Consider the following 144,179-nt stretch of genomic DNA (forward strand, 5'->3'; position numbering starts at 1 on the left):
AGGAAGTGAAGGCCACCCACCAGTGGTATAATCGGCTATCAACCGAATTCGACTCAAATACCTATAGTCACAAGTGGAAAGAATATCCTAACTTCCCTTAGAGGCCGCAAGCTCTAGACCTTCAAATCCAAAAACCTCAACAAAATCCTAATGCTTCACTCCCTCACCCACATCAACATTTCCAAGATCCTCCCATTTCGGCTTATAGACACTCATTGTCTCAACAATCATCTCCTCAATAACCTAACTATGATTCTTTTTAGGAGACACTTTTGAAAGCCCTACAAAGCATTAGAGCTCATCGCCAAGTAAACCAGCAATTACTCCATTCTCACTCTCAATCCATAGCTAAGTTGGAGGCTACTATGGGACAACTAACTAGGTCATTTCGTAGAAGAGATGAAGGTGAGTTGCTAAGCCAGCCTCAAGCAATACCTAAGATTCAATGCGGAGTGGAGTGTAAGACCATAGTACAACCTTCATTATATAAAGTACATGCCCAGGTGATAACCACTCTTAGGAGTGGAAAAGAGATAAATAATAGGGTCGGGGAGACAATAAATCAAGAAAAAGGTAAAGAGAAGAAGAGGGCTAAACCTACAGATTTAGGTGTCCCCTTTCTTATAATTCGAAAACAAACACCAAAGCATCTACCTTGCCATAACATGAAACACTTCCCCACCATATTCCTGCGACCCCTTATCCTGCAACTCTCCATGCACCCTTTAAATCTAAGAAGGAGACCACTACTGAATCCATCATGGACATATTCAAGCAAGTTAAGGTCAACATCCCTCTCTTAGACCCCATCAAGAAAAAACTTGCATATGCCAAATTTCTCAAGGACCTATGCACGCAAAAGCGAAAATCAAGGGTGCATATGAACAAGAAAGTCAAGTTGACCGAGCATGCATGCTCAATCCTTTTAGGTCACCTTCCTCTGAAGTTAAAAGACCCTGGTGCTCCAACCATTTCATGTGTAATCACAAATTACACAATTGATAGGGCCCTCCTGTACTTAGGAGCAAACGTGAACCTTCTACCATACTCGATTTTCAAGCAATTTAATTTAGGAGAGCTGAAGCCCACCCCAGTAACATTAAGCTTTGTTGATCGGTCGGTGAAAAAACCCCAAGGTATAATAAAGGACATCTTAGTTAAGGTTGACAAGTTTCACTATCATTTCATAGTCTTGGATATGGAACCCTCTTATCCAACTAAGGACTAGTTCCCCATCTTATTAGGATGACCCTTTTTGGCCACAAAAAATGCCTGTATTCAACATAGGAAAGGGATTATGGATGTGTCCATTGGTAACATGCAGCTTCAGCTGAATGTATTCCACACATCTCAGCATCCACCTGAAGATGTCCACAATATAGATGTTGATATGATCGATGAATGTGTTGAGGATGTGGCTCCCTCGATCTTATGGAGGAATCCTTTAGGGGAGATAATTCAACCTGAGAGCAACCCCCTGTTTGGACTGGATGACCCATATGAATAGATTATCTCAATTTGTGATACAATATCCTGCTTGGAAGGAAAGATCTAGGTAAATGATACATGATTCAAATAGGAACGACATGCTTGTCATTGAACCGGGATGATTTCAAGGTGTGCTTTTGATGCATCTGGCTGAAGACAATAAACTTAGCCCTTCCGAGAGGCAACCCAACTTTTTTTCTTTTCTTTTCGAATCTTCAGGTTATATAAAATAGTGTGCATAAGATTTAGAGTCTAGGATATATTTAAAGCGGTGGAGGTGCAGCTAAGAGCGACCAACACTAAGCTGAGCGCGATCTGGTCTGCTTGCGCAGAGGTGAGCAATCAAATGCGCCCAAGAAATAATTGGTGCGACTTGGTCATTACAGTATAAAATATCATTTAGAAACCCTTTTTCCCCCGTGATCGTCCAACTTCCACAAACCACCCTCTTAGTCAATCTTCGTCGCCCCATTTGGGACTTCGTCGTCTAAGCTCTGTCGACCTCCATTACTTACCAATGTTCCTCCGGAAACCACTTTAGGAAGTCATAACACCGGTGACACTCTCGCTTAGGCACGCCATCTGTTCAGCGACACTTAGGGTTTTGAGTATGTGGTCTTTCATCGTTTCAAACTCGCTCTGCATTTCTCTTCATCATCCATCCATTCCCTCCCCATAGCCCCAAGAATGCCTCATCATCCCAAATCTAGGGTTGTCTCCAACCAACCCCAATCGTCTTGGGCCCCTGCCAAGCGAAGAAGGATCCCTACTCAGCTACGCGATGCAAAGTCGTCAAAATCTGAGCATCTCCCACTGACCCTAGCAACAGCAAGAGGTCAGTCATCCCAACCTCTACCAGAGCCAGAAAAGAAACACAAAAGGCAGAACATTCAAATAATGACCTTGGATGATTACAATTTTTGGCCAATGTATACGTTCAAGTTAGATGAGACGCAAGCCCAAGAAAAGAAAAGATTCTTTGTCGACATCCTCGAAATGAGGAAGTTTGACCATTATATAACCCCACCAGCAACCTCTTATCATCCAGAACTTATTCAAGCATTTTATCAAAATATGTATCATGACCCAAACACTGAGGTGTGGTCCATTACTGTCCATGGCATTGGGATTGAGCTTACTTCCGCCCTTATTGACAGAACTAGGTCCCACTCTGAAACTAATGATACTCCATAAGAGGCACTGGACTATGCCAACATGCATCATATCATCCACCAAATGTTCCATGGGTAATACTATAATGGCGGCAACATGGTACGTGGCACGTGTACAGCCCGAAGCAGAGTACCTGACTATTTGCTTCTTTGGATTTAATTCTTTAGCATAACATCTACGCCTCCGAGCACCATTATAAGTGGCGTGGCATCCATTTATAGGTGTTGTATGTTGTACAAAAATAAATGTAGTTGAATATACCTCAGCTAATATTAGATAAAATGATAATTTTTTACTTGAGGAATGTGAAACACTAAAGGTTGAAAAAGCCACCACCTAAGCCTGCCCGTGGACAACCCTTGAAGGAGTTGAGACGGCCCTTTATCCCCTATGCCCAACTAATCATGGACATGTTGTAACACCTAAGAATTAACCTCGGGAACCTGAATGCACACGTTCCCATTGGCGAGGTGACCACTGAAAGGACATCGCGCCAGAGTTTACAATTAGTAGCCACAACCAGATTAAAGGTCCATTAGTGGGCCCCATTTAGAGGACCTCAAGGATCTGAGATGCTTGTGCCAAACTTCTAGTACATCCCCAAGCATGAGCCCACACAATTACCAGCTCCACCTCCTCACCACGCCCCAAAGAAGAAGAATAGAACGGCAGATGCACCCTCTATATTAGCCACAGCTCCACCACCATCAGCGTCTCAAGCTGTGCCTCTGACTAGGGAAGACTTAGAATGTCCACGTCACAATCTAAAGCTCATCCATTTTGAAGTGGTAGATATGCGGAAGGATATGCGTTGAGGTTTCCATGCTTTGTTTGAGATTTTGCGTTTCATATCCCTGCAGGCTGTTGAATTTGTTATCCTTCCTGAATTTGCTACTGCGGCTAACCAAAATCCCACCTCAATTCACCCTCCTGCATCTGCTACCTCCCTAGTTCATCCCCCACCTCCAGCAGCTTCCCCAACAATACATTCGCCCAATCGTCATTTTCCTATAACCAAGCCACGTCCCTAGCCGATTCGAATATCATAATTGAGATTGAATCCTCTGGCAAGAAGGAAGAGGAGGCCTCAATGATAACTACAGTAGTGGGCGAGGTGCAGTCCCTCGTGTAGCTTATTGTGGCTTCTAGTAGTACACCACCATTCATTGAGCTGGAACCTCCCTTAACACCAGCCCCACCAGTCCCGATTATGACCAACGCCCTCATTTTACCGGTGGACTTACCACAGCTGCTAGCCCCACTGTAAGTCCAACCACCTCCCATCATCTATCGATATAGCTGATTTAGGACTATCTCTCCATCATCTACTTCATCTGCTCCCCCATTGACACTTAAGCTAGCTTCTAATGACCCTGCTTGTATACCATCTTCGACTCCAGTTTCACCAACCTATGTATCTACGGAAGAGGAGGCTGCCATAGGTACACCTTCTGATGAGGCCCAGCAGTTTGTGACAAGTACTCCGTCTGACGCGTCCGGTAACGTGGGTGGCAGTGTTTCAAATTATGACACTGGCAAGTCAGGAAAGGAGGAGTAGGATAGGCTTAGGGATAACCATTTGGGATCCTTGTGGCGCAACCAACATATGCACTATGCCTCTGCGGCACAATTTTCTTTTCTTTTCTTTCTTGTCCTTGTTCACCGTGTTTCTGTGGCAATCTCAGTACTTGTAACTCTTTTTATGTAGTGTATTGCCTTGAATATAAATGAATATACATGGTTCTACTCCGTGTCTTTTGTGCTATAGTGTATTTTTGTATGCATGCTATTTCTGGATTCTATAATATGCAGGTACACTATTTGTTATAACTGGCACCATGCATTGTCCTCTCCCATACCCGGGTTCTGTCCTTATTGCTACACTTCCATGAGGACTGAAGTTCTAAGTTGGGGGTAGGGGGTGGCACATTGCATGGCACATTTCATGCATGCACAAAAATGACAATTTTTCAACTTTTCAACAATTTCCAATGAACTCTATGTGTCCAGACCATGCTAATACATATATTATAACCTCTATATACACCTATATAACCTAGTGTTACATGCATAGGCTTCTCAGTTACATGATTTTATTATGCTTACTAACAATGCATTGAATTAGTTGCGTAAAATTCACATTACATGGCTGATATCTTGGTATTACTCTAGACAATTTGACTAGTGGTTTGTTTGGGTTAACACTGTGTAAATTCTTGTATTTACATGGTACTTCATGAGGCTAAAAACACACTTACACGTGATTTGTAGCACTTAGGGTTCTTTAAGAGCACTGAGAGAACACTTGTGGCGACTATGACACCTTGTGAAGTATCGTTGATCCGTTTGTTCATTTCTTGAGTTGTTGACGTCAAACTCTGAGTTTATAAAACTCAACCTTCCTTCTTTTGCTAGATTTCCTTTACCAATTAGTCTTCATTTTTGCATTTGCTAGCCTAAAGGTGATATCAAGTGTGGAGATATAAATCTAGGTCTTGTAACTTACTCAAGACATGAAGGTTAAGCCAACCCTAGAGACAGACTTTTTCCACGGACTCTTGTTCGAGCTACATTCCTATTGGAAATATGAAGACAATATAAGAATGTGATGATTGTCTTAGATGACCATGCAAAGAAAGAAAATGAAAAAGGAAGAAAAACCTGAGCAGAGAAAGATGAAAACAAAAATATACACCTGCTCCAAAAAAATATAAAGAGGTCAAGCTAAGGACACGATAGTACAATTCTGCACGTATGAAGGATCTTCTGCTAACCAATGCACTTGCTGAATTCATGCTTTGTCTAGGAATAAGTTCATCAAGGGTGGTCTTGATTAAATGTGGTGATTAAGTGAGAAGATGTTAGGGTGAAGGACCTGACATCTCAGTAAGGGCTGGATTCCTTTCCTATATGACTAGTCCACTCCACATTTCTAGTGTTAGTTCTTCAAATATGTGGGACATTTGATCATGACACTCTTCCTCACATATGAGAGTGAACCCATTTTATTGAGTGAATTTTTTAGGGAATAAACCAGTGAGGTTGAGTTAAAATGGTCGTTCTGTAGGTGCACTAGAGCACTCTGAGTGAGACAAATCATATACCTTACACATGCCTTGTGAAGTGGCCTATTCATACTTGGATTTACATGCCAATATTAACTCTGAATTATAATCATGGGTTGATTCTCAATGAGTTGTGTCTTGATATGTTTGTACTTTGTTGAAATTTGCATGACTAAATTGTTGCAGAGTGTGTGTATAATAGAGTCATGTATGAAAAGGCCTAAATGTAATTCAGGTATATTCTTGTATGTAAATTGATATAAATTTTGTTGCATACGACTTTATTTCACGATTCACTGAACTGGTGTTTGTGGGTATCGCCCTGGAAACTCTCACGAAATTAGAACTCGTCCACTAGGATCAACCTAGGGGTTGAAAGCCTTGTTGCATACGATAAATGCAACTGTATTTCCCGCGAAAGAGGATGTAGGTAGGATTTAGTAGTTTTCTTAGATTTTACTTTGCTAGAGGACTAGTAAAGTGTAAGTTGGGGGTTGTGATGAGTCCCTAAAATTCATGATTTTAGACCCTCATTTATCTTTGTTTATCCTCATTTTACTATATATTTACCCAGAGTTATTATTGTTCAGATCTATGTAGGGTGTGTTTCTTTTTTCAGGAAAAATAGGTTAAAACCATGGAGTTAGGTATTACGGAAGCCAAGGAAGATTTGAAGGAATCAAAGGTCAAATTAGATGCTCAGTCAAGCTCCTGAAGATTCGGATCATCAAGGGATAAGAAGACGATGTTTGACCATATGGCACGATCAGCAACACACAGGGGTGACTTAATATTCCACCGCAAACTCCAAAGTTCAAACTAAGATCAAAATGTTGCAACATTTGACCAAGTCCTCGACTATGTGACTCTTCAGGGTGACCACGTCGAGATACTGAAACAGAACTGAGAGTAGACTTACCGAGAGTCTCAACGAAGTGTTTGACTAAGAGACCTTAAGGGACGACTATGTCAAGTTCCTGATATTTCCTTAAGATCGAGATCCTTCACGTTTCAACCATCAACTCGACTAGCAAGACCCTGAGGTGCAACACAATCAAAGACATCGAAGATTCGAATTCCTGATTTTCCACAAGTCTCGACCAGGGTGCGTGCAAGAATGACATAGGGGCAACTTTGTCGACAGCGACGATCTTCTACGCAAGATTTGCTACAAACTTTCCTAACTTGTAAAATAAATCTTGTAAACCCTAAAGCCTATAAGTATTCGCTACGAACAAGAGCTCTAGATTCCTCTTTAGCCTATCTTAGGTTAGTGACAGACTTAAAATATAATAACCTGGAAAAAAATTTAAAAAATTATTAATTAATTAAAATTATTAATCAATTAATTAGTTAAACATTATTAAATTAATGTACTATATAAACAAATAAAAGGAATAATAAAAAATTAAATTAAATTAAAATTATTTATTATTAATCAATTAACTAATTAAGTATTGTTAAATTTGATTTGTTGAATAAATAATATGATATATATATATATATATATATAATATATAATATTATTATAATATATGATAAAGTAAAGTAAAACTAACTTTGTGAGGAAGTTTTTCTTATGAAAGAAATTTAAGTTGCACCCCCCCCCCCCCCCCCCCAACCTTTTGGAGACGTTAAATTCTCTCTGCCACTCCTCCGTCTTTCTTCCCTCTCTTCTCAATTTCTCGGCAGATATTTGGCTGAACGGAAAACAAAAGGTACCATTGGGTTCCTAGCTCCGCCACCTACATTTCTACTGAGCGGATTTATCGTGGGAGCGGCATAGGCACCACTCCTAGGGAAAGGTATATTTCCTCTAAATCCTTAATTTCTCCTTAAATATGCCTTTAAATTGACGATTAGACACCACTACGGCGTCCTAATCGTGATCGTCATCATTTTGACATGAGTAAATTTCCAATTGGGGTTTTCTAGGCCCCACTCCAAAACGAGAGTGGGATTTGGGAAAGTACGTAAATTAGTTATATTTGAGGCTATAATTATTTATTTGGAATTTATGGGCTTAGGAAATATTAAAATAATATTTTATTTAGGATTATTTGATGAAATTAGGATTTTTGATTCAGGGCTCGGGTGAGCACCACAGGTATTTTTCAGGGTCCCTGTTGGTATAGTTCACGAAACTAGGTAAGGGGAAAAATATATATTAAATCAGAATTTTTATGAATTGAATGGAAAATGAATTGTATTACATATAAGTGTATATGTCTCGGCATGGGTTTAAAATGTCAACTATTTAAATTATGTTTTTCCAAGTTTTTGGTTGTTTATTAGATACGTATATGCGAAAATGAACTAATGAAAGTGGGAAATATTTTCAGGATAATTATGTAAGAAATGGAAATTATATTTTCAGTATTTAAATGCTAAATGTGGGTTAACTTATTTTATAAGGAATATGTATGAATTTTATTGCTAAATTGTGTAGCATGAGTAAATGTAAGTTCTGTGCAAATATATGTTAAATGTATGAGATGCAGGCAAAGTAAGTAAAGCATTAAAAATAAAATATGAAATAAACTATGCTGCTTGTGTATGTTAATGCAACGATGTAAATGTATGATAGTGAAAGTCGTGTTAACAGATTCTAGTGCATTTTTATATGAACTAACTGATGACAGTTAAAATGAGCTGTGTTAGCAGATTCTAGCGTATTTTTATGTGGACTAACTAATGACGGCTAAAGAGCGGTTGTAATATGAATGAATGAAATAAAAATGGAATCAAATGGCAATGAAATGACAATGGAATGAAATGTGAAATTTGAACGATGTAAATGGGAAAGAGTCACTTAAAGTGAAATGTAATCCAATGTTTAAACTATGAACATGAATAGATGTGAATGGTTGAATAATGATAGAAAGAATAATGTATTATGATATTAGAAGTATATATGCTTGTAAAACATGTTACGATTGGGCGAGGCGTACTCTTCGCCTAAGGGTTTGCTGAGAAAGGCGAGTGCGCTAGTAACTTCAGATGTGGCAGTAGTTGCATAACGTACTAGGGCAAAGGGAACCTACTTGTATGGGCTGATAGATTTCCCTATCCTAGGGGCTTTCACAGGTAAACCTTTATTTGAACTGTGTGAGTATGAAATCAATTTAATACTTGAGGGCTTAATGAGTAAGGTGAGTGCCCTAGTATGCTTCAGTTGTGACCTTCGGGTTGCCTAAATATCAGAGCAGAGGGGTGCTACTTATATGAGTGGGTAATCACCCCTATCTTCAGGTAATCTCGTGGGTTAGATCTTTTGCATGTGATTGATTAGGTTCAGAGAATGATTTCAAAAATTATGTTAACGATTTTCAAATGTTAAATATTATGTTGTTATATAAACTCATGTTAGCCATACGTTGTTTCAATATATTGTTTCTTCCCTTACTGAGATGTGTCTCATCCGAATATGAATTTATCTTTTTTAGGATTTCCTCGAGATCGAGCGTAGAGAGCTCGAGGTTTTATAGAATTTTTAGGAAATAGAAAGAGTAAAGGGTATATTTTTATGTTAATTTTGAGATGTATATTTTATATTTTACGTTTTATGTATTAAAGTCTTCAGATAGATGAATAGTTGTGAATACTGGTATTTGGGGATTATGTTTTGGAGACATGTTTATATGTGATTACAGGTGATGAATAGTTAATTTGGATTATGGATAGGAATAGTAAACTCTGATATTATATTTTGGGAGATTATATTTATGTTTTTCGCTACGTACATGATATTAGTATATGGATTATCAGGTAAATGGATGGATCAGTAGCACTTCGGCCCACGTAAGGGGTCGGGATGTTACAGATGCTATCAAAGCAATGTCCAACCAGAAGTGTGATTAATTTCACATTGCCTAGATATGGAAATGTTTGGTTAGGAATGATTTATACCAAAGTATAGGATTGAGTTGCGATAAGGATAGGAATGGGTAGATTAAGATACCGTTAGGAATTCTGAGTTGTGTTTCGTAAGCTTGGGTGCAGAAATCCTTTGATGGTCTTCTGTGTTTTTCTGAAGAAGTAGCTAGCTTTAAAAAATCATGGTAAATCTATCGATGGTGATGTTTTCGAGCATAGAAATTAGAACTTGGAATTTGAACTCGAAGGTTAGGTTGGTTGATTTTGGGAGAAAAATCTTTGAAGGAGAATAATTTAGGTGATGTGATTTAATGGTTTGTGGTCATGTTGGGTGTTTGATATTTAAATTGGAGTATATGGAAATGTGTTGTATGAGGTTGGTTAGTTGACTTCAGAGGTTATGGTATTGGGAAAAACCAGCAAGTACCTCTACGTAGAGGTGGACAAGCATGGGTGTACTCATTGATTTTCGATTAAGGCAGATGTTGTCAAGGGCGCAAGTATGGATCTATGATTAAGGTAATAATGATTTAATTTGGCTATGGATGATTGATAAGTTTATATGATGATTTTATTTCATTGTGGATAATGTATGAATTCATTTGATATAGATATTGGGATATAGTGAGTTAATGAATATCTGAAATGAGGAAATGATTGATTAGCTAGCAAAATTTCGAGAACAAAATTTCTTTAAGGAGGGAAGAAATGTAATAACTCGGAAAAAAAAAATTTTAAATTATTAATCAATTAATTAGTTAAATATTATTAAATTAATGTATTAATTAAACAAATAAAAGGAATAATAAAAAATTAAATTAAATTAAAATTCTTTATTAATTAACCAATTAATTAATTAAGTATTGTTAAATTTGATTTGTTGAATAAATAATATGATATGATATATATATATATATATATATATATATAATATTATTATAATATATGATAAAGTAAAGTAAAACTAACTTCCTAAGGAAGATTTCCTCAAGAAAGAAATTGAAGTTGCACCCCCCCTTTTGGAGACGTTAAATTCTCTCTGCCACTCCTCCGTCATTCTTCCCTCTCTTCTCAATTTCTCAACAAATATTCAGCCGAACGAAAAACAGAAGGTACCATTGGGTTCCTAACTCCGCCACTGATATTTCTACTGGAGTGGACTTATCGTGGGAGTGGCATAGGCACCACTCCTAGGGAAAGGTATATTTCCTCTGAATCTTTAATTTCTCTTTAAATATGTCGTTAAATCAACGATCAGACACCACTATAGGGTTCTAATCGTGATCGTCATCATTTTGAGGTGAGTAAATTTCCAATTAGAGTTTTTCAGACCCCACTCCAAAGCGAGAGTGGGATTTGGGAAATTAGGTAAATTGGTTATATTTGAGGGTATAATTATTTATTTGGAATTTATGGGCCTAGGAAATATTAAAATAATATTTTATTTAGGGTTACTTTGATAGAATTAAGATTTTTGATTCAGGGCTCGAGTGAGCACCACAGGTATTTTTTGGGGTTCTTGTTGGCATAATTCAAGAGACCATGTAAGGGAAAAATATATATTAAATCAAATTTTTTATGAATTTAATGGAAAATGAATTGTATTACATATAGGTGTATATGTCTCGGTATGGGTTTAAAATGTCAACCATTTAAATTATGTTTTTCCGAGTTTAGGGTTGTTTATTAGATACGTATCTGGGAAAATGAACTGATGAAAGTGAGAAATACTTTCAGGATAATTATATAAGAAATGGAAATTATATTTTCAGTATTTAAATGCTAAATGTGGGTTAGCTTATTTTATAAGGAATATGTATGAATTTTATTACTAAATTGTGTGGCATGAGTAAATGTAAGTTTTGTGCAAATATATGTTAAATGTATGAGATGCAGGCTAAGTAAGTAAAGCATTAAGAATAAAATATGAAATGAACTATGTTACTTGTGTATGTTAATGCAACCAAGTAAATGTATAACAGTTGAAAGCCGTGTTAGCAGATTCTAACGTATTTCTATGTGGACTAACTGATGACAGCTAAAAGGAGTTGTATTAACAGATTCTAGCGTATTTTTATATGGACTAACTGATGACGGCTAAAGAACGGCTATAGTACGAATGAATGAAATGAAAATGGAATAAAATGGCAATAAAATGACAATGGAATGAAATGTGAAATGTGAACGATGTAAATGAGAAAGAGTCACTTAAAGTGAAATGCAATGCAATGTTTAATCTATGAACATGAATAAATGTGAATGGTTGAATAATGACAGAAAAAATAATGTATTATGATATTAGAAGTATCTATGCTCGTAGAACATGTTACGATTGAGCGGGGCGTACTCTTCGCCTGAGGACTTGCTAAGAAAGGCGAATGCTCTAGTAACTTCAGATGTGACAGTAGCTGCATAACGCACTAGGGCAAAGGGAACCGCTACTTGTATAGGCGGGTAGATTTATCTATCCTTGGGGCCTTCGCTGGTAAACCTTTGTTTGAACTGTGTGAGTACGAGATCAATCTAATACTTAAGAGCTTACTGAGTAAGGTAAGTACCCTGGTATGCTTTAGTTGTGACCTTCAGGTTGCCTAAATATCATAGCAGAGGGGTGCTACTTGTATGGGTGGGTAATCACCCTTATCTTCAGGTAATCTCGTGGGTTAAATCTTTTGCATGTGATTGATTAGGTTCAGAGAATGATTTCAGAAATTATATTAGCAATTTTCAAATGTTAAATATTATGTTGTTATATAAACTCATGTTAGTCATACGCTGTTTTAGTATATTGTTTCTTCCCTTACTGAGATGTGTCACACCCAAATATGAATTTATCTTTTTCAAGATTTCCTTAAGATCAAGCTTAAAGAGTTCAAGGTTTTATAACATTGTTTTTGGGAAATAGAAAGAGTAAAGGGTATATTTTTGTGTTAATTTTGAGATGTATATTTTATGTTTTATGTTTTATGTATTGAAGTCTTCAGATAGATGAATAGTTGTGAATACTGGTATTTAGGGATTATATTTTGGAGACATGTATATATGTGATTACAGGTGGTGAATAGTTAATTTGGATTATGGATAGGAATAGTATACTCTTGTATTATATTTTGAGAGATTATATTTATGTTTTCCGTTGCGTATATGATATTAGTATGTGGATTATCAGGTAAATGGATGGATTAGTAGCACTTCGGGTCCACGTAGGGGGTCAGGGCGTTACATAAGATGTCATTGAGAGACACTTTAGATTAGGAGTATAGTAGATTTCAATTCTTGTTTCGTTCAGTGCATGAAGTGTCTGACGACTTGTGACTACCAGCGGCATTCTTGTGCTTCTGTGTATATTACACGATCTTTTTTTGTACTTCCTGGCGTTAGTGACAGACATGATGAATGCAAAGGGATGATCTTTTTACATGCTTTCTCCTTTACTTACTTTCACTTTACTACTTTCTTTACTTGCTTTTGATTTATTGTTGTGTGTGTGATGAAAGGTTGCAGATAAGGATAAGCACTACTACGTCTCCTTCAGAGGGAAATAGTTGGTCACGAATTCCTCAGAGGTGTTTGTGATCGTTGAGACAAGGTATACTTTTGTTCCCGAGCGTGCCCCGGATGGTTGGTGCACCCTTGCTACCATGTGCCCACGTACGTACCTCTCCCACTTTGGCTTGAGATTCTTGGGTTGGTACTTCTATCAAAGCCTGAGTGTAGTAAGAGACATGATGTCCAACGCCTAATTCAGCCATCAGCGCTGCTTTGTAGGAGTAAGGTAACATAGGTTTTACTTTCGTTCCAATAGTGTTAGTTTACATACTTTCGTTTAATTGCTTTCTAGTAGTTGGATAGAAAATACCCTCGAAAATATCATCTTTTACTTCTTTTCATAACAAGACTCTAGTAAACTAACTTGGAAAGGGTTTCATAACTACGCTTTAAATCTTCGTGAATCGACACCCGACTTACCCACTTTCTACTGAACTTGGGATTAGTTAGGTTATATAAATTTTATCTTTGGTAGTTAAGGACCCAGACCTTGGCGAGCCTACCAGTTTCAAATCTCTAGGGTTGCATTGACGAAATGGTGCATGAACTTCTTCAACGTTTCTCTTTCTCCTTGGACAAGGCTCATCAGATGGGCCGAAGTTTTTGCTATCCTTCGGCTGCTGATAAAGTGTCTAATGAACTACTACTCTATTTTAGAAAAAGAACCAATAGAGTCAGGCTTCAAGGTCTGATACCATGCCTTGGCGTTCCCTTTTAAAGTGGTCACAAATGCTCGGCACATGATTGCATCTGGTGCACCTTATAGTTGTATCAACACTTTAAAGGTGTCTAGATGGTCGATAGGATCGAACAAGCCTTCGTACCCTTCCAAACTAGGCATTTTAAACTTGCTAAGCAGGGGAACATTCATTACCTCTCTAGTGAAAGGTGGATCTAATGATTTCAGTGAAGACTACCCCAAGGATGGGTTGCTACAAGCTTCCTTCATCATTTTCTCCAATTCATCAATTATTTTAAATCTTTCCTCCAGTTCATTGGATCATTGTTCGTTAATTCCCGCATTATTCACAGCCTCTACCTTCTTCATGGGGTCAACCTTATCATCAATCTCTGGTGGGACTGCAGTCTTCCCATGTGACTCAGGATCTACTTGATTAGGGTGGGGAACAAGTTCCTTATGATCCTTTTTTATATATAGGATCATACTGAACACGTCTTCCATTCTTTTCTGGAAAGTAAGGAACTCACCTCTTGTCACGTTGGAATTGTCACCTAGGGCAGAGTCTATGCATTGGGGTGATTGGATACCCATGGCAAACTCTGATTTTGAATTATTTGATGTGTTCATGATTCAAGGATTGGAAAATAAAACATCTCAAGAAGTTCCCACAAATAGGGCCAACTCCTGTTGAATAAATTTGAACGATCTTTGGAAACATTTCTCGATCACGACCACCTGAAATAGAGAAGGTAAGGATGGCTTGGAGGACTCAGGGTGTACTCTAGAGGATTACTCTAATACCTAAGTAAAGGACTTTGTTGAGAAGTTAATTGCAATTGTAAGTATGAATGAGATGTCTTATCTTTTTCCCACATTTTACAGTGGTGGAGGTTGACTCTTCAGTGATTCAATATTTATGAGAGCATCATTGCGCTTGCGGGAGTTACTTAAACTTTATGGACATTGATTTAAGGGTTTTGGAATATAATTTCGTAACCGCCACTCTCATCAATGTGGGTGATTTAGTCTTCCCATCGGTTATGGAAGATGGTTTAATGGAGAAATCGAAACCGTTCCTTCTTTTTAATGACATTTTTGGGGTATCTTAAGACTTAAAGCTCTATCAAGAAAAATTGGTGATCACAATAATTTTAATAAATTTTTTCTCCTTAAGATCACAAGGGCAAATTGGGATAACTAACTAAATTGTGAGGGAGCATTCCATCATGCACAGAAGGTGATCATTGTAATCGAATGACTTTAAAATAATGCGTAAGATTCAATAAAAATAAACTGAAATTTAGTGACCAATTAATATGAAATTGATACAAAAATTAGTGGTTCGTCACGAAATTTATCCAAAGATCCTCTAGTACCAAAAACTCCAATTAAGAAGCTTGATTGAAATATCCATTTATCAAATAGGAAGCTTCTCTCTCTCTCTCTCTCTCTCTCTCTCTCTCTCTCTCTCTCTCTCTCTCTCTCTCTCTCTCTCTCTCTCTCTCTCTCTCTCTCATATTTAGTAATTGCAATAAGCATATGAAATGGGCCAATATATTAATTAATATGGGCAGTATGCGCTTTCACAATTCTTATTGTAAATGCAGACACGAAGACAACAATAAGGGGATGCAGCCACTTTTGGATGCCCTAATTGCTAGAGCCGAGCAAGTTGACGCCAAAACATGAAAGCACCTTTCCAACTTTATTTCTGCCTTTTTCCTGGGAAGGGTTTGGAGACCTTTGTTACAGATACAATTCAACCCATGTTCCGAATAGGTTTGTGGGGGAAGGGATTGAATTGTTTATAAGTGGAAAATGCTCATCATACATAAATAAATGATATTCATCATCAGCTGGAGACAAAGTCATATACATGAAAACCATTTCCAACCCAGTCCAAGCCCCCAGCTTCAAATTAATAGCCCATGCTACCCAGTGGAATGCTCCGTCATACTAATTAAACATTAATTTCAAGCCTTTCCAAACCATAGGAATGAAGTTCTCAGTCCCAAACAAATTTATTAAGATCAAGATTCAAGAACCCAGTACAGAAAAGCTGTTTGCAAGTCCACAGAGAAATTAAATATGAGACATATCCCTCTAGTTGTTCATGTATCTGTTTTCACATTTATTAATAAGTAAACGGCGAGACCCATTTGTTATGTATTTCACATCCAAGAAAATAGACGCACACATGAATATTATAGACGGGGAGGTCTCCTGTATCATTTCCCACAGATATATATATATATATATATATATATATATATATATATATATATATATATATTGGGGTGAGTATTTTTTTCCAATGCCATTGGCTTCTTAATCTTTGAATCCTCAAAAGTGAATCGGCACGAATTTAGCTTGAACCATCCAATGGGCAGTGCTGCTACTGCAGCCCGTAGTACCGGGACTGATCTTCGAAGGCAGAATCTTGTAGCATTTCTTCCTGATGATGAGCTTCATAATTGATGGAGAGCATAGGAGGATGATAAACCAGTGAACCTATATCTTCCCAGCTGGTACTTTCAGCAGAAGTACTTATCTCCATTCCCTCCAATTGTTGTGGATTGCCATAGACCAGGTCATGATCCAGCTCCAAAGGAAAGTTGCAGTCTAGCCCAGCTTGATGAATCATGTCTGGAGGAACAGCCCCATTGACATCATAGTGGGTGCTTGGCAACTGGGGAAGAGTGCAATCGATGGAATCCACGGATGCTGAAGCAAGCTCGTATAATCGGTTGCAGCGGGTGGACGAAATATCAAAAGGGTATTGAAAATTTGTGCTGCTTTGCCTGTTTGGATGCAAATAATGATCATCAGAAAACAATCTTCCTTCTTCTGTCTTGATTTGCAATTCGTAGAGTACTGGTTCTTGGTCCCTCTGATTATTAGAATCTTCTCGGTTCGGATTAGTTATAGTACTAGTACTCGCCCAAATCTGTTGATGATCAGGCCAGTTGAGGTCTTGGTTCATGGTTTCTTCAGAAGCAGTACTAGTAATCATGAAAAAACCATTCTCTCTCTTTGTGTCTTGATTGATGCAGTTTGATTTCTGAGAGTGTTGCTCCTTTCGCTGCCTGCCCAGCAGCTTCTTCTTCAGCCTTGTGTTCCAGTAATTCTTAATATCATTATCGGTTCGCCCTGGCAATTGCGCAGCAATGACAGACCACCTACATGTTCCAATAAAAAGTTCTTCTATGTTGAGATCAAAATGGTTTAATTTTAATCAGAACGAATTAGAATTAAGATGGTAGCTTGATGGAGCTGACCTGCTTCCAATACTTATGTAAAGGCTGCAAATGAGGTTATCTTCCTCCTCTGAGAACCCTCCATGCTTAATGTTTGGTCGAAGATAGTTTAACCATCTCAGGCGGCAGCTCTTCCCGCATCTCTTAAGGCCTGCATCATCAATTAATACACTACGATCATCTTATACCCATACATACATATATTCACATATATATACATTCGTATATTTATGTGTATAATCAGAGTGTGAGTGAGAGTGGGATTGTGTGTGTGTACCTATCTTCTGGGGCAAGGCGATCCAGTTGCCGCCGGTGCCATGCTGCTCAATGTAGGACTTGAGTTGGGCATCTTCGTCGGGCGACCATGGCCCTTTCTTTACGCTGGATTTGTCGCAGCAAGGAGCTCTCCCCATTTCATTAATTTTCTATATTGTACTAGCTACTTGTGTATTAATATGCTTAATTGAAACTCTTGGAAGCTTCACTTCGAAAAATATATAATTACCATGAACTGTTGATCATCACACACACACACACACACACACACATATATACATAACGATGATACAGAAGTATTGGTGAGTTTTCTTTTTTCCAAAGAAGACAAGTGGTGGAGGAGAAAATATGAGGGAGACTGACCGAGTATAGTAGCTGGAGAGAGAGAGAGAGAGAGAGAGAGAGAGAGAGAGAGAGAGAGAGAGCGAGAGTTGAACCTTTTAGGATAGAATAATGGAGAAATTAGAAATGCCAGATAGTGAGACCAAGTTTTTCCTTACTGTCTTTCTTGTTCTGGAATCTATGTAACCAAGTTGTGTCGTCATCCTCCTTGACTCTCTCTCTCTCTCTCTCATTATTAATATTATTTTATGATAAATTAAAACTGGGTAATGCATAATATATGCCAATCATGGTGATCTGAACTTAATCCTATCGCCAATTAGGAGATGGGAAGGATCAAAGATACTGTATATATGGAGGATCAGAGGATTGAATTGTTCCACTGTACTGCCGCAGTGGTGTTGAGAAATTAAACCTCACGCTGGCTGCATGGCACGTACATACGCGGTGAAGGTGACATCATCTCGGATTATTAACCCTTCCCATGCTTTCCGAACCACAGAAGATGTTGGCTTGACCATTTCATAAGCTTCTCCACTACTGCAAACAAAATTAAATTAGAAATTGAAATTATTAATTCAGTATTCCAGTTGAAGTACTACTCTACTATACCTAATCTTTTCTTTTTCTTTTTTTTTCAACTCTAAATTTTCGTTAACTGATGGGAATCAAGTATGTCATTACTTTGTTTTATCAGGAAAAATTAGTTTTAGATATATTCACATACCCTTTGAAATTTAAGGAAAGCTCATTTGCATAATAATAATAATAATAATAAGCCCAGCCAGGCTTGCTCAAATGGTAAGTGCGGACTTGTGACTTTGATGATCTCAAGGTCACGGGTTCGATTCCCCACTTGTGGTTTGCATGGTGAATTATCGAGGGTGCGTCAATGGGCGAGCGACAAAATTTCTACCCCGTGGGTTTAGTGCCGCATCGAGGGGTCCAAAGAGTTCGTCGGTGGTTAGAGTTCCCATGTCATCAAAATAATAATAATAATAATAACAACACAAGATAACCTACCCAATGACTTCATTTGCTATTTAATCCTCTGGTAGCTAAGATATTTTGTGTGATTTTTTTTACTAGGTTCATTCTTCAGGTAAGGACGGACTTGTGACTTTGATGATCTCAAGGTCATGGGTTCGATTCTCCACTTATAGTTTGCACGGTAAATTACCATGGGTGCATCAATGGGCAGGCGGCAACATTTCCATCCCTGTGGGATTGGTGTCGCACCGAGGGATCCGAAGGGCTCATCAATGGTTGAAGTTAACATGTCATATAATAATAGTAATAATAATAACACAAGATAACCTACCAAAGGACTTCATTTGCTATTTAATCCTCTAGTAGCTAGGATATTTTTACTAGGTTCATTATTCGGGTGGATCTACTTTGAAACAAAATACGTTAAGTAGTGTTCCGGTACATGAATTTCAGGCATTGGATTTGAGTTTGTATGGATTGAAATGAATCTCAATATAATTTTGAATTGCATTTTGTTCAAATCCACTCAAATTCAAATTTAAGTCTTGAAATCCAAACTCCTAAACACAGGTAACAACCATGTCCAGGAGCTTAACTTCAAACCTTAAATTCTTATGTTTATAAATTTAATCAAAATGCTACATAAAATTATTTGAAATTTCTTATCTTTAAAAAATTATATTAAATTCTAGCTATATTTAGATAAATTAAAATTTGAAGCCTGAAATCAGCCCTTAAATCCGATCTGCATTTAGGATAAGGGATTCATACCTCAAATTTGGATTTATGTGAATAACTTGAACATATTTCAAAATGATTTAATTTTGTACTGCATTTTATTCAAACTCAAATCAAATTTCCAAACTCAAACTTCCAAATATAAGATTATAGACTTTTATTATAAAAACATGCAACAAAAAACCATACAGCAAAACACAACTCAATAGGTGACTAGATGAGATATTTATAATATTATTTTAGTGTTAAGAGGGTATATATAATAATTATTCCTACTATAAAGGGTTCTTAAAATTAAATTAAAAGAACCCAACAACAACTTAAAATGATTTTATATAAGAAATATTGATGTTGAATTAGTATCCCTATAGGAGATATCTAGCTACCACATTAGCTAATGAAGTACCCCCCACCCCCAAAAGATACATCTAGAACATTAAGACTTTACTAGCTAGTTGGATACTTAAATCATGCTGAAATTAGGGGGGCCCTTAGCCTTTTTGGTAGGTCACCAAAACGGCTAATGCACAAGGGCCAAGGTCAAAATGATGCAGTTAGCTCCGTAGAGAGTGTGATTGGCTGATTCCTTGATGGTTAGGAATTTCCAAGGGCAAATAGGATGTAAACTAATAAAAGCTAAACTAAATATGAAAATGACCATGATCATATTTTGTATAAAATTTACAAATACATGAAAGGACTAGTTTTTAATTCGTACACTCAAAAATAATTTATGATTAACCTTAATTTTTTAGTTAGTACATTAAAAAAATAGCATCAGAAAATATCTTTATGATACAATGCAACTTAGTTTTGTCAGATCCTATTTTGCCACCTCTCTTTGTTTTGATTATGGAGATATCGACTAGACTTTTGGAACATATAAAAAGGAAGGGTAGCTCTCTTGTCATCCTAAGTGTAGGAAAAGTAGTTTGTAAATTTATGTTAAGTTGATGATTTGCTAATTCTAGCAAATTGTGGTGTCAAGTTTATAATAAGCATAGAGCATATTCTTCAAACTTTCTATCAAATAATTGGTCTTAAACTCAATACTTCAAAGTTTGAGCTTTTTAGCTCAGGCCTGAGTGAGTATAAGGCCAATATATATATAACTTAGATTCTTGGTTTTTATTTGGCAAGCCTCTAGTGAGGTATCTTGGATTGTCAGTGGTTTCAAAAAGGATAAGCAAGACTGATTATGAGATCTTACTAATAATTTTAGAGAAGATTAGTAAATGAACTTTAAAGCTTTTGTCTTATTCAGGGAGATTATACCTAGTAAAGTTTGTGTTATATATAGAACATACGAATGTATTGATATTTTACTATTCAATTACTTGATAGGGTAACCAAATATCATAAAAGGAAGGTCAAAGCCTTCTTTATGGAAGGGCAATGATCATAATACTAATTCATGTAAAGTTAAATTAGAAGAGGCTTACAAGCCAACTAGTGAAGGAGGTTTGGGTTTGAAACTCGTTGATGACTAAGTTAACCTAATGAATGAAATTGTTATGAAAAATTTGCATATCAAGCAATTCTTATGGATAATGCGGGTTGATGCTTATAATGTCAAAGGGAGAAGTATTAAAGAATTATCATGTGACACATGGCAATGGAAGAAACTTTTAAATTTAGAATTTTGGTGTATCCTCTAATAAAATGACAAGTTAATCAAGTTGTTTTATACATTTTTTATATGAAATTGGCATCTTCAAACATAAGAGGAGTTAATGAAGGCTAGTACGGGAATATTGACAAGCTTAAAACATTTAGTGATGCTAATTACGGAAGCATAGATTGAAAAACTCACTTGGTTGGTTCGTATCTATCATACATGGAGAACCATAAATGAAATGCTATATCGGGGGTGCTGAGCCAAATATAAATTCAATAGACAAGTCCATTTTGAATTATGTTATGAGCCAATAAAATGTAATTTTTACAAAATCAAAATTTTAAGGAGGATATAAAACAATATACTTATTTAAATAAGAAAAGTTAAAATACTATCTGTTGATGCCAACAATTATTACAACAACAACAACAACAACAAATTTAGACTTTTGTCTCATTAGGTGGGGTCAATTACATAAATCATTTTTTTGTCGATTCACACAATTGTAGGCAATTCCTCTAACAAATTCAAGGTTATTATATATTTATCTCATTTCAAGTTATTTTAGGTCTACGCCTACCCTTTCTACTACTACTCACAATAACCAGTTCACTCCTTTTCAGTTGTGCACTATTTCACCTATGTTGCATATGCCTAAACCATTTGAATCACCCCTCCTCTATCTTATCTTTTATAAGAATTACACCTACTTATCACAAGTATATCCATTCCTTAATTTATTCTTGAATGTTATATCACTGATCTACTTTACTATTATTATCTTAGTACCTTCTACTTTTTGGATATGTTGTTTCTTAATTGTTCAACATTTTAAATCATGTAACATAACTAGTCTTACGACCATCCTATTTAATTTTAAGGCTATTCTACAATCACATAAAGCTCCCTAAGAACTCCATTTTACCCAGCATGTTTTAATTCAACGTATTATATCTTCAACTTTTCCTTCAACTTACATAATAGATTCAATGTATCAAGATCTACTAGTGCTATTGATTTCTTAACCATCAAATTTAATTTTTCATCCAACATTTCTATTGGCATCCTAATTTTTGTATCTATAAAATGCGACACTATCAATTACGCCCAAGAAAATAATAAAGAACTTAGGAGGATCCAGGTGGCCTCCAAAGCCTTCTCCAATGCTCAAGCGTTATCTAAGTATATGTTATATATCAAAAATTTAGCTGTCCTCCAACCCTTGGGCTTTGGGAAGAAATGTTATCTTAGTATATGTTATATATCAAAATCGCCAACCCATGGGCATTGACTTCTCAAATTTACTTGATTTTTCCACATCAACAATCAATTTCACGAGGCCCACCTAACTTATCATGTAATTAGAATCGGCAAATATTGATCGAAGCTATTAGTTAGCCAATTTCAACCACAATGCTTTATAAATTTTGCATAAATAATTATAATTATTTTTTAATTTAAATTCCTTAGCGAACTCTTCCAATAGTGAGCTCAATTTGCTTAGATAAAATTAACATGGGAAGATCATATTTGGTGGACCAAAGCCAATCAATATTCATTTGCAAAAGCAATTGCTTCAAAAATTTTGAAAATGAATAAAGAAATAATTAATTGGATATGAGAAATTAAACAAAAATATAACTATTCTTTATTCATGTATCCATATCGTGTTAACATCAATTCATAATGAACAATTGATATTTTTCAACGAGTGACAATTTATTTTCAAGGCCTGTCTTCTTCAACTGATACTTACATATAACTTCAAAAAGGACAATCTTGTACAACAATAATCCTAGTGAATCATGAGTTTTCAAAATATCATTCAAACAAATCTCCCAAATACTTTACCTCTTGGGTTCATAAACCTAACTCACTCGTTGTCAAAGCAAATTTTATCATGATTCATCAACTATTGATTGAAACGGCATTATTACACAAGAATTACTTGCACTTAGCGTTATTAGGGCATCATCTTCCACCAAACAGCCTCCCATCACAAAGAAAACGGACGAATAATACACAGGTAATTAGACAACAACCAAGGATTATTGCTGAAAAATTTTTAAGCTATGTAAAATATTGTCTAAATAATGTTTCTAGCAAAACTAAAGAAGGGATGCTTGGATGAGATAATTCCTCAAACAATGGCGAAAATAATGTTCATAGCAACAAAGTGTAATCTTTAAGTGAAAAATAATAATATAATAAAAAATAAATCATTGCATACTGTCTAAATTGCATCTTGAGCATCCTTGCAATCATCAAAACTGACAAAAGCATAACCTAGTGGTCTTCAAGCAACCTAAACACTTTAAATAGTACCATACATGTGAAACTCATCTTCAGGCTCTCCCTCACTAACCCTCTGATATAATATTCAGCCAATTGGACAAAAAAGATGTCAAAAATAGATCTTCATTCAGGTTGTCCACCTTCACTGAAGATACTTTATTCCTCATGAGCTCATTCAAAACCAATACCCCCTACTGTTTCATACAACTTTATTGACTCCAAAACTGCCTTGTTTATTAATAATTCCTAAAACCTCGATATATCATCCAACAGACTCAAAAAGTTCCCGAAACGACCATTTTTTTTTTTTTAAATTCTTTTTGGAGTTCTGCAGGTATCATATCTAAAACGAATTAGAATAGAAAAAGAATAACATGGAAATCTGGATGGAAAATACGATAGTGAATTGATAAAGTTGATTCCATTTGCCTCACTTCATTCTATTCTTACGTCCTAAACGTATAATCATTAGAACAGCGCAACACAGCAAACAACACAGTCCCTAAAACCCCTACAAGGCAACTCCCAATATTCTTACCACCGTTAAATGGACAACAGAAAACCATAACCAGCTATTTGGAGAGAGAGAGAGAGAGAGAGAGAGAGAGAGAGAGCCAACAAAACCCAAAACCCATACAAGGCTGCTCCCAATATTCTTACCACAGTTAAATGGACAACAGAAAACCATCACCAGCTTCTTCTCTTTTTTTTGGGGAGGAGAGGGGGGGGTGGGTGAGAGAGAGAGCTCACACCCAGTCCCTAAACCCACTACAAGGCAGCTCCCAATATTCTTACAAATCTGGATGGAAAATATAACTGAATTGATTCTTTTTCCCTCGACTTCAACCGTTAAATGGACGACAGAAAACCATCACTAGCTATTTGGAGAGAGAGAGAGAGAGAGAGAGAGAGAGAGAGAGAGCACTAACAACACCCAGCCCCTAAAATTCTTACAAGGCAGCTCTCAATATTCTGACCACCGTTAAATGGACAACAGGAAACCATCACCAGTTATTTGGAGAGAGAGAGAGAGAGAGAGAGAGCTAACATCACCCAGTCCCTAAAACCCCTACAAGGTAGCTCCCAATATTCTTACCACCGTTAAATAGACAAGAAGAAACCATCACCAGCTATTTGGAGAGAGAGAAAGGAGGCTTAAGCTTGCCTCCTTTCACATGGCGCAAAAACTTTTGAGACCTTTGAATCCCATGAAGCTCTCAACCCATTACCTTGTTTGTCTGCGCAGGAGCACCTAGGTTTCTGGGAATCGCAATGCAGGATATGATTTTCACCACCTTTGCGCTCAACATTAAAAATGGGAAATTGTGCAAATTGCTTTACAATAAATAAGCTTGTTATCCTCACCCCATTCATCTCATATCAAGCAAACATATCAGCAACATAAATTACCAATATTAACTATAATATACACATTGATAAATATTTTTAAGAAATCTAGGTCAAAGGCAATCCAATCACTTGCTATGCAATGCCCACAGATCAGTGAGAAGAAGCAAATTAAGGGCCCATTCTTGAAAATTCCAGAGGCTGTGTTGTGATTTCCGCTGGACAAGTTAAAATGCATCGTAGAACAAAAACAGCACACCTACTTCAGCTCGACAAGCCAATTCATCTCATCTTCAGTGAGACCCATCTGTAGTCTAGTAAGTGCAGAATAGAGTTGTTGTGAGACTACGCCAATCCCGTTATCCCCATAAGAAATCCTGCAAAATGACAGATTAATTTTAAGTGCGACATTATGGAATATTATTCAATGCAAAATAGATGCTTGCGCAAGAAAGGCTATCATTTAAAAAAAAAAAAAAAACAAATACAAAATATGATATAGTATTATATTGAATAAATTTGGTTCCTTAAAAACCTATTCAATATAAGATATTATCAAGTTGTAGAATATCAAGTGACGAAGGGCCTACTATCTGTTATCTTCTCATGATTCTTAAAAGATTTTTTAAGCCTAATTCGTAGTGTAACACTGCATCTCACTTTAAAAACAAGTCAAATCTGAAACCCCTACAATCCCAAATATTACGAGTCTCCTCAAATCCTCAACACCATTTACCACTCAATTTTCAAACCTGCCTGATCTGCAGTCTGCCGTCCTTCTCCTAAAAGAACACAACAACAAAACCAAGCCTTAGTCCCACTAAGTGGGGTCAGCTATATGAATCATTTTTTGCCAATTTATGCGATCATGGACCATTTCTTTTGATAGATTCAAGGATTATATTAAATCCTTACTATCTCGTCCCAAGTTATAAAATGTCTACCCCTACCCCTTCTACTACCCTCCACGGTAAGTAAGTCACTCTTCCTCATAAGTGCACTATGTGGCCTATGTTGCAAGTGTCCATACCATTTAAGTCGTCCCTTCCTTATCTTATTTTCTATAGGAGCTACACCTAACTTACCATGAATATGTTCATTCCTTAATTTATCTTTCAATGTTATACCACTCATCTATCTAAGTATTCTCATCTCGGCAACTTTTACTTTTTGGATATTATATTTCTTCGTCACCCAACATTCCGATCTACATAGCATAGCTGGTCATATAGCTGTCTTATAAAACTTCCCTTTCAATAAATTATATTAATTCTTCTTCTGATCATTGTATCCACAATTTTCATACTTTTACCCACAAGTGTCCCTATATTCCAAGTTACTAATTTAATCCTAGTTTTCTAAACTAACGTCTTTACCTGCCCTCCTTTAAATGAAATCTCATATCACATATGTTGTCAAGTTATTCGAGTAATGTGAATTGAAAATTCACTCCTTGCCTTCAGAATGATATTCAATGAAATTAAAATACCACGAGAAATTTTCATTAGCAAGAGAGAGTACGCATCTAAATTATTAACACCTAAGCAAGTAAGCATACACTCATTCAAAATTAGAAATTAACTCTTTATTCTAAATTTTTTTAAGTCTTTCACTAAGTTAAGTTACGAATCATTTATCATGACAATAATTCATCAAGATTCTAAGAAAATTTGGAGAATAAAAAAAAAAGGAATTAATTTGTAAAGACAGGAAATGCTTCCAATCCTTAATTGAAGAGAGAAATCAATAAAATTATTATATATATACCACAATAAAAATTTTACCTTTTACCAAGGTAAGTAATACTGCCCACCGGGGACACAACCACAGCCGTTCCTGTGCAAAAAACTTCATCAGCATCAAGCAGTTCCTCCACTGTTACAAGGCGTTCCTCGACCTGCATATCATCAACCAAGCATTTACCGGAGGGGAAAAGACAAAATAATTCAACGGCGCACAATCCAACTGGAGCAAAAGAGCAATATAAACTGAAAATACGTGAGGATTAATATGATACGTCCAGGATTTAAAAAGATAAATCACTTATTTTGAGGTTTTCCATTAAGAGGTGAACTACAGGTGACAACTAATAAAAGCATACAGTTTATCCTTCCTAAAGTAATAAAGCACCCAAGTCTTGGTTGTATGCAGCTCATTCAGTTGCCATAAAAAGGGTAGGGTAGCCTAGTGCATAAGGCTCCTTCCAATTCGTGGACTAGGGTGGACAGGTCTGAGAGCTTTTACACTGCGTGCCAATGGGCTGTCTTTTGGTGCCTAAATCAATGGGGCAACCTTACCAAAGCACCAAAGGCCCGCCTTCATTTTGTTACCATGCACAAATAATGAAAACTTGTACTTCAAATTTAAATGCCCAAGGCTAAATCTGTTGGCCTAACTAAGTTTTTCAATCTTGTTTTGATGATAACAAAATGAAAGATGTTTTAACATGTGTTGTTGAGTAGTTTTATTTCAGGACCAAGCCAAAGGACACTCTTGGTTAATCAGGGAAGTAAGCTGTAAATCAAAGACAATCAAATGAAGTTTCTCAGAATATTGAAGAAATAAAAGACACATGAAGAGCTTAAAGGCTTGGCAAGACTTGAAGTAAATACTGAACCTCAAAAGGCTGCAAGACCTAGTGATTAAGGAGATCATGCTTAGAAGAATGTTTGTAAGTACTTCAAATTCATTACTATTTAGATATGTGAAACTCTTTACGATAAGAAGACTTAGAAACCCTTTCTTCTAAAACCCTTGAAAATGATTTTGAAAGAGTGGTACTTGAGCTTTTCAAAATGAACTAGAATTTAAAAATCAAAAATGGAAAAGAGAGGACTGGTCAGCCAACTGACCATTTTTGAATTGGGATCAATCAGCCGCCTGACTCCCTGGTCTGTCCAGCCAACTGACTATTTTGAATATAGTTTAGTCAGCTGACTGACAATTTATCAGAATTAATTTTTTAAGAGACAGAATGGTGTCGGCCGCCTATCCAACCGACTGACTAGTACAAAAATGATCCAGTTGAGTGAGTCAGTCGGAATTTCGAACTATACTGAAAGTTTTTAAAAATTAATTTTATGATTTAATATCTTTTGAAAAGTTACCTAAATACTTCAAGTCAGCTTGTTAAATGAGGAAACTTTTCTTTAAGAAGTCTATAAATACCTCTCTTACTCAATGAAAATATACGCTCAAGCAATACACGATTTCTACGCTAAAACTCTCCTAAAACTCATACTTGCTCACTCTCTTGCTGGGGGAAAACTCTATGAAATTACTGGTTGATTAAAAAGCTTTGGTTCTGATTTACAACTAAAATTTCTATATCAATAAGAAAAAACTATTAATGACTTCTAAACCTTGAGCTTCATATTGTCTATTTAGTTTTGGTTTTGAAGTATGATTAGTGATTTAACTTGTACAACTTGCTCTGTGTTTGATAGTGTTTTTGTATGCAGATATCCGTTCCTTTCTACTAAATCTTTGACGGTTCAAGGTATAGTTGGATCGTTGTATCAAGCATAGGTTGTTACTTGGAGAGGTTTCTCTTCCTGAAAAAAAGGTTGACTATTATAAAGGTTTTTTGTTCCACCCAGAAGGAACAAGATATAGTGGAATCCTTAGGTGGTTGACCTAAGGTGAGGACGTAGGCTGGGGTAAGCCGAACCTCATAAAAACACCGCGTCACTCTCTTCTCTTATTCTCTTTAAATTCCAGCAACAATATAAACTGCGTGGATGTGTTAATCTTACAAACAACCTTAGATATTAAATAAATCTAAGATTAAAATTGATTGGGTTGATCATCATTGATTACAGAAACCAAAAGGGAGTACGTTGGTTAATCAACTCCTAAATTCTTTTAACTAAGGATTTATTTAAAATCTGAGTTATTGAAAAGAGTGATTGGATGTTATTTTAATTTTCAGTTCAAAGGCCAACTACAAAACTTGCACATTCATATGCAGGACTGCTAATAATTAAGCTGAATACTGCAAAGCATACATTGATTGATTACTTGTATTGTGTTTGATTGATTTGAATAATTGATTAATTGGTTGTTTATATTGTGGATGGGGATTGAATAGAATACATAAGTTTTTCGTGTGGATTGCCTAATCAACAAGAAAATAAGAAGCCTTTAAAAAGAATTGTAAAAGGTTAAGATTTCAAAAAGGGACTTAAAAGAAAAATTTTAAATAACCCAATTCAACCCCTCCCCCCCCCCCCCCTTTTTTTTTCTTGGGACTACACCTTAGGTTTCAAATTCTCTCTCTGAAGTATATAATTCCATACTAGATAAAACCTGAACAAAAATGAAAAATGAAAACTATACACACACACACACATACACATAATAAACATTAGTACAATGCAAACAAAGGCATCAATTTGTAATCGAAGTCCTACGACACTGTTAAACTACTGAAAAGATACACATCACTAAATTTAACATGAAAGGTGTTCCCATCATTATGTAGCACCACTCATTATAGTAAGTATTTCAGTAATTCTATATCAGTTGAAACAAACAATCACATAATAGTGAAAACTTGATAACTGGAAAGACAAAAAAAATAAATAAAACTAGTACATTGAAAAGTCATCGAAAGAAGTAAGCCACAACTAAAATATTGAAAAGATATATTTGGGTTCTTAAATTCAAGATGAAAAGTAATTCTCATCATTATATCCTGCCATTCAATCTGGTAAGTCATGCCAAGGTGATCGACCACAGAAGAGGGGAAAAAACTAGCTTAACAAATTTAACCACTTGTAGATTGTTTTGAACCTTTTGAAAAATGAGCCAATCTTAGAAAACAAAAGCCGAGATTAGATTGGATGATCAGCCAATAAGGTAACTTCCAAACTAGGGCATATACAGTATAACCGACAAATTGGATAGGCCACAAATTTCCAAACATATGTGTTGTCTTAGAAGATACATGGACTAGAAGAAACAACAAAATTTCTAACAAGGATACATATGGTACTTGACAAATTTTCCTCTACAATCTACAAATGAACTACTAAACTGCTAACTTTGCAACCCCCTCACCCCAACCATCAGCACCCAAATGAAACCCCTTAAAAGACAAATTCTTGAACATATAGATGACGTACAAAAACCAATTCCTAGGCATTTTGAAGACATCCCAACCACATCCTATTTTTATATATTAAGAAACTTCAACAAATTAGGCACCAAGGGAGCTCGAATTATCTTGCATATTGTCAGGTTTTTTCACCACACATACTTTACACAAAACCTCAGGCGTCTACATCAGTATTTGCATGTGAAAAGAAAATTATAAACTTAGATATTATTTGAAAAATAACCAGACCTGAACTGCTCAAACTCAAGAATTCCAAGCCCAGACAAAGAATTTAGCAGGTCAGTTCAGTGCATATATAGACTCAAAGTTGGCATCCATTTTTTTTTTTTTTTTTATCATTATGTTAATTTTTTGGCAAGAGATACCAAGAATAACTTTTGGGAGAACAACCAATTAAAATATAGAAAAGCTCACTAACAAACAAGTACCTTTATTTTATGTGCTTAGTCACCAATTTATCAATAGCTACATGGTACCAAAACAATTACCTGGAATCCTTGGTTGCATGCAACGTCAATTATACTCTTTCGAGTAATGCCAGGTAGGATTGTCCCTTTAATTGCAGGTGTGGATATAACATTACCCTAAGAAGCATAGAAAACAAGAATATATTAGTTGTGATTGCCCCTAATAGCACTATGCTTGAACAGTAGAATGTGTGTGTGTGTGTGTGTGTGTGTGTGTGTCTGCATGTGTAACTATGTATCTATGTATGTATGAAGCCTCAGACCTACAATACAAAGAAGTAAGATTACCGATATGACCAATACACATTAGAATAAATTATCAAAGAGGAGTGAATAATTAGAACATAAAAAATTTGGTCAGACAATTTTGCAAACTTTGTATTGTATTCTGCAACAAATTTCAAAATTTTAGGGCCATCTTATTCGCATCCAACTAATGATTTAATAAAAATAGTTAAATCCTAAACAAACTTCTACACTTGTAACATAATATTTTATGAATTTAATTTTTTAACTCTGAGTTTAAGTAAATTCTTTTTTTCAGGATTGTCAAATTAGTGCTTTAAAGTAAAAGGATCCTGATCCTGTATACCGGTGTCTTTAATTTATAGTCTCTTTTATTTGGACATGGTGACCTTCACAAGCCCCACTAAAGGGCAACCATATGAAATCCAACCCAAACATCATTTTCTCATAGGGATTAGAACTCCTATTTGTAACATGAAGTGATATTATATGAAAACGAACAAGTCAGATACTTGGTCAATTTATTTCATATTCATTTTGTTTAGACAGTGCAGTATCTACCAAACTCAATTACCTTCAGTTTAATTTTCTCATGCATCAAAATTAAAATTTTCATATGAAATGCATATGAAAATATACATATAATATACATATACAATATCTTCCAAACCTGGTCACTGTGTGTGTGCGCGCGCGTGCATGCATTGATAACAAAAGAAATATATTAAGAGGAGAAAAATAATTACAAGCCAAAAAAGCATAAACAAAGAATTATATTGAGAGAGAGAAAGAAGTGCAAATTAGAGGATAAGATATTCTGCAATAAACGGAAAATAAAGAATCAAATAAGGAAAATTAAGAAAAACTATAAAACATGTAGCAAGGAGCAGCAGGTAGGATGAGAGGGTGGGAGGGTGATTCTTCGGGGATGCTCTCTTCTAAATCCTTCTTCTCACACCTTTTAAAAAACCCTTCTTCCATTGCTTTTCCTTGGAGCCACATCATCAGGAAGGCCAAAGTTCCTTGGAAAATCCGGACCTGCATCTGGACTGTGCAATGAAAAAGGATTAATATGCATGATATGCTTCATATTAGAAGGCCCTATATTTCTATCAGCCTTGACATGTGTATTATGCACCGTGAGACCAATGAAACAAATGCTCACCTTTTTCTGCATTGTAAGGTGGCAACACACCTCTGGAATGCTCTCTTCTCTTACACAGGTGAAGCTTGAGTGAGTGTGACAAACCAGAACATGGGGGGCTGCTTGCCAGTGAAACATAGGGGCTTTGGTTCCAGTAGAAAAGAGGTGCTTTATGTAGTGGAGCAGTTTTCACTACCTTTTGGACCCTTAGGATTGCAAGGAACACGAGAATCCTTATGGGCCTCAAATCTTGCCCTAATTTACTATGGGATGGAGTGGTGTTTCTGGCTTCACTATGGGCTCACTCTCAAGAGTTTTTTTGGGGTTTATCACTTAGATATTCAAAGGAATTGGATAGCAGCTATCATGTGACTTTGCTGGTTGTAGCTCTTTCGTACATGGAGGACATATTGTCCTCTGAAATTGTACATTTTTTTTTTCTTCTTAATACAATTTTTTTCTTATCCAAAACAAAAACAAAAAAAAAAACTAGTAAGGCACAGCTAACCAATCCCTCTACATCAGAAAATGAAACTCGTCTGAAGAAACAGTTAGCAGAGCACCACCTTGCGCCATAGCTATTCAGCTAGGGTAGCAGAAGCCTTAAAGTTTTTGGCAAAATTCTCCAACCAAATGCACAAACCATTGCAGACATTGCACTCTTCCACAAGGTTTTCTTCTCTTTCGTGTTATCAAAATCCTTACAAGAAAGAACACGTGCTCACCATAAAAGAAAGGACAAACGCATTGCTATCCGAAAACAACAAAAAAATTATTCCAAATTTCATATGAAAATGGACTGTAACAAAGCAAAAACAAATTTCATATGAAAAAGTCTCCCCATTCTAGTAACAAAGCAAAAACATATTAGGGAATAAAGCGTCTTCTTCTCCGTGATAGATAATAAATATGATTCTTCCAAAGACTGTAATCTACACGAAAACCTTGACTTTGGAGGGACACCTAAACCTAAATAAAGGAGGTAATATGGAAGAAATATTGAACTATGAATCAAATGGGCAAATCAAGACTTGCAAAAAGGTCGGCAAAAGAATCCAAACCCATATCCTATTAACACTTCCCACAGAAAGAGAAAAAAAATCAAGGACATTCAACATCACAACAAGATCATCTCCCCCACTCAAGTCTCTTAACAAAATAATAAATATTCCACAAACAATTCCCTTAACCAAGGGAGAACTCAACAATAAGAGAATCAAGAAGATCAAGAAGATGATAAAGACAAAAACAAAAAAAGAAAAGTAGAACTCCCAACACAAAGATACTTTCTTTGAACCCTCTCACCATTTTGTACAGTGCATGGCTAACATTAGCACCAACTTAGCATCCTACCTATCTATCACAAACCAAGCTTTTTTTAGGACATTAAGCTTGTTTATGACCATTTGTCTCATGTAAATAGTAGTATAGGTTTTATTCATTGAGTATGATAATGTCTTAAGAGTAAAATGGGAGTTATGACTCCTCAGTCAATTTTAGGTTTCCTAGTGCAAGGGAAAATAACGCAAAGAGCTCTTGAAGGAGAGTAAGTGTTCTCAATCATTGTAAAACTCACAAGTGTTTATAAACATTTTTAGCCTACCTACCTCCCTAAGTAAACACACGTTGCCTATGAAGGTGTTAAGATTGAATTACGTTGTTTTACTATTTACCACACAACTCTTGTCTACTTGCTTACTTGTTTACTACTTTCGCTTAATTTTGTATTAGATGGTTAAGAAATTGTTAATGTAGTAAAACAGTTGTATACTTTTGATTTACGAGTTAAGAAAGACTGCTATACCTAGTGTCGTAGAGCCTTCACAAGGTGTGACGTGTTTGGCCTATGACAGTTGGAATCAAAGCTTGGTTAATTGCTTTGTGAATTCAGTTGCTTTACTTTTGATTTACGAGTTAAGAAAGACTGCTATACCTAGTGTCGTAGAGCCTTCACAAGGTGTGACGTGTTTGGCCTATGACAGTTGGAATCAAAGCTTGGTTAATTGCTTTGTGAATTCAGTTGCTTTACTTTTGATTTACGAGTTAAGAAAGACTGCTATACCTAGTGTCGTAGAGCCTTCACAAGGTGTGACGTGTTTGGCCTATGACAGTTGGAATCAAAGCTTGGTTACTTGCTTTGTGAATTCAGTTGCTTTCGTATCGTGGGAATGTGTGAAGCATTAGTCAAAGACCATGCAACCAATACCAAGAAAATTGAGGCACTAAAGCTGCAAGCGAAAACAGCAAACCATGTCCTTGGAGATGGCCAAACTTGTTGAGTGTGTTGATGCATTGGAGGGATCACAACAACATCAATAGGGATTTATTGTGGAAATGTTTGAGGACTTCTGCACTGGTGGAAACTTTACAGATCGAGGTAGGCGATCTTACTGCCAAGATGAACCTAATGGTTCATGCTGTTGGGAATTCCAACTCTACAAGGGTAGAGTATGGAAGAACAAGGATGCCAGAACACCGAGCGTATAGGGCATTTCATGATGCTAAAGAGTTAGAAAAATTTTTATTTGACATGGAACGATACTTTCAAAATGTATAATTTGCGAACATCATGTATAATTTGTGCAGTTTCAGAATCAAACTGTCTAGGATACACTTCGTGCTCAACCTATTTCATCTTCTCAGCCATGGCTCTTGCCCTACTAGCGGCTCCCTATACTTGGAGGGTCATCTAAAATGTCTGGTGACCTAGTGCCCAAAATTTTGCTTCCCAATATCATGCTTTTTGTACATAAGGCACTACTTGATATTTAGCTTGCAACCATTTATACTCAATGTCCCAATTTTGCAATCGAGCTTGAAGTTCTTGTAGGACCTAGGACTTTTCCTCGTTCTCGGTTTCAGCGGTTCTTAATAATTCCCTGTTCAACTCAACTTCAGCTTGGAGTTCCATTCCCTTTTTCTCAAGGCTATCATTTCTTCCTCAGCTTGCAGGTACATTTCTTTCTTCTGTTTAACATTTCGTTGGCACCTAGGATAATTCCATGCTCTTTTCTCTTCATCTACCGAGCATTCAATGCAGCCCCCATGGCTCTTTCCTCAACTAAGCAAAGCTTTTCCTGCAACTCTATATTTTCCTATAACTATTCTATTTCTTAAGCTTCCCTTTCATCCGGGACTGAAGTGTGACCCTAGCAACCTAAGGTCCTGTCTAAAGAGCAGGAGTCACCCGAGTCCATGGTAGTTGGAAATCTATGACCTGAGGATTAACCCAATTAGCCAACCAATCATGATAACTTTCCTTGACCTTGGCGATACGACTGCCTAAATCTATCAAATGAAAGACACTCCAAGCTGTAATGGATTTCCTAGTTTGCTTCTGGGCCTCTTTATAATCGTAAGCAAACTTTAAGCCAACTAAACCATGCATCATAGGTATGAATTGGATAGATCTCACCTATCTTCTAAACACAAGGGGAGCATAAGTTATCCCTCCCCATGAGCCTAGCAATGAAACTCAAGAAAAACTCTCCACACCTGTACAGCATATTAGCGTACCCATCCATGGTTTTTGCCAAACAAACCCCCTTGTTACCCAATTTTGCATTCTTTCAATCCATTTGAACTTATTTGGTTGCTCCTCCCACTTAGCTTCCTCGAAATCGGTTAGAAAAATTCGGTGTCCAAACTACTTAGGATAGAAGTAATCTTGTCTGCATGGTAAACGGCTCATAAACTACACATATAATAGCGAGGCACGGCATCTCAGTCTTCCCTTTCCTTTTATCTTACAATGATTAAGGGATCGAAACGTTTCTATCAGAATACCGGGTATTTAGTTGACCCCATCTTGGATTTAGGCAATAAAAGAGGTTACTTCCTGATCAATGTACCCCAATTCTTTAGGAAAAAACACTAATCCATAGATGACAAGATCCATAACACCCATTAGGACTCCTTTTTCTTCTTTTTCTATTAGGGTTGTCAAGATTTTCCAATTGATACTCCTGTTGTTTTCCTTCATTTGGCGGTCCATGTTTTGAGCTTTGATCCCTATCACCTTATATATCGCCTTTCTAAACGAGGCTTTGGCATTGTACCTGAACATCCTCTAAGGTGTAGGAAACTTCATCAAATGCAACAAGATGCATACTCTTCTATGGTCGGGGTCATACCTGACCCCACAAAAGTGAAGCAACAATAAAAGAGATTCCAAAAATTCACCAGAGCCTTCATCACCTCTTGGTCCACTATTACATGCAATAAGAACCCGATGTGACCATAGTGACCATACAACTGAGAAAACTTCAATCATCTGCCTGCTGACCAACCCATCCAGATTGCCTTCAACTCCTTTAGAGAATTTGATCAAATGTCAACTTTAATTCAACTCCTTTAGAGAATTTGATCAAATGTCAACTTTAATCTGAGTTGGTAGCATCAGATCAATTCCTTCAATTAAATTGTCTCCCTGATGACTTTGCTAGTTTTATGAACATAGTTGTACTTCCATTTCTTCTTCTTTGTACACCTCTATTGAGCTATCTATGGGTTAATTTGAGGTTAATCCATAAATTTGGCATAGTGTGTATGTCTAAAATGAATGCAACAGAATGCAGGACAATATTTAACAATGTTAAATGTACATAAAAAAGGGAACTCAAAATAATATACAATAGAAAAATGGACTAAGTAAAGAAGGATGAAGCTCCTATCCTGACCCAAGTGGATTTATTTATTACGAATTTTCTCTGAGGCTATATCTTAGGAAAGGAAACTAGCGTGCGACTCAAACTCTATTCTTATCAACAATAGGTCCCTAGAATGTCCCCTATCCTTACCCAACAGGCTCGGACAAAATACAAACTAAGCGGAGTGATTCGCACGTCCCTGAAGACTTATGACTCACAGGAGCTAACGCTACTACACTCCTATCTATCCCTTAGAGGAGAAATCCTGCATATAAGGCTTGTGAAAGCGTGTATGCTCACATAGATTTGAAAGCCCAAACCCACATTCCATCGCATCATTACACCATGTATATACTTATCCATTCATTTGCAAAATTTATAAAAACCACATACACAAGCAAGATATTCACATATACACAGCAATTATTCATATTTACAGGTAAAATATCATGGAGTAACCAAAAGAACCATTAATTTCTTAGTCGGAATTTTTCACAATTAATTAATGGCTCGATTCTCTAGTGATCCAAACGAAGTCGCCAAACTATCGCAACCTCCTGGAGAAATAATGCAGAATAGTGAGAGGTGATAATAATGATGGTTCAATAGAATTACCACTAACCTATTATTTTTCTAAATGTGGTTCATTCACCTAATTACTACTTGTTGATTGGTCTCTAGAATAATTCTACGGCTAAGGAACCAGTAATCTCGATCTACTTTTACCAAAGCTGAGATCGGGAATACAATTATATGAGTGGTAGGTATTAGCACCCCCTACACATCATTCTTACGAACGGTACCTAATTAACTATGAATTATCCCTAATTAAATTAAATGATCCTTAATTAACTCCTACACAATCCATAAACATTTAAACTTCAAAATAAAATGTAAAATCAAGTGCGATTTAGGAATGTCTAATAAGACCTCCAAAGAAGGGGATCTTATTAGATAAACTCCCCTCATAACTGATATAGGTGAGGTCTGAGACACTTCTTTACCTTTTGTTTTATCATCGGAGCGCATATATGCACACACACAAAATATGATACACACACACACACACACACACACACACACAAAAACACACACAAGTATAAAATGATCATCCAAATGAACATAATTAAACAAAAATTATTTCCAAAACATTCTCCAAACTTCAAAAAAAAAAAATCTAAAATTTCTTAGAATTATTTAACATTTTTCTCCAATTTTCTAGGATTTTTTTGGAAATTTTATTTTATTTGTTTATTTTTGGTGTTTTATTTTTTTCCATTTTTTTGGTTCACCAAGTCAAAAACAACTCAAAGAATTTTTTTTTATTTTTTTTCTGATTTTTTTCTAATTTTTCCTAATTTTTTCTGGTTTTTTTACTATTTTTTTCAATTTTTACTAGTTTTTTATCACAAATTAATTACAAATTAGTTAAGAAAATAAATAGAGAATGGGCGGTCCAAGAAGGTCAAACCGGTTCAACTGGTTTGAACTGAATCAACGAGTCAATTGACTTGGACCCGGGTCCAATTGACTGGGGTCTTGACCCGGGTCCTAGGTCAAGTCTACGGTTTTATGGATACAAGTATTTGGGTATGGTTTTTCAAATTCAGGAATTTGGGCTTTTGTATAAAATTTCAGGAATTATTTGTTGAGTTTTTTTTTTTTCTGTTGCTGAGTTTAGGATTTAAAGGGATTTGTTCACGATTTTGGACACTAAATTTAAAATTCTGAATTCTAGATTACTTCAATAGTTTAATCACAAGCAAATCAAATCATATGACACCTTATGGTTAAACCCTTCTCATTTTCAAATTGCATCAACAATTCAAACTCTATTAAATAAGAGAGAGAGAGAGAGAGAGGCACAAGGGTAAATAAAAGCAAACTAAGCCCTGGCACCTAATCCCCTTCCCAACCCAAACATAGCCCTCCTAACTTACTCCTCAAATGGCCCATTTCTAACCAAAATTCACTAATCTCCAAAAAATCTAGGTATTGCCACTCCAACCTCTGCATATTAGATACCAAGCTGTGGTTCTAAAATTGATCATAGCATGCATATCAAATAAAAAAAGAAAAAAGGACAAAGATACAAAATTTCTTCCTTTTAAGTCTATTCTTGCCTCATTTCCATTCAATAGATGAGTAATTTTTTTAAAGAAACAAAATTTCAGACAGAATTCAGCATAGGAGGTAATGGCCAATATTATTTCTTTCATTGTATCACTAAAGCCACATATCTTATTTTTCTTTATCAATAATCAGCATAATGAAGGAATAAGTTGCAGAAAACAGCTAGCTCAACAATCAGCATACCTTCACAAGAAAAACATTACATGAGGAAACCTCCTCCAGATATCTGTTGTGAACACAATCAAGGTAGAGAACATCAGAGTAGCCTTTGGCTTTTGCAGCAGATTGTGCCTTCAGAACCTACAAATAATAATTAAGTAGAAAATTAGAGACATGAACAATTACCAACTATGCAACTAAAAATAGAATTTTTAAAAATTTTATTTTGATCAAAAGGCTGGCCATGCCTTTCTTCTCCATGTTCTGATTTGAATGTAAGCTTTGTACAGAAGAGCTATGGAAAAAGTATTAGCCTAACATACCCAAACTGTATAGATAAAGCTCTGTTGAGTTAACTTACTTGCAAGTTAAAGCATAACAAGAAGTCTTAAGGTCATGAAACTTGGTCAAATAAAAATTAAAAGGAAAAATAAACAAATTTACAGAGCATAGAGGGAACTAAAAGTAGCACTAGGTTTAACCAGACTATAATTCAACTAGAGGATATAAGTGAAACTATGGATGGATGAACGAAAATCACTAAACAAAAACCATATTTAAGGCTTGTAGAAAAGAATTTAAGAATACCAACGTGCTGCTGAATTAATAAACAATACAAAATACTAAGAGCTACTAAACAACCACCACAAGGCTGCCATACCGAAGCATAGTTTCCTATAGTCTTTACTCCTCCAGTACCACCAGGTGTTGCACGATGCACATCAGTCTCGATCACCAAATTTATTGGTGCCAAACCTTCCTGTTGTCAAATACATAAATGCAAAACAAGAAATATGTATCAGCTGAAAACATGCCCAAACAATTTATTAGCAAAAGAAAAAGAAAAGAGATGCATAAAGTGTGCCTTGCCCAAATTAATGATGTTAATTTTAATATACATTTGGATCTTTAACAATTATGAAATTGGATAAGTAATGCTCCATATATTTTAATATCAAAAATGGAAAAAGACCCACTTCAACATCATAATTATCCCTCCTTTTTTCATATATTAAATTCAAAAGGACACCATGGGGAGCCATGTACATGGAGTTACTTAATAGCACAAAAAATCGACAAAATCAGTGAAGTCTCCAACAAACTCATTTCTTTCAGCCCTGCACCAATAGTATAGACAATTGACCTACCTATCTATAAAATTCCTATAAGCTAACTATGTATCCTAAAAAACTCTTGTATTCCTTTCCTTCCAAACAACCCAAAAATAGGAGAGGAGTCAGATTGATAAAATTTTTACCTATCTTGGCAAGATTTAAGGCCTTTCAACCCCAGAGTTCCTGGTGAACAAACTCAGCTGAAATCAATTTCTGCTGTGTTATTCTCAAAACCAAATCCCACAGCATCCACATCCACCAAAGGTGAAGGAATAAATGCTGAACAACTTCTAACAGCTGTTTGCAGAGGTAGTATCTGTTAAAGCATGATATACATTGTTGGCCCACAACCTAACAGCTTAAGCTTTTAAGTCAAGTGGTAATCTAATATGGTATCAGAGCTGGTTACCAAGAGGTCCCGGGTTCTAGTCTTGTTGTCCGCTTTTATTGTGCAATATTTAATAAAAAAAAAATATTACATTCCCTATAATGAGTGGTATTATTGTGTTTTTATCCCTTCATGTGCTGTCAAGCTGCACGTGCGAGGGAGTGCTAAAGCTTGATATACATTGTTGCCCTACAACCTAACAACTTAAGCATTTAGGTAAAGTGGTAATCTAACAGTATCTATTCATCAAAGCCCAATATCTTCCCTAAATTACGCTCCAAGCCAAGAAAGCCATTTTAAAGGGAAGTGTAGCTGTATCCTCTTTCCTGCCTAGAAAATATCCTTGTGATAAGATTGAACATTAAACCTGCCTCCGTTTCCAGCATTCACTTTATTTTGGCTTCCCCTTGTACTTTGAAGTTAAAATCACACGAGCATGAAAAAAACAGAGAAAAGTTCCAGCTCTCAGTCCTGAGACATTCTTTCAAACTGAAATTCCAGAAAGTTGCACTGTTCATGGTGTAACAGTGAGATGATTGTAAAGCTTCTTCATCCAAAGCCACCAAAAATCCATCCAAAAAAATAGAACTTAATAGTTGTCACCCCCAGCACCGCCTCTCTCCATAATTTTTAATATTTCCCACATTTCTCATAATAAAATATGTCTAGAGAAAACACCTCTTCCCAACCCCTCCTTATGCACTTCCATACCTCATTTCATTCGGTCCTCTAACCTCCTTAGTGGTCCACCAATTTGCACCTAGCCAGTATTTGATTTCAATGACTTTCCTCCAAAGTCGCTCATTTTCCTCCAATAACACCAATTTCATTCCCCCAAGAAGGGCTTTATGGAAGGAAATAAGATTTGAACCCCCAAACCTCCTTGAGGAAGAGGTATTTTAACAATATCCCTGTTCACTAAATGGTATTTAATGCCCTTGACCACATTACCTCAAAGAAACTTTCTTCTTCCTTCCATCCTCCCAGCTAATGAGCAAGGAATTGGAAACAGACAAATAAAAAGAAAGGCAGAGGGTTAGATAAGGTGCACTTGATAAGGGTAAGTCTCTTTCTTCTAACAAAAAACTAATTCTCACAAGCCACAAGCTTCTACTCATGTTGGTCAACATTGGTCCCTATGAGAATTACTTCCCAAATTTTGCTCCAAGAGGCAGCCCCAAATAAGTTAAGATAAGATTCCCTTCCTTGCAACTTAAAATCTCAGCCAAAAGATGTCATCCTCCCTGTGCCCAACTGAGATCAACTCACAGTATCACACTTGCTCAAATTCACCTTGCCACCCAAGATCACCTCAAAGCATAAATGAATGCATCTTGAGTCAAGATTTGTTCCACCACCTGAACAATTAAGCATCATATACAAGCAATAGAAAGCCACAATGAGCATCTTGCTAAGTGCCAGCTTGACAATGAATAGCAAAGAAGAAATGTGATCTCCTTGCATTAGGCCTTTTGAAGACTAAAAGCCTCCCCTTAACAGAGGCATATGGAAAAGGTCCCTCCACTGTGCCTATGACCTTCTTGAGCCTCAAGACTAGCATTTTCAAAATGATTTTTCAATCAATCCAAACCAAGCCGATAGGGAATCAATGCAACAAAAGTTGAGTAAGCCATCCACAAACTCCCCCAAGTTCTCTGCTCCTCAAAAAATCCCCAACAACTCATTCTTAACCACTCCCAAAATAGACTACCAGAAAGCCATTGTAAACCCATCCAGACCCCCAATGCTTTGGCTCCATTACACTACTAGAGAGCCTTAAAAACATCCTCATCAGTAAAGCGCACGCATAACCTGGATGAACCTCACTGTTAAGAGGAAAGTTAAGGACTCTTGAAGAAGGACTTCCTTCCAACAGTTCATTTTTAAAACCCTAGTCTATAGAAGTTACAAATAGCATTCTTCATAGCCCTTCATCCTTAAAATAATTCTCCATTAACCACCACTTTATCAATAAAGTTAGACATCATGCGAGCACCTGCCACTTTATGAAAGAAGCTTGTGCTTTTACCTCCCTCTTAATGTCAAATAGCCTTGAACTTCTAATGCCATGAGATTTTTCCCAGCCAAACCTCTTGGAAAATTCACCCCCCACACACCCCCCCCCCCCCCGCCCCCCCCAACCCTAAACTCATTCTCTCTTTGTCATCCTCCTGATCAGATCCTCAGTAGATTCCTTGGTGTCCTATAGGTTAATCTCAGCTAGAAGAAGCTCTTTTTTCTCACAAACAATAATAAAAGTCTATTCTTCCCACATCCTAAACTTCAACTTTAGCTCCTTCCTTTTTATTGCCACCAAAAAGCTGCATAGCCCTCTGCTTGAAATAGAAAGGGGGTAGGGCAACAAATAAACCACCCCCCAGCAGTAAAAAAGAATGTTGATCCAACATGGGTCTCAGTAAATGTAATGAAACCTGTCAATTCAAGAAAGTGAGGACTGATCCCTAAAATTTGAACAGGCAAAAGAAACACCCTGCAAATGAAGGTCAATCAGAGAATTTTCATGGAGATACTTCTCTAAATTCTCACACAATTCCTCCACTCCTTTCATGAGTGAACAAAACAGTGTTGAAGTCTCCCCCTAATATCGAGGCTGCTGTCCTCAACTCTCTGAGCTGCCCATCCCCTGGCCCATAAATACATGAGAAAATAAATTATGTTCTAGATTTGTTCCCCTTGTTTCTTATCCATAAGATCCGGCACCCAACTCTCTTTCACTTTAATACAGTTCTTTCCACAAAATAAAAAACAAGTATTCCCCAATGCTGCTCTGCTCTTCACTTCCAGGTTCCTCCAATTGCCACACCCACCTGCCTAAAAGCTTCTTACTTTCAGAACATCAATCTTCTCCCATTTATTTCTTGAAGACAAATTAAGTCCAATACTTTTCAAAAAACCCCAGACAACCAGCCTCTTATACCATCATTTAAGCCCAATACTTTCCAAGAAATTGTTTTCTGAGGCTTCTGTCATAGTTGATTCAAGGCACTAGCCTCTTTAATTCTCCATGTCCCTAGTTCCTACACAGATTCCATCTCTTTTTTTTCCCAATGCATTTTTTCTTCCTGCCCCTTCCTCACAATATATTTAAAAAACCAGTAGGTTTCTTGTTCAAAGCCACCAACCCCCACTAATCTGCTAACTGCTTTAACATTCTTCAGCACCCAATCAGAGACTTGTTCTTGAAATTTTCCCCACTAGTGTCTGAAATCTGCATCAAAACCTGTGGTGAAGACCTGGTTTTACAGCTTCAATAGGATCGTCTCCAATTAGATCTGCTTCATGTCCCTCCTCCAAAGGCACAATAGTCATTAACTACAATTCAAAAACTTCAAAGTCCCTCCACCAATTGATTTGATTTTTCTCCTCCATTGCTCCCACCTTCATCAACTCCAAGTACATCTCAGAAAGAACCTCATGCTAAACCATCCTTCTAGCAGGGAAGCACCAAAAATTTCAAAAGACCCCAAGTGTCAGTATCCAAGAAGTGACGGAAACCAACATGCACCCCCAACGTGTCAGAATTCAGAAATGCTAAAGAAATTAATTTTGGCTTTCAGACACATAATAGACAGGTCCCAAACGCCAAAAGACACACTAAGAACCCAAACACACTGTCCTGTTTATTTGTAGAATGTGCAAGAATTATGCCTATAATTCATCTTAAACTTGTTTGATATAAATATTATTCACCTAAAATAAGGAAAAACATGCCTAAACTCTTGGCCTAACAAGGCTTAATCCCATTTTCATAATGACAAACCAAGGCAACTAATTGTGTCATTAAGTGTGCTACAGGTATTAAGATCTTAAAGCACAATGAAAGATGCAAAATGGAAAGCCATGAAGCATACGCAACAATTATGTATGGTTATTGACATGAAGCTGGTATGAAGACCAAGCTTAAAGACATGAAGACTTGAATAGTTTGTTTGTGTAAATTGCAAATTAGGATTCATGTAAGTACACCTCATTTGAATTTTGTGATAAAGCTCTTAGGTGACTTAGTTGGACCTTAGCTACTTTAAATATTCTTGGAAAATATTTTTACAAGATCAAAAGTTACTTTAAAAGACTAAAATTATTTTTGGAATGAAAATTATAAGGGAATTCGTATTTCAGGATGTTCGGGAGACTGAGGCATAGTGCTCAGTCAACTGAATGTAGAGTCTGAATGCTGGTCTAGCATCAAGGAGTTCGGGCGACAAAACCACACATTTCAATTGACCGAATGGCTACTACCATTGTTAAAGTTCCAGACACGGCTCGGGCGACCGAACCTCAGGTTTCAGTTGACCGAATGGGTTCGATCGACCGAACATAGAGTTCAGTCAACCGAATGGCTACTGCCACTTTGGAAATTCCTAATTTAATTAGTTCAGGCAACCAAACATTCAATTTAGTCGATCGAAGCGCTCATGATAAGTTTCGCAATGGCAGAAAATCTTTGAGATTTCCAAATATTAAGTCATTAAAACACGCACAACAGCTACAATTCAAACATGGATATAAATAGCTAACCCTAAACGTGTTTTAAACACTGATTACACCGATTATACAAAAGAACATTGAGATTGATTGTGATCAGCACCGCTTGCTGCTGAAAGTTTTTCTGAGTTCATTCTTTCAAAGCCTACTGCTTTTCAAAACCAAAAAACCTTAGCAAACTCTTTGAGCTTTGTTGCAATCTTCTTCTAAGAGTGTATTAGAGCTTTTATGGTGTACATATCTACTCTATTCAGAGAGTTATCCCTGTACAACTGTTTTTGATTACTTCTTTGTACAAGTGAAGGGGGATTTTCGCTTGAAAGGCTTCTCTGCCTATTGAAGAAGAGAGGTGACTCTGCCTATTGAAGGAGCAAGGTGACTCTGCCAAGTGAAGGAGTGAGGCTACTCCACCTAAGTAAAGGAGAGAGGTGACTCTGTCTATTGAAGGAGCAAGGTGACTCTGCCTAGTGAAGGAGTGAGGCTACTCCGCCTAAGTAAAGGAGAGAGTTAACTCCACCTAAGTAAAGGAGACAGGCGACTCCGCCTATTGAAGGAGGGTTGTAAAAAGTTTCTCCGCTTACTAAAAGAGAGAGGCTTCTCCACCTACTGAAGGAGGGATAGTGAATCCTTAAAGAGGGTTGCTTGAGGCAAAGACGAAGGCACGGATCGCTGAACCTTGTAAAAATCCGGTGTCACTCTTTTCATTATCTCTTTCATATTTGAGTATATTTATATTGTTATTTATCTGCTGTGAATTTTATATTCATTGTGTTGATTAAACACTTGTTGGACTTATAAATAAACACTATTTTATAGCTAAGCAATATTTATATTGATGTTGATTTACTGTGAATATTGTTAATATTGTGTAGTTAAGCATATCTATATTGATATTGGTCTACTGTGAATATTGTTAATATTGTGTAGTTCGATCACGTATTGAAATCATAGCAAAAACTTGTTTATATTCAAAGAATATATATATTGATACAATTATCTATTGAGAATACTGTTGCTATTAAAAAGTTAGAGTACTTGTGGAAATCACAATAGTTAAAATTGATTAAGCTTCCGCACATATTTTTTTTTAATACCCAATTCACCCTCCCCCCTCTTGGGATCACACCTCAACTTACAATTGGTATTAGAGGCTTGTTGCAATAAAACCTAACAAGTAGTTGCATAAAATCTAAGGGCAAACCTAGGTGTATCCCCATTTGGTGAGGGACAATCCTCCATAAGGCCTTCAATTTTTTGCGGTGTTAACTACACCTTTTGGAAACAAAGAATAAGGATTTTTATTCAAACCATGGATTTGAGGGCTTGGAGAGTGATTGTCCAAGGCAATTATATGCCAAAAAAAATTATTGATAATAAAGAAGTTCCTAAGGTTGAAAGTGAAATGAATGAAGCTAATATGAAGCTTATGCAAATAAACTCTAGTGCTATGAATACCCTATACTGTGCGTTAGACGCAAATGAATTTAATAGAATTATGGCATGTAAGAGTGCAAAGGAAATTTGGGATAAACTTGAAATCACATATTAAGGATAGTTGTATAGACATGCTCACCAGTGAGTATGAAGCCTTTAAGATGAACCATGATGAATCCATATCTAGCATGTACACTAGGTTCACACATATTATAAATTTCTAAAGAGCTCTTGGAAAGAATTACCCCACATATGAGATGACTGGGAAAATACTTAGAGGACTTCCATCTATTTGGGAACCTAAGGCTACAGTCATCGCTGAAGGTGGGAATTTGAAGGCAATGACTCTAGACGAGCTCATCGGGTCACTTCTCACATATGAGATGGCTATTAACAAACGAGCAAGTGAAAACCCTATAGCCAAGAAATCCATCACCCTCAAAACTTCCAAGGAAAGCTCTAGTGATGAAGATGAAGAAGAGATGGATATAAATGACATAGCCTTTATGACCAAAAGACTTGGAAAGTTCATCAAGAAGAGCAAGAAATTTACAAGAAATTTCTGGGGCTCCAAGATAGATAAAGGAGAGTCAAGAAGAAGAGAGTCAAAAGTAGAACCGCCTACTTGCTACAACTGCAAGGAGGTTGAACATTATAAACTAGAGTGTCCACTACTCAAAAGGGACTCCAAGATATGAATGCCACTACTTGGGACGATTCAAGCTCAAGTAGTTCAGAAGGCGAATCAAGCGACCAAGAGATTGCAAACTTCTGCCTTATGGCATGGAACGACGATGAAGTACAAAGTTCTTCTTTGAACCATTTAATGATTCATGCAATGAATGTTGTGATGAATCATATGATGAATTTAATGATGAAAACATGTCATCTTATGAGAAACTACAAAGAGAATTATTTAAGGTTCATAAGATTCTAGTTAAGATGTCCAAATGAAACACTTCATTGAAGAATGAGAAGGAAGCTTTAGTGAAAGAATTAGAATCTCATACTATTGTTAAAAATGAAACGGGCTTGAATATTACAAGATTAGAAATATGATTGAAAAATTGACATAGAAGACTTAAAATCCCAAGCTACTTTTGAAAAAGAGAAGAATTTGAAAATCACTAGCTTAGAAAGTAAGGTTAAAGACTATGCTAGGATAATTTATAAATTCACGAGTGGAAAAGATAATTTCGATAAGCTAATGGGATCACAAAAGATGGCCTTGAATAAAGAAGGCATCGGGTTCAATGGTAAAGAGAACAAGAAAAAGAAAACCCTCTACATGGGATATTTTGTAAAAAAAAGTCTAAATGTTATGCTAGCACTTCTTCTAATAATGTTTATACACACACAACTTGTTTTTTGTGCAAAAAGAAGGGTCACAACAAATTTGATTGCCCGTTCAAAAGAAAAAGTGTGAAAACTAAAAAGGCTTGGAAAATCAAAGAAACATCTAGTGCTAACTCCTTGAGACCCAAGGAAGAATAGGTACCAAAACGAATTACATAATTTTTAAAATAGATCTTCCTTAGATCTTAGGATTAGTCATCTATTAAGGATTAAGTCGATTCAACCATGTCTAAATGAAGAGGTTTCGAAATGACAATATAATGCTCTGATAGTGGATAACGCTTAAAATGTCAAATCTTAGTATATGAATCTACTATACTAAGGACTTTAGAGAATCAAGTCAATATGAGAAATTCAAAGGATAATTCTAAATGATTTATATATGCTTAAGTTTGAATATTTAGAGTATAGCATATGTTGTCCATCGCAAAGAATTGAGTTTTAGGGGAGTCAACCATAACAACGTTAGTACTATGTACCATCTAGCCCTAAACTCATCTAAGAACTTTAATGCTTAATGAATTCAAAGGCATTCAAAAGTGAAAATTTTGTCATCACTTATAATTCAACAGGTCAAACTCTAATAGTGAAAGCTTCTTAAGCCTAGCACAAATTATCATGATTGATTCTCAAGCAGTAATCCGCTAGTGCTTATTAAAAGAAATCTTATCATGATCAAATTAGAGGTACCTTCTAAGGAATTCAAGTTTTCAAAAATAGAATATTCCCTTTATACTTGACCTACGAAAATTCCCTAGTCATTGTTAATGCAAGAGCAAATTTCCTCCATAGGAAAGCTTTACCAAACCACGATCAATTTAGTAAAGAATTATCTATTCGTAGTTTCATATCCTTACTCATAATTGTGAGCATATTTTAGGATATCTTTCCATTAGTGGTAAATCGGGAGAAAATGTTTCCAATCACCAATAGCAGTGTTCAAAGAAAGATCTGTATATATCTAAATGCTCATTGCCTAAATGGTTAGAATATACTTATCATGCTTAATCCACAAGCATGAAAATATTAGGCTTATTTTTTATTAAAGTCCGTACTCCCTATTCAGCTCTCAGCTTGTAAATCAAACACTTGGTGAATCTCTATGTAGGGCAACTACTGGCTCTTCACTTCAAATTCTGCACCTTAGAACCCAGAAAATTTTGTGTGCAAGCCAAAGATAAAATGGGTTTAGACAATCTCGGACGTTAGTTCCTAGGTCTATTGATCACATAAGTATTGGAACTAAATGAATATGAAAATGGCATTGTTGGCCGCAACCAAGCGAGGATGGTTGCACAAGGTTTCAATTAAGATGAAAGCATTGATTTCAAAGAAATCTATGCACAAAAAGCTAAATTGGAAAGCCATTCGAAATTTGACCAATCGTGTGTAGAAAGAATGATTTTTTATCAAAAATGAGAGAATTTGAAGCAAATCAAGCTTATTACATGTTAAGGAAGTCATTTGAAGAGAATTGATTCATTAACTTTAGTATTCCAAGCTAAATCTAAGAAATTGGCAATTTCAGGACACTCGGGCGACTAAACATTATTGCCCAGTCGACCAAATACATCTGCCTTAGGTGTTTTTGAGTTTTCAGGCAACTCGTACGACCAAACGACTTGTCCAGTCGACCGAATCTTACTGACTTCAACTCAAGCAACCGAAAGGCCTATTTCAGGCAACAGAATCATCGAATTTTAAAAACCCTTACCCCCGCATTGGTCTTTCTCTCTTTATCTCCTCAACTCCACTGAATCACCCGAACACTCAAATCTTAATATGATGTTGCTAAATTTGAGGAAATTAGGCAAAAACAACAAATGAGGTGGTCAAATTTAGAAAGTATTAAAAATGGTGCATCATATTACAACATAGCAAGTCTCCCTTGCAAAGTTTGACCCATATATAGGGATTGGTTTAAGTCCCATGAAACGCTCCTACTAATAAACAGCAAACCCAAAACCAAGGATTATAAGAGTTAGTTATTATTAGACTAACATGGAGACTGTTTGCATTAATTATATAAGAAAGTGTTTTATGCTTCAAACTTTTGGTTAAATGCAAATAATGATAAGACTCCTTTTAATGATTAGGGAGAACTAAATGCTAAATAAAGTTTAGAAAAATGGAGATCTTATGTCAAGATAAAAAGGGGGAGAATTTTGAACAAAGATGCAAAATGAATGATCTAAGATCAAAAAAGGGGAGAAAGTAAAGCAAAATGCAAAAAGAAGGAGAACTTAATCTTAGGGGGAAGAAACTTAATAAAATATCTTATATATGGCTTGAACTTTTATGGAATTATGAATACATAATTGTTATGCTGGTTGGATCATGCCTATGACTTGATGAATGCTAAAATAATTTCTTAAATGAAAATGCATCTAAAATGACTTCATTACTCCAAAGCTTGATTGAAAATTATGTTAGAACAATAATATCATCTTTGGCAAATAATGCAATTAAATCTTTTTTTTTTAAGATCAAAACGGGAAAATTTTGAACAAAAATAATCTTAAATCAAAATGAGGGAGCACTAATTTTTTGGAGAAGAACTTATTGTAATCTGATTATACTTGTTTGTCTATGTTTTTGTCTTTGAAAACAACTTGACTATGCATGGATGCTTCAAGATATTAATACATATGGCTTGGTTTGAAACCATTATGATGTTTGTGATGGTATTGCTGATTGATGTATTTTGGGAATGCATGCTGGTTCTTGAATGTTGGCAAACTTATGCTTGCTGATTGCTGTTTGTTGGTAATGCATGCTTGTTGCTATATGATTATGCTTGCTGGTTGATGAATGTTGGTAGACTTATGTAGGCCAATTCATGTTTGGTTCTGACTTAATGCTGATTCTTGTATTTTGACGAATTGATGCTAATTTATGAGAAACTGTTTGAGAAAATTGAAATGGCTGATTATATGTATGGATTTTAAATGGGAACATATAGAGCAGAATGTCAAATTGCACTTGTATGCTGATTTTTGTTAAGCCTTTTGCTGATGTCAAAAGGGGATGAATTATAAGAAAAATGATTATATAATTAAATTTGAAACAAAAGCAAAATACTTTTGAATTCTAAGTCAAAAGGGGGAGGATTATGATTATTAATATGGTTAAATTTGGGAGAATTGTAATAAGCAGAATAAATTTTGAAAGCGAATCAAAATTGAGCTTAAATTGAAATTTTCTAAGTCTTAATCTCAATATGACATGCTTTACATTGTTTATTCTTATATTTATGCATACTGTGAGGGGGAGCCTTGTAAAGGCAAACTCATTTTGCTCCTTGTTTGTCATCATCAAAAAAGGGAATATTGTTGGCCTAACAAGGCTTAATCTCATTTTGATAATGACAAACCAAGGCATCTAATTGTGTCATTAAGTGTGTTACAGGTATTAAGATCTTAAAGCACAATGAAAGATGCAAAATGGAAAGCCATGAAGCATACACGACAATTATGTATGGCTATTGACATGAAGCTGGTATGAAGACCAAGCTTAAAGACATGAACACTTGAATAGTTTGCTTGTGTAAATTGCAAATTAGGATTCATGTAAGTACACCTCATTTAAATTTGGTGATGAAGCTCTTAGGCGACTTAGATGGACCTTAGGTATTTTAAATATTCTTGGAAAATATTTTTACAAAGTAAAAAGTTATTTCAAAAGACTAAAATCATTTTTGGAATGAAAATTATAAAGGAATTTGTATTTCAAGATGTTCGGGTGACTGAAGCATAGTGCTCAGTCGACTGAATGCAGAATCTGAACACTGGTCTGGCATCAAGGAGTTCAGGCGACAGAACCTCAAGATTCAGTCAACCAAATGGCTACTGCCATTGTTAAAGTTCCAGAAACAGTTGGTTCGGGTCACCCGAACCTCAGGGTTCAGTCGACTGAATGACTACTGCCACTTTGGAAATTCCTAATTTAATTAGTTCAGGCAACCTAACATTCAGTTTAGTCGACCGAAGCGCTCGCAATTAGTTTCGCAATGACAGAAAATCTTTGAGATTTCCAAATATTAAGTCATTAAAACACGCACAACGGTTATAATTCAAACGTCGATATAAATAGCTAACCCTAAACGTGTTTTAAACACTGATTACACTGATTATACAAAAGAACATTAAGATTGATTGTGATCAGCGCTACTTGCTGCTGAAAGTTTTTCTAAGTTCATTCTTTCAAAGCCTACTGCTTTTCAAAACCAGAAAACCTTAGCAAACTCTTTGAGCTTCGTTGCAATCTTCTTCTAAGAGTGTGGTAGAGCTTTTATTGTGTACGTATCTACTCTATTCAGAGAGTTATCCTTGTACAACTGTTTTTGATTACTTCTTTGTAAAAGTGAAGGAGGATTTTCACTTGAGAGGCTTCTCCGCCTATTGAAGGAAAGAGGCGACTCTGCCTATTGAAGGAGAGAGGCGACTCCGCCTAAGTAAAGGAGAGAGGTAATTCCACCTAAGTAAAGAGAGAGGTGACTCCGCCTATTGAAGGAGGGTTTGTAAAAGGCTTCTCCACCTACTAAAAGAGAGAGGCTTCTCCGCCCACTGAAGGAGGGATAGTGAATCCTCAAAGTGGGTTACTTAAGGCAAGGAAGTATGCACGAATCGCCGAACCTTGTAAAAATATGGTGTCACTCTTTTCCTTATCTCTTTCATCTTTGAGTATATTTATATTGTTATTTATCTAGTTGTGAATTTTATATTCATTGTGTTGATTAAACACTTGTGGGATTTATAAGCAAACACTATTTTATAGCTAAGCAATATTTATATTGATGGTGATCTACTGTGAATATTGTTAATATTGTGTAGTTAAGCATATTTATATTGATATTGGTTTGCTGTGAATATTGTTAATATTGTGTAGTTTGATCACGTATTGAAATCATAGCAAAAACTCGTTTATATTCAAAGCATATATAGATTGATACAATTATGTGCTGAGAATACTGTTGTTATTAAGAAGTTAGAGTACTAGTGAAAATCACAATAGTTAAAATTCATTAAGCTTCCTCACATTTTTTTTTAATACCCAATTCACCCCCCTCTTTGGATCACACCTCTACTTACATAAATATGTATTTTTAATAATTAATTAATTGATGTATCTAGCCATGTCCTATTTATTGAAAATAGCAACGTCAATATGTATCATATCATATGCATGTCAGGTGTCAATATTGGTGCTTCTTAGTCGAGCCATTTCTCCATGTAGATATGGAAAAGAAAGGGCACTGGGGTTTCCATATTTGCTTGAATGAATGAGCTGTCAGGTTTACAACTTCAAATTCTCAAAACATTACTTTATTGAAGAGCCTGTAAGAATTGGGCTTCATTCCTAAACCTCAAGAGAATGCCCAAGCTTGCCTACTGAAAATTGTCCAAACCTCCTTGCAAGAGCTTTCCTAAAAATCGCCCAAACCTCCTTAAAATATCATTTTAGATTTGAAGTTATCGACCTCTAGCTGTGAAGAATCTTCCCTTCCCCAACAACTCACATAGAAGCACATTAATCCTTCTATGCTCCACAATGCTAGAATTCCATTAGCACTCTCTAATTCTCATCACCATCGATTTTCCTTGCACTCAAAATGCCTTCCAATATGCCCACAAAGTGACGACACTGGCTTGAGTGAATAAGTGATAATCACCTTTGAGAGCCAATCCACTGAGTAACATTTTCAGTTGATTCCTTTGTTGCCCACTCCATAGATGATTAAAATAAGTGATAATCACCTTTGAGAGCTAATATGTTAAATTGTTAAATATATTCTTTAGTTTCCCTGGTTTACTAACCATCTGTCGGGAGTTTCAAGTTTAATACCTATATTTTAGAAATATATCCAATAAGCCCCTGTTTGGGAGCACTTACATAAATAAGTACTTATAGCACTTATCACTTAAAATAAGCACTTTTACCAACAAAAAAAAAAGTGACATTTGACTTGCACCACAACAAACACTTAAGCAATAAGTGCTTTTCAAGAACCACTTTTTGAGAATTATTTAAGTGAATTTTGAGAAGCAATCCAAGATAGCTTTTGGTCACTTATAAGTGATACTGTTCATAGGCGATGTCAATTTTGTAAATATAAGAAAATTTAGTGACTATTTTATAATTTAAAAAATACAATAGAAGATAATCATATATTTTTTTATCATGCATTATAATATATTAATTATTAATGAAACATAATTTTGGAACAAAGAAGAAAAATCATCTATTAATTTAAATTAATATTAAAAATTACAATTACTAATTTAATTAATAACATTATTTTAACATAAATTAATATGATAATCATATGTTATAAATATATATTAAGAACAAGATCAAGGTTTTAAAGTGCATTTGTAAGGCACGCCTTAGGGCGTTTTGGGCTTAAAACGCCCTAAGGCATAATTGGAAAGGTGAAAAGCCTAAATGTGTACGCCTCGGGGGAGAAGGTGTACGCCTAAGGGGAAAAAGCTCACAATTTACGCCTCAAATTGGAAGGTGTACGCATTTCTTGATGATCTGATTTAAAACATAAATAAAAATTTAAATTAAAAAAAAAAAAAAAAAGGAACCAGAACCTATCCTCTAAAGTCTAAAACCCCTCAACGAAGCTTCTTCCTCCCTCTCTCGATGAAGCTTCTGTAGAAGATTCCTCTAGCTCCTTCTCCCTCTCTGACGACCCAACGTAGCTCTCCAACGATTTCTCCAACTCCTTCTCCCTCTCAGACGACTCGATGAAGCTTCCATAGCTCCAACGATTCCTCTAGCTCCTTCTCCCTCTCCAACGACTAAGGACTGCTTCCAACAATTCCTCCAAGCTTCTCGTCCCTCTCCTACGACTCCACGACTACTTCTGACGATTCCTCCAAGCATCTCGTGTCTCTCCGACGAGTCAAGGATCCCTTCCAAGCTTTGATCTGCCTCCGACAACTCCTTCGAGCCTCTCGTCTCTTTGCAGCAACCCTCTACAACCTCTCTGCTTGGAAATTTCATCTCAGTCTGAGGTCTTTGTTTCAAGTTTCAATTTTCAGTTTTAAGTTCCTGCTGCAGCTGCTGATTGTTCCTGTTCTATTAACAAAAACATGTCTGAAGATGATTCAAAGGGGCAGAAAAAAGATTTTGTTTGCAAACTTATGGCTCATACTTATTTTTAACATGCATTGTTTGAGTTTGTTAGCTAAAATTGGCCTATATGGTACTTAAGAATTATGCTTTTATTTTTTTCCCCATTATTCTAAATTTTTTCTCATTTTTATACTATATAGTCTATATGTAAATTTATTTTATTTATTAATTATTTTAGAAAATATAGTCCCAAAATGCTTACGCCTCAATGCCTTGAGGCTTACACCTTACCTCTGGGAGGGTAAAACGCCTCACCTTACGCCGTCGCCTTTTAAAACATTGAACAAGATTATTACTAATCAAAAAGTGATATTTTATTTTTTTTAATTAATAAAAATATTTAAATATTAATTAAAAATAATAGCTAAAATATTTATTAATTAAATTGTTGATTAAAAATTAATCATATATTATTTTATTATGCTTTATAACCCATTAATTATTAATAAAATATAATTAAATTCTGGAATGAATAAAAAGAACCATCTATAAATCTAAATTAATGTTAAATAAATTAAAATTTTTAATGTAGTTATTAATACTATTTTTAACATAAATTAATGTGATAATCATACATTACAAATATACATTGATAACAAGATTGTTGTTAATTAATAAATAATATTATATTATTTTAATTAATAGAAAACATTTAAAGTTTAATTAGAAAAATAATATAATAATCATTTAAATTTTTAATTATAAAAAAATTAATATTTTTATTTAAATATATTTAAAAATACATATTAGTTATTATAATTCAATTCTAGATTGAACAAGAATTATTCATTAATTTAAATTAACATTAAACAAATTAAAATTTTAAAACTAATATTATTTTTATCATAATTTAATATGATATTAATATGCTATAAATATACATTAATAATAAAATTATTATTAATTAAAAATAATAATTCTATATTATTTTTAATAAAAAATATTTAAATTTTAATTATAAATAATTAAAATAATTATTAATAAAATTTTAATTAAAAAATATTAATATTTTAATTTAAAATATGTTTAAAAATAATCTTATAGCACCCTAAAATAAAAGTAGTGTCCAAATACCACTTATTTTAAACACAACCAAACACCACTAATAACTATTAGGACTTTTCTAGTTCAGCACTTATTATCAGTATTTATTAAATTCAGCCCTTTTTTTTCATTTTTTAATTTAAAATATGTTTAAAATAATCTTATAGCACCCTAAAATAAAATTAGTGTCCAAATACCACTTATTTTAAACACAACCAAACACCACTAATAACTTTTAGGACTTTTCTAGTTCAGCACTTATTATCAGCATTTATTAAATTCAGCGCTTTTTTTTTCTGAAAAGTACTTCTACTTAACTGGTTCCAAACGATCCCTAAATCTATGTGTATGCATTGATTTTTTTGGGAAAGGGAATGTGTGTGAGTTGTTTATTTCAAGAATAATCTAGATTCAACCAGCAGCACTTTTTTTGTTATAACTAGGAAGGAATTGTGCATTGAGCTTGAAGAGGGCTACCAATAATCATAATTATCTTTTCAAAAAACCTAAAACTGGGAGATGAATCAGCAAATTAATTTAAATTACAAATAAGATATTTGGGTCATTTAATGAACATTTTTAGCAAACAATTCATTATACTAAAATGTCCTCCCATATACTCATTAAGTTGATCATCTTAATGCATTCCGACAAGCACACATTATGCATAGAGACAAGACAATCATTTTATGGTACGATTTTATGATTTAAAGACCTAAAGCATTATCAGAGAAAACAAATCAAAATATGTATTATCTATGGACATTCAGTCTTTTCCTAACACAATCTGAAATTTCATAAAAAAAAAAACTTGTGAGTTCTACACAAAAAGGACAACAATGACCAGAAAGATGCCAATTTCCCAACTGATCAAACTTAGAAGCACATCAACGTCGTGAAATTTTTCTAAATTTATAGCAACACATACCAAAACTAATTCACCAGGAAAAAAAAAAGTAATTAAAATTGAACATTAAAACTAGAAAATTAATAGAAACATAAAAATACTATAATTATTCAAGATATAAGTTTCATGCATCATAAAGAACTAAAAAAATTTTGACTCAATACAAAAGGTAAAAACAACAATAATTTTTAAATGGTCACTAACGCCTACTCAAGAAGAAATAATCAGCAAACCTTAAAATAGTTTCCAACAGGAGAAACATATATAAGGAAGGTGTACTCAGGAGCTGGTGCAAGACCAAGAACAGCTCCACTACCCATAAGCAATGGCCTAATATACAAAGAACCTTTACCAGGAGGGGGAACCTGAGACAGAATTGAGGTTGAAGAGTCATTAATCTATCATGTATCACAAGTTAACAAGAAAACTTCTGTCACCAAAAATTATACATTACCCAACGTTTATTTGCTAAAACGGTACCCTTTACAGCTTCCACAAACTGTTCAACAGTTGGTGAAGGCATGCACATACGCTCTGCACCCATCCTCATCCGTAATGCATTTTCCTCAGGACGAAACAGTAAAATATTACCATCTTGTTTCCTGTAGGCTTTGAGGCCTTCAAATAATCCCTAGAGAGAACCAAGAAACAGAAGAAAGACGACTCAAGAGTTGATATATATAATTGATTAACTGATACCAAAAAATAAATAAATAAATATGATCTATATCATATGCTATATTAAATAGAATTCGTATGGAATATGATGTAACACAGCCCCACAGACGCTCCAGCAAATAAAGAATGAATCGTACAAGGATATGTCATGAGCTTCAAGAGGAATAATTAAAATGAATATCACAGCAAAATAATGCAAACCGTGAAGGATCACTCTTAAGGTGTGATGGGTGTCAAATTTTTGCCTAAAAGAGAACTTTTTTTTTTTTTTACGAATACCCCAAATTTATTGATAGCCTCACTTATAGCGGAGGAATACCGTGGTTATAAACATGCCACAAGGGATTTACAAACAAACTAACAAAACTAGCCCAGGCGGCAAAACCAAAACAAGCCTATCAAAACCCGTACAATTAACCAACTAAACCAAACTAAACATGCCCATATGTAATCAAGTCATCCGCATATAATAAATGAGAAAAAAAGAGAAAGAACTTGGCAAACCATGAGACAATCTAATGCAATATTGCAATTTAAAGGTGATAATATCATATGTGTAGGGATGCATTCCCCCTTAAACATGTCCTCAATGCATCCAGAACTTGAAAACACAGACATAACAAGTGGCTGACATGGTAGGGAATGGCTATATTTAAATTAAAAATAAATAAATTTTAATTTTGAAGAATACATATCAAAGGCTTCCATACAAACTATTAATACTTATGGTCATATTTTAGAAATAAATATGTTTTTAAAAAATTAAAATAAGAGGAAGAAATTAATACTGGGAAAAATAAGAAAGAACAAAAAACAGTACTTATTACAAAACAAGCAGGGTTCAGTTAGACAAGCATGTTTCCAAGAATTAATTACTTCCTCTGAGCTCTAACTATCATAAACAAGAAAATCAAAATAAGTATTTTCTAAAGGAGAGGTCGGTTATTTGGTAAAAAGTAAAATCAATGTTTATGCCCAAAGAGGACCTAACATTTTAGGACAGTCATACATAGGGCATACTCGTTTATGAAAAATTCAGCCCTAACCAAAAAAAGAAGAAAAAATCTCTAGATTGTAAGGAAGTGCTACTCGTTCAAATCAGATATCTAATAAAATTATCCACAATGTTTTCTTTTTACAAAGATAGAAATGCCTCCACATTGTGAGGCAAGAAAGTGAACTTTTCACCCATGTTTTTGTCAATTTTGGTCTGAATGAATCAATTGTATATTCAATTGTGTATTCTTTACATACTCGGGCCCCTATTTGACATGTACACAAAGAATAAAATATGGAAAAACAGAAGAGGACACAACTTGCAATTGATATGTGTAGTTTAGCTTCAGTGGGGGTTCTCAATTTATAGCCTCTGGGTTGTGGCAAGATCTCATGGTAGGTGATGGTGGCACACCCACCATGGTATGTGGCCGTCATTCACCAACCGTGGCCGTCACACTATTTTCCACGACCAAATAGGCCCTTAGTTTGCACCTCTTTACCCAACAAAAACAATCGCCCACCTAACCCACAAAAATGCCAAAATTTAAGAAACAACAAGAAAGTTTCTGATTGAAAAAATTTTAGCCTAAAAACAAACAGATGGTGAGCCATTAGAGCTCTTATCCTGCAATATTGATTGCAATTCCAACTCAACACTTAAAACCTAAGACTCTCACTGTTAACACCCAGAAAATCCCAAGCTTCACGCTACTTATTGAGTAAATTATGGTAAATTACAAATTTAAGCTAAGAAGAAAAACTTAGGTTACACTGAAAGAAGATGAGTACCAAGACAACTTCTTAATATAACCAAGTCATTATTTTTTGGCAATTCTAATTTCATCAAAAGCAACAATTATATTAAATAAATAAATAAACATAAACAGAAAAAAAAAAAAAAATTGCAAGAATGAGGCCATCCAAAACAAGGGATTGTCTAAGATGAGAATTTGGCAATGTCATTGTTAAACAACCACTTCATCGGCCAACAATGTATATCAAGCTTTAACACTCCCCCGCGCATGCAGCTCAACAGCACGTGGAGAGATAAACACACTATAATATCACCCATTATAGGGAATACAATAAATTTTTTAAATACCACAAAATAAACGCAAGCAACAAGACCAGAACCCAGGACCTCCTAGTAACCAACTCTGGTACCACGTTAGATTACTACTTACCTAAAAGCTTAAGCTCTTAATTTGTGGGCCAACAATGTATATCAAGCTTTAACAACTACTATTAAATTCCTGATTCCAATCTAAAACAAATTAGAAAGCAGTGAAAATAATGTCTAGGAAGCCACAATTATTGAACAACAGCAACAGCAACAACAGTTACAACACACACACACATATATAAGGGGAAAAGAAGTCAGACCGTTGTCTTTATCATCCTCAATCTCTTGGAAGCTTTTAGCCAGTGAATCAAAGAAATACTTCAATATATTTCGCTTAATATATAATCTATTTTAGTCTTAAACAACCTCTTGCGAAAATGCAAGGTAAGACTGCATACTATAGACCCATTGTAAGACTGCATACTATAGACCCATTGTAAGACTGCATACTATAGACCCATTGTAGTCTGCCCCTGCCCCAGACCCGACATACGTGGGAGCTTTGTGCACTGAGCTGCCCTTTTTACTTTAATTACATAAAGAAAAATGAAATTTAAATAAAAATAGAAAAATAAATAAATAAATAAAATAAGAAGTCTTTAAGATACATATCCTCGTGACAAGGAGGATAAATCACAAAAAATCTATGAATTCTTATTACTAATATTATAAAGTGATTTTTTTAGTTGAAACAAAGTGAATTGTAGTTTGATTTGTTTCATCAATTGTTCTTGATTTGCTTCATTACTAAAAATTTTTATTAACTTTTAAAATATAATACTTCATTTGTTTTGTTTAATTTTAATCAAGAACAAAAAAATATATATGTGGATATGGTTGAAGGGTTAAATTCATCTCTGTAAGAGAAGGCACCCCTTTAATTGTACAAGTAGATCTTGCATCTTTCCATTATGTTATGGACATAGGCCTACTCATTGCAACCTGATCTAATTAGGTGAAGCTGGATCATGAGTGGGAACTAAGCTTCCATCTAGACATACTAGTCCAAGATGCTGAAAAAGACAACTGGAAACAGCTGCTAATACCCTATAGGCTGAGAAGCAAAAGGAGGAATCGACCCTTGGATTTCTGTTACATGTTCAGCTCCTATGCAAGCACCGCTGTTTTCTTTTCTTTGTCCAGCTATTGATCATCGCCTTAGAGGTTGTTTGGCATTAGTCATGTTTTCTATTTTCTGTTTTTGTTTTTGCAGTGAAAAAAGAGATTATGAAAAAGCATTTGTTTATGTTGATCATTTTCAGCTGTTATCGAAAAAATTGAGTAACAGATTTTATGGGTTCTAGTTGTTTTGGCAACCTGTCAAAAAATTTTAACATCCAAATTTAACTTTTTTGGGTTAAATCGTTCAATTCATACATAATTTTTAATTAAAATAAAAATTAAAGGACCATGTGAATATAAAGATAATTAAAATAAAAATATTCACAAAATTATAAAAGTTTAAAACTAATAATAAGCCATTTAAAAAAGTATTTTACTATTTTTATTTTGTCATATACAATAATATTGTTCTTGTATCACTAAAAAGTGAGTTTTGATATGATAATTAAGTAATTACAATAATTTCATTTTTATTATAATATTCTATAATTTGGGTTCTTTTGTATTTTTATTATTTCAATCATTTTTTTTTATTATTATTTGATTCGAGGACAAAAATGAACATTTGTTCAATCAAGTAATTATTTTGTTTTTAGTTTTCGAAATATTAACCACACATATTGCTGGTTTTTAGTTTTTAATTTTTGTTTTTAATTTTTTTAGTTTTTGTTTCCTATTTTGTTCTCATAATTTTTGACAGTGATACCAAACAGTCCCTCAATAAGTCATTGCTTGAGCAACTAGCTAATCAAAAGCAAGCCCCTACTTGGGTGGATTCCTCCTTTTTCTCCTCAGCATAAAGGATATTTTGCAGTTGTCATTTTTTCACGATCCTGGACTTGCCATCCATTTGAGGGTATTTTCAAATGATCATCAATTCCTAATGAAATGAATGTAGCAATGGATATTTTAGGCCTTCTAATTTTTTAAGAGGTTTATCTAAAAGATTCACAATATAACTAGGAAAGCATTTCAAATAGCACATAAAGGTCACTAGGCACCAAATACACAATCAAAAAATAATGTGATTTTAAGAACCAAATGGGAACAACCACCATCACCACCACGCCAGCCAAATCGTACAAAGTTACAAACAACGAGTGGGTCATATTTACTTACTAGGGTTGCACCTGTTATTATCAAATTCCAAAATGGTTTGAGGATTTAAAAGAATAGAATTGAGAGATGCACATTAAATGTACCCATAATGGCACCAATGCTCAATACCATTAGTGGATAGATATATTTTATATCATAAGTTGATTCCTAATTCTTATCCCACTGCATGTCATAAGTAAGCAGTTCTAATTATCAGCCCAAAACCCCACCAATTGAACTTTTCACTGTTCCAATTAGTATTTTCCAACCTCAAATAAACCAACCAATTTCTCTTAATTGATCTTCAAGTACAAATTGCATATGAATTTATATCTCAGAACAATACATTTCTATTACTGCAAGATATTTGACACTTTTAGATCATTTGATTGGAATGAAATTTGGAATGAGGATTTTGCCCATTCGTATCAATTTAGACATCCATGGAATTTTGTTGCTCTCCACAGTGCTTATGGACTAAAAGATTTCTGAATGCTGGAGTAAATCCAAAAGAGATAAAATTTCTTCATGAATTAATTTTGAATTGGGATCTGCTCAACTTCATCCTACTTTTTCAATACCTAAGGGAGTTATTCATGTTCAAGCAAGTTTCAACAATACCTATGTGACTCTTATACATGTACGGGTTGGATGAATTCTTGGTTCTCCAGCGGCACTTGTGGATTCCAGGGTACAAGAAGAGGAGCACACTTGCATCCAAACTTCTTGTAAGACACTACTGAATTGAACCACTATCTTCCCCCATATACCCCCCCCCCCCCCCCGGGGAAGGTTTGCAAGAAAACACAAAAGATGAATGGTCATTCAGGGTAATTTTATTTGTAGACGGTTAGAATTTTCTACATTTCCAATGCACCTATGATATAGCACTGGGCAGACTGCCAAGCATGTATTCTGTGATCAACATGAGAAAGATTAGGAATGGCGGTTTCACTACATTTATGATCAGGAATAAGACCTATCACAAGAATTTTTTATTTTTGCACCAGCGGATCTAAAAAGACAGGTCGCCTATCCTTTATTTCCTCTCATAAGAAATACAATAGGAGGTGCTAATTCAAACCTTTCAGGTCAAATAAGAGCACAGGAGACATAAATCTATTTTAGATCCATGTCTCAAGGCCATGTGACAAATTGTTTTGCTGAAGATTAACCAGTATAACATTATAATTATAAAGGTTCAAAGAACTAACCTGGCCATAATTTAAAACTCCAGCTGATGGGCTTAATTCAATGCTCCCAAAATGCTGTAATTCACCTTTGGTAAAGTTTCCACCTTGAGAACATTTCATGATATACATATAATCAGTAGGCAGAAGGCCAAATCCAAGGTCGTCCCACTCTATGTCGGCTAATTCATATGTTTCAGCAGTACTGTGTTTAACAGAAACTTGTTAATATGAAAATCAACATTAGCAATGGCAAAGATCAAGCATTGGAATGTCATTTTATTACATAAATAAATGAAACTAGGGGAAAGTATGGATATATAACAGTCATTACATAACCCCTGTTCATTTCAATCAACTGATCTGAGAAGGCCCTCGATAACATTATAAATGATAAATCCAGCAATGGTTGATGGCAAATAAATTTCTCATTTAAGTCAGAAGGTAGTCATGGTAAAAATTAAGCTAGAATTCATGCAAACAAAGGGATACAGAAGCCCATTTCCTCCATCAGTGCTAAAGCACAACGGACTAACAGGCCTTAAAAGCATGAATTGGATCACTAAGATTGACATATTGGAAGAGAAGCCAAAACAAATACAAATTGATCACTATGTAATGAATTATCACGTCTTTTTTTTTGGGCGGGTTGGGGGTGTTTGGGGTTTGTTGTATTGCGATCTATAGATATTAATAAAACATTTTTGCCAGAATAGTAGATAGCATCGATCTGCAGCTAGTTCTGTCAGTGTCAAAAATTAAAACATGACACTTTCAGCACATAGTTTGCGAAATTTTTTCAAAAAATAAATAAAAACAAACTGAAACATAGCAGTTTCAAAACCCCCAAAAAAAATTCTTTGAAATCTCAAAACACAAACCTGTAAGTGTCGGGCAGTGTCACGTCACGGCTTACACGCGAGCCCACTTGGGCGTTTTGCGAAAAAGCCAAAGGAAACTGCTTTTGAAGCTACAAAGATGAGTAGGCCACGGAAACAGTCGGATCAATGGAGAAAACATTTCCATAACCATAGAGAAAATAAAATTAACCTTCAAACAATAAACAAATAAAGCGACACGAATTTTAAGTTTGGTCGCCGAGAAAATGTAGAACAAGGCGCAACAAATTCCATTTTTCCTTCACCTTCACTCTTCCTCTGTTAGGTAAACAACCAAACAGAACCTAAAGAACAGCAAGAGAAGAGGTACCTTGAGAGAAGCATGAGGAAAATGTCGTTTGTCGGAGAAAGAAGGAAGGAGAAGGGAAGAAGCGTTCCGCGACGCTGGTAAGAGAAGGCAATTGGTCTGAAACCCTGCCAAGACAGCGCCGCTCTCCATCACTCTCTGCCTCGCTCGCTCACTCTCTCTCACCTTCACTCCTCTCTCTATCTCTCTCTCTCTCTCTCTCTCTCTCTCTCTCTCTCTCTCTCCTTCTCCTTCTCCTCCTCCTCCTCCCTCTCCTTCTCCTTCTCCGGCTGATGGCTGCGGCGGAGAAAGAAATAAATTAATAAAAAAATAAATTTTGCTTGAAAGTTGGAATCGAATTTTTAAAATAAACTAGCTGCAATTAAAACAATTTTAATTTATTTAAAATATACAAAAACCATTTAGAATCAATAAATTATATGTAACGTTCATTAAATTTTTTAATTCATTGCAAATGAAAAAATTTATTTACTTTTTTTAATTCTATCATTTAAAAAGGGCATTTGAATGAAAATGCATAAATTAAAGAAAATAATAATATTCCATTCACGACTTTATAACTTTTACTAAATTCAATTTCCTATGTAATTTATTTCTTTGAATTCGGAGCATATTATAATGGTCTTCTAATACCTAAGTCTACTTAAAAATTAAGATAAATTGCTTATATTTTTAAGATTTCAATCTTAACACATCTAAACTAATATATATATATATATATATTAGAATAAACTTAATTCATTTTAAAAAGTATAAAAATATGTTGTACTTATCATTCAAACTATTCATACACATACATATTATTAGACATGTTTTTAGGCATGAAATCAATTTTGTATATACATTGTGCCCTTTGCAAATCCTCCTTGGTAATAACTTTTGCATTAAACAAATCTTTTTTATATGCCTCTAGATATCACCAGTCAAGTCTTTGACTAAGGAATGGAAGAACTCCGACTACTGCCAACATGTTCTACCTTTATCAGGTTTGAAAATAGAACATTCATAGCATTCTATAAGTAGCATATAGAATTTAACATAAATTTGTATATTTTAAGTTGCAAACGACTTTAGGTTAACACATGGTTTTGGAGTATGATTATTGAGTTGGAGGATTGGTCGGTTATTTTGGATATGATTGTGCTACTGTCATGGGGTTGGTTTCGGTATGTCTCGATGACATTGTGGTTGGTCTACATAGCTATGTTTGTGGTGTTCTCGAATCTAAGATATATGATCATTAGATCCCAGGTGGTTACTCATATGTGACTGAAAATACTTGGGAAAATGATTCTTGGGGGTACACCAAGTGAACGCCCTACCTTCCTCGGTATCTTAATTGGCACTAAGTGAGCAAGCCTAAAAAGTGCTCAAAGGCAAGCTATTGACATTCCTTGATGGTTGTCTTAGGCTTTCGTCTGGGATTAAGAGACCTAAGAATGATCCATTTCGAAATAAGATAACGCGACTACTCTCAATTCAGAGGTTTAGATGTGCGTCCTTCTTAGCTATCGGCTATACAGTTGGGCAATATCATCCAAGACCCTAATTGTGCTAAGGGGATGAGAATTACTCTCAATACTTGTGGAATATGAGTTATTTCCCTTACCCTTTGAATCCAAGTTCCTTTGTGGTTCAAGGGTTGTCATGTCACAAAACTTAATCACTAGGTTGGACACTTCAGGATTTCCTTGGATAAGGATGTGTACATTTGGGCTGGACTTGATGTAGTCTTGTTGCCACACGAACGTGACTCGTTAATACTTTGGTAGGATTTTGGCAAGGGTGATTCTTTTTTACCATTGAGAACTCCACGCCCGTGACAGTTGGCATTAGAGCAGATCTCTCAATCTTGAATGAGGAATGAGATGGAAACTGATGGCATCGACTCATGGGTATTTGATTTGTGACATTAAGTAAGGAAAAGAGCAAGTTCTTTTTTAGTAGGTTCTTGTCTCGCATTCCCCTCCTGTCATGTAACTCGTTGCGAGTAAAATGAAAGTTAACCTTCAATGAATATCTAGCAAACATCAAGTTATTGATGGTTCCTTATATCCTTGATAAGGGATGATGGTTGATGGATGGGAATAAAAATGAGACTACCTGGTGCCCTTGAGGCAAGCAATATAGCCATACTCTGTGATTTGTCCTATTGTGGTTGACACTAGAGCTAGTATACATACCATAATTTGGGATTTGTGATATTATGATTGACACTGGAATCAGTGTGGTTGCCACACTTTTGGAGTCATCCTAGCATGGTTGGCATTGGAGCTCGAATGGTTATCCATTCAGACAATTTTGTGTACCTATTCAATAGGTTTGAGGTGATACTCTTTGATTTGGTGAAAGTGGACAACTAAAGGAGTTTGTCCAAGGGTGTCCTTATGGAACTTGAGAAGTCTATACCCATAGAAAGAGTTGACATCCTTAGATCTATAGAGAATAATGAGTTGTGGGCAACTTGGACAAATAGTCCTTGATCCACAAATGTAGCTTTGTGTTTGTCATAGTGGGGACATCCTTTGAGACTAGTGGTGTCCTCATTCCACAAGTAGAGGTGATACTCTTAGATCTGGTGGAAGTGGATGACTAAAGGAGTTTGTCCAGGGGTGTCTTTATGAAACATGAGAAGTTCGTACCTATAGAGAGAAGTAAAATTATTTGATCTATGGGGAAGAATGAGTTGTGAGCACCTTGGAAAAATATCCTTCAGCCACAAATGTGACTTAATGTTGGTCACAATAGTGACGTTTACTCAATGGGGTATTAAATAGAAGGGAACTATGAATGTTGCTAATTGAACTTTGTTGGAACCCAATCAATCATATAATTTGTTCCAGAGGGAAGGAATATGGTTGGAGACTACTATTATGGAATTGACGAGAGCGTGTTTGTGTGACTTACATTCGTGGCCTTATTATTAGATGACCCATGCCAAAGGGAATTGGGATGAGTTTGCTTAAGGGCACTGTGATGAGTATTGTCAAAAGGCATTTAAGCTATATTGCTAGTAGGAATATGTGTCGTTGTGGCTAAAGGGCTTTGTTATGAAAATTGCCAGAAAGCATTTGAGCCATGTTTCCTGTAGGCACATGTGTCATTATAGCTAGAGGGCCTTTCTTGTTTGTTTTTGTTGTGTAGGTTTGTGCAACAACTATGACGCCCTATTTTTTTTTTTTTTTAGTCAAATACCTCTGATACCATAATAATAATAATAAAGTCCACCCGAACCCAAGGTGGGGTACCAGGGAAACACCTGTCCATATCCATATTTTATCTATGCAACGGAAAACATAACCCAATTAAACTTTAAGTACAATACCAGAGTACTACTATCTCCCAAAAATATCCATACCAACTCCCAAAAATCATCAAATCCTCAAAGTCTATACAAACATATACCCAATCCCAAAATGAAAACATACCCTGATCAACAAAAATCTATTCCTCTTCTATTTCGCAGCTCGGTCCGCCTAACACCCCGAATTTCCTGAAATGTTAAGATTTGCGGGGTGAGACACCTCTCAGCAAGCAGGAATAAATTATTATCAGTATGTGACAATGAGTTTTAGTGTATCACATCATTTTCATAAAAATATTAATTTAACTGAGAAATCATCAAAATCTGTTCTCATATCCATATATATATATATATATATATATATATATATATATATAGACACACACACACACACATCTGTAACCATATATTATTCTCAAAATATATTCATGCTCAACAATTATTTCCGTGTACAAAGAAACATATCTATCAAAGTACAATCATATGAGTGTATCGCATCTGTAATGAGGAAACTCATTCATATCATCGTCATGTAATAACCTCACATGACCTTGTTGTGCAGCCCAAAGGTAGGACTTAACCCTGACTGGCATACCAAGTTAAGTCAAAATACCTTGTCTGTAACTCATGGCTCATTTCTCATAAATATGAACAAGTTCATAAGTATCCATGTGTATGTATCACATCTCGTCTATAACTCATGGTTATATATCATATCTAATGAAAACATGTTTGTATAAAATCTCATTTCATCATATTGGTGTAAAACATATCTATACATATCTCATATCAATATAGCTATTTGCATCATATTTGTTTATATCTCAACATAAACCCCATTTCATCATATAAAATATTCACAGATTTATTTCTTAGTAATCGCAATCGTTTCTCATGCCACACAGATTTTCAATAATATTTAACCATATAATAATTATCCAGTAAAACATTGGATATTTCCAAAACTGCCATTTCATATATATATATATATACCAGATAAGTCAGAAAATTCACATATAATATTTTCATATCATACTTCAATTTAATTAGTTAAATTTCCCAAAATTATTGACATAATTTATTCTCCTTACCTATTTCCTGAGGAAACGCTTGCAAGGATCCAAAATCAATGCCTGTGATGTTCGCACAAAATCATGTATTCCACAAATCATAATTTAGTCAGCTCATCCCCAGCATGCATACCATCCTAGTATTTTTTTGAAGTCCACACAAATCAAATAACTAATTAAGCTTAAGACAACTCCCTTACCCTAGTTTTGGAGTGGTGCCTGGGATTCTCAAAACACGAATCTGTCCCAGTTAACTTGATGAGGATCGCCGCTAGGCCTTAAAAATAGTGTCTGATCGTCTATCTGGGGCGTTTGAAGTGAGAAAATGAGGAGAGAGAGAGAGAGAGAGAGAGAGAGAGAGAGAGAGAGAGTTCGCAGCCAAGCGAAAGAAAGAGAGGGAGAGTTTTAAAATTTACAAAGAAAAAATGACAAGCAGCCTTATATAACTTTCTATCCCAAATAAAATCATCAACGATTTTCTTAGGCTCTCTGAAACCGTTGACGGTTTGGCCTTTAACCAAACCAAATTTTAACCATTTTACCTTTACCTAGTTGCGGTAATATGAAACTGTCGACGGTTTTCTAAGCTCTCATCAAACCGTCGACGGTTTGGTCTACACCAAACCATTTTCCCTCTTTTCCTTATTTATATTTATTCTTATTATTTTCCAGGTCACTACTTTCTCCCCTCCTTAAAAAATTTTTGTCCTAGAAATTTGCTATCTATTACTTATACTATCATTTGTGGAAAAACAAATAAATTTTTATTAATTACCCTCACTTATGGCAGAGGAATATTGTGGTTACAAAGGAGGGTCCTGAGAGATTACAATTAGTCACATAAATAAAAGTTCTCCCAAAACCTTATATAACCTAAAGTCAAAATACATTTCTATAGTTAACTGTCCTACACTGTACAAGACAATAACCAAGAATCATTATTTACTTTTACCTTTCTATCTCAGGTCCCACCGAACAAGTACAAATATCTCTGACGCATCTTTTTCTCTAATTCTCATGAAACCTCCTCAACTGCGTGATTGTGCCAAAGTACTTTTACCAATGGAATCCTCTTCATGCACAATTCATGTTCCTTTCGATCCAAAATATGAATGAACACTTCCTCGTAAGACAGGGTATCTCCGAGTTCCAATAATTCATAACTGATAACGGTAAAGATTAGGAGCAAGTACATTGTTCAATGTCCCACGACATCCTCGTGCAAAGTGGTCAAGTCTACCACACCGATAACAGGTATTCGCCCCTACCCGGCATTTCCCCCAATGCCTCTTATAACATATGGAACAAGGAAAGCATGATGACTCACCCTGATAGGCTCGATTTCCCACCTCCAGTCTCTAGCCCATATTGTTATTGTCTCTCCTCCACAGGCCCTGACTGGTACCCGCGTAAAAACTAGAAAACATGGGTCTCGTCCTTTGGTTCAGTACCTCTGTATTTTGCTATAGGCCTTTCACCACTACTGTTGCTCTATCGACCAACTCCGAGAAGTTCTAAACTTGAAATGCCACCACCTGCTCGTAGACCCTCAGACTCAAACCTTTCTCAAATCTCCGAGCATTCTTAGATTCATCTGAAACCATATCCAAGGAAAATTGAGATAGCTCAACAAACTTGGCCGCATACTGCTGCACGGTCAAGTTCCCCTGAGTTAGGTTTGTAAATTTCTTTGTCTTGGCATCTCTGACGGAAATAGGGAAGTATCTTTTGAAAATATATTCTTCAAATGGTTCCAAGTCAAAGTTGCAGGTCCTCGCCTCTAATCCTCGAGCAACTTCACCGATCTCCACCAACGCTTGGCCTCCCTTGTCATTTTAAAAGTGGCATATATAACCTTCTATTCATCAGTGCAGCGAAGGACTGCCAGTAACTCCTCGATCCTTTGAACCCAGTTTTCTGCAACGATTGGAATGACTCCTCCTGCAAAAGTTGGGGGGTTCATGCGGATGAATTGCTCAATAGTGCAACCCTAGTTAGCAAGTGGGCAATTTTTTCCCTTTGAGTTCCACACAATTTCTTCCATGACCTACTGAGCTACACTACGAAGCATTGATGTGGAGTCAATGGCGCCCTCATTAGATGCCCCCTCATTGCTACTTCCTCCAACGTTCACGTTGTTATCCTTGAGATCCATCCTGAAGATGGGACAAAAACAACTTTAGAATTCTAATATCGTAACATGATCGGTACAATCATTAAGCTAGGAAACTACTTTAAGTCTAAATTCTCAATTTAAGGTTCAATCCTACTGTTCCGACACAAAATCGTCGATAGTTTGACTGAGACCTCTGAAATCGTCGACGAAAATCCTGAGACCTAATTTGATGAAACCATCGACGGTATGTGGATGCCACAAAAATTGTCGGCGGTTTGGCACCGAAAAGCGTCACTAATCCCTTTCATGTAAACGTTTAATCATTTCAAGGTACAAGCCTCTAATCATAACACATAAATTACATAAACTCTCCTTCAATGACTCCCACCCTCAAGTCAACCAACTTAACATTCAAGTTCCAATCTCACAGCTCAGAAAACAAAACTGTCAATGGTTTGTCATGGTTTTTCTAAAATAGTTGATTGCTTCAAAAAAATCACAGAAAGTTGTCGATGGATTTCTACTTCCAGGCTGTGAGACAAAACCCAAAATTCCAATAATGACTTGCCAATGTCCTAATCTACCCATTCCTATCCTCATCCTAACTCAAACCTATACTCTGTTAAAAATTTATCTGTCAAAGTCTACAAAACCTATCAACCTAAGATCTGATACCACAGCTGTAACGCCCCGAACCCGGTGGGGCCCAGAGTGCTACTCTTTGCATACATATATCTATGATACCATAATTATTATAACAACCCAAACCCAAAAGGGGGTCTTGGGTAATCCTGACCATAAGTTCAATATAAAACTTACAACGGAAGATTATTTAACTTCAAAGCTTTACCAGAGTTCTAAACCATTTAAGTTACACATATGTATCTACATATTATATATTACATCCCAAAATAAACAAACATAATAAACAAGTGTCTCGCTTACACTTACAATAACTACCAAAATCTAAACCCAATCCCGTAGCACGCTAAGTTCGATTCCCTATAGGACCTAAAATATAAATTGGATACTGGGGTAAGACACTTCTCAGTAAGACAAATTAGATTACCATCAGTGTGTCGATAACATGAGTTTTAGTGTGAACATATTACATTCTTTTATTTAACTGAATGTGAAAAGCTTTTTAAACCTGTACTCACACCTTTTTAACTGAAAATACATATATTTTCCTTGATAACATACTGTCGACTCATTATAACTCATTTTTCATAAATAGCATATATGGATAGAGAACCTTCCTTATTGGGCTATCATATAACATCATGAATAACCCCCATGATCGAGTTGTGCAATTCGAAGACTGAACCTAACAATCTAGCTGACCGACCATTGCTAGGTCAACATAACATGCTTTGAAGTACGACTTGCCTAACTCAACCTGGTCCGGAGTTAGGCCAAATCGACTGTCTATGGCCTACACTTCCACTATAGTGTGGCTGCACTAACACTTTCACTAGCTGCGGTACCGAGCTTCCATAAGATCTAGTCCCTTAGGGTTCATAAACCATATATATAATTTACGTAGTATAAGCAATAACATAATCACATTTTCATAAGTCAGTATAAAACCAGTCATGTTCACAATTTGATATAAAATCGTCATATTCATAATTCTGTATAGAATCAATCATATCATAACTCGGTATAAAAATGTCCTATCATATCTCGGTATAAAACCGGCATATCATAACTTGGTATAAAACCGTCCTGCCATTTCTCAGTATAAAATCGACATATCATAACTCAACATAAAATCGTCTTGTCATTTCTTGGTATAAAACTGGCATATCATAACTCGGTATAAAACTGACATATCATTCATTGTATAATACCATAAAACCCATTAGGTTTAAGCATGCAATAACTATAAACATTCTCATGTCACACGATTTAAGTGATATATCATAATATAATAAACAGTCCGGGGAAAATGTTTTCTACCGAAAATAAAGGTATAATCATCCCTAGGGATTAGTTTAAAAATATATATATATGATTTATAGGAAAAAGGAGATAATTACCCTACTCTCTATAGTTTTCCCCAAATATGTATATAATACCAAAACCCTCATTTTCACATGCCTGATTTATTAAAAAATCATACATAGCATTTCTTTGTGTGTGTGTGTGTGCGTGTGCGCGTGTATATATATATATATATATATATATATATATATATATATATATATATATATATATTAGTTTAATAGGTTCACATTTCAAAAACAACTAACATAATCTAATTCCTTTACCTGTTCCTGAAAAACTGCCTACAACTTTGGAGAATGAAACCTTAGCTTCTTAACTAGCCGAGGACGAGGACCGACAAGTCGGGAGGAGAGAGAGACGATCAGAGAGCAAAGGAGAGAACTTTGGATGAGCTTAGGAGAGAGAGAGAGAGAGAGAGAGAGAGAGAGAGAGAGAGAGAGAGAGGAAAATATGAGAGTTATGAAAATTTAAGCTTACTTCTCACTTAAGTAAGCTCAACCCGGGGGAAATCGTCGACGGTTTGGTCACTTACCAAACCAATTTTCCCGTGTTCTTATATAAAAACTCTCAGTTGTTGAAATCGTCGACGGTTTTCTTGAGATTTCTGAAACCCTCGACGATTTGGCCTTACCAAACTATTGCCCTACTGAAACCGTTGACGATTTTTCTTGAGGTTCCTCAAATAGTCGACGGTTTGGTCCTATCCCAAACCGTTTTCCTTCTTTTCTTTTTCTTTCTCTTTCCTTTTTCTTTTCTTAGTTCGGGTTCCTATACTCTCGCTCATCCACATCCAAATCTTTGTCAAGCTGGACACTAATGAGGGATGGGAATGGCCAAATCCGTCTGCTTTTTCTTCGTATAAGTAAGCAACTGGAACATATCCAAGCCTACCAAAAAAGGCTTTCCTGTGCATTCCAAAAAAGGGTAATATAGAGAAAGTTCATCATAGCGGTGAAAGTGTGGAAAAAGATTCTTTCCAAACATGAATCTCACCCAAAAGGGTCCATTTTGTGCTCGCTCTTTTTTTTGTTCTTTTTTTTTTTTTATAATGCATCATGGCTGGGTGAGTTGGTCCATTGCGAATTAACCTCGATGCTTCCAATCTGGTCATGTACTTCTTTAAAATGCGAAATTTGGGAGCTTTCTTCTTCAAAATACGATTAATTTCTTAAAAAAAAAAAAAAAGGGGGGGGGGGGGTAAGGAAGGTACCAAGGTCTTAATAGAAAGGGGTTGATGGTCCTGTCTGCTAGGCATTGGCGAAGGGAACACTTTAGGAAAATTTTGACAAAGGTGGTTCCTTTTAACTATTGAAAACTCTACATTTGTGACATTTGGTATCAAAGCGAATTTCTTGATATTGAATGAGAAATGAGATGAAAACCGTTGACATCAACTTTCTTGGTATTTGATTTGTTACATTGAGCAAGCGAGAGAACAATTTGTTTTTGGCAATTTGTTTTTGGAATGAAGTTGAAGACAAATCAAGATGGCTACTTTGCCAATCCATGTACCAAAGGACCATACGTGTGTGTGCACATTTTTTTTAAAAGGTTAATGGAACAATGCATGACATTCCACTAATATAATTGCTAACATATTTTTTTTCCACATGCAATGAATATCGAGAAAATTTTAAAAATAATTTCTTATGAAAAGAAACTAACTCTCGCTCTCTCTCTCTCTCTCTCTCTCTCTCTCTCTCTCTCTCTTTAATCTTTCAAGAAGATGAATGAACTGCAGATAAAACAAAAAAATGCCAAACTCTCTAATAAAATAAAAATGTACTCTTTTTTCATTCGGACTTCCAATATGAGCAATAGGTAAGAGAGGAAAGAAATTTGGGTAGACTTTGTTTTTTGTCCTCCATTGAAAAAAAAAAAATCAACACATAACCACAATGACAAAACAGTATCTCAAGAGAAACATACCAATTACTCTTTTCTTTTACATTTTCTAAAAATCTATCCCATATACTTGGCATCAACAACAAAAAAATAAATAAAAAGAATGACCTACTATCCCTGAGCAGCATTCACATGCTATTATTTTTTATCACTTTCATTTTCACGTCATTTTTTTTCCTTGTTCCATTCCATCTTCTGAATGGTGAATACCTCATGCATAAACCATAAGAATGACCAAAGTCGCCATTGTATGAGATGAAACAATTCTGCTAATAACACAAGCTGTTCCAAATTTTTTACTCAGTGCAAGAATGTAACTAAATGGGTAGAACAGAAAAATTCAATGTCCAAGAACCCCAAACCATAAAGAGGCAAGGTGATCTCTAGTTCTATCTTACACGTCCAAACCTTATCACAGACATTTTTTCCCTCTATTACGAGTAGACCAGATGCAGATAATTACCAAAACAAAATAACACGGCTATGGGAAAGCATATACAAAACCTTCAAAAACCAGTGGCCATTCCATGTACATGTTCTGGCCAAAGCAAGATAAATCACAAGCCATATTGTGAACTACACCAAAAGAGCATCTAACGGTAAACTAGATTCTATGATGCATAAAAAAAAAATACACTGAACAGTGACAAGCAGATATAAACTGGAAAGGAAAAACACTTGTTTGCGCATTTGTTCAAATTCACACAATGTGTCACAGCTGCTCTGGACAAAGCTACCAGGGATTTACAACTTTGATGTTGATCTCATCATGTTAGCTTCCCCTTCAACCTCACACAATCATCTAATTTACAACCTGCTGCTTTGATCTAATTTTTAACCTTCTGTCCACTCTCCTCGGAAATAGCTTCTTGTTGAGCCTACAAAATGAAAAGATGCATGGATTTCCAATTTATAAACAAAATAAAATATGAGATACATATGAAGAAAAGAGAAAAATAAAAAGAAACAGAGCCCATTTATATAATTGCACAAAAGTATGGCAGTAAAATTGTAACGAGCTGGCAGCTGGCTACAGAGGAGAAAGGTATCAAACAACCAATAAACCTAGACGATCCGCCTGACAACTGTAGATAAAGGGAAGTACCTCATAATATGACAAATAAACCAACATGTAAAAACCTAAGCAACCAAAGGAACAGATATTATCAACAAATGATTGTACACAACTAACAACAAATTCAAGCGAAAATAGTTTAATTCCAGAAAGAATAATTAGCCATGTTGATGTAGGACAAGAAGCAAGACCTTGGGAAGAACCTTATTGGAGAATAATTAAGAAGAATTGGGTCAAAGGATTGTTAGGTCGTAGTTAACTGTGTTTAGTTTAGGATTATGTGTATTAGGGGTCCTGTTCATAACATTTGTGTATTTTCGTGGTAAGTTTGTAATTTAATGTAACTTTAGGGGTATATGTGCAATTTCAGGCTTTCTTATAAATGTGTGAAAACCATGTAGAAGGTGGTTGAGAAATTTGAATTTGAAGTGGACGTGAGATTTCCCCCTTGTATCTCCTTCCCCCTTGTATCTCCTCTCTACTCTCATCCCTTTTCTCATGGTTGAAGATCCTTGATGCTGCCCCTGCATCACTTGGTATCAGAGCCCAATTTCGATCTCCATTCTTCTATTTGAACCCCCCATTTCCCCCTCACTCTTCATCTCCACTCTGCTTCTCCTTTCTCTCCTTCCCTTATTCTCCTTTCTGTCTCTAATTATGTTTCGTCCCCTGTTCTGTTTCTGAATCTTCTATTCTGTCCCAGCCTGCTCCCTTTTCTGCTCTCTCTCTCTCTCTCTCTTCTCTTCTTTCTACTCTTTCCCATTATTCTCTCCCACTGACTTATGAATTCTATTCCTTGTTTTACATCAAATTGGTTTACAAGTTCAGAACTTGCCGGAAGATCCTAGAGAACAGTAGCCTGAACTTTTCAAAAATTCCAGTTGTGTCAGCATCTTTTTGGAACGCCACTTTCCAGACACCATCATTACAACACCATCCATCTCATTGAAAACAGAACTTTCCGAAGCCCTTCACCTCAAAATCCAATCACAATCTGACCAGCCGTGTGGCCCCACACTCTGGAGATAAACTCCACAGCCATCGGCCTTCCAACATCCCAGGTTTCCTGTGCTTTTTCATCACAGCCACCACCATTGCACACCATCCATACAACACCACCCATCCCATTGAATACAGAATCCCCTACAGCCCTCCCCCTCAAAATTCCATCACAATCCAACCAGCTGTGTGGCCCCACACGCTGGCGACAAACTGCATAGCATTGGCCTTCCAACATCCCAGGTTTCTTGTGCCTTTTCATCATACAGCCACTACCATTGTGACCCTCACCCCCCTCATCTACCTTCGCCTAGAGTTTCATCACTGGAGACTCGCCGCTAGTGACTTGCGCCCCCACGCACCAGCGACACGCAAGTGGAATTTTTATCCCCTGTTCTGGAACTTGCAAACTCATTTTTCCCCTGATATTTTGATCTGCAGCAACATATCTTGGTTCTGGACATGATATTTTGAAAGCAAGTGAGATATTTTGTATAAAAGGCTATAAATTAAAAATTAGTGTATAATCATCACTTCAGTGTGTGGATTTTTCACTGCCAGCAATAAAAAACGGTTTGCATCACAACTTTTATGAGTTTTCTTTGATAATTTGTTTAATTTTTGCATGGACTCTAGACGACATGTGAATAGAAGATTATACCTGAACATTAGGAATCAGATTTGTAGTTTGCAAGATCTGTGATTCTACGTAAATCAATTGAGAACTGTGGCCAAATTATGTTTAGAATTTTGGTGATATATAGTTACAGTGTATACATGTAAAAATCCAGCAGTATGATGACAAATGTTTGCAAAATCATCATTAATGGAATATGCCTTATGAACGTGGTTTCCAGAAATGGAGTCACTCGCATGCAACTTCATCCGGAACCTCACCCAGACCCTTGTAAGATATCTTGGGGGTGAAAACCCTACTATACATGTTCGTGAAAGATGTTCAGATCCTATCTAGATGGGTGACTATTTTAATAATGTTTGATGTGATATCACAACCATGAATATTGGCCTTGTACTCTTGGTTCTCCTTGGTTGGATGATTCAGGTGTGACTTTGAGAACATGAGAACACATGTCTTTCTGCTATAATGGTAAGAAGATCATCTTGAAGCTTGCAGTACCAACCAATACAAAGAATCTGTTAAGAGTTGCTCAATTTGAAGACACTGCTCTCCTTGGTTGGATGATTCGGGTGTGACTCAGGAACATAAGAACACATGTCTTTCTGCTAGAATGGTAAGAAGATCATCTTGAAGCCCACAGTACCAAGTACTAACCAATACAAAGAATCTGTTAAGAGTTACTCAACTTGAAGACACTGTGAGGAAGTAAATGCATTTGCTTGAAGACATCCAAAGTCTTTTCCTATTGTAGAGTTTGTCATCCCTGATGAGTTCATTGAAGTCAATTCTCAATCAAGTCAATGGTGCTGTCAAGTGTCAACAGAGAGTGGTTTCTTGTATCATCCAAGCACCAGCTTTCAAAGAGTCCAAGTTTGCTTCCTACTTTTGATCCTCTAACGTTTCAAAATTTGAGGCCAAATTTTCCGCCGAGGAAGATTTGATGTAGGACAAGAAGCAAGACCCTGAGAAGAACCTTGTTGGAGAATAATTAAGAATTGGCGCATGTTTGTAATTTTTGTAGTTTTAAGGGTATACGTGTAATTTCATGTGTTAAGAGGCTTTGTTATAAATAGTGTGTGAAAGCCATGTAGAAGGTGGTTGATGAGTTTGAATATGAAGTGAACATGATTTCCCCCTTGAATCTCCTCTCTCCTCTTTACCTTCTTCTCCTTTCCTCCCTTCTCTCTCACATGGCTTCAGATCCTTGGTGCTGCCCCTGCATCACATGTTAATGTGGGATGGGAATTAGGTCATTGGACAGATTTAGGAGGTCAATTCAAGAGAAATAGGGTCAAAGAATTGTTGGGTCCTAAATACAAATGTGTTCAGTTTAATTCATAATAGCTGTATGTGTTTTTGTTTGTAAATAAATGCAACAGTGGATAGATAAGGAGGTTGATTCTAGAGAACAGGGTCAATGGATCATTAGGCCCTGAACCCAAATGTGTTCAGTTTAACTAGTAATAGCCATATGTGCTTTGTTTGTAAATAAATGCATCTTTAGGGGTTTATTTGTAGTTCTCTTGTATTTCAGTCTTCCCTATAAATTAATGTGTTGAAATCATGTAAGGAAGTTTTTGAATTTGAGCTTTCATAAATTAATGTGTTTGCCCTTTGTTTCTTTCTCCCCCTCTCTTCTCCCACTTCTTTGTCTTCTTCTTCACTTCCCTTCTTTCTATCCCCCCCCCCCCCAACTTTATTTCTCATTCTTCCCTTTTTGATGCTAACATCACATGTGTACAATAACAATGCAACAAGAAACAAAAAAAAGGCAGAATATGCCTAATAGGTAACAGATGAAGTACCACAGCAACTGTTCCCAAGACAAATAAGGCTAGAAATTTAGCTTTCTCAAGGCAAAGTAGGACAATAGAAGAAATTTAGATACAAATATATGAATCTCTGGACCACACACACACACACACAATGAAATTAAGAATGTATCATCTATAGTTAAAGTAATGTTAGCTACTGACACAGAAAATTGGTCCTGTGGAATAAAAAGGTCTCTCCCTAAAGCTTGTAATAACAGACCATAAGGCACCCTATATTCCAAATTTATGTATTCCATTTGTCGCACAAATGCAGATCAATGAGGCAACTTCAAAAAAGCAGATCACCAACACACTAAATTCTTTAAAACCAGCCACATCTCTATTAGCAGCATAGAGTGTCAGACTTAAGGGGGTTAGTAGCACCACAAAATGCTAGAGTAAAAAAAACAAAAAGATAAAAGGTAAAAGATGAATATAGAAACAAACAAAATCTCATTGGTAAGCACGACAGCATGTTTCAAGGGAACCAACCTTACCATGAAGAAAGTGTAGAAACAAAAATATGATTGCAAAGAACTGTATTAAACAGATTTCATATCAACATTTTTTTTGTTGGAAACAAGGGTAAGGAGCGCAATAACAACCTAAAAAAGGCTTTCTTCAGTTTGTCTGCATAACATATTTATACTACACAGAAATACAAATAGCAGAAATCATTTTTGGACCATAATATCCTTAATGTTATTGTAAATGGTGTATTACTTCTTCTAAAATAACTAGATAATGATTATTCTTTTTATCTAATTTGCAGCTACTAACTTGAGAGAAATCAAAGTAATATGATTATAACTAAACTACTTTCATATTTCTAATGTTTTCTTGACTTCATTTCTTTTATTAAAAGAATTTACAACAATAAATTTTTGGGCAAAAGACACTGACCTCCCTTGAGATTTCAAAAATCCCATTAACCACTCCTAAGGTTTTAAAAATGCCACAAACCTCCCATGAGATTTGTCAAAAAGATAAAACCTCAGTCAAAAGACTTATCTTTTTTGCAAAATACAATGGGAGGTTTGTGTCTTTTTGGCAAGCCTGAAGGGAGGTCCTTGAAATTCTTGAAACTTCAAAGGAGATCCTTGGAATTTTTAAAACCTCAAAGGAGGTCAACGTCTTTTTGCCAAACCTCAGGGAAAGTCAATATTTTTTGCCCCTAAATTTTTTAAATGAATTGATATTAAGAGAAAATGAAACTGATTAACTGATATGATTATAAATAAACTATTTTCATATTTCTACTTTTTTTTGTTAATTTTTCTTTTATTAAATAATATACATCAATATATTTTTTTATAAGGATTAATATTAAATCCTTTTTAGATAGAATATATATTAATTAACTTTGTCTTAAATAATAAAATATATTTATCTTATAAGTAGACATAGTAACGCTTAAATTTTATCCAATCTGCATCCAATTTATGAGAAAACAAAAGCAATATAATTTCAAGCAAACCAAAAAGTAATCTGATACCAAATAATCTCTCATCACATTCCTAAGATCCAAATAAAACAATTCCCTATCTCAAAATATTTAGATACAATAATTTTACATCAGTTAAAATAATTAAATTTTGTTTTATATTATATTAATATAAATATAAATTTCATCCTTTACACCTCAAGCTCATAGTAATCTATGCTATGTATAAAAGTAAAAATTGAATATACTATTTTTTATTAGAATATTCTATATGGCATATCATGAATTTTAGTTTTTATCTAATCCACATCAATCTTAAGTGAAAATAAAAATAATATAGTCAAAAATAAACTCTTCTCCAATAAATTGAAAATAGGGCTGACAACCTCTTGCACAATAATAGAGGTGGCAGTAGCAGTACTTCTTTTCTGATGAGACTGAGAGCCAACTAGAGCCTTGCCTGAATGCTGAGATGATAGAGTTTTGGACTGTAGCCTTATTGCCTCAAGCTTATTGATGGAGTCTTGTGTAGGACCTTCGAACTTCAACTCTGAAGAAAATCCAGTGTTATCTTGATCACCATTTTTTTATTATTCTATATTTTAATTATCACCTTTTCTTTGTTACCGATTTTTTCTGTTTTCAAAGAAATAAATTAATGAGGAAAACATTGAGAACTGTTCCACTTTGTTTTGCTTAGACCTGGTTTGGTTGGTTCCAATCTGAGCCAGATTGAAGGGATGGTTTGGTCTGGGCATTTAAAGTCTGGTATGAGAAGGCTCTTTCATCTCCTAACAAACAACACATTAGCTGTGGTGGACAGTTAAGGACTGGTTCTAGAAAGATGACCAGTGAAGGCAATGACAGCGAGAAGTAAGAAGATGCCAATCAACTGTTGAACAATGAGATGAATGACTACATGCCGAAGGGGCAACTGAACACTTAGATTGTGCAGGTCAACGGTTGGATGCGAGATGGTGAAGAGAGGACATGACAGAGAGAGCTCTGATGAAGATCTGGGCATGAAGACAGGGCCAAGTTCAGCTGTGATGAACAGGCTTGTGGTGGCAAGGAGGCTTGAGTGAGACATGCAAGCAGCACTGAGGTTAGTGGAGTGTGTCGATGGCAGTTTTGGGGTGGCCAGAGACTCTGGATAGTGTTGCTGAGCCTCTAAGAGTGAAGATATACAGGTTAAAAATGGGGATTTGTGTTGGATTGGCTGTGAGACAGTGGTGGATCACGATTAGCGCGGGATCCAATGAAGGTTGCGGTTAACTAAGAAGTCAAGCTAAAAATCTCTCTTTTCTGTGGATAGTAGTGACAGCGACAGCAAGCTTCTGTTAACAGGCGGAGACAAGGGGAGGGGGGAAATGACTGGGAACAAAGATAAGGATATACAAACAGTGGCAAAAAGAGCTGGGGAATAAGATGTTCAGCTCTGATACAAATCATTGGAGTCAGCAGTGAAGAAAGAGAAGGGGAAGATGAGTAGAGGGGGAAAGACACTCAATTCAATTTCACTAATCTCAAGCCTGCCTAATCCCTATTACACTCTGATTATTTATAGAAAAAATAAGAACTACAAAAAATATGACTAAAACCCTTACATTTAAAATTCCTAAGACCCCACATTTAGAATAATCTCCAAAGACAATGCCAATAGATAAAGTAATTAATTATCTTATCACTAAAGTGACTCAATTGTGCTTCTTGGCCTTGGGTCTGCCCTACATGACTAATGTTCATTTGTTCTTTCATTACACCTTTCACTTATGCCCTATTAAGAAATTGGAAAATATTAGGAAAGGGAAAGGAAAATGTGAAGAAATCTACTTTTTCATTGATTATCAAGGAAAATAAAACATATAGCAAATCAATGGACCCAAAAAACAAAAAAATACACATCAATAACATTTGACATTTTAAATTTTTAATCAACAACAAATTTTTATTATCAATAAGAGAGAAAATACAAAGGAACAATGAACTTCCTTCATACTTTGCTTTCCTCAAACAAAATCATTGAGATATCATTCATGTTTCCTGCTTTTTGTTTTCAAACAGATTTAGAAAATCTGTTTGATTAGGGCCTAATTGGTATTATTTCTGTTTTTAGTTTTTTGTTTTCGTTATCTATAGTGAAGAAACAAACTATGAAAACGCATTCTTTTAGGTTGGTCTCTTATTTCTATTGACGGTTTTCAACTGTTTGTGAAAAAATTGAAATTAGATTTTCTGGTCTTAAGTTATTCTGGCAACTTGTTGCCAATATTTTGAATTAATGTTTTGGATAAAATCATTCATTTTATCCATACCTTTAATTAAAAATTAAAATAAAAAGATCATATGAATTTAAAATACAATTAAAATAAAATTTGCCATAATATTTCAGAATAACTAAAAAAACAGTAAAAGCCATTTACAGAATATTTTACTATATTTCAATTGTCATATTCAACAAGACGAGATCGTTCTTGTAACTGGATTTTGAAATATAATAATAAAGTAAAATAATTAAAATAATTTTTATTTTCATTATAGTATTTTTTAATTACATTACTTTTGTTATTCTATTCATATTTCATAATTATTATTTGATTCAAGGAAAAAATTGAGTATTTGTTTAATCAAGTTTTTATCTTTTTCTTTTTTTAGTTCTACAAATATTAGCCAAACAAGTTGCTAATTTTGATTTTTAGTTTTTGTTCCTAGTTTTTAGTTTTCGTATCTAGGTCCTATTGTTTTATAGTGATACCAAACAGCTCCTTATGTTTCTAGTTTTCTGTTCCTGTTATTGGTTTTTAGTTTTTTCGAAAACACAGGAAACCAGCTTTTATGGTTTTCATTTGCTTTGCAGGAATACTTTAATATCCAAAATTAAATTTTTTTTATTAAATCATTCATTTTATTCATAATTTTTAATTAAATTAAAATAAAATGGTCATATGAATTTAGATATAATTAAATAAAAATATCAATAAATTTTTAAAACATAAAAGCCATTTTAAAATATTTTACTATTTTCAGTTTTCATGTACAATAAAATTATTCTTGTAATATGAAATCTAAAATATAATAATTAAGCAAAATGATTATAGTTTAAAATTTTTTTTATTTATGTATTCTTTTGTAATTTTATTATTCTAAGCATTTTTTTTTCAATTTTTATTTCATTAAAGAAAAAAAATGAACACTTTTTTCAATCAAGTTTCTAATTTGTTTTAGTTTTAGAAATATTAAAGGATCGTTTGGTATCACAATGTCAAAAATAAAAACTAGAAATCAGCAATTGTTTGGTTAATATTTGTAAAGCAAAAATAAATTAAAATTTTAATTAAGAAGTACTCATTTTTGTCTTTGAATGAAATAATATTTTAGAAATATAATTTAAATAATAAAAGTTCAAAATGATACAAACTAAAAATACTATAATAAAAAATAAAAATTATTTTAATTATTTTATTCAATTGCTATATTTTCACACTTCATAATAACAATCAATTGTGCATGACAATTGAAAAATAGTAAAAATATTTTGTAATTGGCTTTTGTTATCTGTTTTTTTGAAATTTAGGGATATTTTTATTTTAATTTCATTTATATTCATATGATCATTTTATTTCAATTTTAATCAAAAAGTGTGTACAAAATGAATGATTTAATTCAAAAAACTATTTCTGGATATAATTTTTTTTTTGCAATGAGTTGTCAAAACAATTGAAAACCATAAAATCTGATTTTTAAGTTTTTTGCCAACAGTTGAAAACCGACAACAAAAACAAACATGTTTTTATAATCAATTTTTCCCACTATACAGAAATGGAAACAGAAAACAAAAAACAACAATACCAAATTGGCCCTACGCAAACAGGTTGCTGCTTTTCAGTTTTTAGCTTTTATTTCTAGTTTTTAGTTTTCGATGTTGGTTCAATCAATTTTTGTAAAGAATTTCTACGAAGCAGCGGGCTCGTGCCTTCTCTGGCTTTTGGTAATACTAAAGGGGAAGATTTTATCGCTCTATTTGGACTGCCTCATTTAGTTGGAGCATAGTGCTACGATATATATTTGTTCTTAAATGATACAATCTTAGAACAGCTTTCTTAGCTGCCAATCGACTATTGGATGGAATGTTTTTGGTTGATGACATGCAGAGGCTAGCAAGTGGCAACTTTCACATCATTACTTTTTTTTACCCAGAGGATGTCCAGATTTTATTTTTCTTCAAGGAAGCCCCGTCCTCCTAGTATTCCTACTTCTCAGCATAATAAACTCTTTTTGCTCATATTATATTAATATATATATATATATATATATATACACACACACACACATAAATATGAACTTATGAAACATGACCGCGGCCATAGAATCCCCCGTCTTAATATGAGGATTCCTCCTTTTTCTATGGCCAGCAGCAATGCACCAAAAAATTTGGGGAAAAAAGATGGTTGTATATTTTTCAAACCCAGCAAGATTAAAGGAAAAAAATTAATAAATAACACACACACACACACCAACAAAAACGACAACAAGCCTTAAGTCCCACTATTTAGGGTCGGCTACATGAATCCTCTTCGCCAATTCACCTAATTGAGGGCATTTTCCTCCACTATCTTAAGAGCTATTAAGTCTTTCCTCACTACCTCATTCTAGGTTATTTTGAGTCTATTCCTACCTCTTTTAATACCAAAAACAATAACTCACTCACTCTCACAGGTGCACTACTTGGCCTACGTTTCAAATGCCCAAACCATCTAACTCGCCCCATCCCTTATCTTGTCCTCGATCGGTGTTACGCCTAGTTTATTGCATTTATATTTAATTTATCTTTTAGTGTTATACTATTCATCCACTTAAATATTTGCATTTCGACGACTTTTATTTTTTTGTATATGTTGTTTCTCAATTGCCCAACATTTTGATCCATAAAACATGGCCGACCTTATAGCCATTTTATAGAACTCTTCTTTTAATTTTAAGGGGTATTCTACGATCACACAACACGCCTAATGCACTCCATTTTAATTATCCTGCTTTTACTCTATGTATCACATCCTCTTCGATATCCCTTCCGCTTGCATAATAGATCCAAAATAACAAAATCAACTATTGCTATTAATATCTTGATTATCAAGTTTAATCTTATCTCCTGTACTCCTTTCATTACTAAAATTACATTTCATATATTCTATTTTATTTCTACTTATCCTAAAACCTTTAGCTTTAAAGCGGTTCTCCAAAGTTCTAACTAATATTCCACACCAATACTACTTTCATCAATCAAGACAACACCATCTGCAAACAAGCACCAAGGGATCTCATTTTGGATATTCCTAGTGAGTTTAAAGTAGAAAGATAGGGCTCAAAGTAGAACCTTGATGTACACCTACTGTGACTGAAAATTCTCTAGCCTTCCCTCTTATGTTCCTAATGCCAGTTGTTACTCTATCATACATATCCTTAATGACTTCAATATATCTACTGCATACTCTCTTCTTTCCAAAAACCCACCAAAGAACTTTCCTAGTTTCTCTATCATAGGCTTTTCTCTATGTCAATAAAAAACTATAAGCAAGTCCCTTTTTTTCCCCTAAGCTTTCCATTAATCTTCTTAAAAGATAAATAGCTTCTATTATCGATCTCTCAAGTAAAACCAAATTTACTCTTTAAAACCCTTGTTTCTAGTCTTGTTCTTTGTCCAATTACCCTTTCTCATTGTTTCATCGTATGACTTGTAATTTTAATTTCCCAATAGTTATTACAATGTTTAATATTGTTTTGTTTTTGTATAAAAGTAATTAACATGCTTTTCCTCCATTACTCTTTCTTGGTTTCTATAACATTGTTGAATGGATTAGTTAACCATATACCACCTTTATCCCCTAAACATTTACGAACTTCAATTGGTATGTCATCTAGCCCTATAGATTTCTCACTTTTCACTTTTTAAAAATCATCTTGACTTCAACGGCTCTAATTTTGCGAATAAATCTCCTATTTTTAATCTTTTCCTCTTTTTTCACTTCCAAGTTCAAGTTTTCAGTTTGGTTTTCATTAAACAACTTAACAAAGTATCTTGACCACCTCCCTTTTTTGCTTTCTTCTTTAGTTAAGATATTATCATTCCTATCCTTTATACATTTTACATTATCTAAACTTTTGCGTTTTCTTTCTCTAACTCTTGAAGTTTATAAATGACCCTTTCTCCTTCTTTATAGGATCTATGTTCAGCTTCATTAATGGCGTTTTTTTTTTTTTGGTATAATTTTCTTGCCTCTTTATACGTCTCAAGGTTTTCTATATTCCTACAACTTTGCCAAGTTCTTTATACCAGCTTCTTTTTGGTCTGACAACTTTTTTGGACTTTTTGATCCCACCACGAACTTTCTTTACTGCCATAGTAACTTCCTTCAAACTTGCCTAAAGTCTCTTTTGCTATCATTATGATAGACTTGGCCATTCTATTCCAAACAATGTTGGCATCTACATTATCCTCTATTGTCCAATCACACTCTTTGATCATTTTATCTATAAGTTTTAGTATATTTTCTCCCTTCAAGTTTCACCACCTAATCCTTTTGTGTTGATTTCTGTTGTTCTTTCTCTTCCATTTTTTCATACATATATATATATATATATATGTATATATATATATAATACTAAAAATCTATGTTGCATAGTCAAACTATTATAGGCGATCCTCCTTCCTAATTAAGAAAAAAACTATTTTGTTCTTTATTTTGTCCACTCTTGAAAGTTATTAAGTGCTCCTCTTTTTATAAAGAAGACATTCAATATAACCAAATCGTAAGACATGGCAACACCTAAAATCATCTTAGCAGCTTCAATTTTATCTCCATATCCACGGCTTCCATGTATCCTCTCATAACCTACATTGTCCTTTCCAATGTGTCCATTCAAATCAACTCCTATAAATGTCTTTTTAGACCCAGGTATCTCTTGTACAATACAATCCATACCTTTCCAAAATTAAGGTTTTTGCTAAGCCTAGTTAAGGCTAATGACATTTACTATCTCTAGGCCTAGAGCTATCTCAATTTTATATGATCCTATTCCTTATTCTTTTAACCTCTAATATATATAATCTTAGATTTTTGTCTGCACAAAGATTCCCACTCTGTTTTTATGTCCATCTTTATCAGTGTACCAAAGTTTAAATCCTAATTTTTCAATTTCTCTGGCTTTCTCCCCTAACCATTTCATCTTCTGAAGGCAGATCAAGTTTATTCTCCTTCTAATCATTGTATCCACTATCTCCATGTTTTTACTCATAAGTGTCCCTATATTCCAAGTTGCTAATTTGATCCTAATTTCCTATGCTAACTTCTTAGCCCTCTCCTATCTAGAACGACTGGGTCTAGTCCACCCTTGTCTATTTTTTGCTACACCCAGGTGGTATATGTGCAATGCGTCGTTAGTAGGGATCGCCCAGTGAATATTTGGTAAGAATTCATGTCATAAAAACCTAATAAGCTTTACGCTGGTTGTCAGCTACCTAATGGAACCCAGCTCCTTTATCCAGGCTTGGGACCGGCTTGCGCGCGAAAAATTTTGTGAAATTCATGTTACATAGGCAGAGTGCAAGTATCGACTGATTTGTTTTTGATAAAAGCAGAAACATTTATTGAAAAATGTGAACTGTTTTCACAAAAATCAGTAAAACAAAAACAAGAGAGGAAAACCAAAAAAAAACACAGAGAGAAAGAAAACCCACAATGACTGTGCAAGCTCTAAAATGAAAAACAGAAATAAAGCCAGTTGTTCTTGAAAAATAGTAAATATAATTGAGCTTAAAATGTCCTCATGATTTTATGCAAGTATGATAGTAAATATTTACTTATTCTGCTGCATAAAAACCATTAGAGTTATTATCTGATGAACTTTAGAAGTTACCTGACAGTGCTGGGTAACCTGTCCACCATTCACCAGGATAATTTCTTTTATTTTTTCCTGCATCTTAGAACCACAAGATGATACACCATTCTCTGCACATGTACCACTGACCAAAAATACACGCGCACAATAAATAAATAAATAACACTGTCAAAAAAATCACCAGCACAAAACATGAACCAACTGATGCATCAAGAGCTCATTTGTAAATCAACATTAACAATAGTATTAGGAACATGAAGGAAATTAATTACAAAGGATAAAAGTTGTACCCAAGAGCAGCTATCTCTTCTGAAGGATTAGGAGTACCATCTTCTTGTTGCTTCCTCTTTTTATTATTCTGCCTTCGCTCTAGAAATGTATCAATGCAATCATGCGAAGATGTGCTTTTAGATCTTCTTCTCTTTCCAGCCAAAAGCCCTTGTTCAGAAAGGGAGCGGGCAGAATTTTCACTGGCAGATGTCTCAGTTTCAGGTTCTAAATTATGAGCTCCTTTTACTTCCTCACATGCGGAAGGCACTTCAAGTATCACTTTTGGTTCTTCAAGACCACCACTGAAAGTTTTGTCTTTTTCATCATAATCTTTGGACACTTGCCCCTTGAATCCATTAGATGAATTTAAATGTCCTGCTGCTCTCCAATCTGCACCATCATGATCAGATATTGGAGACCTTTCACCACTGCTAATCAGAAGTTTCTCTGGAGAATGTTTGAATATTAGATCAGCACATCGCTTGAACCATGCAAAAGGAGTAGAATTAGAATGAGAAACACAATCTATTTCTTGTTTAGAAGGCGAATCAAACACAATGCCATCATTAACATCTATTCTTTTATGCAGATCCAATTGACTAGCTCGCATGACTGGTTGCTGATTCAATGATCTTTTTGCATTTGCTTTTCGTCTGCTGCTGAGTCTCGCATTAGCTTGTTCCATCTCTTCAATAGCAATATTGTCCGAGATAATTTTCAAATCCTCCAATTTCTTGAGGTGTTCAATCTGAGCATGAATCTTTACTCGATCAGCATGCAACAATTCCCGCTGTTCCTCTAATTTTTTCCTTTGTATTTTAAGCTCTTCAATTGAATTATTTAGCTCTGCCCATTCCTTATCCCTCTGCTCACGATCCCAACTGATTTCAATTCTCTCAGATTCAAGCCTCTTAAATTCTGAAGCAACGTGCTCCATTTCTTTTGCAACTGTTTCCTTGAGAGAACTGATATTATGAAGTTCTGTCTTTGTCTTTTGCTCAAATTCTCTCTCTCTTTCCTTCAAATAACTTTCTATTTCTTCATGCCTTTTATCAAGTCTGTTCTCAAGTTCTCTCTTTCGCATCTCAACATCCAGCAAGAAATCTGCACGTTCTTGCTGGATCTTGCCAAACCACTCAGAGCGCTCTTGTTCCATTTCCCTCATGAAGGCTTCCCGTTCAAGACGGAGAGACTCAATGTCACATTTATGCTGATCTCGCATTGCATTCTTCTCCAATTTTAGGCTGTCACGCTCATCCTTTAAAAATTGGGAAATGGCTAACCTCTCTGCCGCAATACATTCAGCTTCCCTATGCAGTTCTTCTCTTTTCTCATCAATCGACTCCCATTCAGTTTCAAATTTTGCCTTCTCAGCCTTTAACCTATCAGCCTCAGCTACAAATTCAAGCTTTTGAGATCTGACCACATCAATTTCTTCTTTAAGTTTCATTTCTAAAATCATTAACTCATTAGTTTCCCTTTTCAAGGTCTCCAAATTCTCCTCTGCAAGATCAACTTGTTTCTTTTTGTCCTCCAGTGAGCCTATAGTTTTTTGAAGGTCTAGTTTCATATTGTTGATCTCTTCTTTTTCTTTCTGCAAAAAGATTTTCTGCAACTCGACTTCTTCTTCAGCAGCATTGATATTTTTCTCTTTCTCATCTACCATATTCAATCTCTCTGCCACATCCTTCTCTCTATCCGTTAAAGCCCTCAACTGAACCTCCAGGTCATGCTCCCTTTCCATGATTACGTCTTCTCTCTGACTAAGATCCACCTCTTTCAATTCCCATGCCCGCCTCTTGTTTTCAATTTCATCTTCCACAACTTTGCGCTTCCTGTCCAGATCAACTTCAACTTCAGACTTCCTTAGTTTCAATTCAGTCTCTTGATCAGCCAATAATTTTTTGATTTCATTCTGCATGGTTTATCAAAGATGATTAGAAGTACAGTACGTATTTTTTGACGTGAACAGAAGTTCAGATTTATTTGATGCTATATTCAATTTTGGTACAAGGGAAATTGCAAAATAACTCACTGACTCCTTGCTCGCATGTTGCTCTTGTAGAATAAGTAGCTCTTGCTCCTTTTTATTCAGTGAATTTTCCTTTTCAATAACAGCCTGTGTGCACCCAAAAGATCAATTCAGTTCATCCTTGATCACACATACGTGCAGAGAGGGTGGAAGAGAGTTCGTGAGCAAAACAAGGACATACAAACCTCCTCTCTTGTTAAAAGAGAAGTTTCTTTCAGCTCTAAGTTGGATTTTTCCTTGTTTAGGTCTCTGGCCTCCTTTTCAACACTTGCTTTCAAAGCCTCCAACTCTTTCTCAAGCCGATCTAATTCCTGAGATCTGTCAAAAATATAATCCTCCCTCTGGTTCAACAAAGCTTGCGCATCAAGTAATCTTTCCTGCCCTTGCTGCAGAACTTTCTGCCTTTCACATAAGGACTGCCTCTCAAGAATGAGCTCTTTCTCCTTAGACTCACAACTAACACAAATAAACAGATAAGCATCACCCCTTGACCATGTAAGTTATTAATTAAGCATTGAATATAAATTCGAAGCATCAAGCTCCAAGTTTTAAAAAGCCTTACAGGCAATTGTCATCACATCATTAAATGACCCGGCCTGTTTTTTTTTTTGTTCCTAGTTAAGTCGAAGAAAATATTGATTTTTTGAAGTCCAAGAAGTGAAACTATACAAAAAATGACAGGTAGAAGTTTGATACGAATAAATAAAAGATGCTACAATAAGAATGAACAGCATATACAAGTACATACTCAGAATTGAAAGACGTAGTACGCCTCCTAAGGTCATCTTCACGAGCTTTGACTTCTTGTAGCGTTCTTTCTGCAGCACGGTGATACCTACTGGCTTCTTCTTGCAAAGACTCTGCAGCATGCAGCTTTGCCTCAGCCTCAGTAAACTTTTTCTGAGCATCCTCTGCCATACCACGTGCTTCGGTCAATTTAATCTCAGCTGCAACTTTTGTTTCAGCAGATTCTGCACGCATCTCGCGCAAGGTCTTCTCAATCTGCAGAAGAATCCAACCAAAAGTCACAAATGAGCATTATGGAATGAATGTTCATAACAATAGAAAGGAAGAATCTAAATGAAGGAGAAAACTCACATTTGCAATACACTCCTTCTCCACTCCTAATGCCTTCTTAAGGCTATCTTCTCGTTTCTTAGCTTCAGCCAAAGCAGAAGAGTGCGCAGCTTGCTCACACTTATACCTCAGTTCAGCCGATTCAGCAGAACTTTTAACCTGCTCATGCTTAGAAGCCCACTCCTTCCTTTCCAATATGAGGAGGCCCATGTGGTGTTGGTGGTCAAAGATCTAACCATATCAAAGACAGAGCTTTACAAGACCATAGGAGCAATCAAATAGCATTGAACCATCACATTCACTAATTAGGACTGGCCATATGAACAATTTCCCCCTCATCTGCTTTTAATATGATGTACTCAAGAGTGCTAACAAATTCAGGATACAAAAATGACAATACATGACAGATAAAATAGAGTGTAGCTAGAGCAACATCATATCATGCTAATTTAAAGGAAAAAAGAAAGCCACCATGACATAAATTTTTTCCTTCTACTTCGCTATAGTAACACCTTAGCACTATGTTTAAATAATTCAATATATGCATAATTTCTAACTCTTCTAAACATTTCAAATGGTAACTACATATGCCTGCCTTTTATTCTTCCCAATATAGTTGCTTTAATCACTTGTATAGTTATATTCATTCTTCTTGCAATTTCTCATACCTAAATAACATCTTCAAAAGAACTTTTCCCCTTCACTTCCAAATTTATAAATAATCCATGACTATGAAGAATACTAAGGAACAAAAGTACCTCGGTGTAATGTACCATCAATCCTTACAATTATATAAGAATCACTCATCTTAGAATGCCTCTAAGAGCTATCATGCACAAAATATCTCCAAGTTCATGACTCACTCAAACTAATCAAGAAGGGAGGGAGGGGAGAATAAAAATAATTAAAATGGAGAAATATTGCTTTGATTAATCTTAATAACAATTTCCAAACATGGAAATATATAAGCTTCCAAAAGCATAACATTATAGTTAGGAAAAGACCGTTCTAAATGAGATGTTAATTGTTTAAATAGGCCAACACTCTGATTATAAAACATTAGAACTAAACCCCAAAATTATAACCAATACAAAGTAATATTATCTCTTCCATATATGACACGCTAAAACTATTGGACTCGTTTTCTTACCTTCATGGCCTATACTATGCTTGTTCCATTCCTTTTTAAGAAAAAGAATAGTAATCCATCTGCTCGCGGGTTGAGTGTCTGATGATTAGTACAGACTAGTCTATGAAACTTAACTTCTAGCAGTCTCACCTAACTGAGCTGAAGCAAAATTCGGCTGGGAAAATTCACTTAAAAATTTTAAAATATAGTCAATTTCAAATATTTTCAGTTAAAAATTGAGGGTGATTTTGTTGGGGGGGGGGGGGGGATTCCATGATTAAATTTAATTAATTTTTCAGAAATGAGGCCAAATAAATCTCAAATCTTTAAGTGAAATTCAGCCTTAAATAAGCAACTAGAGTTCTAAGCGATGACACTTCGCATAATCAAAAAAATCCTCACCAACCAACAAAATGCCCGTAATGGAAGTACAAGACACGTCGAGACCACGTGCGCACAAAGCCTAAAGACAAAAGGATCATCAAGAAACATATAATGACTCAACAAACCTCAGCTTCGAGCTTTGCGATGTAGGCAATGAGAGCGGCTTTGTCCCTCCGCTTAATCGACTCCTCGTCGAAGCCGGCATCGCGCAGGCGTCTCCAGATGGATTCGTCGCTGAGAGGGCTTTGCAGAGCCCTAGAACCAGGACTCGGGGTGATCAAGAACCGCTCGGACCGAGGACTCGCCATCAGAGGTCCGAATCACTGAAACCCTAGAAGAAGATTCTCTTACTTTGCTCTCTACTTCAATTATTGTTCGCAGCGAAATTCTTGGCCAAATTGATCCGAAGTGAGGTCTGAAAGAAGAGCACCTTCTGTAGCTTTTCTTTGCTTTTCTCAGCTTCTCTCTCCTCTCACTCGTCTGTCAATAACTCTGGAACTCTCCGCTTTAAATTCTTTTAACAGTGTGCTGAAATTTAATTTTGAAGTAAACGATGATTAGCAGCGTGACGACCGAAAACGAATAATAAAGAGATATTTTCCTTACTAAGCAACCTTATACGACGTCGTATAGAAGATTACTCCTTGTTTCAAATTAAATACAATTTAATCGTTTGATTTTCTTATTTTTAAAAATTATATAACAACATATCCCTTTCCATGTTCTATTTTCCACGAAATATATAATAATTAAATATTTCTATGTTAGCGAATATAAAATTTATTGTCATATTTTTCACTTCTACATGAATTCGATTTCTTTATAATTTCTCGTATTTTTCATTCTTCTTGCATAACATTTATTTAAAATTTAAATAAATTAAAAAACAAATTTCATTCACTCCACCCGATTTGTTTCTTTTCTGTGTCAAAACGTATAGTTACTAATGTTAAAATTTATAAGGGCTAATTTTATATTTGAATACTCTCACATCATATTTTATTATTCATAACCTTATTTCTGTTTTAATTAGGGCTAACAAAACAAGTTAATAGATTGGATTTGGTTTAGATTGAGTTGTTAATGAGTGGATTTTAAGTGAATTGGGTTTAGATTAACACATTTATAAATAGGTAAAACACAAGACCAAATTTGCTCAATAAATTAATAGGATTATAAACAGATTCTGTTAATAAATTATACAAATAATTTACTTAATATTTTCTTAATATTTCAAAAAACATAAGATAATTTTTTTTTAAAATAATAACATTTATTTATTATTTTCCTTTCTAATTTTTTGACAAATATGTATAAAATTTTTATAAAAAAAAAAACCATAACTTTTAAAATTTTTCAAAATTTCAAAACATATGAGCTAATTTTACTTTATAAAGCACATACTTATTAATTTTTTCCTTAATTAAAAATATATGCAAGCATAACAAACCCTTTTTATGGCCCCCAAAACCCTAATCCTAAATTTTTTATTTTAAAATAAAAAAATGAAATAAAATTAGATGGATTGGACTTTTTGTTCCTTCCATATGGCCTCCAAATCTCAATCCTAACTTTTTATTTTTTTAAAAAAAAAATATAATATAATTAGAAAGACAGATTATGATTTTTTTGAACAAACAAACAAGTAAATAATATATTTTATTATGATATTTACATAATTCAAAACACACATTTATTACACTCATTTCATATATATAGATATCTTGAACTTATTTTATTATAAGTGCCCACACAATTTAAGTACATATTTATTTGACTCTTTTAAAAAATAAATGCATTCATTAAATTCATGAGTAGATATACAAATGAGTAAAATCTAGTAGTGTAGTAACACAAATCAAGAAAATAAAAAAATAAATAAATAAAAGAAAAGAGAAAGGAAAAGGAAAAAGAGAAAAAAGGGTTTGGCTAGGACCAAACCATCGCCGATTTCGTGAGGATCAGAAAAACCGTCCTCGGTTTTCCTACAGGTAAACTATTGAGAGCTGTTTAAGGACCAAACCGTTGATGGTTTTGTCAAGCCCAGAAAAATTGTCGACGATTTTCCTGCAAATAGAGTTACTTAAGGGCTAAGTTACTCTTTTTTTCTTCATAACTCTCTTTTACTCTTTCTCTCTCTCTCTTTAGAAATTAGGGTTTTGACTCCCTCTCTCTCTTTAGCCCTGGGGACTCTCCGGTCCTCTCTCCCTTCTCTCGGCATGTAGGCTGTCGATCTTCGATGGATTCGTGTGGTTAGGTTTCGGTGGTTTTGAAGGTTTTAGGCATTTTCTTCAAGAATAGGTAAGGGGATTATATTATGTCAGTTATTTTTTAAATATACACCGATTAAATTGCAACTTATGTTTATAGAAATAGTATATATAATTTTCTGAACGAATCGTGTATATGCAGATGGTTGTTTTGATTTTTATACCTTTTTTGGGAAAAACTAACTTGAATGGTTTGAACATCTCCTATTTTCAATAAAATATATAGTTTAAGTTAAATAAAACCCTGAAAATGCTCATACCCCTATTTTCAGCAACTTGTATATTTCTCAGTCAGTTTATTTTATTTATGGTTTTTCAGGTAAAAATTATGGGGCATGAAAATAGTTTTTAAATGGCATATATGAACAAAATGTTTTAACTGATATTGCATAGTATGATGTGATGGCTATAAGCCGAGATGTGATGTGATGACTATAAGTCGAGATTTGATATGATGGCTAGATGCCGAGATTTGATATGTTGATTTTATACCGACATAGAATATGATAGATATTTTACAAAATTATGAACAGCTTATATTTTATACATGTTTTATTGTGTAAATTGTCATATATGATTTAAGAATCCTGTGGATATGGGATATTATGTTATGAGTACAGTATCGTAACTATTTTTGGGAGGTGGTGCAATCACACTGGGATGATAGTGTAATGATGGATAGTTGATTAGAGACTTGGGTACAGTACTACCACTAGGCAATTCCGGGGGGCCCATCTGAAGTAGTTCCGGGTGACCCTTCTCAATGCAATTCCGGGTTAAGGGTAGGTACAATCGTACTTACTAACTTTTCTGACTCAGCTATGGTCGCCCGGTTATATGCTAAGTCCAGCCTTCGAGCCGCACAACCCGTTATGAGGAGAAACGTGTCATATAAGTATGTAAAAGCGTGACGACGCTAGTTCAGTAGTATAGGTTGTATCTTTTATACATATATAAGCAAATTTACTATTTATGAGCTATATTGAGCCAACAGTACATTATTCAGAACTTATGTATTTTCAGTATTACAAATCGGTACAATTTAAATGTCATTTCATATACAGCTAAATAATTGAAGTTTTATATTTACACGGAAACTCATGTTAGCCATACATTGATAATTGAAAACTAAGGTGTAGTCCCAAGAGAGGGGGTGAATTGGGTTATTAAAATTCCTTTTAAAACTTTTTTATGAATTCTTTAACTTAATTTAATTCTTTCAACGAATTCTTGATTTCTTGTTGATTTAGCAATCACACAACAAAAGCTTAATTCTTTTTATACAATCCACAACACAATTAAACAATCAATCATCCACACCAAACTTTAAAACCAATCAATCAAATCCACAAAATATTCAATCAAGATATGCTATGCAACTCTTTTAGCTTTTCCAAGAATTCAAGATGTTTAGTTTGTTTGCAGCCCTGTAGTGAATGAAAGTTTGAATCAAGCCCTGTATTTATGAAATTTGTTTCTCAATTTGATATTCAACAAAACATCCACACTCTTCCCAAAATTCAGATTTCAAATAAACCATAATTGATAGGTTTTGTGGTGTTAACCAATCAACGTACTCCCTTACGGTTTCCGCAAAATATTGATCAACCAACGTACTTCCTTTCGGTTTCCGCAAGCCCAAAAACAAATTACACTTCAGCTCTATTTGAAATCCAATCCACGTAGTTTTTAAGATTAATGAATTTAAAACATCCTCGTAGTTTATATGTGCTAAAAATAAAGAGAGTAAGGGAAAGAGAGTGACACCGAGATTTTTACGAGGTTCGGCTTATCCCCAGCCTACGTCCTCGCCTTTGGCAAACCACCAAAGGATTCCACTATATCAGTTCCTTTATAGGCATAACAACACCGTTACACACTCCTTTAGTAGGTTAGAATCTGCCTCTCCAAGTGATATCTCCTCGCTCGGTCACTCCTTCAATTAGGTTAAAGCAGCACCTCTCTAAGCGATCTCCCACGCTTAACCAACGATCCAACAATCCTGAAATCATCAAAAACACTACAAGAATACAAAATAATAGTTGCGTACAAGAACACTCTCGTAAAGAGCAGATTAGTAGAAATTTAGAACTATATACTTCAAAGTAATTCAAAATATGAAATTCAGATTAAAGCTCAAAGAGTGTATCACCAAATAGTTCTTTCAATGTATGAAAGAATTAGAATTGTAGCACAAGATTAGAGATTGAGAGTCAGCAAAGCCTCAGTAATATTCGTGCAAGTTGAGAGTGAGAGAGCCCTTATGAGTTTGAGAGCAATTGAGAGAGTATGAGTGTTGTAATTGATTCTTGGTTATTTAATTAATTGATCTAGGGTGTATTTATGGAGTTAGAAAAGCATTTAACTTGATCCCTAAGTTTACTTGGAGTAGTTTCCAAGTCTTGAACCAATTTTGAGCCCCAAGCAATCCAATTTTTAAAATGTGTCTGTTATGCAATTTAAAATTTGTCGCGTGGTAGTAACCTGAGGGGTTCTCGTCAGTCGCCTGCCAATGAATTACAAAGCAAAAATACACAGGCAGTAGGGTGGCAGTCGCCTGTCACCTTGGGGTCAGGCGTCTTTCACTGAATAACCAAGTTTTAAATAAGAGGCAGAAGGGTAACAGTAGTCTGATGAAACCTCGTCAGGCTTCTCATTTTGCACCATCAGGCGTCTGTCAAGACCCAAACAGTAGCCTAACGACCTTCTGTTTATATATTTTAAAAGCTTTTAAAGTGGTAGCCTACTGAACATATTCAGTCAGGCGCCTGTCAAGTAAAAATTCTGACTTTTAAAGTATTTCTCTCTCTATTCTTATCTATTCTCGGAATGTTAATTTGTTTTCTTTGAAAAAAATATGTTCCAAGATTTTAAAAATTAGAGTCTCTACGTATCTTCATTCCTAATGAGCTTCAAAATGAAATTTCATAATTTGAAAATACTCGAAGTACTTACAATACATTTCCTATTGACTCTCTTCATTTCTTTGATTTCTCTTTGTTGCTGAGCTTCAATGATCCTTTGAGCTTTCATAATATTTTTCTTTAATATCAATGCTCTCATGATCTTCAAGCTTTATCTTTGAATTTATGCTTTAAGTAATCCATGCACTATGCTTCATTTGATTTTCTTTCTTTGGAATACAAACTTTGTGAGCACTTGACCTTGCATTGTCATAGTTGAGTCCTGAAATGACATTACTTAACCAAATATGTTAAGTTTCACTTGTTTGTTAGTATCAAAACGGGATGTCAAGCCTTGCAAGACCAACAATCTCCCCCTTTTTTATGATGACAAATAAGGAGCAAAAATTGTAGTGAGCCTTAAAAAGACTCCCCCTTACAATAAGCATCATCTTAACAATATTTGTAATATCAATATCTATTTCAAAAAACTCTTTTACAGTCATACTCATCACTTTATTCAAGTACAAGGTTACATTATTCAATATCACTCATCACATTATTCAAGATTAAGTTTATCAATCAATATCAAATACTTCTCCTTTTATGTTCATGCTCATTTTTTGCTCAAAACTTCTTCCCCTTTTGACATCAATCAAAAAGAGTAAAAAAAAATGATTAAGTTAAAATAAAATCACATTTTGAGCATATCATCAAACATGCATATCAAACATATGTATACACTCAATTTATTATTTTTCAATATACCATGTGTAGTGTGTTTTAATAGTCATGCATATGTGTTGTAACATCTTTACTAACAACATTTTCCCCTTTGACATTATTCAAGATACCAATTGTTGAATTCATGATACCAATTGAACTTTTAAATTGTGATACCAAGTAAGACATTAAAGAATAATACCATTTGAAATTTAAAAATTATGCTAGTCATGCTCAAATTCCAATTGAACTTTTTAAAATGTGAAATCAATTGAGCTTTTAAATTGTGATACAAATTAAAGTATTCATGGATACCAATATACTTTATAGATACCAAAGCTAATATTATATCATGTATAACTCATGGATATCATATCAAAATTTTATGCTTCAAAATCAAGTTCAATAATTTCTTACTCAAGTTTTCAATATATAGTGAGCCACAAATCATCAATATAAGTCAAGTCATAATCATACACATGTCTTTGGTATTTTCGGCATTTTAGCATAGAAGCATATCATGTACGCTGGGAGCATATCATTATCATTTGCATTGTACTACAACATTGCTCAATTTGCTCTCATTCTCAAATATCTTTTCTTTAAAAAAAAAAAAACCAATAAGTTTAGATTTTCTTTGATTTCATATGAGTTTCTAAGCTTCATATATCTTAATATTTTCTAATTTAAGGTTTGTATGAATTATTCATTAATTGAGGCCAACAATTAGTTTCATTAGTTTCAATAAGATCAGCATTGATAGGCTTGAAAAATCTTTATCCTTACTTTCTATTTCAATTTTGTTCAATATCCTTGTATGATTTTCCAAAGACTTGTTATCAATTGAAATTGAAAGATTTTGTTATAGTATTTCATCTTGGTACCCATACTTTCTTGGGTCCGGATTGTTTAGAAAGTGATATTTTTTTTTAATTCTCCAAACTTATTTAGTTTTCACACCCTTTCTCTTAAATGGACATTCAAACATTATATGTCCCTTCCTCTTACATAGGGTAGCATATGGTGTGAGCATTTGAAGAAGTGCTTACATAGTCTTTGGAGGCTTTTGTAAAGTACCTCATATAGAGGTTCTTCTTCCTTGCATTTTCAACTCCATTAAATCCTATGCCTTCTTTGTTTAATGACATTCTTTGTGATCCAATTATTTTCTCAAAATTTTCTTTTCCTTTTGTGAAATTGTAAATGATTTTGACTTGATCCTCAATTTCTTTCTTAAGATCATTGATTAATGAATTTTGTTTATTTTTACCGTTTTCTTGTATTTTTACTTGGTCTTGAGATATCTTGCTAATTTTATTCTCTAATTCAGAAATATATGTGTCTTTCTCATTTTTTATAGAGGATAGGGTTCTCAAGTCTTCTACTTCCTTCATCAACTTTTCATTCTTGCTCTCTAATTTATTGATTTTCAAGTCTTTTTTCTTTTTTAGCAAGATTTATAGATTCTAACTCTTTTATTATTGCTTCATTCTTATTTTCTATTTTCTTTATTTTTGAATCTTTTTCATTTGCAACAAGTTTAAGAGATTCTAACTCTTTCATTACTCCTTCATTATTCTTTTTCAATGATGTGTATCGTTTAGTCACATTAACTAACATCTTATGCATCTTGAATAAATCACTTTGAAGTTCTTCATAAGATAGCATGCTCTCATCATTAGATGAATCACTACTATAACCATTAACCAATTTGGATGAGGAACTTTGTTTTTCATCATCATCCCATGCCATAAAGCAAGTGTAAGCAACTTCTTGGTCACTTGATTCACATTCCGAACTACTTGCACTCAAATTATCCCAAGTAGTGACTTTCATGGCCTTTTTCTTTTTCTTCTTAGAATCTTTCTTAAGTAGTGGACATTCCGGTTTTATATGTCCAGCTTTGTTGCAATTATAACATGTAGGAATTTTATTTCTTGATTTCTTCTTCTTCTTCATCTGATTCAGATTTCGATTTTCTTGTAAATTTATTCTTTCTTCTAAGGATTTTAGCAAGTTTCTTGGATATGTAGGCTAATTCATGTTCATTCATCTCTTATTCATCATCACTAAAGCTTTTATTTGTTGTTTTAAAAGTTATGGATTCTTGAGCTTTAATTTTTCCACTTCTTTCATTTATGGCCATTTCGTATGTGAGGAGAGAACCTATGAGTTCATCTAGGGAAGTGTTTTTACGATTTCTTCCTTCAGTTATTGTTGTGACTTTTGGTTCCCATATTGGTGGCAGCCCTCTAAGTATTTTTCGAATCATCTCATAGGTGGTGTATGTCTTTCCTAGTGCATTGAGGGAGTTTATAATATGGGCGAACCAAGTGTACATACTAGTGATTGATTCATCCATTTTCATCATAAAAATTTCATACTCGCTAGTAAGCACATCAATTCGATTATCCTTTACATCAATAGTACCTCATAGGTAACTTCTAATTTATCCCATATTTCCTTGGCTGTTTTGTAGGTCATGACTCTATTGAATTCATTAATATCTAGAGCACAATACAAAGCATTGATAGCACTTGAATTTACTTACAGCATTTTGTGATCTAAGTTAGTCATGTCCTTTTTCTCCTTAGGGACTTGTTTTCCATCAACTAGTTTGAGGGGAATCAGGTCACCATCCGTGACAACCTCCCAAGCTTTCCAATCCATAGTTTGAAGATAAATCCTTATATGTTGTTTCCAAAATGTATAGTTTAAACCACAAAAGAGAGGAGGCCTAGTTGAGGATTGTCCTTCTCCAAAGGGAGCTACGCCTAAGTGTAATGACCTAGAAAATTTTAAACTATTTAAAATAATAAGAATGATAGAAGGAAAGGAAAAAGAAATTTTTAAAAGGTGACAGTGAACAATCATCGACGAACCAACTAGTCTCATCGACGAAAGTTCTATCTTGGCTCGTCGATGACTCTCGTTGACGAGGGCACATGTCTCGTCGACGAGGAATTACTGAAAGAGATTTTTCCATGATTGAAATTCGTCAACGAGTTTACTGTTTTGTCGCCAAACTGTATACTAGGACTCGTCAACAAGTCCACGTGTCTCGTCAACGAACCCCTGCCTATAAATAGCGAGTTCTTTCATTTTAGCATGAAATTCTCCACATGTATCCTCTCTCTCTCTCTAGAATTCTGGCCCTACTACCTTCTCTCTTTGATTCCATGCCAAATTTAGTTCGGCTCGACGATCTAAAGCTACCACGAGACTCCTAGGAAGATTCTCTGCAATATAGGCGAAGTGGATTTTCGATTTGAGAAGTTTGGGAAACATCCCAAAACCAGGGTAAGCGAAATAATTTAAGGTACTATTATTATTTTGAGGTATTTGGAGCATAGGAAGTATTATAAGGGTGTTTTACTAAGATTTGAGGAATTTGGGATTTTTGAAAGACAGGGTCTTATTTTGTTGATTTTAGGCCGAATCCCGAGGGGTGGGTAAGGGGAAATATTTTATAATAGCTTTTTGATAATTTTAAAACGACTAATTTTGGGTATAAATCCTACATAGTCAAGAATAATTTTTCTAAACCATGCTAGTATTAAAATACTACTTTAATATATTTATATTATATTGGGAAAAAATGTGTGGTTGAAACCATTCTTCTTAATTAAAGAGACTACGAATATTGTTTGGCTAAAATTTCTTCCTGGTTGAATTTACTAGTTGATTGCGGATACTGATGTTGTGTATACTGTGGTAGAACTGTGGATGTGTTGAATGGTTGGTTTGCTGTGGACTTGTGTTGTGGTTCATGTAAATTATAATATAGCGTTGGCAGTGGTATGAGGAGGTCATTATATCGTACCTGGTATAACCATCATATTACGTTGGTAGTGGTATAAGGAGGTCATTATATGGACGTTTATACTGGGAGGTAAACATTGGTAGTGGTATGAGGAGGTTGTTTACCTATTTACCATGAACAGGGTGTTTGTTTGTAACCTTTGTGGTTTGATTAGTCCCGTGTGGACCAGTCCTAAGTGGACATATATGTTGTGTGATTGGGTTGTCCTATGTGGACATATATGCTGTGTGATTGGTTTGTCCTGTGTGGACTGTGTAATATGTGTTGTAATTGATAGTCCTGTGTGGACATGTATGATGTGCGTGTTAAGAGTCTTGTGTGGTCGATTACATATTGTGTGGGTATGAATGAAAACTGTATGATTATCCTGTGTGGGTTGATTGTGATATGCATATATGTGAGGAGTTCTGTGAAACGAATATGGTTGGCTGCGTAAGACTTTAACTAATTAAGTAATTATGGTAAAGTAGATTACTCCACTCGAGAACTTGCTGAGAAAGGCAAGTACTCTGGAAATTATTTGTGGATACTAAAGTAGAGGAAAACCACTTGTATGGGCCGGTGACCTTCCCTATTCTTGGTGACTTTACATGGATACATAACTCGAGGGCTTATTAAGAAAGGTGAGTGCCCTGGTGTTACCACTAGAACAGAGGGAATCTACTTGTATGGGTGGGTAGACTTACCTATTCTCGGGAATTATAAGTAAAATATTTGTGGATGTGGGCATGTGATTGGTTGACAAAGATGTTGAACATGGTGTGCTTATGAATGGGTTACTTTGGCTGCTAGTGGATTGTGAACACGTTTATATGGATATTTTAATTATATATTAAATACTTCAGTCACACACTATTATAAATTATTTCTTCTTTACTGAGAGGTGTCTCACCCCGTCAATGATTTAATCTTTTCAGGTTATCCAGGTGATCGAGCTTAGATAGCTCCAGGGCGGGGTAGTTTTGTGAGTGGTACCCGAACGGTTATATTTTTAGTTTTTATGTTTTATATATTTTATTCAGGCTTTTGTAATATGAAGAATGAGTTTGTAATTATTATGGATCTGCATGTGTAAATATAGAACTCTGGTATATTTTGTTGAGGTTATTTTATTATTTCCACTGCGTGAATGGTATCAGAGACGCGTGTTGGTCTCATAACACTCCAAGCCCCACGTGGTGGGTCTGGGATGTTATAGTTGGTATCAGAGCATAACGGTCTTACGGACTTTAGGAGGATTAATACCAAAGTATATGTTTTAGTTGAATAAGGGTAGGAATGGGTAGATTAGGGTGTTGATGAGAGTTTGAGTTTCTTTCGTAGCTTGGAGGCAGAAATACCTTGACGGGCTTTTATGATTTTCTAAATCAGTCGACGGTTTTAGAAAACCACGGTAAATCCATCAACGGTGATGTTTCCGAGTGGAGGAACTGAAATTTGGAATTTGATTTTAAAAGTTAAGATGATTGTAGCTAATTAGATGTTGGATATTTAATTGAGGACTAGATATTAAATTGGTTTTATGTTTTATGATTATGTCATAAATATATTAAGATGTGGAGATTCTAAAATTGCCTCAGTTGTATATTTATATTCAGGGATGGATCCAAGAGGCAAAGGCGTGGATGAAAGAGGAGGAAGCGAAATAAGAGCTTCCAGCGGGGACGAGATTGACAACTCTCGACTGTTATGAGGAATAGCTCGTCAGGTTAGGGAAGAAATGAGATGGGATTTTGAGGGAACAAGCTATCCACCAGTGCACCAATGTTGCACCATTGATCAATTTACTCGTCTAAAACCTTCATCTTTTGAGGGTGGCACCTATCCGATTAAGGCTGAGATGTGGATGCAAGAAATGGAGAAAATACTAGTAGTGTTGAACTGTACCAAGGAGCAGAAGATTCTCTTCACCACCTTCAAACTGACCGGAGAAGCTGAACGGTGGTGGCATGCGATGAAGCTGTTGGAGGAACAATGAGTAGTACCTATAGCGATGACCTGGGGTCGTTTCAAGTAGGTTTTCTACGACCGATATTTTCCCGCCACCACCAGAAATGCGAAGGTGGAGGAATTTTTCAGCTTGATTCAAGGGCGCCTCACTGTTCAGCAATATGCCGCTAAATTTCTAGAGCTATCTCATTTTGCACCTTCTGTGGTTTCAGATGAATATCAGAAGGCAAGCTGGTTTGAAAGGGGCCTGAATAAGAGGACTCACGAGCAGAGACGCCGAGAGATGGTGGGAAGCAATAAAGCAACTAGAGGGGCAAAAACTTGTACCGGTGGTGATGACGTGGAGCAGCTTCAGAGAGGTTTTTTTTTATCAGTATTTTCCAGCCTCTGTTAGGAACACAAAGGCAGAGAAGTTCCTGAACCTGACTCAGGGACAGCTGACTGTTCAGCAGTACGCCGCCTAATTTGTGGAGTTGTCACGTTTTGCTCCCTATATGGTACCTAACGTGTCCACGAAGGCTTGAAAGTTCGAGAGGGGTCTGAGGTAGGAGATTTTAAAGCATGTGGCTGTGTTACAGGTGCAGGTTTTCGCTACACTAGTGGATAAGGCCACAGTAGCAGAGATGAGTCTACAGGGAGATGTGGAGGTTTAGAACCCGAAGAAGAGGTCGATGCCTTCTAGTTCTCATACGGGTGCGAGACAGGGTCCTTAGAGGAGGTATGGTAACGGCGGAGGCCAGCGATGAGAGATAGGTGGTGGAGCATTTTATGGTACCTCATCACACCCTGCTTGCCCTACATGTGGCAAGAAGCATTTGAGAGAGTACAGGGGAGGATCTTGCCCTACATATTGCACAAGATTGCCGCACAATGTGGAGCAACGCACCCCCATGACAGCCATATCAGGGAGGTTACCAGGCATCGTGCGGGAACTACCAGAGGGGTACAACCCAGGCACGGGTGTATTCCTTAACTCCGGGAAACGCTGAGAACATAGTAGATAAGGTGATAGGCAACATTTATGTGCTTTCAAATAAAGCAATTGTGTTGTTTGACTCAGGAGCGATGCACTCTTTCGTGTCTCGGGGATTTGTTAAATTGTGCAGGGATAGAAACATAATTGTTAGATGACGAGTTAGAGGTGGTCACATTGACAGGGTCAGTGGTAGTGTGTAATAAAGTGATTTGAGACTGCCCAATGGAGATTCAAGGGAGAATGATGCCTACTAACTTGATTGTCTTTGACATGCATAATTTTGATATCATTCTGGGGTTGCATTGGTTAGTAGCCAGCTATGCGAGTATTGACTGTCATAGGAAGGAAGTAGTGTTTAGACCTCCTAGGGAGCAAGAGTTTATATTTGTTAGGTTATGTGTGCACTTTGCACCACAAATTCTTTCATCCATTCAAGCAAAGAAATTACTCCTAAAGGGATGCTAGGGGTACCTAGCATTTGTGAAAGAAGAACCGTCTCGTGGTAAGGGAGTTCTCAAATGTTTTCCCAGAGGACTTACCGGAATTACCTCCTAATCGCGAGATGAAATTTCTCATTGAGTTACTTCTAGGGTACACAGGTCTTCTCCAAGATCAATCTGCGATCTGGGTATCATCAAATGAGGATTAAATTAGAGGATGTACCAAAATGACTTTTCGTACTAAGTATGGCCACTACAAATTTATGGTTATGCCTTTCAGATTGACCAATGCTCCTACAACATTCATAGACCTGATGAATAGGGTGTTCCACGAGTACTTAGATCAGTTCATGGTGGTATTCATCGATGACATCCTGGTTTATTCAAGGAGTTCTGAGGAGCATGAAACTCATTTGAGGTTGGTACTTCAGGTACTTAAAGGGAAAAAAGTTGTTTGCAAAGTTCAAGAAATGCGAATTTTGGTTGGAGAAAGTGGCATTTCTAGGACATGTAGTGTCCAGAGAAGGTGTTTCAATTGACCCGAGCAAAATATAAGCGGTAGTTGATTGGGCAAGACTAAAGAACGTGCATGAGGTTAGAAGTTTCTTGGGTCTGGCAGGATATTATCGCTGGTTTGTAGCGAGATTTTCTAGACTATCAAGTTCACTGACATAACTTACGAGGAAGAACATGAAATTCGAGTAGATCAGTGAATGCAAGCAAAGTTTTCAAGAACTGAAGCAACAACTAGTTACTGCCCCAGTGTTGACCATTCCATTAGGAGAGGGTGGATTTGTGATCTATAGTGATGCATCTCATAAAGGACTCGGGTGTGTCTTAATGCAGTAGGGAAAGGTTATCGCGTATGCTTCTCACCAACACAAGAAGTACAAGAAGAACTATTCGACGCATGACATGGAATTGGCAGCAGTAGTCTATGCATTAAAGATCTAGAGGCACTACTTGTACGGTGAAAGGTGCGAGATCTTTACTAATCACAAGAGTCTTAAGTACTTTTTCACTCAGAAGGAATTGAACATAAGGCAGCGGAGATGGCTTGAGTTGATAAAGGACTACGACTGTACAGTTAGTTACCACCCTAGAAAGGCAAATGTGGTTGTAACGCCCCAACCTGGGTCTGCCAGGGAGCACTGCGTCTCTCCTCTTTCACCTAGACTAGACAGTAGGGGGCGGGCCTTATCGGACTAATGACTGGCCTCACAAACCAACACGTGTCCTTTTTAGTGTGTTTTGTCCTCACTCACACACTTCCTGAGAAAACTTCCCAAGTGGTCACCCATCCCAAGATTGCCCCAAGCCAAGCACGCTTAACTATGATGTTTTTATGGGAAGGCTCCCAAAAAGAAAGGTGCACCTTTTTTATATGGGTAGTAACATCTATTCTTTTTAAATCTGTCATCCATGGGGTATCACATTAGCTAATGCTTTGAGTTGGAAGTCAGTGGGTGCATCAGTCTTAGCAACTGTAGTTCAGCATCAGATCAAAGTGGACCTGGAAAGGTTGGGTGTGGAGTTAGTAGAAGGAAATCACTAGGCGTTCATTGCTAGCCTGGTAGTGCAACCGACCTTACGGGAAAGGATTAGGACAGCTCAGAAGAAAATATAGAGCTGGTAGAGATTGTGAATAGAGTATAGAATGAATTGAAGGCAAACTACAATGTCTCAAATGACGGGTTGTTGAGATTTCACACCAGGATATGCATACCGAATGACGCTGAGATTAAAAGGACCATTATGGAAGAGGCACATCACTCTCTCTATATACAGTGCATCCAGGCAACACAAAGATGTATAGGGATCTGCAAGAATCTTTCTGGTGGTCTAACATGAAAAGAGAGATCGCTTATTTTGTTGAGCAATGCCTGACGTGTCAGTAGGTGAAGGCCGAGCACTAGAGGCCAGCAAGACCGTTGCAACCACTTCTTATTCCTAAGTTAAAGTGGGAGCACATTTCCATGGACTTTTTCACGGGGTTGCCATCGGCACTTCATGGATAGAATGCTATCTGGGTAGTTGTTGACAGACTGACGAAGACTGTCCATTTTATTCTGGTTAAAGTCAGTTATTCCATGAATAGGTTTGCAGAACTCTATGTGCAGGAGATAGTCAGATTGCATGGGGTGCCTGTGTCCATCGTTTCAAATAGGGACTCACGATTTTCTTCCCGATTTTGGAAGAGTCTACATGAAGCATTGGGATCTCAACTCATTTTCAGTACTACTTTTCATCCACAGACCGATGGTCAGTTAAAGAGGACCATTCAGATTCCTGAGGATATGCTGCGGGCGTGTGTACTGGATATCGGGGGTAGTTGGATTAAATGTCTGCTGTTAGTTGAGTTCGCATACAATAATAGTTATCAGGCCAATATCGGGATAACACCATATGAGGCACTATATGATCGAAGGTGCCGATCTCTGTTGTATTGGGATGAAGTTGGTGAGCGGCAGATTTTGGGGCCGGAGCTTGTTCAGTAGACCTATGAGAAGGTCTAACTTATCAGGGAAAGAATTAAGACAACACAGAGTTGGCAAAAAGCTATGCGAGATACACACCGGCGATAGCTGTAGTTCGAGATAAGTGATGCGATATTTTTTAGGATTGCTCCAATGTAAAAGGTAATGAGATTTGGGGAAAAGGTGAAGCTAAGCCTTAGATACATTGGGTCATTTGAGATTTTGGAAAGAGTTGGTCCAGTGGCGTACATGATAGCATTACCCCTAGCACTGTCTAGGATCCACGACGTATTCCACGTGTCCATGCCGATGAAGTATGTTCTGGATCCTTTGCATGTGATCAGTTATGAGTCTTTGGAGTTTGGGGACACTATGGCATATGAAGAGGTACCAGTACAAATCCTAAATTGTAAGGAGCAGGAGCTACGTAGTAAGAAAATTCCGCTTGTGAAGGTACTTTGGCGTAATCATGCAGTGGAGGAAGCTTAGTGGGAATTAGAGATAGAAATACGTCAGAAGTATCCATAGCTATTCAGAGAGGCTCAACATTAAACAGGTAGGTATGACAGTATGTAAGTGTTGGTTTCTATGTATAATGTTTAGAGTAGGTTTGTTTACGGTTTAGTATATGGATGGTCTTTGGGAGAGTTTGTATGTTATTGTAATCTCTTGAGACATTACGTGTAACCACGGTATTCTTTCGCCATAAGTGGGATAATTAATAAACTTGGGATGAGGCTGCTATGTGGGTGGCCGTCAGCTTTTCCTACAGTCGGATCAGCAGATCAGTAATCATTCAGTGGATGTGATGGAAATCAGTTAGTAAATTTAGAGGATGAAATTTTTGTAAGGAGAGGAGAATGTAGTACATGAACCAAGAAAATAAAGGAATAAATAAAAGAAAAGAGAAAGGAAAAGGAAAAAGAGGAAAAAGGTTTTGTCCAGGACCAAACCGTCGCCGATTTCATGAGGATCAGAAAAATCGTCGACGATTTTCCTGCAAGTAAACTGCCGAGAGCTATTTAAGGGCCAAACCGTCAACGGTTTTGTCAAGCCCAGAAAAATCGTCGACGATTTTCCTGCGGCTAGAGTTACTTAAGGGCTAAGTTACTCTTTTTTTTCTTCATAACTCTCTCTCTCTCTCTCTATATATATATATATATATATATATATAAATTAGGGATTTGAGTCCCTCTTTCTCTCTAGCCCCGGGGACTCTCCGAAAGTGCTCTCTGGTCCTCTCTCCCTTCTCCTACACGTAGGTGTCGATCTTCAGCGGATTCGTGCGGTTACGCTTCGGTGGTTTTGAAGGTTTGAGGCATTTTCTTCAGGAACACGTAAGGGGATTATATTATGTCAGTTATTTTTGAAATATGGACTGATTAAATTGCAATTTATGTTTACAGAAACAGTACATGTGATTTTCTAAACGAATCGGGTATATGGAAATGGTTATTTTGACTTTTATACGTTTTTGGGAAGAACTAACGTGAATGGTTTGAACATCTCCTATTTTCAATAAAATATGTAGTTTGAGTTAAATAAAACACTGGAGATGCTCATACCCCTGTTTTCAGCAACTTGTATATTTCCTAGTCAATTTATTTTATTTATGGTTTATTAGATAAAAATTGTGTGCACGAGAATAGTTTTTAAATGGCATATATGAACAAAATGTTTTAGATGATATTACATAGTATGATGTGACAACTATAAGCTGAGATGTGATGTGATGGTTATAAGCCGAGATTTAATATGTAAGAACTTGACCTGAGATATATAGATTGAATAAATAACAAAAGGGTAAAAAGGTAAATTTTGCAGGCTTCGTCGATGAAGCCATCATTCTCGTCGACGAAGGCCTTCATACTCTTCGTTGTCAAAATTTAGAGTCTCGTCGACGAAGAGATACCGAATGTATTGTAAAATATCATAATAGGGTTCGTCATCGAAGGAGCCGATTCGTCTACGAAACATGTGGATGATTCGTCGACGAAGGCACCGTTTCATCGACAAGTTTGGCTGGGTCAAAGGGGCTATAAATATCCTCCTTCATTGCTTCATGGCTAAGTAAGCTAAAATCTCTCTCTCTCTCTCTCTCTCTCTCTCTCTCTCTCTCTCTCTCTCTAGAACTCGAATCTTCTCATTCTCTCTCTCTCTAGGATTTTAGGCCGTCAGTTGCTGAAACCAACGATCTGACATTACCACATGGATCAGGAGGAGACGCTCTACGTTATTAGCGGATCGAAAATTTGTTTCAAGGATTTTTGGGTTTTGACCCAAAACCGAGGTAAGGGTCTGATTTCAGTTTCACCTCGGTATATATGTAGTAGTAAGAATTATAGTGAAGTATAGTTCTTGGATGTTCAGGTTTTGGGAACTCGGTTCGTAGTTTTGGAGCCGTAGAGTTCGTATTTTGGTATTCGGGAAAAGGTAAGGGGATTCTATTTATATCAGCTATTTTTTAGATCGGAATCGGTAAACATGTAGTTTACGATTGTATGTATGTTTTAGTTACTTATTTGGGAAAATCTATCAGGTGAAAATGCGGGATTTTCAGGTTACAATTTTTGAGAAAATTGAGAGTTTCAAGTATCATCCTTATTCTTGTTGGAAAATTGTATATTGTATAAAACTATAGTAAAGGGGATGACCGTGCTTGTATTTGTATTAAACTGTATTCTCGAACTGAAAACTATATGATTGTTGTATACTCAAATAAGTGTCGAATGAAATGGTGTATGTAAAATGTTCCAAGGTTTTGTAAAACAGTTAGGGGCGGCTAATTACCATACGCTGATGGGTATAAGAACATGAGTTCCAAAATTGTTTTAGGTTTTGTAAATTAGTTAGGGGCGGCTAATTACCACACTTTGAATTAGCTAGGGGTGGCAAATTACCGTATGCTGACACCATGTCTCGGCTAATTACCGTGGGTGAGTGTGTCCGACTCTATATTTGAAGGTATGAAATATCACTTGTTTGTTCCGACTGGTCACCAATGTGTGTGAGTGGACATCGTACTGGCATGATATCGCTGTGAGGCTTTGGTTATTGCAGGGTATCAGCTGCTTGAGTGTGACGACATTGACCGTATCTTTGGTATCGTATGTATTGGAACTGAATTATGAAAATACTAGAACTGTATTGTGTTATGTTTTATGTCGAAATAACACTTGTATGCCACACACTGATATAATCTGCTTTCTTTTTTACTGAAAGGTGCCTCACCCCAAATATACAAATGTTTTTCAAGTCCTTCAGGTAGTCGAAACTAGCATCCTAGCGTCCATAAGTGTGGATATCAGTTAGCTACGTAGAGTACCTATGTAAGTATGAATGTTGTAAATAGGTTGTCATTGTTGGGTTTTGTAGACACCCGGGGTATGTATGATATTTGGAATGTAGATTCTAGTTATGTATAGACTCTGGTATGGTACATTGTATGGTATGATGTATGTATAAAAAGAACATTTCCACTGCGTATTTGATGAGTATGAATATGTATGTAAATGTGTATAGGGTGTACGTGTACCCCACGGGGTCGGACCCTCATTTAGTGTAGTATCATGTATGTTTTAAATGATACAGGGACATGTTAGGTTACTATATTGACACTTGTGACCCATTCACAGGTTCGGGCATGATATAATATGACGGCTAGATGCCAAGATTTGATATGTCGATTTTATACTGAGATAGAATATGACAGATATTTTATAGGATTATGAACAACTTATGTTTTATACAGTTTTTATTGCGTAAATTGTCATATATGATTTAAGAACCCTGTGGATATGAGATGTTATATTATGAACACGGTTCCGTAGCTCATTTTGGGAGGTGGTGCAATCACACTAGGATGATAGTGTGATGATGGATAGTCGATTGGAGACTTGGGTACAGTACTACCCTGAGGCAGTTCCGAGGGCCCCATCCGAAGTAGTTCTGGGTGACCCTTCTCAATGCAATTCCGAGTTAAGCGTAGGCACAATCGTACTTACTACCTTTTCTAACTCAGCTATGGTCAGTCGGCTAATGCTAAGTCCAGCCTTTGGGCCGCATAACCTATCATGGGGGGAAGCATGTCGTATGAGTATGTGAAAGCGTGACGACACTAGTTCAACAATCTAGGTTGTATCTTTTATGCATATATGAGAAAATTTATTATAAAATGGGCTATATTGAACAGACAGTTTACTCAGAACTTATGTATTTTTAGTATTACAGATTAGTACAGTTTAAATGCTATTTCATAAACAGTTAAATAATGGAAGTTTTATATTTATACGGGAACTCATGCTAGCCACACATTGATATTAATATAATCCGTCTTACTAAGAAGTGTCTCACCCTATTAAACAAATCATTTTTTAAGTCCTTCAGGAAACCGTGCCTAACTTACTACGGGGTAGGGATTAGGCTTTTGGGGGTGATAGATAGAGTTGGTGACTGACCAGTTGTTAGATTTTGTTATTTGTTAGGTTGTATTATATAGGCACGTAGTTGTATGTATGTATTTGGGAACAGTTAAAACTTTGGTAAAGTGTTTAATATATTTGAGGTATTTCCTTCAGATGTATGGTTTTATTTCTAGTAATGACAGGTACACCCAAGATTCCTTAGTTAAGGCGGGTTGCAGTATTTATGGTATCAGAGAGTTCATTTATTTTATCTAGCACTCCGGGCCCACATGGCGGGTCAGGGCGCTACATGGTATCTTCTGTTGGATAGAGTTACAAATATGTCATATTTTGTTTATACTTTCATTCATTATATGCATGTGTTCATTGTAGCTTAGACCCATTCAAGAATCATTACTATACATTCATGTCTTATCGTAAATGTAAGACAAATCAATTAATATTCAATTGATTATTAGTCATGCCATCTAGATTAATAATTAATGGAACATGTTAATTATTTGTTTCATTTACAATTAGTGATGTTTGTATTTCAACCATTCTTGAATTGTCTAATGTGAGGATAGTTTAGGAATTTGTATTTACATTATTGTCATCGTTCATGTTTTGTTCATTCTCATTACAAATTTTAAGAGCGTCTTTGCTTATGTTCTCTGGGTGCATAATGGGGTGTCGTGACAATTTGTTAGTGATGAAAAACTAGCAACATGTTCACTTCCCCCATCTTGTGTACTTGAAGAACCATGGGGAGATACTATCGAAATTTAGAATGACTATGATCAAGGAATTTGAGCAATTAACTACAATGTAAATGCATCATTCTTGAATAGGATAAGATTTGTACCCTTTAGATAAAAGGTGGTTGATTTTAGGATTTACGATACATGCCTCGTAAACATTATGAGAATATAATCAACATTATTTACTTGAACAAGTTGTAGGCTAATTAATTAACATAGATAAGAGTTGGATGAAGGCTTAGGGTAAGTTTCTACTATAATATGTCAAAGAGGTACATGATTTCATAGAGTTCGCACGTCCTCATGCTGACAAATCTAGTAAATTAAAGTGTCCTTGCAAGATATGCCAAAACATAACATTTTGACACATTGATTTGGTTGGAAAACATTTATTAGACTATGGAATGGACAATAACTACACAATATGGATGTTTCACGGTGAAGATTACACAATTCTAAGAGATGATGATGAAGATGAAGATGAGGGGGCCAATATACACTACAAAAAATCAGGTTTTGACAACCGTCACTAATATGACACTATTAATGACGAATTTCAAACCGTCACTAATACTTTCGTCACTAAAAATTAGTTTTTCCTCTCAAACTATCACAGGAAATCAATTTTTGTGCTAAAACTATCCCAAAAAATTATTAGCAACGTTTCTTGGAGTATTAGTGACGATTTCAAGGCATCACTAAAATGACTTCATTAGTAATGATTAATTAACTGTCACTAATGGTATTGTATTAGTGACGATTCTATAAGTCATTACTAATAATTCATGTTGACTGGGAAAAGTCAACAATATTAGTGACGGTTTCTAAAAACCGTCACTAATAATGCATTATTAGTAACTGTTCTTCTGAACCATCACTAATAGTCTTGTATTAGTAATGGTTTAGGGAACCGTTACTAATAATGCATTTCTTGACCGGGAAAAAATCAACAATATTAGTAATGGTTTATGAGAATCGTTACGAATAGCCTTATGAAAATCATCACTAATAATGTATTTGTTGATTAGGAAAAAGTCAACAATATTAGTGACGGTTTGTCAGAAACATCACTAATAGCCTATTATTAGCTATGGTTTTTTTGAACCGTCACTAATAATCTATTATTAGTGACTATTTTTTTTAAACCATCACCAATAGTGTTGTAATAGTATTGTATCCATGGTGAAGTTCTGCAATGATTGGACTGATTTTTTAAAAGCATTAGAGTTGTGAGATCTTTTGAAGTTATTCATCACAGTAAAAAGTAATTTGATCCCCGAAAAAGAAATAGCGCGCTTAATTAGTTAGCTTAGTTCTATGGGTGGGTTGCTCGTGAAGATGATCAAAATTTAAATTAAGGATCGGTCAATCGGAGATTGGCTTCGTAACAGTGGACAGATAAAAAAAGTTGTTGATATTGTCTAGGAAACAAAACAGGATAGAAATAATGTTGTGGCCGCTAACATAGCCAGTCTGACTGACACCACAAAACGTCACTAATAATTAATGCATTTGTATGTTGATGATCCAGGAAACTAACCTAGCTGATGAGTCAGACCAAAAAACGTCGCCCTACTAAACTAGCAATACCCATATCTCAAACTCTAAAGTGAAATGATATATATGGGATGCACGAAAGAAAAAGCTTGGTTCAAATATCTATGCAAGGATGGGTTGCTCTTGAAGATGATTACAATTCAGGAGGGCTAGTAGGCTAGGAGGCTCTCTTCGTAGCAGTGGACATATAAAAACAATTATTGACCTAACCAGTGTGCTTGCTACCACAAATCAATGTGTGCGTGAGTTGAAGATAAAATACAACGAGAAGAGCGAACAAGTCACCTTGTTAAACTAGCAATACCCATATCTCAATGTGATATCCCGTGGAAGAAAGACTTAAAATGATTAGATGTTACTACTCATATCAACAAGGTGCACCTTTCTTTTCGGGAGTCTTCCCACAAGAACTCCACAGTTAAGCGTGCTTGGCTTGGAGTAATCTTGGGATGAGTGACATTCTCGGAAGTTTTCTCAGGAAGTGTGTTAGTGAGGACAAAACACACTAAAAATGATACATATTGGTCTATGGGTCCAGTCATTAGTCCGATAAGGCCTGCCCTTTGTTGTCTGGTCCAGGTGGAGGAGGAGAGATGCATTACTCCTTGGCAGACCCAGGTTGGGGCATGACAAAAGGTATCAGAACCATTACCCAGCTAGAAATGTGATGCAATTCACATCATCTGAGTTTAGAAATGTGGGTTCGCAACGAGGACGTTGCGTTTTGTAAGTGGGGGAGAATGTGATACCCCCTGAAAGAAAGACTTAAAAGGTTTAGATGTTACTACCTATATCAATAAGGTGCACCTTTCTTTTCGGGAGTCTTCTCATAAGAACTCCACATTTAAGCATATCTGACTTGGAGTAATCTTGGGATGGGTGACATTCTTGGAAGTTTTCTCAAGAAGTGTGTGAGTTAGGACAAAACACATTGAAAAGGACACGTCTTGGTCTGTGGGGTCAGTCATTAGTTCGATAATGCCCGTGCCCTGTTGTCTGATCCAGGTGGAGGAGGAGAGACGCAGTACTCCCTAACAGACCCATATTGGGGCGTGATACTCAATCTCTAGAGTGGAATGATGTATATGTTTGGCCATGGACAACTAGGATTGTTCTTAACATAGTGGACGAAAAAGACGGATTAGAGCTATCATTGATAGTGAATATTATTGGTTGAAAATATTCTCTAAATTAATTTAAACCTCTTGAAGTTCATACTTTTTCGAATGACTGTGTATAGAACAAAGGAGTTATGGTGAAGTTCTGCAATGATTGGACTGATTTTTTAAATGTAATAGAGTTTGAGAAATCTTCTGAAGCTGCTCATCACAGTAAAAAGGAATGGGATGCACAAACGAAACAATTTAGTTCAAATATCTATGCATGGGTGGGTTGCTCATGAAGATGATTACAATTCAGGAGGGTTAGTAGGCAAGGAGGCTATCTTCGTAGCAGTGGATAGATGAAAACAGTTGTTGACCTAGTTAGTGTGCTTGACACCACAAATTAGTATGTGCGTGAGTTGAAGGTAAAATATAACAAGAAGAGTGAACATGTCGCCCTGTTGAACTAGTAATACGCATATGTAAAACTATCTAGAGCGGAATTGTAAAGACCCAAACCCGAATAAATATAATTTTCAGCAGAAGCAAATAAAACTCACTTATTATTTTTATTACCAGAGTACTAATTGATCTTATTACAAAAATATCTTCAATATAAACCAAAAAAAAAAAAAAAAACATTTAAAACATAGTCATTTAATATTACATCAATATTTATTCTAACAACTCTTTCAAATCCCCACCCATACACTTGCTACTCTTGATTTCTTGTATGCTCTTAAAAGTTATCTGAAATATAAAATAATGATTGGGGTGAGATGACGCTTAATAAGTAAATAAAGTTATATTAGTGTATGACTAAGATGAGTTTGAATGCATCAAAATCTCGTACCAATAAATCTTCAATTTTTATAACTTTAACATGTATTTGAAATAAAAATCATAAAGACATTTATAAATCTTTATAACTGCAATTGTAACCATAAAAATAAACTGTAATCAAAATGTAATATGTAAATTTTTATAACTATAACTTTAATTGCAACTGCAAATATAAATGGTAAACATACTAGTAAATATAGATATGTATAAATAAATGCATATATTACGTAATTGTAAGCAGTAAAAATGCAACCGTTAACACATATACATACAAGTGTATATACATACTTTTCTTTACACCTTTCTTGTAAATCACCATTCAGGCCCTTTTTAGAATACGACCCTATTTTCATAAATATACACATATGTTTCTTTACTTTGTAGAAATATTCCTTAGGTCTGTTAACCGTAAATCATGTTTACCCACATGACAGGATTGTGTAGTCCGAAAACTGGACTTAACTGGTTGGCCGGCCAAACCAAATCAACATACATCACCATTAAGTGAAATTTTTCCTATTAAGTCCTGGCCTGGAACTAGGTGTGCACTTAGGAGAAATTCATTGCCGTATAAAACCACTTTGTAAACAGTGTGTATATACTCTGATTCCATTTAAACTTTAAATTATGATACTGAGTATCTATAACTTTGAACTTTCTTCATCATAAGGGGTTTTAAAAACATTTTATTACAATTTATGCAATTAAAATAATATCGTGAAAAATTCATTTTTACTCATATTTTCATGAAACATATAACATAGAAATAAACTTATGCCATACGATTTTCGTGTTAAAAATATTTTCTTGAATAGAAAGTAATGTTAAAAATTACCTGAGTGGATCAGAACATTTCTTAAGTCAAAAAAAAAAAAAAAAAGACGCAAATATAATAAAATTAAAACTGATATAATTAAATACACGTAAAAATAAATTCTGGTAAAATTTAATAAAAACCTAACATAATCAAAATTTACTTACACTTAACCTTGTGAAACAGTCTAAAAATGAGATTAGAAAGAATAGGTGAGTGAAAATTTTAAGTATAATAAAAATTCTCCCTTCACCACTAATTTTTTTGCTCACTAATCCTTTTTTTCTCTTGGAAAACTTTTGTGAAAAAATGAAAGTTGAAAGCTTCCTATTTATAGGAAAATTTTGGAAAGAAAAATTGAATTTTCAATAGTGTGGGGATAGGGGTGAAATTTTAATTTTAATATTTCTAAATGATTGAGGGGAAGACATGGATGAGAAGGGGTGGGGGCATGTAGGAGAAAGGGGGAAGGAAAGGGAGAGGGAGAGAGGGAGTGGGAGACATTGATGGGAAGGAGTTTTGTCCTCTTCCCTTATTATTATTATTATTATTATTATTAAGACATGAATGGGAAGAGGTGGGGGCATGTGAGAGAAAGGGGGAAGGAAAGGGAAAGGGAGAGGGAGAGGGAGAGGGAGAGAGGGAGTGAGAGACATTGATGGGAAGGGGTTTTGTCCTCTTCCCTTATTATTATTATTATTATTATTATTATTATTATTATTATATGTATAAATAAATAAATATATATATATATGCTTATCATTTTTATTTATATAAAGTATTATTTTTAATAATAATAATATTATTATTATTATTATTTTATTAATAAATTATATTTTAGTATTTATTATGAAAGAAAAAATAAGTTCGGATTTCAAAATTCATGTAGGCCACACACAACTTTGAGACCTATGTGGGCCCCACGAAGGCCGTATACAGCTTCATGAGTCCATATGCATTGGATGTGGTAATGCTCACGAGGCGGCTTAATGTATTATATACTAATTATATATATTTTATCATATATTTCTACAATGTATATCAGTCAAAGATATTATTTTATATTAATATACGTGTAAAAATAATGTTTACTCTGTTTATCTTGTGAAATTCCATTTTGATCAAGTCGACCTCTAGGGAGCGACTGAGCTGCTATGGTCTCTGAGCACTCGCTAAGATAAAGTCTTTCTTAGACATCAAACATGGAATCAAATATCCTAACAAAAAAACACTTTCGTATTAACCATCTTTATTATTTTATTATTATACTAGGGTAGTGCGTGAAAGTAAATAACTATATTACTATGTTTTATATTTTTGGGGTCATCACATCCTTCCCTCCTTATAAAATTTTCGTCCTTGAAATTTGCTAAATAAAATTTTTAATTAAGACGAATACCTTGTATAATGTTGCGCCTTTAGTCTATCCTTCTATTATTGAAAAGGTGCGGGTATTTCTGACGTATTTATGCTTCTAGTTCCCATGATGATTCATCAATGTCATGGTTGCGCAAGAATACTTTTACCAATGGAATCTTTTTTGTGCGTAATTCTTGATCCTTTGTGTCTAAAATCTGGATTGGTATTTCTTTATACGATAGAGTATCATTAACTTCTAATGACTCATAGGTTATCACATGAGAAGGGTTTGGAATGTACTTCTTTAACATTGAAACGTGGAATACATCATGAATTATCGACAGTGTAGGAGGTAGGGCAATTGTGTAAGTGATTAGACCATTCTTCTCTAATATCTCGAATGGTCCAACATGCCTAGTGCTTAGTTTGTCATTTTCCCCAAACTTCATGATTCTTTTCATTGGAACGAATTTTAAAAATATATTATTCCCCACTTCAAACTCCAAGTCACGCCGACGGGTATCTGCATAGGTCCTTTGCCAACTCTGAGTGGTTTTTATTTTATCCCGGATGAGCTCAATTTTCTGAGAGGTCCTTTGTATAATCTCGGGACCTAAAAGTCGTTATTCGCCAACCTCATCCCAATATAATGGGGATTGGCACTTTTGACCATATAACGCTTCATACGGTGCCATCTCTATGCTAGATTGATAACTGTTGTTATAGGCGAACTCAACTAATGACAAATATTGAATCTAACTTCCTTTGAAATCTAGTACACAGGCTTTCAACATATTCTCCAATATCTAAATGGTTCTCTCTGATTATCCATCAATTTGAGGATGAAATGTCGTGCTCAAGGTAAGTCAGGATCCGAAGGCTCTTTGCAAACTCTTCTAGAATTGTGATGTGAATCATGGATCTAGATCTGGTATGATAGATACGAGCATGCCATGTAGTCTAACTATCTCCTGAACATACAATTCTGCAAGCTTTTTCATAGAGTAGTTAACTTTGATCGGAATAAAATGAGCAGTCTTCATTAGACGATTGAAGACATCCCAATTTTAACTAGGCAACCCTGAGAAGACCCGAAGTAATGAAACTAACCTTAAGTCTGATTGGAGTCTTGGTTTATTGAGTCGTTTTCAAAATTTGATTCCTGTTTTAGAGTCATAATTATTTTAAAAATAGTTTTTCGATTTTGAGTCCCGGTATTCTGGAAAAAAATTTGAGGTCTGTAATTTCAAAATAAATCTCTTTTATTAGGCTAGATTGTGAAGTAAGTCTTATGTTTTCAAAAAAATTTAGGCCTTTTAATTTTATTTTTAAAACTTAATTCGTCTAAAATTTTGATTGAGTTTCAAAATTGAGTGCTATTATTTTAAATTGAATTTCTTAATTTTTAATTTGAGTCCTAGATCTTAAATTGAGTCCTTCAAAATTTTTGAATCAAAGCAGTTAAACCTTAAGTTGAGTCTTTTAAATTTTTTTGAATGGAGTCTTTTAAGTTTCAAAAAGAGTTTTTAAAATCGGGTTTTGGTATAATCTTAAGGTTCTGTGTAACGACTCGAAGAATAATGATATTTACATAATAAAGAGGAAGGAAAATGTAAATAGTAACAGAAGGAGGCAACCGACTTCGTCGATGACATTGCATTTTGGAGGTGAAAATTTTCAAGAAATTTCCCAGGCCTCGTCGACGAACACAGGGGTTTCATCGATGAGGGTTCTTCAGGATCTCGTCGACGAGAAAATACCGAGAGAGGATTTTTGGGAAGTCTGAAGTTCATTGACGAGGATGCAGGTTCGTCGACAAACTTTCTACAAGACTCGTTGATGAGGTGACGTGGCTCGTCGACGAATCCCGTAGTATAAATAGTGCTTAAACTCAGATTTTACGTAGAAATTTAAGCCGAAAAACCCTCTTTCTCTCTCCTACGGTCTCTCACCCTTCTTTCTTCAATTTCGGCCCCATCAGTCGCCAGATCGACGATCTGAGGTCACCACGATGCTCCTGGCGGAGTTCTCTTCAAGTCTCCTGGGGCGGATCGTCGATGGGATCGAGTCAAATTTCTTCCCAGATTCAGGGTAAGGTCTTTTAGTCAATTTTTGGCCTTCTAACAGTTGTAGGAAATGATGTAGGCAAAGAAATAATGATATTTTGTTTTAGAGAATTTTGTTTTCAGGGTGTCGAGTAGGAAGCCCTGCGGGGGTAGGATCGGTATACTTTAAGGGCTTTTTAATAGTCAGGTAAGGGAAATATGCCATGTTAGGGAGTTTTAAAATGATTTTCGGAATGAAATGTATTTTTTTACCACGATATTATTCATTACAGGACTTTATACAGTTTATTAATTATGAATATTATGTATTAAATTACTGTGTGGCTTGAGAATATAAATATAGTACAGAAACATGTTTTAGAGTATTTTTAGGGTATGTTTTATAGAATATACAGCCAGTGGATATGTTTTATAATAATTACAGAATACTATGATTATACAGTTTCGGTACCATGACTTACAGATTACAATTCAGTTCAGAAATACAGTTGACACAGTTACAGTTTATTTCAGTGTCATGGTCAATACAGTTATTTCAGAATCATGGTAAATCATATAGTTGTATATAGAGATGTATTATATAGTATCAGATCCTGTTGGACCATACAGTTACAAAGCACGGTACCGTAGCTACAGATATTCACTTCAGAGTGCAACCACCTATTTAGATAATACGTGGTAGTAGGTTGATCGTGCCCAGACGTGGACAGGCTCCCCATAAGATATGGGTTGAGGAGTGGCCGATCTGACTGATGGAGTATAGTGATTTATCTTGGTCGGCCAACCAGGGTAGATCCCACCTACGGGCTGCACAACCTTGACATGAGGGGTTAAATCATGACACACAGTTATCCATAGGGAAGTTTTTAATTATTATTATGTATATACAAACTTACAGAGACAGAAAATATAATTATACGTATTAGATGTATTTTGAGTAGAAACTTAAAGTACAGATATGTTAAGCAACAGAGAATAGGTGATGGTTTATATTACTGGTATTGTATTTTACAGATTCAGTGATACATGATTATATAGTAATAGATTTTCACAGTATTGCAACTCATTTGCCACACACTAGCAATAACATATTTCGTCTTATTGAGCGTTGGCTCATCCCATTACTTTAACATTTTTTAGGTGATCCAGGTAGGTGGGTAGACTAGGCTCGCAGATAGAGGGGCCTCGGTATTGCCCTGATAGTAGAGTGAGTATTTTGGAAGTATTTTTGTATAGCCTTAGCCAGTTGAGAGTATTTTGGGGAAACAGTCATATATGTAATATTTGTGGAATATTTAGACACTTTGGTATTGTATATTTTCTGGATTGTGTTATATGAATTTCGCTTTCCACTGTCTAGGTTGATGGTTTGGTTTAGTTTAGTAGGTATTAGAGTATTATGAATATTATAGTATGTATATAAAAAAAAAAAAGCCCAGATAAATAGTAGGTTGTTACATTCTGTTTTATTACCAGTTGCTTCCTAGGGAAGCTTGGTCAGTGTTGACATAAGAATTTTAGCCAAAAATTTAAAAATAACACGTGATGTCACATATTTTTATTAAAAAAAGGAAGGGCACGTGTGCACACGAGAAGTGCAAATACACAGGAAATAAAAAAATCTAAAAATGTAGGAAGATTAAAAACAAAATATAGGGAAATAAGATGCCAGCAAATGAAATGTTACAGGAAAAGAAAACTGGTACAAATACATGTTGCAGGGGAATGAACTCGGGGGTACATCAAAAAGCAGGAATACATACAAAAATAAAATTACAAAAAGTAATAAACACAAATACATCCATTGCCCAATTGCCAGCTGGAAGCATCTTCCGTTCACCTGTGCACAAAGAAGCATCAAAATCAGTTGATTGGAATTTCCAACAAAATAAAAATGTAAAAATAAAATCACATGTGCCAAAGAGAGGTGGTTAGAAATATTCTCTACCAGTGTAGGGAATAAGAGAATTCTAGTAGCCTTGCGGGAAGGAATGGGTGCCAAATCACCCCCAATAGGGAGGCTTGCATTGTAGCAGGGGAAAGGAAGGGAGCCTGAGTAACATCTTGCAAGAATTGAGAGAAATTAGAGAGAAGGGGGGGATAGAGAAACTCTGTGGAAGTTGAGAGAAGGAAGGAAGCTCTACAGAAACTCTGTAAAGAATTGGAGAAATTAGAAAGAGAGCAGAGAAACTCTACAGTACAGAACAGAAGCAGAACATCTAGAGCACACATTACATCTAGAATACCAAACCATACAAGCACAGAAAGATACATGAGGAAGAAAAGGAAGACTGGAGGAGTGAGAAGTCGTAGGTAAGTCTCTCTTCCTTTTTCTAATTCAGAAAATGTAAATATGCTATGTTGTGTGTGTGCAAATGCAGATGTAGGTACCTTTATTCAAACTTCAGGTTCTTGTTGTAACCTGAACGCGGAGCATCCCCAAGCCCATTTACCTTCTAAATCCCCTAAAACCAATTCCCCAAACTAAGGTTCAGATCCTTTGATCTGAATTCAAACCCGAACCAAAGCCCTGAATCCTCAATCGAAACTAGGCCCCTTAATTCGAACCCAAATTCGGGTTCATACCAGTTCCAAGACCCCAGGCCCAGTTCAATTCCAGAAAACCCATACCTGAATTTAAAAAATAAAACACCCCAAGCCCACTCTTAAAATGAACCCCAGACCCAAAAGTCTTTTATCCAAAGCCCTTGAAAACATTTTTACCCTAAGCCCATTTAAACTAAACCCAAAGCCCCCCCCTGTGTTTTAAAACAAACCCGAGCTCACTTGTGTTTTAAAACAGACCCAAGACCAATTGGAAAACACTAACCAAAGCCCAACCTTAAAAATCCAACTCAAGCTCATTTTGAAAATTAACCCAAGCCAGCTTGTTTTTAAAAGGTTTAACCCCATCCCATTTTAGAGAACCAACCCACTTGCTTTTAAAAACTCAAACCAGGCCCGTTTAATTACCACTTCACTTTAGAAAATCACCTGAAGCCCATTTTGAAATCCACCAAGCCCAAAACACACGCACGAGCCTGAAGTAAAGGCAAACCCAACACCCGCACGTGCCCGAGATCACGTGACCCACTCGGGATCACCCGAGTTAGCACACATCCTCTAAGTCGACTTGCACGAGTCAACCCGAGCCTCACTCACTTGGTCAGAGACTATTTAAATTGTCTTCATATTTGATCCAGAAATCAAACTCTAACCCTAACCCTAACCTTAACAATCTAGAAACTCTGATCGGAAACCCTAACAGACTCAAGTGTGAAACACAATATCTGAAACCCCAAATTTAGAAAACAAGATCAGAACAACAAATTGTTCAAAGCATCACAATTTTGAGATCATGCATATCACACAAAATAATAATAAAATAAAATAAAACAAAGAAGAATGCTTAGCTTGTTGTTTCGCCTTCAAACAACTTGACCTTTCCCCTAGGAGCATCCCTTAGTGTTCAGGCCATGAACTTCAACTTCGCTACATGGCAGGGAGCTTGAAGGAGCTTGAGAGAAGACATGCAGGGTTAGAGAGAGGTTGTTGGAACTTAGAGATCATAGGGCTTTCAAAGATTGAGTTTGCAAAATTTGATAGAGAGTTAGAGGGGAAAGATCAAGCAGTTTTAGGGTGAGATGTCAGATCAAGGGTTTCACGGGGTTCAGTTATAGAGAGCTTGGGAGAAAAGAGGTTAGGGTTTTTCTTTGTTCGCAGGTGTTTAGAGGAGGAGAGAACGGAGAATGAAGTTTAGGGCTTGGTTCAGAACTAGAGATTGTGCATAGTTGAAAGGATTAGGGTTTTGATGTTAGAGTTGTAGAGAGAAGAAAAGTTAGGGTGAGAAAGCAGAAGGAAAAATGGGGAGCTAGGGTTTCTAAGTTTTCTAATCCCAGAGGGTGAACTCGAATGGCTTTAGGGTTTCCTGAGAGAGAAGAGCTCCAAAGGTTAGAAAGAGAAGGAGAGCTGTAGGTTAAGTTGGGATTAAACTTTAGGGTTTCTTTTTGTAGGAAAGAGAAGAGAAAGAGAGTGTTTAAGGAGAGTTGCAGAGGATAAGGTCTTAGAAATTATACGGTTTCAGAGCCTAGTTCAAAAAGAAGAGAAGGAGAGAACGAGAGGGAGATAAAGAGAGAGAGATGATGCAAAATTGAAAAATGAAAAATGAAAAATGAAAAATGAAAAATGATAAAAGAACAAAAATTTCAGCTTAAGCATCTTAAGCCTTGTCACCAAAGGATTCATACGCGTGGCATATTCTAGCCCGTTCACTGAGGAGGTCACGTGGGTACCCTCATCGCCATGCATTTTGTGTTTTTGGAAAACGGCTCAGATCGCGCAACATCAGCGATCTGTGTGTGCTTACACACAACTGCATAATCTATGTTTGTGTGGGACAGTCGAGATTCAGCCACATTAGCAATCTGTATAGAATCGCTCCCCACCGTTAGATCCTTGTTCTACCCCAACAATCACGATTATGTCGTGCTTCGAGCCCTGTTAGAGTTAGTTTCATCCACTCATTGCTTGACACATGTCGACCCACTCCCCCCTTATTCGAAGCGCTTCATGTGACCCTTCGATGCCCATCCAATCCCTACCCTCATCAATGGCCATGGTTGCTCCCAATTAGAAGTCAACGACATATTTCTGCTCCTCTAATCGATGATGGACACATAACATCCTCCACCTGTCCCGCATTCAGTGCATTCTCTTCGACCGTCCGATCTTTGCAGAACTTCAATGGTCGCGATAGTGTTGTGTTAGGGAGCACCACCACGTGGCACTGCATCTTTCACTCGAGCAAGGAGGCGTTGAGGTCAGATCTCAGTTGTCCATTGTGTATCTCTTCTCAAAGGACCCGATCGTGCCATGTTGGTGATCTGTGCCCATTGACCCACTCCATTTAGAAGGTGCCACGTGTCATGGCCCTAACTAGACCTTAAACCGGTTCCCCCCAGACCGGTCAACATTTGACCGGTTCGTCCTCCCGAACTGGTTTTCATCGGTTTTTAACTTTCACTATTTTCTTTAATTATCTTTGTGTTATTTAGAAAATAGTGGAAAAATCACCAAAAATTTAGAAAAATGTTTTCAAAGTCTTGAAGATTGTTTTTTGCAATTTTTTCATCTCAAATGAGTTCAAAAACCTCCAAAATGATATTTTTCGTACTTAGAAAAATCCTATAAGATTCTAAAATTTGGGGAGTGTATTTTATAAGATATTTTCTCAATTTTCTGATCCTAATAATTTTAAAGGGAGGCATGAGCTCTTTGGAGTACGGTATGCCCCGGTTTTGAGGGAATACTTATATAGTATTTATTTTGCGCATTTCTTCGCAATTTATAAAAGGGAGTAATTTCGAAGGCTTATTAAATTTAATTTGTGGGATAATTTTCAATTAATTAGGTACCGTTCGTAAAACGGGCGTGTAGGGGGTGCTAATACCTTGCCCTCGCGTAATTGAACTCCTGAACCCGACTCTGGTAACGCAGGCCAATTCTACCCTTAATGGAGTTGTAATCAAGTGTTTTAACCACACTCCAAAAGGTTAGTGGCAACTCCATTACACCATATTTTTCACGAAAATATTTTTAAAACCACATTTTCCAGTTTGCGCCAAGAACATCGCAACAGCTTGGCGACTCCGTTGGGGACTTGATAGTCGAGCCAATATTTAATTGAGAATTATCCCAATTTCAAATATAATAAGCCTTTTGATTACTCCACCATATTGTGTGCATAGTGTTAAATCACATCAATTATTTCCATGATTGTTTAGGTAAGCATGATTAATTGTGAATACTTTGTTAAACATGTGATTGATTGTGAATATTTTGAATAAGCATGATGCTTTGTTTCCTTTACTGTTTTATCAAGTATGTATTGTGAACATTGTGTTTAAATAAGCATGTGGACGAATGTGGGGTAGAGGGGTTTGACTAAAATGATAATTTCACATACTTGTGCACGCTCTATACCCGAGTTTTCCCTACTAGGATTAGAAAGGAGTGTAATAGTGCTAGTCCCCACGTGGCAAGGCTTGTGGGGGCTTGCGAACTACTCCACTCAGTTTGAACTTTGTCCGAACCCTTTTGGGAGAAGGTGGAGCTCAGATTGGGAACCTTTCATCAATAGGGATTAGAGCCTAAGCACATATATTTTATCTCGAATCCTTTGCCTAAGATAGAGCTTCAAGGAATCCCGTGTATATACAAACCTTCCCTAGGGTTTGGAAAGAAGCTCCATCCTTCTCCACGTGGTTTCATGTTTGTACATACTGTCTTAAACTGCTTGATATTATTACTGACATATTGCATACACATAGGCATCCCATCTACTTTACCAAGGTTCTGAAAAAGATCTGATACATCCATGGAGAGCACTGTGATCCATCGAGAGAAAGAATCAGCAGTCCAGCTATATTCCAAGAGTCAGTAGGGCAGTGGGGTGACAGTGTGAGTAAAGAATCTGTGATCGAGGTATTAGACCAAGTCAACATAAATACTTGGTCCAATTCTTTAGAGTAACTAAAGAACATCTGGAAAGGGTGGACACCTCAGTGCTGCGTAAAGTTCTCTCAACTGTATGGGCATATTGGCTTGTTATTGCATGTATCGATAAACCTCCATGTAATCGAAGTACTAGTGGAGTTCTGGAATCCTTCATACTGTTGATTTAACATGGATGGGGTAGATTTGGCTCCCACCATTAAGGAATATGTCTCTTTGTTGCATCTAGCCAGCCTTCCAACACCCCACAAGACGTATGTACACGTCAGGACATCCTTCGCCAAAGAATTGCACGATGTCATCAGGGTTAAAATTCAGAAGACGGAAGATACAAAAATCACCTGGCAACATTTGAAGGATGTTGAATTTTTGAGTCCTATCTCATTTTTGATAATGACAAATGCAAGGTATTTAATGTTTGCCAAGTTTGTGTGTAGGTTCTTATTAGCAAGATCGAATGATGGCATATGTTATCTTGAAGCAAAAGAAGACCTAGAAGATTCATTCATTGTAATTTTATATTATGTTTTATTCAGGTTTGTAATAGTAAAGTAGGAAAGGTCTATAATAATCTGCATATTATATATGTAGGAACTACAAGCTCAAAGACCTTAGAACGACCCTAGGCCCCTGCACATCACTTTGAAATCGAGAGACCTTAGACAAGACTTGGTCGACCAACGTCAAGTTTTCTAGGCTAAGTTAAAATGCTTAAAACCTTAGAAAAGACCCTAGGTCCTTGCACTTGCACTTAGGTTTGTCCCTAAAATCACATATACTATTAGGGGAAACAATTGAATTGAAATAGGACTTAAAAGACTTAAATTTTTAGGTTTCGGGCGACCGAACCGAATTGACCCGACTTCAGGCGACTGAACCCAAAAGGACTTCACCGTCCTCGGTTAACCAAACATAAAACCTTACTTTTTCCAACAACTCGGTAGCCCAAACTTCACGTTCAAATTAACCCCAGGTGACTGAATGTTCAAGTTCGGCAGGCCAAACTTGAGTCCAGGCAACTGAACCTCGGATAGAATGGAAAATTGCCTAGGTCAGCAAATCGAACCTTGATTCAGGCACCCCGAACATTGAAAAGTCACTTTTTTCTGTTGTGTTTGTTCAAGCGACCAAATCAAGGGTCAAAAGAGGGGTTAAATAGGGTTAATTTTTCCTAAACATTTTAAAAAAAAAATAAATAATAATACCCTATGTATCCCCAATAAACTAGGGCAAGTCTATATATATGGGTTCATTTGCTTGGATTAGGAAGTAATTAGTAAAATTGATTAAGCAAAAACTCTCTGAAATTTCTTAAGCCCTATTTCTTCATACAAACCCTATACACTTATATACTACCATTCTTTTGAGAAATCAAGCTTTGTAAGTGTTTTATTCATTGTTAGTTGTTGTTAAAACCCTCACTTGTTCATTGTATATTTGATTTTTGGATTGAGGGTTGAGCTTAGTTTTCCCCCTAGATTTAATTTAATAAATCTTTTGTGTGGGAAAACTTAGAGCTTGTGGGTCTTTGCATTCATATTGCAAGACACCTTAGCTCACATTTTTGTGTGTGCAAAAATCCTTTTAAAGGCTCATATTTGAATACCTCTTTGTGCTTTGTATTGAGAAAATATTTTTGAGATATTCTTATTACTCTTGGTACAAATCTTTGAAACCCTAAACTGTGATTAAGAGTTTTATCTATACATAGTTTCAAAGATTAGCTTGTTGATACACTATTGTGTTTGAATTGAGATAGTCATTACTTTAAGTGTTGATTGCATATATACACCATTGAGCTTATCGTTCTTACATTATTGGTGTGTTTTGATTATTACTGGTGCAAATCTGCTTGATTGAGAAGCATAGCATTCGTACGCATCTTGTATTATAATTGATTGTATTCCAGGCGTGAGCCTAAAGAGGGAGCCTTGCCCTGTGAAAAGTCTCGGATTGGCTTTGACTCGGTCAGGAAAGCTAGGTGCACCATCTTGGTAAGGTGTAGTTGTAGGTTGAGGTCAACCCCGTTAATTGACCTAGTTGTAAACGGTGCCGCTCCACCCATTTCGTGAGCTGTAGTGGAAACCCTCTTACTTGTGAGCTCGAGGCAGGGACGTAGGCAGTATTGGCTGAACCCCAATAACATATTGTGTGTGCACTTTACATTTTAGCACTTTATATTTGCTGCACATATATGTTATTCTCAATTATCTGTGAATGCTACGTATGATTTAATTTCCACACATTATATTTATCTGCACATTTGGAATTGCATAGACAGACCCTAGGTTGTGTATATACTACTGTTGGACGTCAAACCTAGTTAAGAAAACTTTAAAAGTCCAATTCACCCCCCTCTTGGGAATACACCAAAGTCAACAAAGGAGTTGATGGAAAAATAAGATAGGGAAGAGGTCCATTTGTATATGCTAGCCCTTGCTATCTATGACTTGCTTATATTTCCAAAGGATCTGGGGACCATCAACCGCGCAACCGTTTCTTTTGTGGCACAGGTGAAAGAGGGATTCAATCCGGTTCATGGGATTCTAGATGAAACTTTCCGATCTCTCCATAAGTTTCAGACTAGGAGGCATGCTAGGTTGACATGCTATGTACCACTGATTTATGTCTGGATAATGATCCACTTATTGAGTATTTAGGGATCCTTTTGCTCTACCTTCTCAACACTCAGAATTCCTCTAGCTGAATTTGGGACAGTTCGGTGGGAAGAACACGCCAATAAGTTTGAATGGAAGGCAATGCTGTGCCATTTGGTTAACAGGGGGCTCATTTGACACGCACCATGGATGGACTGGTCCAATGTTGTATACAGATGCGAAAATTTCCCATGGGTACCGTTAGTAGGTCCTTGGGGAGGGATAGCTTACGCACCCCTCATATTCAGAAGGTAGGTGGGGGTAGTTCAGTTCATACCTATGACACACAAATTGGTAGATGCTCAATTCACATATGAAGTGGGTGATAATCAAAAGCATGTCCGAGAATTTTTAGTATCCTGGAAGCATGTGTACTTAGTAGAATCAAATAATTAGGGCTCAGGTACCAACTTGTTGTGCAAAGCCTTCTTCTCTACTGGCAATTCAGTTAGTTCCCATATTTGATTCCCTAACAAGGGATTCATCTCATCTTTCATGGCTAACTCCCACTAGCTTGAATTTTCATCCTGTAAAGCTTCATCATAACACTTTGGCTCACTACCATCAGTTAACAAGAGATAATTTAGAGCAGGTGAATAAAGCTATGTAGGTCTAATGGTCCTAGAAGATCTACAGACCCCAACTACAGGTGTACTATGATTTACCTGTGATTCTAAATTCTCTTTATACTCTCACCCCTTTCTTGGACAGTACATTCACTCAACTCATCTAAGTTAACAAACTCAGATTTCTTCTGATCTATCTCTGTGATATCTGACACTAAAGTTGACCTGTCCTTGTACATAACTTGTTCATTAAATATCATATTTCTACTTTTGATGATTTTTCTATTTTGTTCATCTCAAAACCGATAGCCAAATTTCTCATCACTATAGCCAATGAAATAACATATTTCAGATTTTGCATCAAGTTTACTATGAGCATCAGAATCAATATGAACATAAGAAACACAACCAAAAACTTTTAAGTGAGAAAAATTTACCTCTTTATCGCTCCAAACCTCTTCAGGAAGTCTGAACTCCATGGAAACTGAAGGTCCTCGGTTTATTAGGTAAGCTGCAGTACTAACAACATTGCTCAGAAAGCTTTTTGGTAGTCCAACATGCAACCTCATACTCCTAGCACGCTCATTAAGAGTTTCGTTCATGCTCTCAGCCACACATTTTGCTGTGGTGTTCCAGTAGTGGTCTTTTCCATTATGATTCCATGTGTAACACAATACTCTCTGAACCCTCCATCTATGTACTCTCCTCCATTGTCCAACCTCAAACACTTTACTTTCAAACATGTCTCTGTCTCAACCATAGCCTTCCACTTCTTAAAAGTTTCAAATACATCAGATTTATTTTTTAGAAAATAAACCCATACCTTTCTGGTTGAGTCTTCAATGAGAGCAACGTAGTACCTTGAACCTCCAAGGGATGCAATGGGAGAAGGCCCCCACAAATTTGTGTGCACTATAATTTTTTAGCCTTCGGTGTCCTGCCAATTTTCAAGAAACTCACCATTTTATGCTTTCCTAAGATGCAGCTTTCACACAAGTCAAAATTAATAAGACTTCAATTCTGGTAGTTTCCCTTTTGACAACAGCATCTCCATCCCTTTCTCACTCATGTGACCAAGTCTACGGTGCCATAAACTTGTATCAGTACTTGCTTCAACAATTGCAATTGTGTCTCTTGGACTTGAGGTTATGTATAGAGTACTAGATTTCTTTCCATGAGCCAATACTCTGACTCCCTTTGTAACCTTCCACGTGCCACTAGCAAACAACATTGCATGCCCTTCATCATCAAGCTGTCCGACAGAAACCAAATTCCTTCTCAGGTCAAGAATATGTTGTAGCTTCTCTAGTAACCAAATAGATCCATTGGGCAATGACATCCGGACGTTTCCCATAACCACAATATTTAAGGTTGTACCATCAGCCAAATACACCTTACCAAAATCTATTGTTACATAGTTCTGTATGATTTCATGGTGTGAAGTGGTATGAAACGAAGCTCTTGAGTCTAAAACCCAATCATCAAGTGGATTTTCTATTGCAAGAAGTAATGCATCATGTACCTTTTCTATTACAACATTAGCATAATCATCCTCATTCTTCTTCTTAAGATTTTTGCATTGTCTCCTAAAGTGACCCGTTTTCCCACAATTCCAACATTGTCCTTTTTGGCCAAATCTAGATTTACTTCTGTTCCAATTGTAATTTCTGGATTTTGATCTGCCCCGATCTGAATTTCGGTCAATACCTCTGCCTCTTGTCTCAAGGTTTAGGGTAGAATCAGATCTTGAGGTTTCACCCGCATCTCTTCTGTGAATCTCCTTAGTCAGAAATAAATCTCATATATCATTGTACTTTAGTTTTTATTTTCCAGTAAAGTTGCTACTTCCATCCTCATTACCTTTCAACTATTTGGCAACGAAGCCAAAACGATCAATACACGAATCTCATCATCAAAATCAATTTCTACAGTCGACAATTGATTTGTGATAGTGTTAAACTCATTCTGATGTTGTGCTACTGATGAATTCTTTGTCATCTTTAAATTAAACAATTTCTTCATCAGATGTACCTTGTTATTTTCTGACGATTTTTCATACATATCAGACAAAGCCTTCATCAGATCTGTTGTAGTCTTCTCCTTCACAACGTTGTGTGCAACAGATTAAGACAGAGTTAATCTGATAACTCTCAATACCTGTCTGTCAAGGAGAGTCCATTCCTCGTCCTTCTAGTAGTAGGTTTTTCTCCTAAAAGCAGCAGATACAACTTCTTCCCATAGAGATAATCCTTGATCTGCATCCTTCAGAATCCAAATTTTGTGCCATCAAACTTTTCTATTCCAGATGTCTTTCCTACTTCCTCTGTCATTGCTCCCACTCGAACCTAACGCTCTGATACCAATTGTTGGGAATTAACAAAAAATTCCCAAAACTTGTGAGAAACAAAATAGAGAAAAAATACACGCCAAGGAAAAATTAATCACACGCACGAAACAGTATTTACATCATTTGACAATTTTGTATACGTTCATGGAGTTGCAGGGATTTCACTATTATCAGGAAGAAAATATAGAGAGTGTGACAGTCTCTCTCTCTCTCTCTCTCTCTCTCTCTCTCTCTCTCTCGCGCGCGCGCAAAGTGTGACAACTTAACCTAATCACCCAACAAATAAACGTTTTATATGCTGCGCATAAGGTTCTGAATGGGCTACAAAATGGGCCCAATCCTTCGCCCCATAGAGTCATAAACTAAGCCTTATGATAGAAATCTCTCATTAAAGAAAAGTTGGGTCATCATCCAGATCGAACGCAACTTGACTCCACAAAGCCCAACACATAATTAAATGATCATGTGAATGTTCAACTTTTTACTTGAATCAAATAATGATTCAGAAAACATTTTTATTTTATTTTATAAATATTTATATTTTAATTACATTTAAATTCACATGATTATTTTATTTTAATTTAAATTAAAATGCTTTAATCCTTGTACAAAAGTTAATTTGGATATTAAATATACCGTATGCTTTAATCTTTGTATAAAAATTAATTTGGATACTATATTTATAATTACAAAGAATAATTATAATAAATGATACGTATGTATAATAGAAACTAATATCCTAAAATAAATGAAATTATCTATAATTATGGGTCAATGTAGCTATATTTACAACCCTCGGTGGAATGAGCTGCGTCTCCTCAACAAAGGGAAGCATGATAAACCTAGCATTCCTATGCATGGTGAGCCTTGCGCAGGCAATTCTTTCAGGCGCCCAGAGCAGCCCGCAAGACTTCCTTCAACTCCACAACGAGGCTCGTCGGGCGGTGGGCGTAAGGCCTTTGCAGTGGGATGCCACCCTCGAGGCATTCGCGCAGAACTATGCCCAGCAGAGGTTCGGCGACTGCGCGCTCATCCACTCCGGCGGACCCTACGGCGAAAACATCTACGTGGGCTACGGCGAAGGCTTCACCGACGCTGCGGCGGCGATGAAGTACTGGGTAGACGAGAAGAACTACTACAATTATGATTCTAACACTTGCGCGATAGGGAGGGAGTGCTTGCATTATACTCAGATCGTGTGGAGGAACACGCATCGCGTCGGCTGCGGGCGCTCCCCGTGCAGCGACGGCAGCAGTGTGTTCATCACTTGTAACTACGATCCGCCGGGTAACGTGGCCGGACAAAGACCCTATTAAGAAAGATGGTAGTGTGACTAGCTTTCTCAAAGATGGTGTTGTATGGGTTTGGATGGAAGCAATCAATAAAGTTTGCTATATTTTTGTGTGTGAGAAATAAATTTATACAAATTCAAATAGAGATATATAAGTTCAAATCTTATATTTTTTGACCTGAATAAAATTTGGGATTCTTTTCTTTTTTATTTTTTTGTAGAGGGGGAAGTAAAGCTGGAATTCTTAAATAATGTTTCTCATTTTTCTTTTTTACTATAGGCTCGGTTTGGAACTCAAAAAATATTTTAAAACTAAATAAAAATATTTAAAAATTCATATGTTCATATTAGTCATTAAGGAATATGAGAAAAAATTTAAAAACATACCAAATATGAACAAAAATTTAATTTTACACATCATTAATATTTAGTTCTTCCTAATCTTTAGTCATATTAAAACAAACTTCTATTTTTTACAGTAAGTAATAGAAAAAGAAAATATAAGAAAAAATAAGTTTTCTTTTTGATTTTCCTTTTCTTTTGTTTCCACGAGCAAAATGCTTGATCCAAAAGGTATTCCGTCTGGATCAAGAATTTTACTTGAGAAAAGAAAAGGAAAGTAACATTTTTTCACCCTCGTGGGTTTGGTGCCGCATCAAGGGGGGTTCAAAAGGGCTTGTCGGTGGTTAGAGTTCCCACGTCATCCAAAAAAAAAAAAAAGGAGAGTAAAATGTGAAGGAAACTCATTTTTCTTTATATTTTCCTTATCTATTAAATATTATCAAAAATGAAAATTTATTTTAATATGACTAAAAATTAAGAATAACTAAATATTAATAATGTGTAAAATCAACATTTTGTTCATAGATTTGACATTTTTTTTTATTTTTTTTCTAAATTTTCTTGATAACCAAACCTTAAAATGTGGATTTCTTGATACTTTTCTTTCCTTTCCTCCAATATTTTCTAAGTTTCAAATAAAATCTCACTGGAGGATTGCTATTATTTAGATAGGAGAAAAAAAGCATGTTTTGTATGTGAACGTATACACAAATAATGATGAAATGATTTCGTCTTGTTCTTAAATAATTGAAAGATTTTAGGAAGAAAAGTGAATTTACTATCCTCTTAATAGTTGATTTATTTGTAGTGAATTTTGCCTTCACTAAATTAGAACTTTGAAAAACTTTACTCTTCAAAATAATATCCACTACAAGAAATTTATAATTTATTGATGGTGCCTTAATTTTACGAATGGCAATTAGTCTTAATTTGTTGACATATGTTCAGTGACATCATCTGATTTTTTATATTAGATTTACCAACAATATTTCTATTTGTTAATGAAAGAATATATAATAATAAGTATATTTATCTATGTTATTATGTGAGCGTAGTGAGGTATTACATACTAACTATTATTTTTATTTTTACTGGTAGTATAAAAAAACTTTGTTAATAGAAAAAAAAAAAAAAATTGAGGGCAAATGGTCCAACATCGATAAATAGAAAATGCTTTATCGATGGATAAATGATGGGAAAAGAAATCAGCACTGACATAATTTGTATAGAGACTTTATTAACAGATTTGTGACTCTTTGACAAAATCTTATTTGTGTTAAAAGTGTAATTTATCAATAGAATTTAGTACATAGGATTTGATAGCAAGAATGACGATACATAATTAAACAACAAATGATTCCATTTTAAATATCTAAGTAGTACTATCATGACTGTATCCTATCTTAATGATGACTTGAGTATTGAAAAAGGTCTTTAGAGGTCACTAGAGATCTTCCAAGCTATTTCTTTTTCTCTTAGTTGCATATGATACGATATGTAGGTGTGGATGATGTTTTGATTCAACAAATTGGCACGTGAGAAATTTGTTTCTGGCCCATATGATAATCTTTGTAGCTAGGGAAAAAAGAGGGGGGGGGGGGAGGGAGGGAGAGAAAGTAGAGGAACCTTCATTAGCCACTTAAATTGAGGAATGCATCGGTCCTAAGGCTTAAGGATGCCCAAAAATAGAGAACCGAGGAGCACCTCAACTTCAAACACCCTAAGAGACCAAGACCCTAAGAAAAGAAGGGGGAAAAAAAAAAGCAAATCGGATTTTGAAAAGTCACTAAACTCTTGATCAATCAAAGGAAAATAAGTAATATTGTTAAGTCTTTATGTTGGTAGTAGACCTCTAATCTACTTTGACAAAAGAGTGATGGCACTTCCATTAGAGAATGATAGGTCACATAAAACTTCTTTATATTTCAAGCCGAGGTAAATTTGGTGGTATTGGTTGCCAACAATTAGTAATTTATTGAGATAAAGGATATGAGTTTGGTGATGACACCACGTATATATGTGTGAGGCGGAGATGTCTTTCTAGTTTTTTAAAATTTTAACTCACGTATTAAAATATGAGAGAGAAAAGTAATAAATGTTTTCTATGCATTTGCTGAAATATTAGTGAGAAAGTTAAGGATTTAAGTCATTAGAGCTTAAGGATTGAGAGCGTTAAAAGATTATTTATTTATCTTTTTATATTTATTTATTTCTCCCAATCATAATTTTATTTGTTTAAATGCCATGTTTTGATCACTTTATAGCACAAGAAAATTTTGTTTCAAACATCAAATTTAATTGAAAATTGTCTAAATTTAAAAGGAATTTGAAATTAGGTAAGAATGGGTTGTCTTTGTACGTATTGTTGAGGGGATAGGTCGACTGACCTTTGGGATAGGTTGACCAGTCGACAACACTTTTGAGAAATCTCAAGGGGTAGAAAACAATTAATTTGACTCCAAATTCTATACACATGTCCTCTGGTCATATACATCTTTCTTTTCCACTAGCCAATAGGGATTCATCAAACTTCTATTATTTGTTTCCTTTATTCAGAATAATTATTCACTTTTGGCTCTTAAGCTTCACATGAATCCTTCTTAATAAGGACCTTAGGGGTAGAGTCAAAGATTAGTGTCATTATATTGTTTACTAATAGAGACTTATGCTACATATGAACAAGAAAGACTTCAAAATAATAAAATAAAATAGAATAAAAATAAAAAGTTCAACTATGAAGTTGAATTAGTTCATGTAACTAAGTATAGACTATTAAAATTTTGATAGCTAGCGCTCCATAATTTTTTAATCCATAAGAATTGTCATTAATTGCACGATTTAAAAAATCACGAAATCAACAATATTGAATTTGGTCAATTATATAGAAACTATAAAAACTAATTAAAATTATCTCTTTTATATCCCACATTAAAAAGAATTTCACTATTATATAAGGATTTTACAAATTTAACATTTTTCATGAAACTCATTTAGCAATGTATAACATCAAAGTAAAAGTCAAATAATTTTTATGAAATATAACGTTTAATTTGATAATCCTATATGATTCTCGTATAACCTTCCCATAAAACCTCCTTATAATTTTTGCAATTTATTTATTAAATTGGCAATATAATAATCTCGTATTCTCATCAATTAATAATTAAATTATTAATTTTGACAATCATTAATAATTTAATTAATTTTTGTAATTTAATTTAGTAATTTAATTTTTGAATTGCTATTAATAATGAAGTTAATATTTATTAGATTAATAACTTTCATTATATGAACTAATTATGAGAAAATAAATAAAATGATTAATATTTTGAAAAATCCCAATAAATAAAATGACTAGTATATCGAAACCTCCCAAAAATTCATAATTCAATTTTTGTAACCGCTAGAAGTAATTGAAATAATAGTATTATACTCACTATTAATATTAAATTAACAATTCTTGTCATAAATATCAATTGTTATTAAATTAACTTATAAAATAATAAATGCAAATTTTATTATTTTAAAACTGTGTCATAAAATAATTGTTACTAATTATAAGTATAGACCGTCAAAATTTTGACAAAAAATATTCCATAATTTTCTACTCCTAAGAATTGGTATTATTTGCATAATTAAAAAACAAAATGAACTGTAAAAACACCAAACTCAGTTAATAATTTTCTAATTTAATTTTTTTAGTTGATAACAATATTTGAGGTAATATTTTTCTGTAATCATTATTAATAATTTAATTAATAAATTTTGAAACGACTAATAATAGTTAATTTATGTAATAAAAATTAATATATTAATTTTTAAAATATTTTTATTAAAATAACCAATAACTAAATATTATTAATGTCGTTTCATAACTGTTTTTAACGTTCATTTGTAAAGAGTACATTCAATTTACATTTTAATTTTAATATATAAATTTTTAAAATTCATACATAATACGAGCCCTAAGCGGTTTCTTATAGTAATTGTAAATATAAGAACTAAAAATACACATTAATCTAAAACATCAAGTCTCTCTCTCATTGACAGAAATTAAATAAAAAATCAAACATAAATGCAATTTATATTTTACTTTCTTTTCTTTCAATTTACATTTTCTTAGCTATCAAACACTTGGAATTTTTTTTTGAAAATTAAAGAAATAATCACAAACACAACAACTAAAGAAGTGCAATGATAAAAAGCATTAACTAAAGAAAAATAGCTATTTGAGTCAAATTAATCAAAATACCAAAACAATTGAATAAAAATATTAAATAAAATTAGATGATCTATATTAAATAATAATAAATATAATGCAAGAATAACAACATCGTTGTTGAGAAATGGAGTAAAATAATTGCTCAAGTTGAAATTGCCAATGAGTCACTTCTCTAGTGGCACAATGATCACTTCAAATGTGCGAATGTCTTGTTTTATATATATGTAATTTCATTCTTGAATTTTTTTGTGTATATTCCTTAAGTTTAGTTTGACTCTTACTAAAAAAAAAAATTTATAAAGGACATATTAAAAGAAGATGATTGATATTATTGTAAAAATTATTTGTATCCTTGTGAAAAGGGAGTAGTAAAAATCTAAGTGTATGATAAAAGGGTTGTAAAATACCTTAAAGCATTTAAAAAGACTAAATTGATATATATTTTTGGAAATGTAATAAATGCATTGGTATTTTACAATATTTGAAAAAAAAAATTAAAGATAAGAATAGATATAATAATTTTTTTAGGAAAAGACTAACTTTTAGTTTTTAAAAATGAAATCAAGTAGGGTAGAACTTATTATTTTCTTTCTAATAATTTCCTTTTCATAAGCGGGTCAAACATTATTTAAGAAATACCAATAAGTTCTTTTTATCAGCTCATTTTTGAAATGTTCTCTTAAAAAGGCAGAGGAGGGGAGAACATTTAAAAAGAAACTTATGAAAAGTAGCTAACTGAAATTACTATAACAATTGTTTACCCCTTTGAAAAAAAAAAAAAAAAAAAAAGCTATTAGAAATTTTTATTAAAAAAAAAAAGGTCGGCTTTGAGTGATTGGTAAAAAAAATTATAATGTACCTAAAATGTATTTTAAATGACTAAAATGCACGTGTATTTTTGAAAAATGTAATTAATATTTTCATAATTTGGTAATATTTGAAAAAATAAAAAGGATAGCAATAGATTAGAATATTTTGTTGGGAAAAATCTACCTTTTAACTTTTCAAAGCTTCAAATATGTAACTTTAAAAATCTCTCCATAATAGTAGAAGTTGATTTAAAAAAAAAAAAAAATTGTTTACCAAACAAGTTATACTCAACTTTTTTTTTTGTGATGATCCAAAACTCCAACCTAAGCGAATCCTTCGGACCCATCTAGACAGTACCAAACTAAAGGATGAAAATATTGTCACACATCCGTTAACGTATCCCTAATAATTCACCAGGCAAGCCCACCATAAAACCAAAAAACACTTTTTTAAAAAGGAAAAGTTTAGGCAAAAAAGGGAGTCAAGCCCACCCTAAAACCTGAAAAAGCTATTTCATACCCATCTATACTTGAAAAAATAGAAATTGAGACAAAAAAGAAGCAAACCCACCCTAAATAAAAATTTTTTGTTATTTAATTTTTTAAAAAATATAAATTTAGACGAAATATGTATTTGCATTTTACATTGTCCAAATTAAATAAATTCCTAATTTAAGAGTGTAACTCCACACTTTGGAGCAAAGTTTGTGTCCCTTCCATAATATGTTTTACTATTAAATACATCGGGTGTATATATTGAATTTATTATAATTTTTGTTTTCTATGTAAAAAAAACTGCCTAAATTATTTAAATACATACACACGACAAAATCATAATAACATCGATGTATCTAATAATTTTTCATGAGAGAGAGAGGGAGAGAGAGAGTCATGTGTTCCCCTCCCTACCTCGACAAAAATTAAAAGAAAAAAAAAAGTGTAACAATTGAAACATCAAACATTAATAGCATGGGAAAAATTGACTTCGGTTTTCATAAATTAACAATAAAAATAAATTGAAATAATTATTTTTAAACTATACTTCTATTTGAGCCCCTTGCATTCTTAAATAGCTTTCATTATATTATTATATTTCATCCTTTTTAAAAAAAATATATATATTTGCACGAAAATAAAATAGTTTCTGTTGGAACAAACTTGAGAATGCATATATTCACCATACAATGCTTAAAATATTTTCAAAAGTATTTAATTTTTTGCCTACCGTGTGAAATTTATTCTTATCTATTTTAGGAGACGAGTCGAGTTGGAATAGTTCATAAGTTAGACTCACTTATACTCCTAAGCTAACTTCTATTTTAGTACAAAGGATTTATTTTTGCCCCTATATTCTCTATTTATATAACTAAGGATACGTACTCAATAATCTAACATAATCATGTATATCAACTAAATTAGATTAGATTCAACGGCTCTAACAAAAGTTCACAGCAGAAAATTCAACACTGCAATGGCACCAAGTGGCACACATGGTTAAGTCAATGTCACAAACACACAAATTCATTGGTTAAGTCCTGCAATAGCAATTGAAACAACTTTCACAAGCCAATAGTAATTACAAGAGCAATACCTCCCAAGCTTTTCTCTTATTGAAAGACAAGGTTTACACACTCTTAACATGTGTAGGAACACCATGCATGAATTACCCTTGTGTCTCATGCCACCTACATGATAAATTAATACATAGTTGATGCCCCCAACTACCTAGGGTCTACAGTTGACAACGCCAACTGCCTAGGTAGTGCTAGACAAAGCCAACATTTGCCAACAAGTCTAAAACAAGTTATGCTTACAATTATGTGGCTAAAAACATGCTTAGATGTCAACACAAAAAATTTCCCCCCAGCCAAGCCTATCTGCTAGCCTTACAAGAAGAAACTGCCAAGTAACTGCCTAACCAAGTCAACATGTCAACACTGCAAACATTTGACTGACACTGCATGCTACTTATGGGTCAACACTTTGTGTCAAGCATGGTTCCCTTTAACCATGATTAATTTCACGTCCCAACATCACCATGTCAATAAGGCAGTTGACATAATCGAGTTAACCATCCAACCATGTCAACCAAAACCAGTCACCATAAGCAGCCCTGTCAAGGACCATGGCCCTAACCATGTCCATCTTTGACCATATCGAGTAGGCAATTTTACATCTATGTGCTCCCACTTTAGCAACATAGATTATCCAACCACTGAATGTCAAGATAACACATGATAAGTCATCTAAAGCTAATATCTAGGCACATGAGTTGCCAACGCTGTGTGCCTTGACAATGTCAAGCTACTCAAGGGTCTGACAAACCACCTGCACTAGAAGGCACCAACATCCTCACCGGAACATAGTCTCTTATCTGTTTCTCGAATTGCCATAGTGTTACATGTTGTTCCTATGTAGCTTCTGCTTTGTGACAAACCCTTCCACTATACCAAGTAATGAGTTCTTCGATTCTTCTAACTTTGTCCCTTAGTTTTATGATCAAGGATCTTGTCAACGTCTCTATCAAACTGTTTTCTTATCATTGGTAGAGTCTCTTTGCCTACCTCCTATTCTCATTTAAGAGGTTTGCATGGTAAGGCTTCAAGGAACTCAAATGGAAAGTTGGGAGAACCTTCAGTACGTCAAGCAGCTTTCGTAATAGGCAATATTTCCCACCTTCCTCATAATTTCAAACAAACCATCATAATTAGAGATAAATCCCCTATCCACTGTCTTTGCTACTAATCTTCTTCCATATCTAAGACGTTAATTTCAAAAGAACCATGTCTCCATCTTGAAACTGAACATTCCTTCTCTTTCGATTAGCATATTTTTCCATCCTCCAGGCTGCTTTGGATAAGTTGTCCCTTGCCTCTTCAAGCATCTCCTATTTACTGCAAGCCGATAGTTATGTAGCAGGACATTTCCCACCGGAACACTGTACAGGCACCTTATTTGGGGTGAGCGGTTGAAATCCAAAGCCAACTAAAATGAACACATCCCTATGGAAGAAGATTTATGTAGGTTGTAGCAAAACTGGGCAACATCAAGCAAATTCTTCTGACTTGCAATCACAATGCTTCAAATGCTCCTCAAGCAAAGCATTCACCCTATCATATGGTCATCGGTCTATGGGTGATTACTTGTGGAAAATTTCAACTCACTTCCCATATAATTGAACAAAGTGTGTTGAAAATCTATTTATAAATTTGGTGCCTTTGTCAATTAATATATCCTTTGGCATCCCAATGTGTTTAACCACATGTTTGAATAACAACTTTGTAGCCACCACTATAGTACAAGCATGTGATACCGATATGAACACGGCATATTTGGAGAACTTGTCCACAATCACAAAAATGGGCCGAAGGGCCTTTACCTTTGGTAAACCCCCAATAAAATTCATAAAGACATTTCTTTATGGATTTTTTTGGAATATGAAGAGATTGCAACAACCCCGCCTCCCTCTGTCTCTCCAGCTTGTCTTATTGGTCTCTCTAGCTTATCTTGTTGACATAAAAGATATGTCTTGACATAAGCTTCAACATCTTCCTCCATCTTAGGCCAAAAATACAATCTAGCTAGTAGTGCCAGTATTCTTTCCCTTTCTAGAAGACCAGCTCATTGTGCATCATGCGCCTCTCACGATATCATTTGTGAGCTCACTGGTAGAAGGAATGTATACTCTCTGCTATCCTCAGTGTATAACAAACCATGCTCCAACCAGTGCCCACGTAAATCCCTCAAAGTCAAACTCAACTAGAAACTCTTGCCACCGAGCCTAGACAAGTGAGTTTCTTCTGAGTCTTGAAGTATTAGTCACATTATCGGTCACCATAGTGAATCGAGTTCCCAATAGGTAATGCTTCCAAGTCTC

General features: G+C 35.3%; 4 protein-coding genes across 5 annotated transcripts; 1 reads left to right on the plus strand and 3 right to left on the minus strand.

Moving 5' to 3' along the window:
• Positions 1 to 16,228: 16,228 nt before the first annotated feature.
• On the minus strand, positions 16,229 to 17,503 carry LOC131147355 (transcription factor RAX3-like). The gene is made up of 3 exons (XM_058097055.1): positions 17,368 to 17,503; positions 17,112 to 17,241; positions 16,229 to 17,012 (listed from the first exon to the last, which is right to left on the minus strand). Exons 1-3 carry the CDS (start codon positions 17,501 to 17,503, stop codon positions 16,229 to 16,231), a joined length of 1,050 nt encoding a protein of 349 aa, XP_057953038.1.
• A 7,128-nt stretch (positions 17,504 to 24,631) lies between these two features.
• Positions 24,632 to 64,251, minus strand: LOC131146290 (branched-chain amino acid aminotransferase 2, chloroplastic-like). Its single transcript, XM_058095777.1, has 10 exons — positions 63,926 to 64,251; positions 63,598 to 63,686; positions 62,741 to 62,921; positions 56,961 to 57,137; positions 56,740 to 56,871; positions 39,275 to 39,373; positions 38,638 to 38,754; positions 30,304 to 30,399; positions 26,481 to 26,593; positions 24,632 to 25,073 (listed from the first exon to the last, which is right to left on the minus strand). The coding sequence occupies exons 1-10, from the start codon at positions 64,052 to 64,054 to the stop codon at positions 24,956 to 24,958; spliced, it is 1,251 nt and encodes a 416-aa protein (XP_057951760.1). The 5' UTR covers positions 64,055 to 64,251; the 3' UTR covers positions 24,632 to 24,955.
• A 10,560-nt stretch (positions 64,252 to 74,811) lies between these two features.
• LOC131146295 (protein CROWDED NUCLEI 4) lies at positions 74,812 to 93,641 on the minus strand. 2 transcript variants are annotated; one of them, XM_058095791.1, is made up of 8 exons: positions 93,213 to 93,641; positions 91,596 to 91,805; positions 91,246 to 91,499; positions 90,683 to 90,953; positions 90,501 to 90,584; positions 88,486 to 90,380; positions 88,214 to 88,319; positions 74,812 to 75,205 (listed from the first exon to the last, which is right to left on the minus strand). In XM_058095791.1, exons 1-8 carry the CDS (start codon positions 93,393 to 93,395, stop codon positions 75,155 to 75,157), a joined length of 3,054 nt encoding a protein of 1,017 aa, XP_057951774.1. In that variant the 5' UTR covers positions 93,396 to 93,641; the 3' UTR covers positions 74,812 to 75,154. The 2 variants fall into 2 exon arrangements, with proteins under 2 accessions (XP_057951774.1, XP_057951784.1); XM_058095801.1 differs by lacking the exon at positions 88,214 to 88,319.
• Positions 93,642 to 134,441: 40,800 nt separating this feature from the next.
• On the plus strand, positions 134,442 to 134,954 carry LOC131147513 (pathogenesis-related protein PRB1-2-like). Its single transcript, XM_058097061.1, has one exon. It carries the CDS (start codon positions 134,442 to 134,444, stop codon positions 134,952 to 134,954), a length of 513 nt encoding a protein of 170 aa, XP_057953044.1.
• The last annotated feature ends 9,225 nt before the right edge of the window (positions 134,955 to 144,179 follow it).

This window comes from Malania oleifera, chromosome 1 (genome assembly GCF_029873635.1).
Source record: "Malania oleifera isolate guangnan ecotype guangnan chromosome 1, ASM2987363v1, whole genome shotgun sequence".
Lineage (NCBI taxonomy): Eukaryota > Viridiplantae > Streptophyta > Magnoliopsida > Santalales > Ximeniaceae > Malania > Malania oleifera.

Bases quoted from the DNA above. Each gene is read 5' to 3' on its own strand.
- LOC131147355 (XM_058097055.1), bottom strand. From the start codon at position 17,503: ATGGGGAGAGCTCCTTGCTGCGACAAATCCAGCGTAAAGAAAGGGCCA. The intron at 17,242-17,367 runs GTACACACACAC...TTGATGATGCAG, and splicing joins CGCCTTGCCCCAGAAGATAG to GCCTTAAGAGATGCGGGAAG. The intron at 17,013-17,111 runs GTCAGCTCCATC...TGGAACATGTAG, and splicing joins TACATAAGTATTGGAAGCAG to GTGGTCTGTCATTGCTGCGC.
- LOC131147513 (XM_058097061.1), top strand. From the start codon at position 134,442: ATGAGCTGCGTCTCCTCAACAAAGGGAAGCATGATAAACCTAGCATTC.
- LOC131146290 (XM_058095777.1), bottom strand. From the start codon at position 64,054: ATGGAGAGCGGCGCTGTCTTGGCAGGGTTTCAGACCAATTGCCTTCTC. The intron at 56,872-56,960 runs GTAATGTATAAT...ATTCTGTCTCAG, and splicing joins TTTTAGCAAATAAACGTTGG to GTTCCCCCTCCTGGTAAAGG. The intron at 30,400-38,637 runs GTATGCTGATTG...TATGCTTCTTAG, and splicing joins GTAATGTTTTTCTTGTGAAG to GGTAATGTTATATCCACACC.
- LOC131146295 (XM_058095791.1), bottom strand. From the start codon at position 93,395: ATGGCGAGTCCTCGGTCCGAGCGGTTCTTGATCACCCCGAGTCCTGGT. The intron at 91,806-93,212 runs GTTTGTTGAGTC...TGATATGGTTAG, and splicing joins TCGCAAAGCTCGAAGCTGAG to ATCTTTGACCACCAACACCA. The intron at 75,206-88,213 runs GTAACTTCTAAA...TTCATTTTGTAG, and splicing joins AGGTTACCCAGCACTGTCAG to GCTCAACAAGAAGCTATTTC.